This window comes from Sorex fumeus, unplaced genomic scaffold (genome assembly GCF_029834395.1).
Source record: "Sorex fumeus unplaced genomic scaffold, SorFum_2.1 ptg000072l, whole genome shotgun sequence".
NCBI lineage: Eukaryota > Metazoa > Chordata > Mammalia > Eulipotyphla > Soricidae > Sorex > Sorex fumeus.
In genome coordinates this window covers 35,455,720-35,577,340 of record NW_026606129.1, presented here as the reverse complement: position 1 = coordinate 35,577,340, position 121,621 = coordinate 35,455,720, and the positions used below count along the sequence as shown (strand labels likewise).

General features: G+C 48.0%; 1 protein-coding gene across 1 annotated transcript; it reads right to left on the bottom strand.

Annotated features, from left to right (window-relative positions):
• Positions 1-14,001: 14,001 nt before the first annotated feature.
• Positions 14,002-101,147, bottom strand: CMTM8 (CKLF like MARVEL transmembrane domain containing 8). Its single transcript, XM_056129536.1, has 4 exons — positions 100,974-101,147; positions 20,916-21,089; positions 16,167-16,283; positions 14,002-14,422 (listed from the first exon to the last, which is right to left on the bottom strand). The coding sequence occupies exons 1-4, from the start codon at positions 101,118-101,120 to the stop codon at positions 14,339-14,341; spliced, it is 522 nt and encodes a 173-aa protein (XP_055985511.1). The 5' UTR covers positions 101,121-101,147; the 3' UTR covers positions 14,002-14,338.
• Between the last annotated feature and the right edge of the window lie 20,474 nt (positions 101,148-121,621).

Below are 121,621 nucleotides of genomic sequence, written 5' to 3'. Positions count from 1 at the left end.
TGATCCCCAACACCACCTATGGTCTCCTGATTCCTGCCAGGTGTGATGCCTAAGCACAGAGCCAATTGTACGCCTTGAGCACCCCTGGATGTACCACTATCCCCCAGACCCTGCAAAAGGAGCTTGAATAAGGTGCTTGGCTGTGTGGAACAGTATACTGGCCCAAATGCAGAAAAAGGCTTCACAGAGCAGAATTGCATAGCCAACCATCTTGACATCCCAGTGGAGTAAGCCCTGTCTGTGTGAGGGCTAGATCAGGGATGTCCTTCAAGATGTCCTCTGAAATTGGCCATTCATTTCAGCCATGAGGAACAGATGAAAATTCAAGTATTTTTAAGTTCTGGGGCTGGAGTAATAGCACAGCGGGTAGGGCGTTTGCCTTGCATGCAGCTGACCTAGGTTTGATTCCCAGCATCCCATATGGTCCCCCCGAGTACCGCCAGGAGTAATTCCTGAGTGCATGAACCAGGAGTAACTCATGTGCATCACCGAGTGTGACCCAAAAAGCAAAAAAAAAAAAAAAAAAGAATTTTTAAGTTCTTCTTTTGTCCACCTGGAGGGGTACAGACTGAAGGGTTCTGAACAAGGGGTCACTGTTTGATCACTGCTGATTATGACTACATGATCATGGCCATATTTCTGGTTAGAGATAATGAAAAAACACCGAGAAGATGAGTGTTCACCCTGTATTAACCACAGTGCCCAAATGACTTTGGGTTGCAAGTGACAGAAATTAAACAGAAGCAAAGTAGAATTCATTGCCTTGTGATAGTGGTAGGAAGAGGTGAAACCTACTTCAGGCATGGCTGGATCCAGGTGTTCAGGTCAGGCACAGTTCAGGATTACTGTCTCTTGGGCTTTATTCTCTACTGGTTAGGTCTCCGATCCGCAAGCTCCTCTCACTATCCCTGGTGGCACAGGCCTATTGCTCTGCCTTTCTCTTTAATTTCTAAGGACACTTCTCCAAGGGTTCTAACATAGTATCAGTTAGCTTGAGGTGCTTTAATAGAACACAAGAAGTGAGTTATCTAACCAACTTTATTTACTTTCTCACAATTCTGAAGGTAGATGTCCAACATCTAGATGCCGCAAGGTTGGTTTCTGGTCAGGCCTCTCTTCCCGATTTGCAGACCTCCTCCTGGATCTTTCCTCTGTGCTGGGGGTGGGGTGGGGTGGGGGTAGAGGGTGGAGAAAGTGATCTTGGAACTCTCTTCCTTCCCTATAATGATACCAGTGAGTGTGGGTGTGGGTGCGGGTAGGGGCGATTCCCATTGGTCTAATTACCTACTAGGCTCCACCTTCCAATCAATCACTATATCCAGAGAAGTGGGACATTTCTAGTGGTTAGACCAAGTTCTACCTACTATGGAGTCTGACAGAATCATGAGAACTGAGTAGAAGAGGGCCGTTTCCCCAGAGGAAAATCAGGGTGCATGTCCCAGAAGGGAGAATGAATCCCAGAAGGGCAGAGACATTTTCACGCAGAAGCCTGTGGGCTTCTCCAATGGTGCTCCAGGGCCTGAGGACTTCTCCAGTGGTGCTCCACTCTCCACCTGGCTGTGTATGCCTGACCCCTTCAGTGCTTGCTGCTTGGGCCCAGTAGTGATGGGGACCCAGCAGTGCTCAGAGGATTATTCAGTGCCAGGCATGAACCTAGAGTGCTACACTTGAGTGATCTGGCCTTTCCCAGGCTGGGTGCTCTTCCATAACATGAACACTCCATAATTTATCAGTGTCTGATAAACATTTGATTGTGCCCAATTTTGATCAATAATGAACAGTGCTTTATGAATATTCCTGCACGATCTTTTTATGGCTGCATGTCTCAGGCATCAGAGAGGGATTGTGGGGAGATAGTACAAACGCTTGTTAAACTTTGCAAATAATGCACTGTTTTCCACTCCCACAAGCAATGCAGGAGAAATCCAGATGCTCCACACCTGGCCAATCCTTGGTATTGCCAGTTTTTACCAGACAGTTCTAGAGGGTGTGGTATAACACCTCATTGCACTGTTAACTAGAAAAAAAGTATCTACTCGCTTTACTTTCTAAAATTGCCTTTTGTTAACCCTAAAAGAATGAGTAGCATATGTAACCACAAACTGCTAGTGAAAACTATAGTTTAACTATTGCCTCACCATTGTTACCCTAGACACTTGCTAAAACACCTTTGTTTGGTAACTAAGCAGGATTTCTTTCTCTAACAATAAGGCATCTACTGCTTATGTAATCAAACCCTATATAAACTGCTTGCTGTTTGAAGTTGGCGTCCCTATCAAGAGGACCACTCTGTGGGTGGAGATAGTTGACCCCAGTATACTGGAATAAAACTCTTACTGCTTTTACATTATCGAGTTAGTGTCTCTGTCCATCTTGCCGCTTGGGAACCCATAGTCCTGGACTTAATATTTGGGGGCTTGTTCCCCAGGATTCCCGAGTGGAAAAGCAGACAGACCATGTCTCAGTACAAGAGTTTCTAAACAAAGCCGTGGTTGATCGGGGTGACTATTTAGTCAAGTGGCCTGATTGTAAGGGAGCACAGGTGCGCCCAGACATGGGGTGCAGGGACACCCAGACAGGGGTGCAGGGGAATTTATACCGGTCACAGGGAGTTCAGGGACACCCAGAAGGGGATCGGTTTTTGGACCCGCGCCAGGCACACTGGAGGGCTACTGACCAGGTTCCAAGGGAGAGGTCCCCGGTACCTCTAGAGTCTCTGGGATGCAGTGGCAGTGCAGACAGTGACATTGGAAGAGGCCTCAGGGATTCGTGTACAGGGGTTGGTGTCTATCATTGGTGTTTGTCTGTCTTCCTTGTGTTGTATTTCTTGGATTACTGCGTGTGCTGTAAGCCTTACTGGTTTGCCTTTTTTTGGCCCATTGCCTTGTTTCTTAACTATAGGGCAGGCCTAGGCAACCCCACTTTCCCTTGTGACTGGCCATTTCAGCGATTTCAGATCCAGGGGTACCAACCTCTAGGTAGAGGTGAAGAAAGGTAAATTGATAACTCTTTGTTCTGCAGAATGGCCACCCTTCAACACCAGCTGGCTAGAATAAGGTACTTTTGATCTGGGCACCACTAAGAAAATTTAAAATTTTCTTTCCAGCACTGGGAGGACACCCGGGATAGACCCCTTACATCCTGGCAGGAACAGGTTAAGAGAACCCCTACCCGGTTAAAAACAAGAGTGTTGTGAAACAGTGCAGAGATAAAATTAGGCTATAGATTTAATAAAAGAGGTATAAAAGCCATCAAAACAAAGCTTTCTCATGCTTTCTTAAAAACACTGATGCTGCTATTTAAAGGTTTGGTTACTACCAATCGCCTCTTACTGTGTCTAAAGGCATGTTTGAATTGTGAAATTGTTAAAGTATCTGGAATAAAAACCTTATGATTTGAGATAATTAAGAACTTTTAAAATTAAGTCAAAGAAGGTTTTCCTATGTTTCCGAAAATTAATGGTTTATATTTGTTTGTATTTTCACTGGATTACTAGAATGTGAGTTGAAATTATTGGGATACATGAAAACAAGTTTAAAGAGTAATGGGTTAAAATGTGAGTGTCTAACATTATAAGATTGGTTGCAAAATTTCATATTCTACCAGTGTTTTATTTGATTTCTGACATTGTTAGTAATTCCTCCACCCCTATCAGAGAGCCCGGCAAGCTACTGAGAGTATCTTGCTCGCATGGCAAAGCCTGGCATGCTACCCTTTATGTATTCAATATGCCAAACACAGTAACAACTAGTCTCAAAATGGAGACATTACTGGGCCCGCTCAAGCAAATCGATAAACAACGGGAGGACAGTGACAGTGACAGTGATTGTTAGTAAACCAAATTTCAGGAGGTACTGAAACCATAGAATTGTGCCTTGATAAAAGTTAAAGATATTGGGCTTTCCTGCTGGAGTCCAGACCAGCTCTCTTTTATAGTCGGGGGTTGGGGGGTGGGGTGGGGAGAGTCACTTTAAAATTTAAGCGGCTAAGAACAGCCTGTTTGGCTTTAGTGGTTTCTGAGAATGGAGAATTGTATGGGTAAGGAGCAAGGCCCTGAGCCACCCAAGTACCTGCAGTGAAGCCAGTCAAGTGGAAACTAACTAGTCGGTTCTCTTCTCCAAACTATTGTCAACTAGTCTACACAGTAACTTTATTTCATCTAAGCTTTGTTATCAGATATCAACCTAGTATTGACTTTAAGAATAACTATTTATCTACAAGTATAAAATCCTGACCGTTTCATGGTAATCTGTGTTTTAATTCTTTTCTTTCTGTTTCCCTAGAAATTGGAATTCTAAAGATAAAGTTCCTAATGTAAAGTGAACTTTTGCCAAGTAGATATGTGTTATAAAGGACTTTAATTGTGAGCATTGTTAGCCTTTTGAATATCTATATGACTGATGTAATGCTTTCGAAAGAGTACTACAGAGTACATCTTTTTTTTTTCTTTTTCTTTTTGGGTCACACCCAGCAATGCTCAGGGGTTACTCCTGGCTTTGCACTCAGGAATTACTCCTGGCGATGCTTGGGGGACCATATGTGATGCCAGGGATTGAACCCAGGTCGGCTTCTGCTGTACCATCGTTCCGGACCCTGCAGAGTACATCTTAGTCATGGCAAATGACGTAATGATTAGCAACTTCTTTCCAAATTTCTTCGTATATCAACCTCTAAGTTCAGTAAAATAAGGAGGTTAAAACCTGTGAGATATGACTATAAGGAAGAAATACAAGTGTGTATTTTATATGAAAAGGATGACGGATGGAGATATCATTAGTGGGAAAAAAAGGGGGGGAAGAATCCTGTTAAAGTGAGCAGGACACAGAATGAACAAAAAGAAATGTGTAGGTTCGAGGTTGTGTTTTAAGAAAGAAACTTTGATCTTATGTTGTTATAAGAAACTCTTTTAGTTATCTGCAGCATTGTTCTAGTATCCAAACTCCTATTACAGTGGTCTTAGACAATTAGAAATCAAAGTTTTCAATATGGAACTAAATGAGAAAGGTTGAGATATTTGCTTTTCTCTCCTCAGTGCCATGAAGCATTAAGGGACTATGTTTGTTTGCATGAACCCAGACAAAAGTCTTTCCTCTCTGCAACAGGGTCTACCCTAGTGTAGACAGGAAAACCAGCTACGGGACCCCAAAGCCCTCTTCCAGGGAAAGAGTCAGGGAACTGGTCTAAGTGACAGGAGCAGGTACTTAACAGGTAGTGTTAAAATTGCCCTACAACCCTCAGGGTGACCCTAGAGGCAGGCCGGCTCAAGGAAGGACTGGACATCATCTGTGCTGTGGAATGAGGAAGCTGGAAGTCTGCAATGACTGGCTCAGCCTGGACCCTGCCCTCAGTGCCCCAAAACTGGAGGATGGGATCTTCCAGCTGCAAAGAAGGGATGGGATGGATTCCTGACTGCCAGGACACTCCTATGGAGGGTGAGAAGCCCGAGGCCACATCCAGTTCACCCTGAAGACTCTACCTGCAGTTCATTGTGGGACCTGATCTTCACATCTTATGGCCAAGTTTAGGGATAGCCCTGACATGAGGTAAAACATTAAATGCTGTTATTGATGTGTCTCCTGCTCTGTCTTTGACCAACCCCCAGGACTTCTCAGTAAATAATGGGGCACCCCAAATGGAACAAATCTTGCTATGCAAGGGAACATGCCAGGTTTGTTAAGCCATCTGGCAAATTTAAAATGAAGGATAGAAAATCTATGTTTCTATAACTTGCTTTTTATAAGAATCAGATTATATATATATATATATCACTAAATAATTGGGTAATTCAGTAAGTAAACTACCTAGTCTATAAAGAAACTCAATGTTGTACCTGCTGTCACCAGTCTGGCCAGAAAAGCAGAAGCCAGAGCTTTATAGGGGGGAAGGAGGGAGGGAGGGAACCTCAGCTCAAAGGGCAGGATCATCTGCTTTCCCCCAGCCTGCCAACTGGCTAAAGTACTGAGAGTGGACATCTAAACTGTTTCTGGGTATTCATTCTTAGTTCTATGAATATATATAGTCATCCGGAGAGAACAGAGATTTTTCTTTTATAACAGCTCTTAATTCTTGTTCCATCATGGCATTAATACCTCACTCATTTAAAGAATATTTCCTCTAAACCAGAACACTCCACAGAAGAGTAAGAATGGGCATAGGAGTGAGGTTTCCAATTTCATTTCATTTCATTTCATTTCATTTCATCATCCTGTTATTCGTCGATTGCCTCAAGCAGGCCCCAGTAACGTCTCTTTCATCCTAGCCTTGAGATTATATTCAAGGCTGTTTAGGAGAGTGAGACCCATCAATGTTACTGGTATTTGGCATATTTGGTACGCCACGGGGAGTTTGCCAGACTCAGCCCTGTGGGCAGGCTACATTCGATAGCCCGCAAGTTTGTCCAAAGTAGAAATAAGACAATAAGATGTCATAAAAAAAAGTTCTGTTAAGATGTTGCGCGGCCGCAAATGCGGCCGCACGGTTCCGGGATCTGGATTTTATAGTCTCTGAGTCTTGGCCGCTGAGGTTTCCAATGGGAAGTTGAAAATTACTGACCCCTAGACTAACACAGTGAAAAATGATTGAAAGGACTGAACAGGACAGTACTACTACATTGCTCTAGCTTTTGTGTTTCCTGTAGCACTGAGTGATAGCACAGCGGTAGGGCATTTGCCTTGCGCGCAGCCAGCCCGGCCCAGCCGGGTCCGATTCCTCCGCCCCTCTCGGAGAGCCCGGCAAGCTACCAAGAGTATCTCGCCCGCACGGCAAAGCCTGGCAAGCTCCCCGTGACGTATTCAATATGCCAAACACAATAATAAAAAGTCTCAAAATGGAGACGTTACTGGGCCCGCTTAAGCAAATTGATGAAAAATGGGAGGACAGTTGACAGTAACAATAGCACTGTAGCACTGTCCTCCCATTGTTCATCCATTTGCTCAAGCGGGCACCAGGATCATCTCCATTGTGAGACTAGTTGTTATCTCAAATATGCCACAGGGCTTGCCAGGCTCCCGAGAGGGCGGAATACTCTTGGTAGCTTGCCAGGCTCTCCTAGAGGAACACAGGAATCAAACCCGGGTTGGCAGTGTGCAAGGCAAATGCCTTACCCACTGTGCTAGTTTCCTAGAGCAGCAAATCACTCCACTCTTGCTAGATAAAAGATGACCTTCAGGAGCAATCCTCCAAGGTCTGGCCATTTCAAAGTTGCATTCCTCAGTCTAACTGATCTAATTTTTTTAATTCGTTGCCTGGGGCTCATTAAAAACTAGGGTAGCTTGAGATTTCACTCCTTGTGCAGGCAGGGTCAGCGTTCCTGTGTCAGCAGGAAGAGCTTCAGAAGACAGAACTTCGACCATTTTCTCTTTAAACATTTAAGGTGGTGAAATCTCTAGGGGAACATGATGTAGGTAGATAGATTAAGGAAACCCCTCACAAAAACTGCTGCCTTTGAAACTCTTTTAGGTCAATTGCCACTACTCAAACTTAGCCTTGAAAAAGGAAGTATAGGTCAGAATGTATGATCTTCCTCTTCTCCAGGTACCAAGGCCCAGCTCCATGCAGGGCTTGGAGCCGACTACCAGAGTGAAGGGGAACGAGTAACTCCTCATCCATTCGTACTGGGAGATCTGGTGTGATTCAGTAGACATAATACTGCCACTTGCGAACCTTAGTGGAGAGGTCCTTACGCCGTGATCCTGGCCACACCAACTGCTCTGAAGGTGGACGGAATCAAAAGCTGCCTCCCCCATTGGAGACAGAATGACACAGACCAGTGCGTGTCCGAACAACAGGAGACAACCCCCTCAAAATAAGACTGAAGAGAGTGACTTAAGGAAACCATGGGAAGGGCATGGGTTACTTTCTGTTTCTGCATACTTGCAGTGACAGCTGTGGAGTGAGCTCCTTACGTTGGCATTGGGTACTTTCTGATACTGAAAGAGGTAGAATTAACTTTGATCTATGCCAGTTATGGCCCACACTGGGACGTGTGTTTGTTCAGGGACCTACCAAGCCTATTATAACCAAAACACTAGAGTGGCCTCCCAGCGATTATACCACAGGTCAACTAGTCTCCTATATGGGGCACCCGACAATACTTGGCTTGCTTGCACGTAATCCCTTGCTTGCTCCCCTCCTACCCTACCAATTCTAGTATTCCTGAATTGTGGTTAATGGTAAAGATTGTGCTACAGGTATATTGTTATAGGAAGAAAAATGGGTTTGATTCCATAAGCACTTTTCCAGTTGGGAAAAGTCAACTTACCACCCTGATCCCACCCCACAAGGGACCCCTAGTGCTCCTGCTTTTTTTTTTTTTTTTTTTTTTGCTTTTTGGGTCACACCCGGCGATGCACAGGAGTTACTCCTGGTTCATGCACTCAGGAATTACTCCTGGCGGTGCTCGGGGGACCATATGGATTGCTGGGAATCGAACCTAGGTTGGCTGTGTGCAAGGCAAACGCCCTACCCGCTGTGCTATTGCTCCAGCCCCTCCTGCTTTTATTTTTGATCATAAGATACTGCATCCTGAACAACCTAGTGGCCTTTGTTAAGAGCAGAATAAATACAGTACCACTTGTGGCCTTAAAGCAGCAATACTATGTGCTGGCCAGGAATCCACAGTCCTTAGAACAGTTAAGGATGTTAGAGTATGATTACTCTTGAAGGCAAAAGAAAAAGGGGGAGATGTATAGGCAAAACTGACGCTATGACAGGTGGCAGAAATGAGAAAAAATCAGGTAGGCCTCAGGTTCAGTTCCTGGAACTGAAACAGTCTCAGTTTCCCAGCAATAAAACAACGTGCAACTGGCTAACCTGAACCCACCTGGGAAAGTTCCTGGGTTGAGCAAGTGGGTTCAATCAATCAATTTTCAAAATGTCCCAGAAATTGCCTTTTGTTAACCCTAAAAGAATGAGTAGCATGTAACCATAAACTGCTAGTGGAAACTACTGTTTAACTACTGCCTGTCCACTGTTACCCTAGACACTTGCCAAAAACACCTTTGTTTGGTAACTAAGTAAGATTTCTTTCTGTGGGGGCTGGAGCGATAGTACAGCAGGTAGGGCGTTTGCCTTGCATGCGGCCGATGTAGTTTCTATCCCTGGTATCCCATATAGTCCCCTGAGCACCGCCAGGAGTCATTCCTGAGTGCAGAGCCAGGAGTAGCCCTGTGCATCGCCAGGTGTGACCCAAAAAGAAAAAAAAAGAAAAAGATTTCTCTCTGAAACAATAAGGCATGTAGTGCTTATGTAATCAAACCCTATACAAACTGCTTGGGGTCGATATCAAGGGATCACTCTGTGGAATGAGATAGATAACTATGCTACAGTATAGCACTGTAGCACTGTCCTCTCACTGTTCATCAATTTGCTTGAGCGGGCACCCATAATGTCTCCATTGTGAGACTTGTTGTTACTGTTTTTGGCATAATGAATACACCATGGGGAGTTTGCCAGGCTCTGCCATGCGGGCGGGATATTCTCGGTAGTTTGCCGGGCTCTCCAAGAGGGACAGAGGAATCGAACCTGGGTCGGCCACGTGCAAGGCAAACGCCCTACCCGCTGTGCTAAATGTCCAGCCCATATGATAAAGAGAACAAGTAAATAAATATGGGGCAGGCTTATCTTGTCCAGCCTGTCAGGCGAGAACCCAGCGGTATAGAGCAGGAGCTTCCTTTGCAAGCATCTAGGTGCAGTGTCTGCCATAGAGCTCCTCAAGAGCAAGGAGCTGGTGAGAGTCAAAGTCGTATCTGTCACTGGGGCAAGTGACAGATAATACAAACTTGACCTGGTTGAGTTCCAGTACCTCTATGTCTTTTCATGGTTTAAAGAGCGGGTCAACTTCCCATTCCCAAACTACCCCGTTGAGGAGATCACCATGGACCCTGACTGAACATTGAACTTCCTCGTCAGATAAAAGTAACAAGGAACTCAAATCCAAACACCAGAGCCAGAAGATGGGTTTCATATATTATCTGTGGGGATCTGCTCCTCTATTTCCCCCAAGCAAACTACCTTTCCACTTACACATAAACTGCTGAAGAAATCATCTATGCTTCTCCACCTCAAATCTTGTGCACTGTTTGTCGCTGACAGGCAGATGTCTATCATCAAAAGTAGAAGGGTGAGTGACCAGAGCATGCACAAGCCCGTAGGTTCAATACCCGGAACTAAGTGACCACCTGAGCACTGCTGGGCACCTGGTACTCCCACCTGCCAGTCCTGCGAGGAAACTCTCCTCAAAACAAACAAACAAACAAACAAACAAACAAAACCAAAACCAGTATACTGGCATAAAACTCCTACTGCTTTTGCATTATCGAGTTAGTGTCTCCATCTACTGGCTTGGGAACCAATAGTCCTGGGCTTACCACCCCCAGCTCAATCTCAGGGGGCTGGGGGCAGGACTGGGGGCACCAACCCTGCACTTTCTAGGCCTATATTACCTTTTCTGTTAAAATTCATCTTTGCCATTGAAATAATCATTTGTTTAGGGCCCAAAAATACTGACCTGAATTGGGTTGTTTCAGTCAATGTTTATTTTATTTTATTTTTTAATTTTTCTGCTTTTTGGGTCACACTCAGCAAGGCTCAGGGGTTACTCCTGGCTTTGCACTCAGGAATTACTCCTGGCAGTGCTTGGAGGACCATATGGGATGCTGGGGATGGAACCCGGGTTGGCCGTATGCAAGGCAAACGCCCTACCCGCTGTGCTATAGCTCCAGCCCTCAGTCAATGTTTTTTTTTAAAACGTCTGTGCTCTGTTTAGAGAGTGTTAGTACTAAAAATCTCCTGGGGCTGAAGCCCTGAGGTATTTCCCTCTGAAGGGTACAATTAAAAAACTTACACACGTGATATTAAACAGTCTTGTGTCTGGATTTTCCTGTGGCTTTCAAATATTGACCAAATAGTTATCTTTGGGGGCTGTGGGTTGAAAATAACAATGGAGAGAGATGAATGGCCTAAAGCAATTTTATTGATTTGCCATGAATGGATGACAGTATCCACTTAGAACTAACCCTGCTTATCCGAAAGGTTGTGAGGGCGTCGGGAGGGCTGAAGGGTGAATGTAGACAGTGAGCTGGAGAGGAAGAGAAGAGTTTAGTGCCTCACGCTGTCCCTATCATCAGTCTCAGCCCCAGGAAGCTGTTCTGTTGCATGTGGCTTTGTGTTTGTTTGCCTTCTCGGCCCAGAGAAAATTAAAGCAAACTCCATTCAAAATAGAAAGTTTTACAGTGGCTATATCTATGGTTGTCAATAGGGCAGGGTGGTGTGTGAATGGAGGAGGCTATAACGTATTAAATGTTCGTTTAAGGGACTGGAGTGATAGCACAGTGGGTAAGGTGTTTGCCATGCACGTGGCCGACCCAGATTGCCAGCATCCCATATGGTACCCCGAGCACCGCCAGGAGTAATTCCCGAGTGCATAAGCCAGGAGTAATCCCTGTGCATCACCAGATGTGACCCAAAAAGTGACCCCCCAAAATAAATAGACATTTAAAAAAATCTAATAATCGGGGCCAGAACGATAGTACGGAGGGTAGGGCACTCACCATGCACGTGCTGGACCTGGATTCGGTCCTTGGCACCCTATACAGTCCTCTGAGCCTCAGCAGGATTGATTCCTCAGTGCAGAGCCAGAAGGAAGCTCTGAACACTACCGTTGTGGCCCCCCAAACAAGCAAAAAATGGAATAAAATAAAGTATGAAATGTAATAAAACATAATTACATCTATTCATAAAAATTAAAAAGTTTTATCTGAGCTATTAAGAACTAGCATTTTGCCTTGAAACCTACACTTAAAAAATTTACTCATGGAGCAAGAGCAGGTAAGGTAAGAGTACAGCAGGTAAGGTGCTTGCATGCAACCAACCTGGGTTCAATCCCTGGTACCTCAGAGCACTGCCAGTAGTGATTCCTGAGTGCAGAGCCAGGAGTAAGCTCTGAGCACTCCCAGGCATAGACAAAAAAAGAGAAAAAAGCCAAACTGAGTCTTGCAATATTAAAAAGAGGAAATAATTTCTTTCCAGTTAAAAAGAAACTTTTTTTAAAACATGTTTTTCTTGAGGGTGAGCTTTCACAGCAACACCATGGGTCCTACCTCCAAAAACCTGCGAATGAAGATGTCAGTGAGATACAGGCACTCTGCTGCTCTCTGAAAACAGATCTCGGTGCTGCACATGCAAGGAAGGCACAAAGCTGAGTCTATCTGCAGAGTATTTGATATGGGGATGCCGGCTACCATGTCAGTGCTCGGTGCTCAGGGATCACTCCTGGTGAAGCTTGGAGGACAATATGGGGTGCCACGGATCAAACCAGCATCTGCTGCACGCAAAGCAAGTGTCTTACCTGTTACTCCATCTCTCTAACCCAGCCGCGTATTTCGAAGTAATTTATGGAATGTATTCAGCTAGCATGGACATCTGTAGCTGTTCATTTTTATAGAAATCTCACATGACACGGAGAAAGAGAGAGAGCAAGAGAGCAAGAGTGAGAGCAAAACAGAGAGCAAACCAGCGAACACAGTGAGAGCCAGGGACCTGAGAACATATAAACAACAGCAGTTTCTTTCTTTATGACTGTCTGCAGAAACAGACTTCTCCAGGTTACTGCATTTTTTGCCTTTTATGGAGCCCTGATTGCAATATAAACTGCTTTAAAAAAACCTAAACACTAGAGATCTGAGATAGCCGCGTGCTTCAATGAGCCTGAGGGAGCGCGGGAGAGAGAGGCAGAGCACGCACACGGACCCGTCATTTCAGTATTTCTTGCAAAATTGACACGTTGTAGGCTGCTGCCAGTGGAGTTGGGGACACAGCTCCAAATGGGTCTCAGGCTGGTGAGCTGAAAGCAGGTCTGTACCGCTAACCCCCCATCGTCCCAACGCCCATGCCCCCCAACACCCACCCGACTCCCCTACATCTGGTCCTCTGTCCTCTGTCATGCTCAGGTCCATCCTCCTCAACAACTCTCTGCACCTCTTGGACAACCCCAGAACCTTCCACAAAGATCTGGGTGAATCTGGGATGGGTGCCCAGACACTGAGGGCACCTCAGCTGTCCTGCAGGGGTGCAGGCAGGCTGGAGATGGGCATGTACCCAGGAGAAGCAGCGCAGCCCCGCACACAGGAAGCTGAACTGTGTAGTGTGGAGCGGGGTCTGTCCACAGTGATGGCCGAGACTCCCTTTGCTGCTGGCTGCTCTGTGAATGTTTCTGTGGTTTTTTGTTTTTCAAAAGGAGCGCACGTAAAAAAAAGAAAATCACACGAAATCTGCCACGTGGCAGTAAGAACCGTCGTGCAGACACACTTCCTCCACAAACATCTGCGGGTTGACTCAGGGGTCTCCGCATCCCTCCACGAGACCTACTAGTGATGCTAAGAACAAGTGCCGGAGACTGGAGTATGGGGAGATGAGACTACCCTGAGGTCTCATCTCAATTGGCCATGCGAATTGTTTGGAGGCAATTAGGAGCCAGCAGACTCGGAAGGACTTTTTTTTCTTTTTTTCTGTTTTTAAGGCCATTCCTTGCTGTGTTCAGGACTTCCTCCTGGCTCTGTGCTCAGTGATTACTCCTGGATAGCTCAGGGGACCATAGGTAGTTCCGGGTACTGAAAGTGAGCTTGTTACGTGCAAGATTAAAGTGTTACTTTAATCTCTGTACAATCTCTCTGACCCTCATATCGTTTCAGTGACTAGATTCAAGAACCTGAATGGGCAGAAGGAAAGAATTTTCCTGTAGACACGTGACACCTTGTGATTCAGTATTTTCCACAATACCCTTGGATAAGCTCATTTAAGAGTTCCCAGTATGAGATGTGAGCGTCACAGACACTGGTGATGTGAGCTGTGGGGAGCTGGGTCTCACTCCTGGCACCGGGGACTCCAGCTGTGGCCATGGTGTCCTGGCAATCCTGAATCCGAGCGGCTCTGAGTACAGCTCCCCACCAGCATGGCCTCAGATTCAGCAGATGTTCCCTGTCCCAAATCACAGGCCAGGCTACCCAGGGTTTCAAAATATTTAATCCAACACAGAAACTGGCATTTTCGAAGTTAGGTTTTACAAACTATGACACATTCTTAGTATTAGCAATTTACCTATTTATACATTATCCAAGAAAATAAGACATCAAGAAGGAATGTAGGAGTTCACTGGAAGCACTCTGCAAAGAAGCATCTAAGTTTAAGTGTAACAAACCACTGTGAGCACTTTGAACTAAGTACATCAAAACATTAGTTAAATACAATTCTCTGGAAATATACATTATACCTACAATTGTTTTTACAGTGAGATTCTTCCAGTCTTTGTCTGTTTTTCTCCTTTAATTCTCAACATGGCAAATCACTGTACGGTCCTGGACCTCCAGGCTATGAAACTGAAGTATGTGTTTCCAGCATAGCAGATGGTGACCAGGAAGGCAAAGAACTGGAGAAAACAAAGCACAAGAGGAAAAGCTAGAGACCACATCCTAATTGTCAAGCTCCGTCATTCCAGCTCACTGAATCATGCACTCACAGCTGTCCCCATCCTAGGCTTTCTTCTCTAAAACGACTTTACTGGTTCAATGACCTTCCTTTTGAAGCAAGTGTGTGTGTGTGTGTGTGTGTGTGTGTGTGTGTGTGTGTGTGTGTGTGTGTTTGAGAGACAGAGACAGAGACAGAGAGAGACAGAGAGAGATAGAGAGACAGATAGAGAGACAGAGACAGACAGAGACAGAGAAACAGAGAGAGAAATGGATAGAGGGGGGAGGGAGAGATGAGGCAGAGAGGAAGAGAGGGCTGGAAAGTTTGTAGTTTTGCACCAATAACCACGAGGAGTCTGTTGGGGGGCATTTGGTGGTGGCTCCGAGAACAGCAGGTGTATTTCTAATTCTGTAGGGGCAACTGTAGATCAGGGCTTGACCTCACATCGCCACAGTATCAGAGAATATGAATAAGGAGTGTGGGAGGCAGAGGAGGTGAACCCACAGTGTGTGAACTGTGTGTGGATGGTGGGGGGGGATATGTGGGTCCTTCTGAAGGGGCAGCCACCAGGTCAAGTTGCCACTTGCAATGTATTAACTCGGGTCTGGTGCTAACAGCTTAAGAGGTATGAACTCTGTGTATGCAGGCGCTCTCTCTCTCAATTTCCAAAGGTGAGGAAAGGTGATGAAGAAAGTTCAAATGTCGGCAATCAGCTCTTCTCTTACGGAGAACTACTTTTAAGGCCAGTACAGACAAACATTTATTTATTTCTTTTGGGTTTGGGGTCTCACCCAACAGATAGCAAGCACCCTACCTGCTATACTACTGTTCCACCCACACACAATTTTTTTTTTAATTAGCAGTTTAACTTATAAGTACACTTATGGTTTAAAAATGCAGGTGGAGACCGGGGATGTGGCTTAGTGGCTGAATGCTTGCCCTGCGAGTGTGAGACCTGGGGTGTGATCCCTGTTACAGCAAAAAGCAAAACACACACACACACATACACACACACACACACACACACACACACACACACACACACACCAAAAAGAGAGGAAAGAAAAAAAGCTAACAGCACAGAATTCTAGATATTAAGAAGCTGAAGTCCCTCCTTCCACTTCTATATTGGACTGCAGCCCCTGGGAGGAACCAGCATGTTGGCGAATATCTTTCTAGGCATTATAATGTATAAATAAACATTTCTACTTCTTTTTTAAAAAAATGAGGTAGGGGTGGGTAATGGCACTAAAGAAACAGCTCAAGGTGTCAGGGTGCATGTCAGAGTCCTGGATTTAATCCCTGGTACCACATGGTCTCCTGAACACTCTTGAGAGCCTCCCCCAAATAACCAGTTACCCCCAAATAACCCAAAAAATTGAGCCAGAGCCACCCAAGTGGAATCATAGCATGCTCATCCCCCAAGCACTGCATTTCTCTCCCCGCTCCAACAGGAGGCAAAACTATTAGAATGTCTCAAACTCGTGTTCCCCCCAAAGCTGACTCAGTTCCAGCCATTGATGCGGCTCTCACTCAAGCAGTCCCTCAGTTCCTGGGCACTGCAGAGAGGTTCCCCCCCAATCCCAATCCCCCTCCAGTAGGATGCTTTCCATCCTGAGGCTGGCTGCACCCCTTCAGTCCTGCAGGAAGGGCTCTGTCCCTAGGGGGCATCAGGAGGAGGTCACGGGAGGGGGGTTTTCACTTACCGAGGAGGCTGCCCAGCTGTTGAAGTTGTGGCTGTTTTTCTCCGAGGAGACAGAGGAGGCATCCACGACTGCGGCCGAGAGGTACAAGATGAAGGCACTGCTATTGAAGCACAGGCCCTGGGCAGAAATGGGGATGGGGGAGGAGGAATATGGGGACGGGGTGTTAGGGAGCTTTACCCTGTTCACCCTGGACGGGAGGGCAGGGTTCAGGGCTGTGTGAGGACCCCGGGTCAGCGCCTTGGGGAGAGGTGATCTTTGCACCTGCGCAGACCCAGTACAGGCTGACTGCCCCGGCCCTAGGCAGCATGAAGTACTGGAGAGGGAGGGAGGTCGCCTTCCCAGCACCACAATTGCTCATGCTGTGGAGAAGGGAGAGGGGGAGAAATCTCTTACCCAAAATTCAATACTTCTTTGATACTTTCTCTCCCTCCTTTTTCCCCCAAATGAAGACAGAGAGATCATTGCAATTAACTGCTTTACCACACTTTACCAGTGTTTCCCAAATTGGACTAGGACTATAATGTCCCCTACAGGGAATGATGGGGCAGGGGGTTGGCAGTGGCCTCAGATGCTTTGTGCTCTGTTCTCTTCAAGACAGATGGGCCCAAGAGATAGTACGGCAGTGGGGAAGTACCACGGCCCCAAGACACATATGGTTCCCTGATCCCCGCCAGGAGTAATTCGGAGCACAGCTGGTGTGCCCTCAATAACTGCCCCCCTCTCAAAACAAAAGGGCAGCTCTCCTGCAGGGGCACTGCATGATTCCCCCCTAAAAAGCAAGTGACCAGAAGCCTCCTGAACTACACCCTATTCCTGGAGTCAACAATGTACACGACCTCATCTGCCAGACTGCTAATAATGCCTCACCCGTCTCAGCACAGAGGAAGTCACTTCTTTCTGTCTCACAGCGGTTTCCTGAAGTCTAGAAGCAGACTGCTGTCTGCAGGGGGTGAGGGGTGGCAAGCAGACTCCAGGGCTGGTAGCTGACGCTGGCAATAAAGGACCTGCCTCCGTTTCGGACTCTCAAATACCCTCAGTGCCTAAGATTCTTTTTCATCTGCAAAGCAGATATCATGCACCTCTGCCAAGGGGTCGGGGGGATGAAATGATGAAAAAATAAACACACCAGCAGGCGCTCCTGAACACAGTGGCATCTCATACACGCCAGTGCCAATGCCCACCTGCCCCTCGCATGGCACCGACACCATATGGGGTGGTTGCAATCGGGTCAACGGGAGAGGAATTCTCAAGAAATGCAACTCCTCAGACCCTGGTGGTTCGGGTCATGCAGGGGACAGTCAATGGCTTTGAAACTTCTGCTCAAATCAGTTTCATCAGAGGGGCCAGAGAGATCGTACAGAGGGTGAGGTGCTTCCTTGCACGTGGCTGACCCAGATTTGATCCCCGGCATCCCATAGGGTCCCCCAAGCACTGCCAGGAGTAAGTCTGGACTTCAGAGCCAAGAGGAACCCCTGAGCATTGACGGGGTAGGGCCTCAAAACACAAAATCAGATTTATCAAAAAGCATAGCTGTAGGGGCTGGAGTGGTAGCACAACGGGTAGCACAACGTTTGCCTCACACATGGCTGACCCGAGTTCAATTCCCAGCATCCCATATGGTCCCCTGAGCACTGCCAGGAGTAATTCCTGAGTGCAGAGTCAGGAGTAACCCCTGAGCATTGTCAGGTGTGACCCAAAAAGCAAAAAGCAAAAAAAAAAAAAAGAGTTACATATGTTAGGGACGATAGTACAGTGCATAAGGAGTCGCCTTGCACATAACTGATCCAGTTTCCATCTCCAAAACCCCATCAGGTCCCCCGAGCGTGCAAGGAGGGATCCCTAAACAAAGAATCAGAAGTAAGCCCTGAGCACTGCTGCTGGGTGCAGCCCCAAAACTGAAAAAAAAAAATTATGGATGTCAAATTTCTGTGAGGTCTCAGAAAGGAGACACAAACTGAGCAAGAGCTTCTGTCTTCTCTGGGGTATTTGAAGAGACGTGAAGACAGAGTGTGCTGGAACACACAGGCCACTAGCGAGGCCTGGACAGAAACAGGAACTTGTTACTGAACACCCCACGGAAGCAGACCCTTGTGACCAAATGGCAAAGAACGGATCGGGCTGAACCCTGCCCCCAGCTATTTGGTGGAAGCAGAACCGGCAAGAAATGAGACTGGGCATTTTTAGTGGAGGAGTGATTCGGCCTTGCTTGGGGAGGGTCATACCCTGCCAGTGCTCAGGGCTCCTCCGGCTTCATGCTCAGGAGATTGCGGGATCTCAGGGGCTGGAGAGAGGCTGCCCTCATGCAAAGTGATGCATGTAGGAGGCCCCTTACTCAGCTCTCATTCTGACCCAGCTGAGGAGACTTTTTTTTGGTGGGGGAGCACATCCAGCAGTGCTCAGGCTTACTCCTGGTTCTGTGCTCAGGGTTCACATATGGGTGCTGCAGAGCAAGCCCTGGTCAGCTATGTAACACACTGTACTTGCTCCAGCTGAGGAAAAAAAAATGTTGAGGAAATCTCTTGATTCCTCTTGACTGCTTTAAAAGAGGGGGGTGGATCACAGAAAGATTTGTTAAGGATAAAAAGAACTTGATTGGGGGCTGGAGTGACAGCACAGCGGGTAGGGCATTTCCCTTGCACGTGGCCGACCCGGGTTCGATTCCCAGCATCCCATATGGTTCCCTGAGCACTGCCAGGAGTGACTCCTGAGTACAGAGCCAGGAGTGACCCCTGTGCATTGCTGGGTGTGACCCAAAAAGCAAAAAAAAAAAAAAAAAAAAAAACCTTGATCGTTGAACTTTTTTTTTTTTCAATGTTGAGTCATACCTGGTGGTTCTCAGGGGCTATTCCTGAGTCACTGGCTGTGTGTTGAGGAGTGACCCCTGAAGTAACTCCAGGGACTATATGTGGTACCAGGGACGGAACCAAGGTCAGCTGCATGCAAGGCAAGCACGTTACTTCCTGTACTACTCTCTGGCCCTCGCCTCTCCCTATTGCAAACAGGGTTGGAAAGCTTGTTCTGAGATACAAAGGCAGTGGCCAAAACACTGGAGGAGACCCCGGAGCATGCCCACCCTCCAGCAACAGAGAACTGGGCAAAGGGGCACCAGCAGAGCATCTGCTGTGTGGACAGGACAAGGCAAAGGGACAGTGGGAATGGCCCTGAGTCCCACAGGGCTGACCCAGATTGTTGGCTGGCTGCCATCTGCGCTATCATTAAAGAAAAGAGAAGTATGAACTGTCTGAATGCCCCCATACTGGGCCCCAGGCCACCCTAAGAAAAACCTGAAGGTGGGGCTGGAGTGATAGCACAGCGGGTAGGGCATTTGCCTTGCATGCGGCCAACCCAGGTTCAATTCCCAGATTCCCATATGGTCCCCCAAGCACTGCCAGGAGTAATTCCCGAGTGCAGAGCCAGGAGTAACCCCTGTGCATCGCCAGGTATGACCCAAAAAGAAAAAAAAAAATGAAGGAAACTTGAAGATGGAACTGCCATCCCCATGGACCTGCAGGGCTGTATAAATCTTGAAGACTTGTCCTCCATTTACTTGAGGAAGTACTGGGCTTTCTCAGGCCACCTCTCTTCCATCCCCCCATATCCCCCTTTCTGAAAGACTGTCTGCCCCATACCCGACCACCAGGCTATGTCAAAACAAAGATGCGTCTCTTGTCTCTCATCCAAGGCTGGACATGAGTTTTGTGGCAGGCTGAACTGCACACCCAGTGTCTCCCATAGCTTATCTAGATGCCACTGAAGTGACAGTGGAACTTAGGTTCTATTCAATGCCTGAATGGCTTCAGCTGCTGGGGGATGCTGAGGGCAAGAATGTACTGTGCAGGTATGAAGGGTGTGGGCACATATAGTTGGGTCTGGAGTTAGGGACGTGGAGACGTGGTTGAGGTCTGAGTCCTCCCTGCAGGACAGAGAGTGCCCCTGGCAGAAGATGCACGCGAGCTCATCTGTCTCTCTGCTCAGTGACAACACAGTGGACAGTGGTCAGCTGAGGCAGGGACAGGTGCTCACATGAGAAACTGACCAGTGACATCTGGATCTTGAAATCCGGGACTCTCAAACTGACAAAAATAACTGTCTGGTGTTTAACCTGCTATTTGTTATGCAGCCCAGCCAGTGAAGACAGGGATTAGAGCCAACACGCTTTCTCTTCGATTTCCTCCGTGTCTTTCTCTTTGATTTCTCCTCTCTGTTTGCATCCTGTTGGGGCCAGGACCAGAACCCAATTCCTCCTGATCATGCCTGTCTTAAAACATGAGGAAGCTGACTTACTCTTACAGTATTTATTGCTATTTTTCTCTTTTCTTTATTTGTTATTTTATTATTATTATTATTATTTTATTTCTGTTATTTAGTTTTGGTTTATTGGTCCCCCCCCGATGGTAGTCAAGGCTTACTCCTGGTTCTGTGCTCAGGAAACCATAGTGGTGCTGGGGATTAAACATGGCTCAGCCATGTGGAAGGAAAGCACTTTACGGGCTGTACTAGCTCTCTGGCCCTTGATTTATTTCTGAGAACTCTTTGCTACTGTTGGAAAGGAATCCTGGAACTTCCGAAGAGGCCAGCTTCACCCGAAGGCAGACAACACCTGAGAGGCACTGGGTAACAGAAAACCCTAGTTTATCTGCTGTGTTGGGTTTTGTCCTCTGTTTTGCTGGCAGAGAGACAACCCTGAACTGTCGAGCAGAGAATTAAATTCCATCCTTTGTAATGACCATGACCACCGGGTTTCCTTACCACAGTTGTCCAGGGCACCTGGGGAATCCTGGTGTAGGTCATTGTTATGTAGATGATGAGGAAGAAGACGGTGAGGACCCAGTAAAACACAGCTACAAACATGACCCAGCCAAACGCAGGCACCCGGAAGTACTCTGTTCCCGCGATCAGGGTCCATACGAGCAGTCCCAGGATCTGTAGAACGACGAGTGGAGCAGAAAAGGAAAGTGAGGTAGAAGGAAGCAACAAGGAGAAAAAAGTGGAGAAGACAAGAAAAAAAAGCCACATTATTTCAGTAGCAATGACAATTCTTTCGTGTGTGTGTGTGTGTGTGCGCGCGCACGCGCGTGCGCGCACACACACACACACACATACTCTGATTTACAAATCTTATACAATTCACAAGTTCATATGCCTTTCAATGCTAGGAGGGTGGAATGAATCAACATAGCAGGCTGGGGACAAAGACCAAAGGCAAAGAAGAAAAATTATGGGTTTATTTTGTTTCATAGTTTTTGAACCACATCTAGTGATGCTCAGGGGTAACATCTGGCTCTGCACTCAGGAATTACTCCTGGTGGTACTCGGGCGACCAGATGGATGCCAGGGATCGAATCCAGGTCTTCTGTGTACTAGGCAAACTCCCAACCTGCTGTACTATCTTTCCAGCCCCAGTCTACGCAAGCCACTCTAGCTGATGCTGTGGGAAGGTTTGACAGAGCTGCGTCTGCTTTTTTTTTAGGAGAACAGAGCATGTTTGTACATGACCATTTTGATTTTTTAATGTACTATAAAAAATATTAGCACTATAAAGTTTTTTTTTTCAAGTCATTAGGTTTTTTGTTTGGGGGCCATACCTGGCAGTGGTCAGGGCTTACCCCTAGCTCTGCACTCCTGGTTGGGCTTGGGGATCTGGGGATTGAACCCAAGTTGACCATACGCAAGGCAAATTCCTACTTGCTCCAGTAGGAATACCATCCCTCCAGCTCTTTTGTTCGTTTTAAGGTGCCAGAGGATTGAACTCAGGGCCTCAGACATACACACAGAGCCATACTTCCGGAGACATATATCCTTAGTCTACCAAGTTAATTCTGTTGTTTGTTGTGCTGGGGATTGACACCAGGAGTCACTGCAAGTAAGGCGTGTGCTTTACAACAGGGCCACAACCCCAACCCCCTACAAATGTTTTAAAACAGCACTGGAGGCAGGGGCAGTGACGTGACAACACACACCATGGCTAGAACTTGCTCGAAGGCTGATCTTATCTAGGGAACAAGCCTGCAGGGTCTCTCTGGGTGCGCCCTGGGAGGGATGTTCTCCTAGGAACACACTCCCATAGGGTCCCTCAGCTGCCAAACCCACTCTTCCTGCAGTGGCAAATAACACCTGGCCTGAGAGCTTTCCGGACAAAGGCTGGAGAGGTAGTGCAGGGGGTAAAAGCAGGCATCCTGGTTCAAATCCCCAGCAGTGAGTGAAATGAGTCAGAAGGAGAGGGACCGATAAGGAACGATTACATTCATTTGTGGTATACAATAAATACATAGTAGAAGACTAATATCCAAGGCCAGGGAAAATAAGAGCTAGGAGGAGGATTGGTCAATGGTTGGAATCTACCAACTATGTGTGTGTGGGGTGGAGGGTAGCTAAGAAAAAAGAAGGGAGCAGAATAACAATAATTGTTGGAAATGATCACATTGGATAAGAACTGAGTGTTAGAAGTAGGTAAAGGGATGGATATACACTACAGCCTTTCAGTATCTGTATTGCAAACCACAATGTCCAAAAGGGGGGTGGGGAGGTGGGGGGGGGGGAGAGAGAGAGAGAGAGAGAGAGAGAGAGAGAGAGAGAGAGAGAGAGAGAGAGAAGTGCCTGCCATAGAGGCAGGCTGGGAGTGGGGAAAATGGGAGGAAAATCGGGGACACTGGTGCTGGGAAATGTACACTGGTGGAGGGATGGATGTTGGAACACTATTGACTGAAACCTAATCATGAACAGCTTTGTGCAGGTGATCTCACAGGGATTCAAGTGAAAGACAAATCAACCAAATCCCCAGCAGTGCCACTTACAGTACCCCAAGCACCACTAGGGTCACTCCTGATCAGAACCAGGAATAGCCCCGAAGCACCGCAACCCAGCAAAGAAAATACCAAAACACCATAACATGTCAGGACAATGAGTGCGGGCCCCTTTCAGACCTGGGCATGAAGCAACAGCCCTGAATCTACACCACTGTGGGCAAGACTAGAACCAAAGCCCAATCAGCATCAACCTTAATGGAAGGGCTTCACTGAGAACCACCCTCCCTCTTTCTGCCCCCCGGGTCCAACACTCAAACATCGTCTGCTCAGGGCTTACTCCTGACTCTACACTCAGGAATCACTCTTGGCGGTGCATGGGCGACCATTTGGGGTGCCGGGTATGGAACCTAGGTCGGCCACATGCAAAGCAAGTGCCCTACCCACTGTACTATCGCTGTAGCCCCTTGTCTTGATTTCGAATAGCAAATTCAATATATTTTGTAGTCACCTTCCCAAGTGGTACTCAGAGAACCCAGGGGCTACTTCCCAGTGTTCTCAACTAATTGTGCTGGAGGTTTGGTGCTAGGGCCCAGGATGCGGGCCTTCTGGGGCCAACCCAGAAGTTCCTGGGGGGGTTGGGGGGGCACATGTGGAACAAAGCCAAGAGTCTGCATTGAACACTCAAGTATCTACAACACACCAGGCTTCCTACGTGACAGGGAGGATAGCGCAGGGTGCAGAGAACAGATTCTATGTGCACACATCTCGGCCATTCTAGAAAGTACTTGAATGATTGCGGGGAAACCTATGAAGGAAGAAAAAGTCTATGGTTGGGGTCTGTGGTGGGGATATATGGTGGTGGCCCACACACCCTGAGCCTGAGCGAGACCCCACAATCCCCCACCCCAAGATGGCAGTGGAAAAGCTATAAAGTAGACAGACTGGGCAGGGCGGAAGGGCTTCTGCCTCCCTGGGCACTGATGTGTGGATTCAGGACACTAGCGTGAGCATCAGAGAAGCTGGAAGGGCCAAATTTGTGGGCTCAGGGGTGGGGTGGGGTGGAGGTGGGGGTGTCTAAAGTCTTTGTACCTGATGCTCAGGCCGGCGGGAGAGTGCTGAGCGAGACAATAAGACCAGGTGACCTTTCCTGATCCCACTTTCTGGCTGCACGGTGACAACAGACACAAGAAGAGGAGGAGGTGGGTGTGAGGAGACCAGACCACCATGGAAGCCTGAGGACTGAGGAGGGACAGGAGACAGGATAGTGGGCATGGTGCCTACCATGAGGGCCTCCTGGATTCGATCCTCAGCACCACACATGGTCCCTCAAACCCAACCAAGACTGATCCCTGAGCACAGAGCCAGGAGTAAGCCCAGAGCACTGCCAAGGGTGGTCCACATAAGCACAAATGCACGTGTACGTACACACACACACACACACACACACACACACACACACACACACACACACAGAGCCCCAAACAACCAAAAACTGAGGAGTGTATATAAGTTAAGACCCAGTTAAAAAGCTAAAAGGATCTTCATAGATCAGAGAGAGGAAAAGGAGGGGCCAGGACCACGCGAGCGAGACCCTGGGACCATCTGGGAAAATGTGTGTTGGGGATTAGAGTCATTTCCTTGGGTGGAACAATGAAACGGGAGCAGGCTAAGGGGATGATGAGAAAAGCACAGGTCTCCAACTCCCCCTGTGGAGGAAGCTGAGATCTGTGTCTGTCCAGGTTTTTGTTTTGGGTGTTGGGTTTTTTGGAAGGCGGGTGGCAGTTTGGGCCACACCCAGCCATGCTCAGGGGCTATTCCTGGCTCTGTGCTCACGAGTGACCCCTGGTGGTGCTCAGCATTGGATGCATGCAAGAAAAGTGTCTTAACTCCACGGTTGTCTGTTGTTAGCTAATTTTCCTGGCTACACAGAATGATGCTCAAATAAGAAGCCCCTAGCAGCTGCTGCAGCCCTGTTCCCCAAGCCTCAGAGTGTCTGCATTTCTAGCAAGTGCCCAGCTGCTGCTACTGCCCCTGTTCCAGGCCCACTGGGTGGGGGCCAGGGAGAAGGCGCAAAGGGCTGGTGCACATGCTTTGCATGTGGGAGGCCTGGCAGTGCACGGTCCCCTGGGCACAGAGCTAGGAGTGGCCCCCAAGCACCTCTGGGTGTGACCCCAAAACCAAAACAAACACATCATGTTTTACTGATTTGTAGAGACTCTTCCTCATCCAGCAGAGGTTTCTAACTTCAGGGAGGCTTCTTTTTCTTTTTTCCCATGTGTGGTTAAATTTTAGTTTCCATTGTGGCAACTCTGATTTAAAAGACGTTTTTCGAGGTACAATTTTACGCCTCTTCAGAACAGACGACTCTATTGGCACCCCTGTCCCGTGCCAATTTGCCCTTTTTCCTGCTCAGCCAAAAACCGGGACGGGGGTGGGGCTCTTTGTGCGGGGCATTACTTGAGTCCTCAACAACATACAACTTTAAAAACACTATAGCTCGATGAATGTGGTGTTGGAATTATGTGCATGAGAAGTCTTTGTTTTCAGGTCACACCTGACAGTGCTCAGGGTTTACTCCTGGCTCTGTGCTCAGGAATCACTCTTGGTGGTGCTTAGAGACCTTATAGGGACCACTTGCCTTGCATGTGCCCAACCCAGGTTCAATCCCCAGCAAATCATATGGTCCCCCAAACACCGCCAGGAGTAATTCCTGAGTGCTGAGACAGAAGTAATCCCTAAGCACGGTCATGTGTGAACCCCCTAAGAAAAAAGACCCTCAAATAAAAGTTTTGTAAAAATGTTTCACCTAGTGCACCAATCTTTTTACAAGCTCCTCCTCACCATAATGACAATGAGGAAGATCTCCAGAGAAACCCAATGTCTTTGGGAGGAAAAATCATGCTGATTAGAAGTTACTCTAGAGATGATGAAACATGAAAACTAGAGTGGGTAGGACACTCGCCTGGAATGCAAATAATGTAGGTTCAATTCCCAGCATTCCACATGGTCCCTAGCACTGCCAGAAGTGATTCCTGAGCATCACTGGGTGTGCCCCCCGCCACACACACAAAAAAGAAAAAGATGATGAAACATAAGAGAAGGAACCTGGGGCTGGAGCGATAGCATAGCGGGTAGGGCATTTGCCTTGCATGCAACCAACCCGCGTTTGATTCCCAGCATCCCATATGGTCCCCCGAGCACCGCCAGGAGTAATTCCTGAGTGCAGAGCCAGGAGTAACCCCTGTGTATTGCAGGGTGTGACCCAAAAACAAGAGAGAGAGAGAGAGAGAGAGAGAGAGAGAGAGAGAGAGAGAGAGAAAGAAAAGGAACCTGGGTGGAGAGACAGTTTAAGTTCTGAATGCGGAGGAGGCACAGCTTGGGGCTAGAGGAGGGGCGTGCCTGGGGACCAACAGGCCCAGAAATTGAATACAGGGTCTCGTACATGCTAAGCCTATGCCCTGTCTCTTGGGCCACCGCCCTGACCCCATTACAAAGAAATTGTTTTGGGGGTTTGGACCAATAATACAGCAGGTAGATTCTTGCCTTGCAAACGACTGACCTGGGGTTAGATTCCCAGCAACCCTTATGGTTCCCTGAGCCCCAGCAGGAGTAATTCCTGAGTGCAGAACCAGGTGTGGCCCCAAAGCAAACAACCACAACAACAAACAACAACAACATTGGGGGCTGATAATCATCAATAGCCACTTAGTGATGCCCTCTGCAAGTTCTCTCCCCCTCAGGGGGTGCATTCCCCATGTCGACTCATCTTTCATCCATACTCCAAACTAAGAAGATGAAAGCTTTTAGAATTTAAGTGATTTCTTAAGGGGCTACACCCTGCTCTGCTCAGGGCTTCCTCCAGGCTCTGCATTCAGGGATCACTCCTTGGGGGGCGGGGTGCTGGGGATTGAACCTACAATAGTCACGTGCCAGGCAAGTGCCCCACCTGTTGTACTATTGCTCCGTCACCTCTGGTCCCTCTACTTTGTAATTCCTACCTAAGGAATTGGAACACAGGGTCTTGTACGAGCTAAGCATATGCCCTGTGTCTTGGGTCATCTCCCTGACGCCAGTACGAAGAAACTGTGGGCTCACCCTTGAGCATTCTCCAATGATGTGTGTGTGTGTGTGTGTGTGTGTGTGTGTGTGTGTGTGTCCACGGTGCACTTTCCCAGAGCTGCATGCTCTTCCTATCCCGACAACCCCCACCCCCACCCCAGAACATCCTACTTTATGGCTACTAAGTTGATGCTGGGCATGGAAACTAGGGTCTTGTGTGCGTGTGGGCTGCCACCAAGCTACATCCCCAGAAGAAGTCAAGTGGAGTGCTGTTGCAGCAGACTGGGGGCCCTCGGAGGAGTGATCTGTTGGTTCAAGGTCTCCTTTACTATCTCTGCACATCTTGCTGGGGAAGGCATCCCTGAGGCACTCAAGTTGGCTGGCTTCCTTTGGACTGAAGCTTCTGCTGGCAGAAGGACCACTGCTGGATCTTATATGCCAGTTTGAAAGCAAGTGGCTGACTGGTGGCCACTAACGAGGAAGCCTGAGGAGCATGGTGGCAGCTGTTTCAGCTGGCTCTGCCCCGGGGCAGCTGCCCTGATCCAGCATGAGCTCGGTTCATCTCTAAATACCTCCCTGGACTTCCAAGCATTTGCCATCTGAGCTCCTCACAGTGAAATGGCTGTGGAAGCCAGCAACTACAAACAGACTTTTGATTGTGCCCTGTTCTGGGGGAATCAAACAATATGATCAGGCCCAGCTGTGCTCCTGATGTGCTTAACAGGGAGCACATCTCTGGCCACACTCATTCATACTCAAACCTCGAAGAGCTCGCAGGGAGTGTGTGAGAGGGACGGGAACGGGTCTGTCCTCTCTCACCACTGGAGAGGGGACGCCAGTGGGTACTGAACATGGAAGGTCCTGGGGAAGGAGATTAGGTTGACTTGTTGACTCACTGAAGTCTGGGTCGGAGGATGGGGGTGAGGGAGGCCGAAGGAGCACAAGGGAGGGAAGGCTGAGATTTGGAAAAGACAAAGACCCCATCTCCAGGAGGCTGAGCAGCAGCACTGAAGCTCCGTCTCCATCCAGGAAGCACCTTTCTCCAAGTCAACAGCCTCCCACAGAAGTTTGAGGACAAAGGACCAGATTGCTAGCAGAAAGAGTAGCAACCTGCACTGTTCACAATAGCCAAAATTTGGGAAAAAAAAAAAAAACAGAGTGCCCGAGAACAGATGACTGGTTAAAGAAACTTTGGTACATCTACACAATGGAATACTATGTAGCTGTTAGAAAAGATGAAGTCATGAAATTTACATACAAGTGGTTCTACCCGGAAAGTATTATGCTAAGTGAAATGAGCCAGGAAGAGAGGGACAGACCTAGAAAGACTGCACTCATCTGGGGAATATAATGTAACAGAATGGGAGTGGAATACCCAAGAATAGTTGATATAAGTACCAGGAGGTCTGCTCTATGGCTTGGAAGCAGCAGATGCTGGGAGAAAAGGAAGCTCAGATAGAGAAGGGAACACCAAGTAAAGGATGTTTGGAGGACTCACTCGGAATGCGAGATGCGTGCTGAAAGTAGACTTTAGACCAAACACGATGGCCAGTCAATACCTCTATTGTAAACTACAACACCCTAAGGGAAAGAGAGAGCAAAAGGGAATGCCCTGCCACAGAGGCGGGGTGGGGTGGGGGGGATGAAATGGGGGTCGTGGGAGGGCTACTGGGATCATTGGTGATGGAGAATGGGCACTGGTGGAGGGATGGGTACTGGATCATTGTATAACTGAAACCCAAGCACGAAAGCTTGTAAGTCTACAACTGTACCTCATGATGTTTCACTAATAAAAAGAAAGAAAGAGAGAAAGAAAAAAAGAAAGAGTAACAACCACATTTGATGGGGTTCAAATAGTAGGCAACTTGTCATAGAGGGAACTATGTATATATGCATATATATATTTTTTGAGATATATATATAAGAAAGTTCACAGATATATATACAAAAGTTCACATCACCCAACCTTTAAGAACATGTTTGTGATATCCTGAAGGTCTTAATATCCCCTGCCAAAATAAAACAATACTCACACTATTTCCTCTATGGTTACATTTTTGTAGCATTTTCAGCAGTTTTTCATAACAAACAATACAAAATATTGCTGGAGTGATAGCATAGCAGGTAGGGCCTTTTGCCTTGCATGTGGCCAACCCGGGTTTGATTCCTCCATCCCTCTTGAAGAGCCTGGCAAGCTACCAAGAGTATTCCACCTGCATGGCAAAGCCTGGCAAGCAACCTGTGATGTATTCGATATGCCAAAAACAGTAACAAAAAGTCTCACAATGGAGACGCTGCCGGTGCCCACTCCAGCAAATCGATGAACAACGGGAGGACAGTGGACAGTGGACAGAGGACAGTGCTTTGGGACAGAGCTTGGGGCTTGGGATGGAAGCATCCCAAATATGGTGGTGGGATTGGTGTTTGAATATTAAATGTAATCAAGTATTGTTTACTACCTTATAAAATAAAATTCAAAAAATATTGTGAACAACTTTATAAAAATAAAATTAAATTAAAAAAAAAAGAGTGCTCGCCGAGAGGGAGGTGAGTGTGTGGGCTGAGAAATCCATGCCATCACTTGGAAGCACTGAGCAAAGTATGCCGAGCTAGTTAACATTCACCAGCACCAGCACTCAATTACGATCTCAGCTGAGGGGATTTAATTCCTATCCTAGGGTCCTGATTCCCTGACACCTCCCCACATCCCTTTTCTGCCTTCCTACCATCGCCCCGCTCTGGCTGGACTGATGTCACTCAAGGGGAAAGCAGAGAGGAGAGGGCTTAGTGGGATGAAATCTCTCCAGTGCCATCCTGGCTGGGCTTTATGCCCTTGCACACAGGCAAAGGAAAACCTGAGGCTTAGTTTCCTCATCTGTCACTGGGGGTACAGACACCTTTCTCCTGGGGTGGGGAGAAAAGACTGAATGACACATTCTATAGGGCCAGAGAGACAGCACAGGGGTAAGGCACTTGCTATGCACATAGCTGACCTGGCGCTGTGAATGGGAGCTCATTCTTCTGAGCACAGGGCCAGGAGTAAGTCCTGAGCACCACCATGTCCAACGCCCTCCCCCCCAAAAAAGCCCCAGAGATGCACATACAACATGCAGGCATGCAGAAGTAAAATGGTGCTTCGGTGACTGGTCCCATAAAAAGCAAAGCAGGTAGTTAATACACTGTGCCAGAGAAGCTGCTAGCACCGGAGGGCTCCCCCTTCCATGCACCATCAGGGAACCTCGCGCCCCAACCGACAGCTCCCTCCAGCTGTTGCGCATTTCTTTACAGAGCCAAGGAGGACCTTCAACAAAGGCCACCCTCTATCAGCTCTACCATACAGCAGCACTGGCACCCTTCCCTAGTCCCCCACTAGATGGGGGCCACACACCACTGAAAGACAGCAGCACCCCAGTCCTGGCTTGCAGATCCCAGCTGCCCATCTGCTGGGTGAGTTCCACACCCTCAGCATGCTGAGGAAGGAGAACTGTGGCCTGGTACCCTGGTACCCAGCCTTCAGACACCACGCGTTGCCTGGAAACGCAGCTGACAACACCGTCAGCTGGCTGACATCAAGATGACTTCACGGGTCAGATGGAAGGGTAAGTGCAACCCGCAGATCCACTGCTCCACACTGTGCCCCTACCAAATCTTCCATGGTTTGAAGAGGGGGCTGGGAGAGGCCAGAGGGTGGAGGCCCTGCGTGGCATGTGCCAGACCAGCACCATGGGGCTCAAGATCCCCAGGAGTAGCCTGGAAACCCCAAGCACCTGCTATATGGTGCTGGACACGAGGGCTAGCGGGGACTGTCTAGCCAGTGCAGTCACAGAGGTTAGGCTTCCTTCCACGAGGAATTTGGCAGCTTTGGGGTCCTGCACCCCAGTCTGGGAGGCGGTGAGGATGGCATTAGAAAGGCGCCAGCCTCTTGCCTCAAAATCCTTGGGGGGTTCTGTATGAGGGATCTTCTCCCCACTTCCAGCCACACCATGGCTGAGGGTGGGGATTGTCCCCTGGTCCCCTCAAACTGCCCTCAAGCACCTGAGCACTCCATAATAATGAAGCATGAGGACAAACTTTTGTTGGTGATTTTTGTGGCCTGGTTCTTGCTTAGAACATTCTCTGCACTGTCTCCAAGTCCCTGAGTGACCAGCAGGGCACTCAGCGTCCTGGCAACATGCCTGTAGAGCCGGGATCTCCATGGCTCTACAAGTTTCTCTGACATTCCTCCTGCGTTCCTTCGGCAGCGACAGCAGTGGGCCTGGTTTACAGCAAGGGGTCACCTTCAGCCACAACCGAGAACAGAGTAAATCTAGGGGAGGGATATCCAGTAGGGAAAGCACTTGCCTTGTGTGTGGTCGAACCCAGATTTTATCCCTCACACCACATATGGTCCCATGGGCTCCACCAGCAGTGACCCTGAGGCTAGAGCCAGGAACAAGCCCTGAGCACTGCTGGGTTTGACACCTGCCACTGCCCCCCACACCGTCCTAAGAAAGAACTAGATCAGACTGTGCTGGGTACAGGGTAAAGGACTTGGTATGAGTAAGATGGGGTCTCAGAGTGGGCATCTTGGAGATAGTACTAGATGATCTAGCCGCATCAAGACAAGCCTGAGGGCAGCATGCCCAGCATCTGCAGCCCCAGTACCAGAGACTCTGGCCTCCATCACCCCCTCCCTTTTTTTCCCATTCATCTACCATTTATTGTATTTATTTATTTATTTATTTTTTGCTTTTTGGGTCACACCCAGCAATGCTCAGGGGTTACTCCTGGCTTTGCACTCGGGAGTTACTTCTGGTGGTGCTTGGGGGGACCATATGGGATGCCAGGGATCAAACCCGGGTCTGCTGCATGCAAGGCAAATGCCCTACCCGCTGTACTATCGCTCTGGCCCCTTTATATGTATTTAGTGTTTTCTTTCTTTCTTTCTTTCTTTCTTTCTTTCCTTCCTTCCTTCCTTCCTTCCTTCCTTCCTTCCTTCCTTCCTTTTCTTTTTTACAGGCTTTAAAATTTTCATGCTTACGTTTCAGTTATACAATGATCGAGTTCCCATCCCTCCCCCAGTGTCCATTCTCCAGCATCCCTTTTTAAGAAAACCTTCTGTGTACCCGCTTGCAAGCATGTGTTCAGTGGCCGGGCCACATTCCCGGTCCTCTGTGATTCTGCGACGCCCACAGGAACCACAGTTCCACATTCCCCACATCTCTGCTCCTGGGTGCCCATGGTATGCAAACTCATGCTTGCCCGAGGCCTCTGCTTCTCCTTCTTCAGCCAGTATGTGCCACTCACTCTTCCTGCTCCTGGGCCTTCTGGCGCAGAGAAGATGGGAACTCCCATGGCCACTTCTGCCCCTGAGGGATCTTTTTTGGGGGCAGATGCCCACTGGCCTCTCTTGGCAGCCATTTCTGAAGGCTGATGGAGAGGGGGCTTTGGGGGGGGATAAGGAGCAAGGTGGAGGTTCAAGGGAAGGCAGTGGCAGGCAGCAAGAGGGAAAGCATGGTGGGGTCCTTCCAAACTGTATTGTACAAAGCTGGTGCTGCTCTGACCCAAGGCAGGTCCTAGGATGCCTTTTCCCTTCGGGACTCCCAGCCTAGCCAGAGGCTCCCTGGAGCCTCTGCTCCCCACAAAGGCGGGAAAGTCTCAGTCGCACTTGCCCATGGCCTGCAGGGGGCGCGGCTCACAGGGTGAAGCTGTTCACAATCAGAACCAAGCAGGCACGGGAAGCGCTTCTCACCACTGCAGCTTTGAGCAAGCATGGGGCGCTCTCTCCGCACACCTCTGCCTTCTGGGAACTAGGCTCCTTTAATTCTGGGGAGGGGTCACACCTGGTGATGTTAGAGTGGAGTGGACTCCTCAGGGACTGCTCCCAGAGTAGGGCTCATACACAAAGTGCCTGGATTTACTGCCAGATATGCCCCAGGCATCCCCCAGGTATCTCCCTACCCCCAATGGATTGGAGTGATAGCACAGTGGGTAGGGCATTTGCCTTGCACGCGGCTGACCCGGGTTCAATTCCTCCTTCCCTCTCAGAGAGTCTGGCAAGCTACCAAGAGTATCCCACCCGAACGGCAGAGTCTGCCAAGCTCCCTGTAGCGAATTCGATATGCCAGAAACAGTAACAAGTCTCACAATGGAGACGTTACTGGTGCCCGCTTGAGCAAATCAATGAACAACGGGAGGATGGTGCTACAGACAGTGCAACATCTCCCAGGCAAAGCATGGCAGCTGCCTCTGCATTCCCAAGGCTGTGAGGCCTTCTGGTGTCAAAAAGAAGGAAATGGGGGACGGGGTGAGCACAGGAAGCACCTGGGAAGGGCCCCAAACAGCTCAACCTTCAGTGCACTCCGGCCAGGCAGCCCCAAGGCCCTGCTGCCACCAGCTGCTCTGTGGGGTCTGACGCGCAGAGCCAGTGAAGTCACAGATGCAGACACAGAGAAGGGGAACCTGCGGGCTTCCAGAGACAAGGGTAAGAAATTGAGGCTGCTGGAGAGAGTCTGACCACCCCCCAACCCCCTGGCCCCCACCCCATTTCACGCATGGATCTTCCTTATACACCCTCTCTAGCCCTAAATCTGACTTTCACATGAAAAACAGATTCATATAATAAATATAAATTAAGAAGTATTTTTAAAACATGAGCTGGAGAGTTAGTATACAGGAATTAAGGTACTGGCCTTGTACATGGCTGCCCTGGTTTGATCCCTGGCACCCTAATATGGTCCACTGAGCCCCGCCCTGAGTAAGACTCCTGAGCACTGCCAAGTGTGACCCCCAAACCAAAACCACACCAAAACAAAACACAAGTTGATTTTCAAAAGTTCAGATTATGCCCAGGATCTCTGACACATGTTCCTGCACTCTCATTTAAAAAAAAAAAAGAAGAAGAAAAAGAAAGAAAAGGAAAAAAACCCTCCCAGAGTATTTTTAGAGCAGGGTTTTTATTGTTGTTATTGTTGTTTTAGTTTTTGGGCCATATCCGGCGATTGCTCAGGGGTCCTGGCTCTGTTCTCCGGAATCACTCCTGGCAGGCCACAGGGGACCAGATGGGACACCTGGGATCAAACCCGGGTCAACTGTATGCAAGACAAGTATTATGACTCTGGCGCCTTTTAGAGCAGTTTTAAGACTGTGGAAAAATCGATGGGAAGGTTCAAAGTTTCCATATTCCCTCCTCCTCCTCCTCCTCCTCCTCCTCCTCCTCCTCCTCCTCCTCCTCCTCCTCCTCCTCCTCCTCCAGTGTCTCGATTATTTGTATCTCTTATTAGCATGGTACATTTCTGACAACTGATAACCCAATCTGGAGACAGGCGTACTGACTAAAGTCTAGAGTTTCTAAGAGGGTTCACTCTCAGTGACGTGCGTTCTGTGGATTCGGACACAGACAGAATGACAGTCTCTGCTACAATAGCACTCTCTGTCTCACCATTCAAAAATAGTTCCCACTTCTCCTCTTCATCCTTCCTTCCTTTTTCTGGAATCCCGGCCACCACCCACCTTTGTCTTGTTTCCTTAGTTTTGCCTTTTCCTCATGGTCCTTGGTACTTGCATCCCATATGGTTCCCTGAGCCTGGCCAGAAGTGATCCCCGAGTGCAGAGCCAGGTGTAACCCCCAAACAAACAAGCAACATTCCTCACACACAAAAGACCAACCCCAAAACATTGCTAAATGAGAGGGAGGCGGGGATGAGAGCAAGCCTTGGATTTCCCCCAAACATCCACCTGCACACAAATCATCTGGTGAGCTTGGTAAGTGCAGGGTGCAATCCATGATCCACGGGGTCTGGCTGAGTCTTGAGTCTGCATTTCTAACTAGTTCCCTGGTGGGGCTGACGCTGCTGGCCCAAGAATGTGCTGAGCAGAGCAAGAACACTAAGCATCTGTCCTTACAGCCCTTGGAGGACCATCACTCCTCTCCTTGTATGGTTTACAATTAGAAATAACTTTATATTTGTATTTGAGGGTGGGGTGGGGGTTGGGCTACTCTGGCTTTGTGCTTGGGCTTTGCTCTCAACATGCTCAGGGAATTACGTGGTGGTGCCAGGAATTGAACAAGTGTCAGTCAGGTAAAAGGTAAGTGACTTTATCCCTTGTATTATCTATCCAGCCCAGAAGGACATAAGTTTAAAGGGACAGGGGGAAAAAAATCATAATGCTTTGTGACAATGGAAAAGTTACAGTATTCAAATTTCAGTCCCGGTGTAGTTCTTTTTTCTGGGGGGGAGGGGGAGTGGGGAATATGTCACACCTGGCAACATTAGAGGTTACTCCTGGCTCTGCACTCAGGAATTACTCCTGATAATGCTTGGAGGACCATATGGGGTGCTAGGGATTTGGTTCTATCCCCATAAAGGTTTTTTGTTGTTGTTGTTGTTTGTGTTTTTGTTTTTGGGTCACACCCAGTGATGCTTAGAGGTTACTCTTGTCTCTGCACTCAGGAATTACTCCTGGTAGTTTTCGAGGGGATCCAGATCGAACCCGGGTCAGGAGCATGTAGCAAGCACTGTACCTGCTGCACTCTTCCTCCAGCCCCACCCCCATCCACCTTTAACGTTTTAATGGTGTAACTTCACAGTCCACTTAGCAACAACCATTTACTTTCTTTACTTGACTGGTGATCAAACCCAGGGCACCTCGCACATGCAAGGTAAGCGCCTTAAACTCTATATATTATCTCTCCAGCATCCATTTGCCTTTGTTCTGGGGATTTGTTTTAAGAGTTGGACTACTAAATTTTTCTCTTTTTTCTGCGGGTTGATGGGTGGGTAGGCACACCCAACAGCGTTCAAAGCTTACTGCTGGCTCTGCTCAGGAATCATTCCTGGTGGTGCCAGAGAGTGAACCTGGGTTAGCTGTGTGCAAGGCAAGCTTCTTATACCCTATAATGTAACTCTGTCCACAAATTCTTTATATGTATTCTGGATCTTAACTTCCTATCAGCTATTTAGTTTCTTTTTTTCCCTTTTTTTTGGCAACACCTGTGGGTGCTCAGGGCTTACTCCTGGCTCTGCCCTCAGGGATCACTCCTGGTGATGCTCAGGGGGACCATATGTGATTCTATGGATCAAACCCAGGTTGCTGGTGCAAGGCAAGTGCTCTAACCACTGTACTATCCCCCTGCCCCCCCCCCCCCCCCCCGTAAGTTGCCCTTTTACTCTGTTGACTGTGGCCTTTACTATGCACAGATTTTGCCATTAAGTCCAGTTCCTACCTGTCTATTTTGGCTTCTCTTCCTTTTGCTTTGGGAATCATATCCAAGTTATCATTGCCAAAATTCAATGTCATGAAGGTTTCCCTTATGCTTCCTTCTAGGAGTTTTAGGGTACTATGTATAAATTTTTAATCTATTTTTAGCACATTTTTTTTTTTGGCCTATGGTAGAAGGTTATCGATCCAACTTCATTTTTTGCTAAGTGGGCACTTAATTTTCCCAGCATTATTTCTTAAAAGTCCATCCTTCCCCACTGTACACCTTTGTCGTAGGTCATTTAGATGTGTAACTGGGGATTCTGTGGTTCTGCTGGGCTGTCCGACTGGTAAAAGCAGTTTCGTGCAAACATTCTCTCAACCCCCACTTGGCTGCACCAGAAGCATCTTGGAGCTTCATCAAAAGAAGAAGAAACAACACAGTCTGTACAGGGCTTACCAGTTGCCTGGAAATGATCTTATTTTTTGGTGGGGGTTGGTGTTGCACATCTGGTGATGATGCTCAGGGGGTTACTCCTGACTCTACACTTAGGAATTATTCCTGGTGGTGCTCAACTGATAGGTTGCTAGGGATTGAATACAGGTCACTGCATGCAAGACAAGTGCCCTTACCTCTGTTTTGTACTTTCCTTGTTTTGTCTATCTGGCCTGTTCTGTAGAGTCTTTTGCTTGCAAGGGTAAGTTTATTCCAAAGTCTTTTTCTTTTCCTTTCTGTTTTGTTTTTGCTTTTGAGCATCTCCTCAGTGTGCTGGAAGTCAGTGAGCAGGGCCAAGCCTGGCAGAGCTTGAGAGGCCACAAGTACAGAGTTCAAACTAAGTATAGGGGGACCGGAGTCCAGCAGTGAGGGCACTTGCCTCGGACACAGCCGAGCAGGGTTTGATCCCTGGCATCCCACATGGCCTCCTTAGCACTGCCAGGAGTAATTCCTGAGTGCAGAGACAGGAGTAACCCCTGAGCATTGCCAGGTATGACCCAAAAAGTAAAAAAAAAAAAAAAAAAGCCCCCCCCAAAACAAAACAAAAACAGTGTATAGGGAGAGATTTTTTTTCTTTTTGTTTTGTTTTGGGGCCACAGCTGACAATGCTCAGGGGTTACTCCTGGCTTTACATTCAAGAATTACTCCTGACAGTGCTCGTATGACCATATGGGATGCTGGGAACCAAACCCAGGTCAGCTGCATTAAAGGCAAATGCCCCACTATTGCTCTGGCCCCAAGAGATTTCATTTTTATGTGCCAGATCAACCAACTTTTCAAAGCATGAGTCCAGTGAAAATAGAACCTTTTGGATTGGAAAGGGTTTGAGTCTGAGCTCATGCTTTGCATGTGGGAAGCTTGGGATCGAGCTCCGTGGAAGGCCTGGGTTTGATCTTAGCATAGTCATGGTCTCCTGAGCTCCAATCCACAGACCCAAGAACAGGTCCTCTTCCCCTGCACATTAGCGCCAAAGCCCCCAAACAAAACAAATACAACTTCCCTTGGCAAACAACCCTAAAACAAGCCAGGGCCAGACTGGAGAGACAGGACAGTGGGTATGGCATTTGCTGTGCATGTGGCTGATCAAGGTTCGATCCCAGGTACCTTATATGGTCCCCACTAGGAGTGATACCTGAGCACAGAGCTAGACTAAGCCCTAAGTGCTATCGGGTGTGGCCCAAAACTTAGATAAAAAAAAAATCATAATAAATAAACAAGCCAGGACTTGTTCACACTTAAGCAAATGGGTCACCAGAATACTACCTCCAGAATCCATCAGAAACAATTATATTCTGGGCGCTGGAGCAATAGTACAGCGGGTAGAGCATTTGCCCTGTATATAGGCCACCTGGGTTTCATTCCCCGGCATCCCACATGGCCCCCAGAATATTGCCAGGAATGATTGAGTGCAGAGTCAGAGAGTAAACCCTGAGCACCACTGGATATGGCCTAAAAGCAAAAACAAAAGTGAAACAAGCTTCTGCAGGGCACACACCATGCACCCAGATGGACACCAGGCACAGGTGGAGACATTCCAAAACTTCAGCCCCTTCACCCAAGTCCTGTGCTCTTGTTCAGTTGCTTAGACAAGTGGGGCAGCGGGAAGGCAGCAGTGTGGCTGCTGTCCCAGCTGAGTCTCGGTTCTGTCTCTGCTGGGACCACTGTCTAGAAGTGGGCCCCAAAGATTCTATCAGGGTTTTTCAGGGCAGTTATTTGATCAAAGGAAACCAGGCATCGGGCTGAGAGCTTAATTCCCGCGTCCCACCTGTGCCCTCGAGTCTGGCAGCGCTGCTGTCTGAGCCCTGGTGAGCACGTGTGAGCATGTGTGCAAACATCACAGCTAAGGCAACAACACCCTCGGGGAATGCACAGCCATGCGTGCAAGCATCACTAGGTGCTGTCTCACCTGGTGGACACACAGCCAGTATGTATGACCCCCCACCACGCCATCATCGCAGTAACACCCACAACCAAGAAAGGGAAAAAACAGAAGGAAATCATTCATGTTGGTCTACAGTCCAGGCAATACCAGGATTTACACTGGGTCAAAGTGCTTGAAATGGTGACGATGTTTCCAATATAATGGAAACTATAATGGAAACAGTGTAACTTTTAAAAATTATTTTCTACTGAATCACAGTGAGATACACAGTTACAAGGTTATTATTCATGGCTGGGTTCTAGTTACATAATGTTCCAACAGCCATCCCTTAGGATAACTTCTTAACCATGTGAACACCTTCTTCCTCACCTGGTGGGATGGTGAGAATTAGCCTTGGCATGGGGAAAGGCCTGGAAATGTGCTGGTACCTTAGACTTGCTGGGAGATGATCTACCAAACCAGCCTTTCCCTGCATCTGTATTTAGAGAAGCTACTCGTTGGAGCGATAGCACAGTGGGTAGGGTGTTTGTCTTGCACATGGCCGACCCAGCCGACCCAAGTTCAATTCCTTTGCCCCTCTCAGAGAGCCTGGCAAGTGACCGAGAGTATCTCGCCTGCACGGCAAAGCCTGGCAAGCTCTCCATGACATATTCGATATGCCAAACACAGAAACAACAAGTCTCACAATGGACATGTTACTGGGCCTGCTCGAGCAAATTGATGAACAATGGGAGGACAGTGCTACAGTGCTGTTTGACATAATCCTTGTAACCCTTAAGCATCCAGGCTGGTACTGTTTGCTAGGATTCCTTACAAAGTCCATTACTTAAAAATGCCTGTTTTAATTTTATTTTTAGACACCTGACTGGGTATAGAATTGGTTTTCCTCCAGATTCAAGTTATAATTCATGTAAAAATACCATAGAACTAATGTAAGGAGTATGTTCATTGGATTCGAAGCTATTTCTACAAATTCAGAACATCCTCCACATCCTAGAAAGAAATACTCTTCCCATTCCCTGTTGCTCCCAATCTCCCTGCAGCACGATTCACTTGACCACGCCCCATGTCCCAGGTAATACATTTGTGTGTTTTCTGTCTTCATAAAATGGCCTAGTCCAGACTGTCCACACACGCAATCATACAGCACGTGGCTGTCTAAGGCAGCTCCCTCACTTTGCAACATCCCTCACTTCATGTTTCTAAAAGTGTCAGTACTTGGGGCTGTAGGGAGAGTACAGTGGGGAGGGCACTTGCCTTGCATGTGACCAATCTGGGCTCAATCCCTGGTACCACACATGGTAAAGCTGCATCTAACTGAGGGGATCTAAGACTCACCCACAGAGGCCACACATTTTCATTCCCATTGGTGATGTGTGAGGGACCCCATTTTTCCACAATCGCCGTCACTTATTACTACTCCTCTTTCTTAGCACACCCCCGTGGCCTTGCTCTGCATTTTTCTCGGTGCTAAAACATGCTGAGCATCTCTATCTTTCATTAGAGACCATCTCTGGTCATGTGCTTGGTGGCTGCTGTGTGTTTGGAAAAACAGTTTTCTAGACCCCTTTCCCTTTCAGGGAGACACCCCCCACCCCCACCACCCCAGCAATGACTGGGGGACCCGGGGGCCACTCCTGCTGATACTCTGCCAACCAGGCTGCATGGTTCAGAACTGAAGTGTAGCAGCATGTGAAGTTCACCAGCAATGCTGGGGGGTTGGGGCATGAAGTGGCAGGGATCAAACTCGGAGCCTCATGCATACGCTCCAGCCCTCTGAGCTATTTCTCCTGCATCACACCCCTTCCTAGGTTTTACTGTTTTTTTTTTTTTAAATTACTGAGCTGTCAAAGTTTATTTATTTATTTATTTTGCTTTTTGGGTCACAGCTGGCGATGCTCAGGGGTTACTCCTGGCTCTGCACTCAGGAATTACTCCTGGCGGTGCTCAGGGGACCATATGGGCTGCTGGGATTCGAACCAGGGTTGACCACGTGCAAGGCAAATGCCCTGCCACTGTGCTATCGCTCCAGCCCCCAAAGTTTTTTTTTTTTCTTTTTGGGTCACACCCAGCAATGCACAGGAGTTACTCCTGGCTCATGCACTCAGGAATTACTCCTGGTGGTGCTCAGGGGACTATATGGGATGCTGGGAATCGAACCCGGGTTGGCTGTATGCAAGGCAAGTGCCCTACCCACTGTGCTATCGCTCCAGCCCCCAAAGTTTATTTTTAAATATAAAAGTCATCAATATGTTTTTACTAATTTCCTTTTCACAAAATGCCTTCACAGGACTGATAAGTAGTACAGCCAATAAGGTGGTTGCCTTGCAGGCAGCCAACCAGGGGTTCAACTTCTGACACCCATATAGTACCCTCCCACAGTACTGCCAGGGGTGATCCTTGAGCACAGAGCCAGGAGTATGTCCTGAGCACTGGCAGGTGCGGCCCCCAAACAAAATAAAACAGGCATTCACAACTGTTTTCATTAAAGGTGAGCCTCAGCATTTTAAAAGCTCTTTTTCCTAAGAGATGCTATCAAGTTGTAAATCATAATTTGTTTTAAAAGCCCCAGAGAGACGCTATTTATAAGAGGATGCAGAAGACAGAAGCCTGTTTGGAAGCACAATCAGGTGTTTATTTTTTTCTGTCAACTCCAGCTTCCCTGGGTTCTATCTATCGTCAGCACATGAGTCCAGCACATGTCTCTGTTCCTCCAGAGGCTATGTGTGTCACTTGAGTCTCTAGAGCCCAGGACAATGAGAGATAGGCAGAGAGACAGAAGAAAGATAACAGGCTTGGTCCCCTGATGAATACTCAGTGGGTGGAGGGGGTGGGAAGCCGAGGGCACAGTGGCACTCGGAAACACAGGGTGATGTATTCAGGAGAAACAGTGGATGTTTCCCACACTGCAGGAATCCCACCCTGCTATGTGAGAAGCTGCTCCCCAGGAAGGGCTGAGGGGCAGCAGCCTGGTCTGACAGAGAGCGACACAGAGGTAAGAGTCCAGCCGGTGGAGGGATTGGAGCGGTGTATCATGGAACCCTGATAGAAGCTGAGGTGCTGCTGAAACAGCCATTTCCAGCATCAGCGTTTCAGGGTGGGGACAGCTTCCACCTGTCCTTGGCAGTGGGGAGACGCGAGGAGACAAGGGGAGAGTCGGTCAAGTACTGAGTGTCCTGCTGCCTGGAGGGCTGAGGGTGCGGTGGGTGGGGGTGGGGATACACACAGTGGAGGATGGGAATGCTGTCTGGGAATACATGGAGGATGAATTACGGTGGAAGTCAGGGTGCAGCAGGGTGTGGGGGTGCAGTGGACGTTTAAATTTAGTCTAATTCTATTATTATTATTATTATTATTAGAGCACAGAGTTGAGAGTGCTACTACCCTAGCATCACTGGGAGTGGCTCCCACATCCTACACAAAATAAAAGTAAATGAAAATAAAAGTGTGGGGGATCACAAAGTGCTTGAGATCAGCCACAGAATTTACCACGGAGGTAACACACTGGCACGATTCAGAAATCAAAGAGCAGAAGACAGTAGACAGTGAGAAGTCTCGCCTCCTGACACTTGAAGGGAAACAGTTACTTTCGTTGTTACTGTTTCTTAGTGCTACTAAAGCTACAGGCAGAGTTGCACGGAGGCTATGCAGTCCCAGGGACTGAATCTGTACAGTCCAGCCCTTTGAGCCATCTTCCTGGCCCCACTTACTAAAGTTTTATATCTCTTTCCAATATACTTCACGTCTCTCCCCGCACCCCTTCATCCTTCAGGAAGGTGTAGTTTCTTTCTTTTTTTTATTGAATCACCATGAGATAGATACAAAGCTTTCATGTTTGAGTTTCAGTCATACAAAGATCAAACACCCATCCTCCACCAGTGCACATTTTCCATCACCAATATCCCTAGTATCCCCTCGCCCCCAATCCCAACCCTCCCCCTGTCACTATGGCAGAAAATTTGCAGTTAGTCTTTTTGTTTTGGGTTTGGGGCCACACCTGGCAGTGTTCAGGGGTTACTCTTGGCTTTGCACTCGCTTGGAATCACTCCTGGCGGGTTCAGGGGACCCTATGGGATGCTGGAGATCAGACCTGCCCTACCCGCAATTCTTATTTAAACTGCCACATCTCCATCACAACCCTGAACACAGAGACTTCTTCCCTCAGTTTCCTCCCAGCTCTGGTCTCCTGCTGCAACAAGCCACTGTGTTCTCTCAGGGCACCTCTATGTAAAGCATGACTGTGCCCGTAACAGCTCCTGTCATGCTGGCCTTCAGAAAGGGCACCTCTCTCTCTCTCTCTCTCTCTCTTTTTTTTTAAATTAATTTTTTAAATTAGTGGATCACCGTGAGGTACAGTTATAGGTTTACAAACTTTTGTGCTTGCATTTCAGTCATACAATGATTGAGTACCTATCCCTCCACCAGTTCCCATTCTCCTCCACCAATGGTCCCAGCATCCCTTCCACCACCCCCACTCAGTCCCTTCCACCCCGCCCTGCCTCTGTGGCAGGGCATTCCCTTTTGGTCTCTCTCTCCTTTTGGGTGTTGTGGTTTGCAATAGAGATATTGAGCGGCCATCATGTCCGTTCTATAGTCTACTTTCGGCAAGCATCTTTCAAACCAAATGGGTCCTCCCAACATCCTTTACTTGGTGTTCCCTTTTCTATCTGAGCTGCCTTTCCCCCCAATATGTGAGGCTGGTTTCCAAGCCGTGGAGCAGACCTTCAGGTCCTTATCTCTACTACTCTTGGGTGTTAGTCTCCCATTCTGTTACTTTTATATTCCACAGATGAGAGGGCACCTCTCTTTGGCTTACACCAATAGCACACATGTAGTAAGGCAAAACCGAGGCAGACCGATGAGCATCTCTCCCCTGCTTCCACCAGTAGCACTTACTTTCCTACAGAAAGTCATTTCAAGTACGATATGACAAGTCAGACGTGAAGAATTTACCTTAGGAAAAAGTCATCTTGATCAGCCCCACTTCCTGCTCAATGTAGTTTTAAGGACTCACAGAGAAAGCAAGCCAGCAGTTGCAGAGGACGGGGTGCCCACTCCTCTCTGTGCATCTCACACACGGAAGGAAGCCTGGGGTGGCCTTGAGGTTACTTCACTACCAAAGTCAAAGCCCGTGAGGAAAGCAGCTGGGCACGAGGGACCATCTCGGGTCACAGCAGCATTGCTGAGGGCACGTGAGCTCCACCTTCTCCCTCACTGCCTGTCGGTGGGGACCGAATGGACTCGGATTCCACCCATGCAGGGTTCTTAAAGCTGCAGGTTGGTCCTACTGCTCCATTTTCAAACACTGGCCTGTTTTGACTTCATTTTTTTTTTTTTTGGTAAGGGTGGTGGGGGCAGTATTAGGGCGGCACTAACTGTGCTCAGGGATTACTGCTGGCAGTGCTTGGAATTGAACCTGGATCCGCTGCATGCAAGGCAAGGACCTTACCCTGTGCCATCACTCTGACCCCTGTTTTGCATTTTTAGTAATAAGTTACAGATAAAAGCAACTTCTGGATCATAGGAAAAGAGTGGCAAACTTCCATATCTGGGCTCACTGTGAGCCCGGAAATATTTATCTACAAAAATTCCGCCACCTCCCTCCCCCCTTGCCAACAGTAGATATATTCTAAAATTTAAGGTGGGTGGTGATGGACACCAGACCTGAGACCGTGATTTCTAAAAACATGAATGACAAATTTAGCTTTGACTCTAAGGCACTCGTTTGAGTATGAGGACGTCACTCTTGTGAGTATGACTTCCCTTTTCCTCCCCAAAATCCATTCTCCTCGAATAAATGTTGAGCCTCAATCCTTTTTGCCGATGTCCTGGTGGATAAAAGCCTCCAAAGCAGCAGAGGCAGCACCTCTGCCTCCTGCACAGATGGCAGAGCGCCAAAGGAAAACTTCTGTGCCACTGAGGAAGGCCACACTCTCTCAAACTTCCTCAGTCTCCTAGGTTCTGGCCAGCACCAGTTACTTAAGGCTCCAGCGGGTTTTTCTCCTCAATTACAATGATCCTACATATTTCAGGAGCATGTCGCAGGTGCCTGGCTTTTGAAACCCCCACAGACAGTACTATCACAATGGTGGAAAGGTTTAAACACTGGGCTGATGAGAAAAAGAAGGCAAAAAATCATTGCTCTCTTTTAAAATCAGATTTTACCTCCTTCCTTGGCTGTGAAGTGGGGATGGGAGCACACTGGTGGTCGTGTTCAAGTTGGGACTAACAATGCAGCCAGCGCCACCACACACAGCGCTGATGGGACCCAAGTGATAGCTGAATAGGTAGGATATTTGCCTTGCACACAGACGGACGACCCGGGTTTGATGCCTGGTACCCCAGATGGTCCCTCAAGCACCACCAGGAGTGATCTCTGAGGGCAGAGTCAGCAGTAACCCCTGAGCACCACTGGGTGTGGCCCAAGCTCCCACCACACACACACACACACACACACACACACACACACACACACCTGTGCTCACACCAGAAAAGTTCTAAGAAAACTGAAGATACTGATCTTTGGGTTTCATGTCTTTTTTTTTTTTTTTTGCAGAGCACAAATTGACATTCTTACCGAATATTATCCCTGCCACACACATCACTAAAAAATTGCGGAAGTCATTCTTTGCTTGTGGGTCATCCCCAAACAAGCAGAAGGCAGGAATAGTTCATAGATTATTGTCTGTCAGCCTCTGACTCATTATATGCTTCTGTGTTTGGCTTATCTTATTCAACAAAAGGTGAAAAATGCCCCCTGGAGTGCTGGGTGCACCAGTGACTTTCACCTGTATGTCTGCACCATCCCACTGGAGAGCCAAATGTCAGTTCCTTGGGTCACCTGTCCTAAAACAGACCTGAGTGATTCCATTTTCCTTCTCAGACTCTTCCTTGTTAAAACATGAAGCATCTGATGGGGCTGGAACGATAGTATAGTGGATAAGGTGTTTGCCTTGCACGCAGATCCCCAGCATCCTGTATGATCCTCCAAGTACTGCCAGAAGTAATTCCTGAATGCAGAGCCAGGAGTAGCTCCTGTTCGTCACTGAATGTGACCCCCAAAAGCCAAAGGGCCAAAAAAAAAAAATCAAGTATACAAGCTACAGAATGTCCAGCATGAAAAGCATCAATTAAAGCCTTTATGTCCCCCTCCCTAAACACCGGGGGAAAAGGGAGATGGTTCATGATTTGCATGTGGGAGCCCAGGTTTAATCCCCAGCACCATAGGAAGTCCCCCAAACATGGGCAGGAGCGGGCCCCCCAAAAAATTGGGACCAGAGAAATAGCACAGCGGGCAAGGTGTTTGTCCTATCTCATTGGATCCCTGGCACTGTGTGTGATCCCCAAGCACTCCTGAGAGGCACAGACAGCCCTTGGGCATTGCTGAATGTGGTCCCCCAACACCCCCTCCAAAACCCAAAACAAACATTTCTCCAATTTCTTGTATTTGCAATTTCTTTTTCATTTTTCCACTTTCTGTAATTTGTGGTGATTGTAGAACACAAGAATGCCAGATGCTGCTGCAAAACCAGCATCTTTCCTAAGAAGTTTACTGGGAGGCAGGGCTGGCTGGGTGCTGGCATCATTCAGAGCTGTGTGACAATGCTGAATGGCCGGGGAAGAAATGCTCCCACAGCGGCAGGGCTGCACCCAGCAGCACAATTTCTTCCTTGTGTGGGAGGAAAATAAGTCGAGCCAGGCATGGGGAAGGGCTACGTGTGAGTCTGACCTGTTTTCACTGTGCTCACCTCTCACTGCACTTCCGGAGGGTGAGGACAAGGCTAACCATTGATGATGTTACTGACTGAGCTCCAAGGTGCCTCCAGACGCCAGTCTGCAGTGCAGATACACTGTTCCTGGAGCAAACCCATGACGGGACTGTCACCTGTAGCGCGGCAGTGCTGGCAAAACCCCTTTGCTCTCTCACTGTCACCAAAAAAATTATGGATTTCGTTCTTATTATTTTTCTGGCAATGCTCGGAGGGACCCAGAGTTGGACACAGACAAGGCAACTGCCTTACACCCTGTACTGTCTCTCTGGCCCATCACAGGCCATCACAGAATTCTGACGGGATCCCTGTCCAACACAGCCAGCTCCCAACCCCTCCCTGCACATGTAGCTTCCTCCAAGCCAACATGAGCCTGAAAATGCCTGAGTTCCCGAAGGAAGACTTACATTTGTACAATTGTGTCAGAGTCGTAGAACTCGTCTGCACGCATCACAGATGGCAAAAATTAAAATTGGGGTTGGAGGGATAGTATCGCAGGTCAGGTGCCTGATCCCAGTTAGATCCCCCCGTATTGCTTATGGTCCCCTTAATCCCACCAGGATTAATTCCTGAGCTCAGAGCCCAGAGTAAACCCTGAGCATCACCAGTTGTGTGTCCATCCCTGCACCTCCAAAAGAAAGACTACTGTCTAGAGTGATGCTTCTTAGGCCTTTCCCTCACCATGCTCCCCTTCTGGTCCTGTATCCTTCCGGTGGCTCCCCATCCTGCTGGTTGACCCCTAGTCTCATGCCATGGTCCCCTGTGGATGCCTGGCTCACCTGGTCCCCTTTGGAATACACAGATAGCAGAGAAGTGCTGGTCTGGAGATGAGACACGGCACTGTCGTGGAATACCAGCTCTCTCTCCAGGAAGCTTCCCACCCTTGCAGTCCTCCTAATGCCAGGACACCACAGGGACAGTCAATGACCACAGGGACACCACCCTGTCCCCATGGCTGAGTGGCAGCCCCACATCCCAAAGGATAGGCACTTGGAGCATGAGTCAGGCAGACCTGGTGGGGCTGCTCTAACCTCCAAACTGTAACAGGTCTCAGTCACACGGTGTCAGGCCAAAGCCGGGGCTGGCACCAACAAGGCAAGCGCTCTTTACCCCTCAGGCCTGCCTTCCACTCCCGGTTCCTCCCTTAAAATAAGCAGATCAATAAGTGAAACAAACTCTTTCCTCTCAAATTGAACTATTTTTTTTTCTTTTTTTAAGTCACACCCAGCATTGCACAAGGGTTACTCCAGGATCATGCACTCAGGAGTAACTCCTGGCAGTGCTCGGGGGACCATATGGGATGCTGGGAATCAAACCCGGGTCTGCCGCGTGCAAGGCAAACGCCCTACCCGCTGTGCTGTCACTCCAGACCCCTCAAATTGAACTGAATTTAAGCTCAACAATGAATCTTTAGTTAAGGCCAGGAACGGCACAGTCATCTCAGTTCCTTCTTTATTCTCAAGTCATCTATGAGCTTATGCTGTCTCTGAGCCCTCTACTGCTACGGGCTGTTGGAATGATCCAGAGGTACAGTAGTAGCCTTGGGCACAGTGGGGTGGGTGGTGTGTTTTTTGTTTGTTCACTTAAACAAGGTAGATTTCCAGGGGCATGGATTTATCGTTTTTCTGAAGAGGGCAGCAGGCCATGGAAGTTTAGGAATCTCTGGTTCAGAGGGAAAGCATGAGCGATGCTCTTCATGGAGGCTGATAACGGAGCACTGCACTGTCCTCCCACTGTTCATCGATTTGTTTGAGCAGGCCCAGTAACGTCAGGCTCTCCGAGAGGGGCGGAGGAATCGAACTCGGGTCAGCTGGGTCGGCTGTGTGCAAGGCAAATGCACTACCCACTGTGCTATCACTCCAGCAGTACTGCCAGGAATAAACCCTGAGCATTGCTGAGTGTTGTCGCCAAACCAAAAAAAAAAAAAATTAATTAATGATAAAGAATAAATAAAATTTAAAAAAGAAAAACAAAGTTAAAAGTGTCTTCAGAGAACTGGGGGATGGCTCAGTGGCTAAAGTACCTGGCCCCAAACTGGGAAATTGCTAATGGGATATGTACACCAGTGGGGGTTGAGTGATAGAACATTATATGACTCATACCTAATCATGAACAACTTTGTAACTGTGTATGTCATGGTGATTCAATAAAATAAAGCAAATAAATCACCTGCCCTGAAAGCGTGAGGCTGTGAGTTCAACCCCAGATGCCTCCATTTGTGTCTGATGCCAGCAGCTTCCCCACTTGTTCCCCAGATCCTGGGAGGTGCAGTTAGTGAGGTCACCACGACAAAGACGAATAAATCCTGGAAGGAGCCAGAAGGGCAACCCCAAAGAGCATGTGTCTGAGCACCACAATGAAGTAGCATGACCTCAGGGGAACACCTGGGCAGTGTGTGAGTAACACAACAGCTGTTCACAATAGCAACACAACCCGCTGTGTTGCCCCAAGTAAGTCCACAAATGTAAGCGCAACACAACCAAATGTGTGTGCATGATCTGGTCATCGCTGCAACATCTGAAGGGGGCTCCAGCTATTTCTTTTTTTTTTTTTTCGGCTTTTTGGGTCACACCTGGCAATGCACAGGGGTACCTCCTGGCTTTGCACTCAGGAATTACTCCTGGCAGTGCTCAGGGGACCATATGGGATGCTGGGATCAAACCCGGGTCGGTCCCGTGCAAGGCAAATGCCCTACCCGCTATACTATTGTTGCAGCTCCTCAAATCACTCCATTTGAGAGCAAGTGCTAAAGGATCTCTCTATAGTTTGCTGAGGTGGTGAGAAGGCACTGCTGAAACACTGAACCTGTTGGAAACAGTGCTGGAGAGGATTAAAGTACATCATTCAGCAGATGGTACTTCTCAAGGAGGATTTTGATGGCCAGACATTCTCCTTCTTCAGTGGTTATCCACCCCTCACCTCAAAGACTTGTCTGAGATCTGGAAAGATGGAGTACAAAATTCACTTGAGTGTCCAGATCAATGCAGAAATATTTCTCCTTGGAAGTCTTAGTCAAACCTTTTTTGTTTAGAAAGTTTAAATCTGTCTCTTTAAGTCAATGAATGGTACCAGCCGCTGCTTTTTCTTTATGATACTGTAGAGACGGTTCATCAGGTTGGGACAGCTGGTGCTGATGTTTCTACTCTACAATGTTAACTAAAACTTGAAAAATCCAACGTGTAACCCAGCAGAAAGAATTCTGCCCACTTTCTCTTGTGTGTGCCACCAGGGCGACATCAGCCACTGAATAACCTTGTCCAAATTTGCAATCATCCCTCGAGGCTCCTGACGCCACACAAATATTTGCCCTAGAGATCTCTCGATGAAGACCAGAGCCAGATGAGCTGCTTTTTGGCTCATGTAGGGTGAACACAGCCATTTAGAGAGCACAGTGGCCTCGCACATTATCTCCTGTGTTTATACAGCGGAAGGGGCAAAGGAGTGGTTCCTCTGGCCAGACACACTTCCTTTCTGCATTTTCTTCTCCCAGTGCCTCCAACAAGAAAGTTAAGAATCACTCAATGCTGGACACTGCAATCAAGAAGTGAAAGATGTGGTGAAAAGTACATTTAAGTGGTCAAAATAGAGCCTTGAGGACTTACTGTGAGAGAAAAAAGACCCTAAAATTTTGTTTGAAGGCCAGAGACATTTTTTTTTTATCTTTTGTTTGTTTATGGCTCACACATGCAGTACTCAGGACTTACTCCTGGCTCTAAGCTCAGGGTGCACTCCATATGGGGCTCAGAGAACATATACGGTACCAGGAATTTATATATAAATATATAAATATATATATATATATAGCAAATGCCCTGCTTGCTGTATTATCACTCTAGACCCTATTTTTTAATTTAATTTTTTAATTTTTATTAGTGAGACTAAAGGTAAAGGCCCTCCCGTTGATCATCGATTTGCTCGAGCGGGCCCAGTAACGTCTCCATTGGAGACTTTGTTGTTACTGTGTCTGGCATATCGAATACTCTCGGTAGCTTGCCGGGCTAGGTACAGTTGTAGACTTACAAATTTTCGTGCTTGGGTTTCAATTATACAATGATCAAATACCCATCCCTCCACCAGTGCCCATTTCCCACCACCACGGATCCCAGTATCCCTCCCCACCCCCTATCCCACCCTGCCTCTGTGGCAGGGCATTCCCTTTTGTTCTCTCTCTCCTTTGGGGTGTCATGGTTTGCAAAAGACGCAATGAGTGGCAATCATGTTTGGTCTATAGTCTACTTTCAGTATGCTTCTCCCATCCTGGGAGGATCCTCCCAACACCCTTTATTTGGTGCTCCCTTCTCTATCTGAGCTCCCTTTAACCCTAGCATGTGTATCTGGCTTCCAAGCCATGGAGCAAAATTCCTGGTACTAATCTTGGTCATTCTTGGGTGTTAGTCTCCTATTTTGTTAATTTATGTTCCCCAGACAGAGACATTTTTCCCATTTTTTTTTTGAGGCATGGCAGACTGACCCCAAGCTTTGCACAGAGAAAACCCAGGTTTGTTCTTTAATATTGCATGTTCCCCCAAACTGGTAGTGACTCCTGGCCCCCAAACATAGAGCTGGAGTAGCCCCCAGGTAACGTTCAGTGTGGCCCCTCTCTGTCCCTATGCTAATAATTGTTTGAACCATCATGATCTACAATAGTTTGCATGTACACACACACACACACACACACACCACAACACATTTGGGAAGGGGCCATACCTAGCAGTGCTCAGAAGCTGTTCCGGCTCTGTGCTCTGAGGTCATTCTGGCAGTTCTCAGGGGACCAGGTGCCAGGGATAAAACCAAAGGCAACTAAATGCAATACCAAATGACTTAATCCTTGTCCTATTTCTCTAGCTCTAGCCACTACAACAGTGATACTGTTAATGATGATGTTTTAGGCATGCAGTGTTATTTCCCTTACCCCACCAAAGTACTAATATTCTGCCTCTAGGTCCCTTCTCATCTCCCCAAGGGGTGCCGTCCTTTTTTGGTCACACCTGGTGATGCACAGGGGTTACTCCTGGCTCTGCACTCAGAGGAATTACCCCTGGTGGTGCTCAGGGGACCATATGGGATGCTGGGAATCAAACCCGGGTTGGCCGCGTGCAAGGCAAACGCCCTGCCCACTGTGCTATTGCTCCAGCCCCAGGGGTGCCTTCTTAAGAAATCTGGCAGATAACTCTGAAACTAAAGGACCAAACTTAGAAACACTGAAATGGGAACAGCTGCTGTCAGATGCCTCCCAAATGACACCATCAGAGACTACAGACCCCTGGGCTTGCATTCTCACCCAGACGGCCAAACCCAAACCACATCCTGCGAAGCCCGGGAGAACAGGCTGTGAGGATTGCAAAAGAAAAAGGCACGACTCTTCTAAAATGTCAGTGTCAGTAGAAAAGGCCGCATCTGTTGGATGAAAGGTGACTCAAGAGGCCTGGCAGTAGCAGGTGATTGGTTGATCCTGCCTGACCGGGTCCTTGACCCAACTGAGGAGGCAGAAGGTGACACTGGACTGCTGGGATGTTGGGCCACACCCTGCAGGTTTCTCTAGGGCAATGAAGGGGGCGAAAGAATGAGAGCTGGCGGGTGAGACCCCTCCTCGGCCCAAGGGGTCTAGCCCCAGCAGCTGAAAACCCCCATAACTCAACTGCCACCACACACTCCACATTCTCGGACAAGCCTCATCCAGAAGTGAACGTATTTTGGGCCCTGTGACAACTCATACCTCAACCAACCATACTCCAAGAGTACTGCACCACATTTGATGGGGTTTAAAGTAGGAGGCAACTGGGAGGGATACTGGGACCCGTGGTGGTGGAAAATGGGCACTGGTGGAAGGATGGGAGTTTGATCAAGCGATAGCACAGCGGTAGGGCGTCTGCCTTTCACGCAGCCAACATGGCCGACCCGAGTTCGATTCCTCCGCCCCTCTCGGAGAGCCTGGCAAGCTACCGAGAGTGTCTCACCCGCACGGCAGAGCCTGGCAAGCTCCCCGTGATGTATTCGATATGCCAAACACAGTAACAACAAAGTCTCCAGTGGAGACGTTACTGGGCCCGCTCGAGCAAATCGATGATCAATGGGAGGGCCTTTACTTTACTTTTACAATTGAAACCCAAGCACAAAAATTTGTAAATCTACAACTGTACCTGATGGTGCTTCGCTAACAAAAATTAAAAAAAAAAAAAGTAAATGATGGAGAATGGGCACTGGTGGAGGGATGGGTATAACTGAAACCCAAGCACAAAAATTTGTAAGTCTACAACTGTACCTCATGGTGTTTCACTAATAAAAACTAATAAAAATTTTAAAAAAAAAGTAGGAGGCAACCAATCTTAGAGGGAAATTTTTTTTTTTTACAGATACACACACACACATATGCACGTAAGGCTCGACCTTCAACATGTTTGTGATCTCTTATAGAAGGGCTTAGTGACCCCTGGGTGAAATACAAGAATCTTCACACTCTTTCCTCTAAGGAAACTTTTTGGGAGTATTTTCAGTGGTTTTTCATAACAATATAAAATAAATTATTTCGGTTCTGCTTTGGGGCAGGGTTTGGGATGGAAACATCTGGAATATGGTGGTGGGAAGTGTAATGGTGGTGGGATTGGTGTTTGAATATTAAATGTAATCAAATACTATGAACTACTTTATAAAAAAAAAAAATGAGGGCAGGACATTGCAGTTTCTGGGAGAGATGCTGAAGTCCTCGTTAGTATCAGCACTAAGGCTGCAATTTCCTCCACACTCACCCAAGAGAACAATGCCACGGAATCAACACGTGCTCCAGAGCAAACATGGGAAACCGCTAACTGGAGAATTCAAGTGAAGTAATCCATGAAGTTCTTTCAGCTTTCCAATAGAGTTGAGGAATTTCAAAATTAAAGCTGGGGGGAGGGAGGTGGAGAGCAAGTGAGGGACAGATCTAGTGTTCTCAGTGCACGAAATCTGAAGATAAGTCACCCGACATTTTAAGTGCCTGGAAGCCCAGGACTTAAAAAAAAAAAAAAACACTCTGCATTCAACCCAACACATTTTGATTCTGTCACACAGTAACAATAAACAGAATCAGAAGTTTTGCTGCATCAGGGCTCTTAAAAATTCTAGAAATTTCTCATATTTGTTATGGGTTTAAAGATTTAGTCACTCAAAAAAAAAATTCCAAGTACAGTACTTAAATAATCCATCTCCCAGCCAAATAGTGTTGTCTGAGCAACTAACCTGAAAGAGAAAAGATTACTTTAGAATTTCTTTTACGATCACTATGCACTGATTCTGGTTTCTGCACTTGTGTGATTTGGACATTCAGCTTAGAGTTCTTATATTAGTAATGGAACAATGAACGTGCTAGGCAGGGAAGGTTAAAGGATGGCCCAGAAGTGGAAGATGGTTTCAGCACAATGGTGATGATAGTGCAGATGTCTAGCTTTGTACACAAAATATGCAAATATTAACAATATTATAGGGGCTGGAATGATAGTACAGTGGGTAGGGCATTTGACTTGCACATTATATTAGATCCCTGGTGTCTCCCGAGCACCACCAGGAGGGATTCCTGAATGCAGAATCAGGAGTAATCCCTGAGCATTACTGGTATGACCTGAAAAGCCAAAAAATTAAAAAAGTTACAACATTATAAATATTTTTTAAAAGAACAAATGCTTGCGGCTGGAGCAACAGCACAGTGGGTAGGGCATTTGTCTTGCACACAGACGACCCGGGTTCGATTCCCAGCATCCCTGAGCACCGCCAGGAGTAATTTCTGAGTGCAGGGCCAGGAGTAACCCCTGTGTATCGCCAGGTGTGACCCAAAAACAAAACAAAACAAAAGAACAAATGCTTTTAGAAAAAAAGAGTTGTACAAGTGGACATGAGGCTGGCTATATGTATAGGTTTTAGAGAGAAAGAATTCATCTATTAGTTCAATAGAGCCACCTGTTTGTGTTAAAACTGGAAACCAGATCCTTCTCCAAAAACACGTTTCTACATCAAGTGTTCAGTTCCTTTGTTGAAGGTCATCAACTCAATCTCTTTCTGTTCAGGGTTTCAAGAAATCCTGAAGTTTACAAGGAGAACTTGTGTGAGAGTGTGTGCACACAAATGCATACAGGTGCACATACGCAGATCTTTGCTGTTCTTAATAGATCCCAGCTTCCCTCCAGAGGTGAAGAGCTAATGCCACAGAGATTTGCTGAAATCTTTTCTCCCAGAGAATTTCAAGCACCCACAGCTGCACTTTTAGATTCAAAGGGGCCTCTGATTCCTTATCTTCTTTTTCTATCTCTCACCAATGACCTGGGGCTTGTCAGCCAGCCTTCCTGGAGGTTTCTTTCTTTTCTTTTTTCTTTTTTTTAATCTTTTCTCCTCCCTTGGCCAAGGAAATCTTAAAGACAATTTTGAACAGGGAAGTGACCATAAGGTAGAGGGAACAGAGAGATCCTATTAGAAGCACTTGGCTACTTAAACTGAATAGCAAACAAAGGTAGACCATTGCATTTTGCCCATTTCCACCACTATTTGTCCCAAGTGGAGCAATAACTTCTATCTCCTACAGACTCCTCTACCGCGATAGTTTCTTTCATGTCAGATGTCAGGCTGTGAAATGAAGATTCTGAATAAAGACTATGCTATTTTTTTCCTTTCCTCCTTCCTTCCTTTTCTTAAAAAAAAAAAATCATTGTGAGATATGTAGTTACAAAGTTGTTCATGACTGAGTTTCAGTGATACAATGTTCCAACACCCATCCCTTCACTAATGCACATTTCCCGCCAACGATGTCCCCAGTTTCCCTTCTTGGAAATTGGAAATTGCCAACCTTGCCTCTATGCAGATTCTCTCCTCTCCCTTTCTCCACATACTCACACACTTTTTTTCCTTTAGGCACCTTTATTGCAACGCTTACTGAAGTTATCATACCATATAGGTCACTTTACCTCCTTTCAGCACTGTTCTTGTCCAGAGCGATCATTTCCAATTATCATTGCCATAGTGGTACTTTCTCTGTCTTAACTGCCCTCCCCCACAACTTGTGGCAAGCCTCTTCCTGGCCCTTGTTTCTACTATCTCTCAAGTACTATTCTCATACTACGATTTTTTTTAATATCCCCCAAACAATTGCGATTATTCTATCAGACTATGCTATTATTACAAAGGTAAAAACGTTAGGAATCAATGGTTACTCTTTTGCTGAGGGGACACCCTAGCAATGCTCAGGGGTCCTGGGGCCACTCCTATTGACTCTGCTAGCCAGACAGAAGGGTCCAATGTCAGGGTGCAAAATGGGATGCTACTTGCTCAGGGACCACCAGGGCCACACCTGGTGGTTCTCTGGGGGCTATGAGGCTGCAAGGATTCAACACAGGGTGAAGTGCTCCAGTCTTTTGAGCTATCTCCCTATGGGCCACCCCCCTACCCCTCACTCTAAATTCCAGAAGTAATCTTTTTGTTTTGGCTTGTTCTTGGCCACACCCAACAGTGCTCAGGGCTTGCTCCTGGATCTGCACTCAGGGATCACTCCTGGCTTGGGGGGCCAAAACGTGGTGCTGGGGATTGTGATGAGTCTTGCACAATGCTCCAACCCCTAAATTTTTTGCCACCAGAAGGGATTTGAATGAAATTAGAGACAAGCCTTTTCTTTTACAAATGCAAAGCAGAAAGCACTGTAACTTACCCTAACTTATCCTAAGGCTGTAACTAGCTGGTCACAAGATTCCAAACTAGGGACCTTTGGCAGTCAGGTGATGCTTCCTGGGACACCTCCCCACTTCTCTGAAATGATGCCTTCTGAAGAGAAAGCATCTTCTTATCTTTTCCCAAACATCAGTGATAAGAATCTTTGGCTGGGGGCACTGGAGTGATAGTACAGTGCGGAGGGTGCTTGCCTGGCATCCCATATGGTCCCCTAAGCACTTCCAGGTGTAATTCTTTTTTTTTTTTAATTTTTAAAAATTTTATTGATTCACCGTGAGATATAGTTACAAGCTTTCATGTTTGAGTTACAATCACACAATGAGCAAACACCCATCCCTCCACCAGTGCACATTCCCCACCACCAATATCCCCAGTACACCCCCACCTTTCCCATCCTCCCATTGCCTCCATGGCAGACAATATTCCAGGGATAACTCCTGTGTTCATAACCAGGAGTAAGCCCTGAGCATCGCCAGGTATGCTCCCACTGCCCTCCCCAAAATTTATGGCTGGGGTTGGAAAGATAGTACAGTGGGTAGGGCACCCATCTTGCACTCAGCTAATCAGCTTTGATCCCTGGCACCACATGATTTCCTGAGCACTGGCAGGAATGATTCCTGACCACAGAGCCAGGAGTAAGTCCTGAGAACTTGCAGGTGTGGGAACACCCCCATCAAAAAATAAAATGAAGAAGTCTTCACCTGGGAGTCAATCCTTCCTGGAAAATTATCTGTGATGTTCAGATTCCCCAGAGCAAGGGCAGCTCTATGTCTGTTATCAGCCTCACCAGTGCAAGGGGGTATAAGAGGTTTATCTCCTCTCTGCCCCTCACCCATCATCCACTTTCACTCTCCCTGTAAGCAGGACAGAGGTAAGGCATTCCTTCACCTGTTACCTTTATATTGAATCAATGACTCGACCATCCTGATTTTAGTTTTACAAAACCAACAAGTTGGGACTCAGGGGTGTGGTTCTCGCACACACAAGGCTCTGAGTTTGATCCGCGGCACCATCCCACATCACTGAGCGCCAGCCCCAGCCCTGCAGTGATCACTCAGTTCTGGGAGCGCAACCACCAAGTGAGTGAGCCTGATGTACCACCCCACCACCGCCACCACACCAAGAACAAAGGGAAGGAAAAGAGAAACAACGGCTGAACCAAAGCCATGAACCACTGTTTTTGTTGTTTTTGCTTTTTGGGGGCCACACCTGGCAATGCACAGAGGTTACTCCTGGCTCATGCACTCAGGAATTACTCCTGGCAGTGTTCGGGGGACAATATGGGATGCTGGGAATTGAACCCGGGTCAGCCATGTGCAAGGCAAATGCCCTGCCCACTGTGCTATTGCTCCAGCCCCGATGCACTGCTCTTTGAAAAGACTCATGTTGCTTTCAGTCTAGGCAAAGACTGCCAGATATAATATCTGAACAGTCAAACAACCGATTCTTACAGAAAGTCCATGAAAGACACCTGGCAAAGATGCCTTTGCTTCAAGGAGGGAATCAGCAGGATGACAAGCGCTGGCTCCAGGGCAGAAAGCAGAAACTAAGTGGGGAAAGCCTGGGGTGAAGAACGCCAGGACAGACTGGAAACTTAGAGATGAAAACATTTCAAGTCCTGCAGGTATGACGCAGTAACGCTGCTTTGTTAGGGCATGAGAGGAAAGAGTTTTTCCATTTTTGAATGACTGAAAGGAACTAAAATGAGTATTTCACAAGACACGAAAACGACAGGCATCTCAGAAGTCAGCACTGATGAATAAAGTTTTATTGGCACACAATTGCAGGTTTGTTTAGCTCTAACCTGACAAAGGAGTTGCTGAGACGTTACCACAGAGACCATGTGGCCTGCAAAGCCGCAAATATTTACCAGCTGGCAGTGGATGAGAGAAAACTGCCAACTTCTGCCAGAGGACATTAATTAGGTGATCTTTGGTGGCTTATTAGACAGTGTTCTAGAAAGACACTGAAAGGGTCCTCACTAGATGTTTGGGAACTTATTTTGAAATTTTGAAAAGAACTTTCTTAAAAATGCCTTCACGCAGTCTCTACCAGTATTTCCATGGAGTCAAACCTATGGTCTTGTTTGGATTTTTCTCTAAATAGGAAGGTAGAAAGAAGAAAAATTTGGGCTTCAAAGGGTCCCTGGGCATTCTTTCAACTCCCACTGTTGATCTCCAGCATCATGAAATACCCTCCAGGAAATACTCAGGGCTCTCTGAGACATAAACCAAGACATGCCAAAGAGCATTTTAATGAGGGGCTGCAGAATGGGAGAGGGTTACTGAAATTTAATAACCAGAGGCAAGATGTATGTGGAATTCTTCATAAGAGTCTCTTCTTGGAAAGTTTTTATTTTTGTTTTTGGGGCCACATGTGGCGGTGCTCAGGACTTACTCCTGGCTCTGTGCTCAGGCCTTTATTTTAACACTCCTGGGGGGCTCTGGAGACCAAGCGGGGTGCCGGGAATAGAACCCGGGTCAGCTGTGTGCAGGCTGTATTATCTCTCTGACCCCAATGCTGAATTATCTTTAAGAAAAGGAAAAAAAAATCTACCAAAGCAGAACATTAGCATATCGACAGCATTTCCTATGATTTATTCTGGTAGTTCCACTAAAATTTTAGGAGACTACAGAGATTTTGTTGGAATTTTCTGCACAATGAACAACAATGCTAGTGACAGAAACCTGCTGATGAACATACAACAGATTTTCCTTTGGTTTTGGAGCCCCACCTGGAAGTGTTGGGGGCACTCATGGCAGTGCTGGGGGACCATGCAGTGTCAGGAATTGAATCCGAGGCTCCTACATGTGAAGCGATCCAGCCCTCTGAGCCATGGCCCAGCACAAACCCAAACCGCTTTATCTGTTCCTTGGAGTTTTTTTCTGGGGGGAAATGTTGGGGGTTGGGGTGGCATACCTAGGTGTGCTCGGGGTTCTTGGGGTACCATACGCAGTGCCAGGATGAAGCAAGAGACTGCTGTTTGCAAGGGAAGTGCCTTGCCCCTGTACTATCTCTCTGGCCCAGCCCTGAAGTGGTTTTTTTTTTGTCTTTGGCTTTTAAATGTTACTCATCTCCAGGACCTTAAATTAGTACCCAAACATCCCCTCCCCCCATCTTTCCTACACACACTGATCTTATTTTGCAAGGGGCAGGCCTTTATTTTAAAATGCCCAATGCCTCCCCCTCCCCTAAGTTTAACACCTTTATTTTCCCTTAATTGCCACAAGCCTTAATTAAATGTTCCTCCAGCTAGAGCTGGTGAACAATAGAAGAAATTGTTATCTTCTCCTGCCTGTTGAGCTGTGACAACACTTCAGACAGTGTCTGAGAGGGACTGCAGACAGCCAACACTTCCACAAGGGCCTTCTGGGACCTTCTCTGGGGGAGGAAAGTGTCAAAGGTGAACTCAGAGAGAACAGGGCACAGCAATATTGTGACCTGCAGAGAACCTCAATGTGATGGTGTGATTCCATGACAGGAGAGGTCAATCCCCCCAACTCCTCTCTCAACACACAGTGGGAAAGGTCTTACTCTGTTTAGTGTCACGAACACAAACCTTCCAGGAAAACCAGCCCTGTAGGGTGCAAACACGGGGCACAGCAGAAAGGGATGAGGGCTCACAAGGATTCAGAAACTCAGAAAGTAGACACGCCAGGGGTTGTCCTTGCCCTCCACTGGCTAAATGACACATCACAACACACAGGACATGTACAAATACCGGCCCTCCTGCCCTCTGCGGCTGAGGTGCCGCCCCAGAGGGTCCTAGGTGAGAAAGGCAGGGGGCCACACCCATGGAATTTCACATCTACAGGGACACCTGAAGCAACCCAGACCATTGCACAACCCCCAGGTTGTGAGTGTGTCCCAGAGCCATTGAGCAAATGCTCCAGCAGAGGCTGGGCTGGGCCTCTCCAAGGTCACCGGGTCAGAAGCAGAAAGTGCAACCTGTCCCAGGGGAGCAGACGAGGGAAAGATGATTCCTCCCAAGGAGGAAAACAGGCTCCAACCGGGCTGGTGTGGATGAAGACAAGCGCTGACGTGTCCCCATGGCCCTCTCCAGGTGCGCCACCCAGCTCCCGGCCAGCTCCTGACAGCCCCCAGTGAGAAGTGGTACGAGAAGGAAAGTGACAATCAGGGAAAAAAGATTCCAGCACAGAGGAGGGGCTCGGGGGCCCAGGCAGTGGTCAGGGGGGTGGGAGAGACCAAGGATGACTTCCGGAAGGAAGGGATATTGAAGGGAGAGCTGAAGAACATGGGCCAGGTGAGGTGGGTGAGGAAACCGTCCCAGGTGAATGGAAGAACCGTGGCAGAGCTCATTCTTTGGCCATCCCAGGGCCAATCCAACAGGACACATGGCCAGGGTGGGAAGAGCCATGTGGGCAGCAAGCTGGCAAGGGTCCAGCACACGCAAGCCCTCAAAGCAATGATCCTGTCTGCACAGTCACAGGAAGGGGTTTGGTTTGGTTTTTTTGGGAGGAGGGGTCCCACACCCAGCAGTGCTCTGGGCTTACTCCTGGCTTTGTGCCCAGGGATCACTCCTGGCCCCAAGAAGGGTTTTCCAGGGAAATTACAGGGAAGAAGGGTGGGCTGCCGATCAGGGGGCCCAGAACAAACAATAAAAACATATAAAAAAAAACAACAAAAAAGAAAGGGCTGGTGGATTGCAATATTATTCAACACTATTTCCTTATAACACTAATGAGGAAAAAAAAATAAAAAAAACAATCCTGGCCGGTGCCTCTTTTATTGTATGTCATTTCACCTACAGTCACAGTTCGAGGAACAGCTGACAAGGTTAGGTGGGGACTGTATCTGGACGTGTCTTGTGTGAACTGGATGTTGCCACAATCTCGTGCAGGCTGCAAAGGTACAGATTCTGTCCCTGCTAGAAGCACACCCAGTGCCTGCAGAGCTGTGCTCATTCACGCTGTGTGCCTCACGGCCATTCTCTTTATGGAAACTGCTGTTTCGTTTTTGTTTTGTTTTGGGGCTACAGCAAGTGGTGCTCAGGGATTACTTCCCCTGGCGCTGCACTCAGGGGTCACTCCTCTGGGACTCGGGGGACCATCTGGAATGCTGGGGATCGAACCCAGGTCTGTTGCATGCAAGGCCTGACCCACTGTATTCTCTGGCCCCCAAATCACTGTTTCTAAAAGAGTAGACAGACTCATGGTCCACTCCACCAGGACACATGGACAGCATCGTAGCAAACAAATGAATAATATGCTTCAGGGAGTGAGCAGAAAGTTCTCTCCTTTTCCTCACATCTGTAGTCCTGGGAGAGAAGTGTGAGTCTCCCCTTACGGAAGAGAAAACCAAGGCTCAAAAATGTGGAGGGGCTGGAGTAATAGTGCAGCAGGGAGGGCATTTACCTTGCATGTACCGACCCAGGTTCAATTTCCAGCATCCCATATGGCCCCCTGAGCACCGCCAGGAGTAATTCCTGAGTGCAGAGCTAGGAGTAACCCCCAGGCATCGCTGGGTGTGACCCAAAAAGAAAAAAAAAAGCAGAGAAATGGGGCTGTTGCGGGAGCGGGGCAGTGGAAGGGGAGGCACTGGTGAACTAGTTTACTTAAGGGGTCATTTTAAAGGATTCCAGTCAAGACAAATAATAGGGGGGCTAGTGGGAGGTGGGAGGCAGTAGGAGGTAAAAGGAAGCCCCCAGCCAGGCTCTTTGCTCTGTCACCTACACCCAGACAGACGGTAGGACAGCAGGGACCTCACCCACAAGCACTTGGCTGTGGCCAGAGACCAAGGAAAGCAGAGGGGTCACCCTACAGAGGTCCAGTGACAGGCCACAGAGCAGCAGGACCCAGGAAGGGACACAGATTCCACACGAGGAATGGAGACACCGGAGGATGTCATGCTGTAGAGCAGGTATCAAGGGCTGGAGCAATAGCACAGCGGGTAGGGCATTTGCCTTGCACGCAGCCAACCCGGGTTCGATTCCCAGCATCCCACATGGTTCCCTGAGCACCACCAGGAGTAATTCCTGAGTGCTGAGCCAGGAGTAAACCCTGAGCATTGCTGGGTGTGACCCAAAAAGAAAAAAAAAAAGGCAGGTATCAAGGGACAGGACAAGTGATGTCGTACCTGGGTAAAAGGAGACATCTGGACAGTGGCACGGGGACCCAGCCCCTTCTACTGAAACTGCACAATGACCTTTCACTTCCTTGGTACCTGGGTTCTGTCTGCCAATCTGTCCCACAATCCTCAAGAACCCACAGGCTCGGGAATAAGCCCACTGAGAGGAAACAGCAATGCCGGTATTCAGAGCCCACCAGTGGTCACTCAGAGCCCACCCCCTCGGGCAGCAGCATGCCAGCTCAGTGACAGGGAGTGAATTGAGCACAGTCAGAGTGACAGGAGGAGAAACAGAGGCAGCGCTGATGCTGAGTGGCTTGGGGAAGCCCTCAAGGAATGCGGACTTTGAATGTGAGGAGCGAGAATGTTCCTAGTGGAGGGGACAGGAGGGCTGAGGCCTGCGGGCAGCGTGACTCAGGGGAGTGCTGACTGATTCCCCAGTCCAGGCTTGAAGGGCCCGCGGCTATTCCAGTAAGTGTTCTGCGGGTCCCTGAGGAAATGAAGTGCACAACATGCAAGAATGCGGTAGGAAAACTTGGCGGACAGAGGTCTTGTGCGGGGCAGGGGAGAGCCTTGGGGAGAGCCCCAGGGTAGGCCTCTGGGGAGAGAGAGCAGGCACCCAAAGGAGAAGCTTTTTGCCCAGTCTCGCAGCCCCACAGGAGAACAACTGACTTCTCAAGCCTGGTGTCACAGCAGATGGGGGAACGTGACACTTGCCGGAGCCTAGTGGGCTGAGGACCAACCTCTGCAACCTCTGCCAACCTTCGAAAGGCAACTTCGAGGCTGCCAATTGGTATGCTTTGTGACATGTGACATCCCTGAGACATCCCTGGGCCAATTGCTGGGATACATACACCTGTGAGCAAAGTCTGTCTCTCGGTTGAAAGAAGAAGAAGGAAGAAGACCTGGGTACAGTCTTGCTAATTTTAAGTTTAAAAAAAGGTGGGGGGGCGTGGGTAGGAAGGGCTAGAGAGACAGTCCAGGAGATAAGGGGTTAAGTGCCTTGCACTTGGGCCATCTGGGTTCCACGCACCATCAGGAGTGACCCCTGAACCCAGAGCCAGGAGGAGGCCCTGAGCACATAGGGTGTAGCCATCAAACAAACATGCTTGCAAAGGTATGGATTGAAATTGGTTTCTAGAAGCCTAAAGCGGTTGTTCTCAACCTCAGATGGTTTGGGCTTCCCAACCCCCCACCCCGGGGACACTAGGTGGTATCCAGAGAAGCTCCTGACTCCCATGAAGGGAGCAAGTCTGCTACCAGCTACTGGATCTGGTGGGAACAGGTCTGAAGAATGTCACTACACCACGGTGCACAGACCATGCCCTCAACACCCCCAACACACACACACACACACACACACACACACACACACACACACACAGCCAGTCCCAATATTAGCAGGGCAGAAGTGGAGGAATCCTCAATTAAAGAATCAGCAGTGAGGAGGGGCAGGAAGGAAACTGAGGACATCAGTGGAGGGAAGTGGGCACGGGTGACGGGATTGGTGTTGGGAACACTGTACACTTAAAACTTAATCATGAATAACTTTGTAACTCACAGTGATTCCATTAAAAGCACAAACTTAAAAAACCTGCAACAGCAGCAGCATAGCCAGGAGCCTGACGTGGTCTGGGTAGGAGAGAAGGTTCACGGCGAGGGTAGGGAGGAGCGAGATTTCGGGGTGTGGCTCCTCATGATTCCATCTTCTGAACCACGCACACTCATGACCTCATGCCTATCTGTTCCAAGAGTTCATTTGATTAAGTGAAGAGAAACATCAGCTGTGATGTCTATGGCCCAGGAGAGCTCAGAACAGACTCCAGACCCTGGAGTGGGCCTCTCAGACACAGGCGGTGTGTCCCCATCTCGAGGCCTGAACACCTAGAACAGTGGCTTCAGGTCGCTCCAAAGTCTCTGGCTGAAAAGTGCTCCTCACCGAGACAAGGGGGTCACAGTCCAGTGAGTGTGGGGTAGGTCACTGGTATGCAGGGCCAGGACCTAGTCCGCAACCCTCTTTCTCAAGCTCCAGCTGGGAACTGCCCAGCCCAGCTGGCAAGTATTAGCTCTGGAGTTCCCAAGTATTGTCTTAGAGCCCGCCCTCCCTGGTCTACACCTGCCAACTATTTACTGCCTGTGTACGAAGGTGGAACTGAACTCGTATTATGACTTTTACCTCTGTCAAAGGATTGGGACTCCGGCTTGGTCACTGCTGATGTCAGGGACCCGAATCCTGTACCTGACTGATGAGGTCTGTTCCCATTTTAGTATGAGGAGGTTTGACTCCTGAAAAGGGGATCTGGTTCCTGTCCCAGCTTTATGCTCCTTATCACTCTCAGGGGAAGCTTGACTTCGGGTCCTGCCTTTACCAAGTCTGTATATTACATCACCCTGGCACGTTCATGTACTGACGCACCTTGTCATATGTAACTTCACCTGCTCCCTTCCCCAGTCACTAGTGCAGACCACTGGCCAGCCCGGGGAGGCACCTGCATACATGTGGCCTGTACCTTGGGCCACTCTCTTAGCCTTTGGCGAGGACACCACCAGGCAGGCACTGGTGCCACATAAACTCAATCCCTCCCTTTCTCCCTCCTGTGCTCCTTGTTTTTTGGGCCACACCTGGTGTGTTCACGGTTTACTGAGTGATCACAGTTTAGTCCTGGCTCTGCACTCAGGAATATCTCCTGGTGGTGCTCAGGGGACCTTATAGGTCCCAAGGGATTGAAGTCGGGTTGGACACATGCAAGGCAAATACCTTAAGTGCTGTACTATAGCCCAGATCCCTCAGTGTGTGTCTCCCCCTCTTGCCTGGATTCCACAACACCCACAGAACCACAAGTAAGTCATTAACTCATCCAGTTCTGATTTCCTCACGTGGGAAATGAGCTACTGGCAAGGTGTAGCAAAACCAAACAAGATCGCTCGTAGCAACTGAAACAAGGCCACATTTTCTAGTTCCCCTCTGGAGGGAAGCCGACACTTATCTAAAGAAGGTCTCTGAAGGTTAGGCACCGTGCCGGGAATCCTGTGTTTGCAGCAACTTGGACAGAGACACAGAAAGTGTGATTCTAAAAAGATCCTGGGTCACATGGGTCAGATCCTAGTATAGCTAGGAGCTATCTAGCAAGTGACTTAATCTCCTGGAACCTGAGCCTTGTGAGGCACAATAAAACATGTCAAGCATAAAAAAAGGGCATCACGTGAGTCAGGAGTGGGTCAGTTCCTTCACTGCCAAACTGCACTGTGAAGAGCATTTGGCATCGGAGTGTATTTCCAGAGATTTGCTGGTAGTTGTCCCTATAATCCTACCAAGAAGCTCCCGTTAGCTTGTAGGTCCTTCAACCAAAACCAAAGTTCGAGTCCTTGTTTCTTTTGCCATCCTTTTACATTCAGCCTTTCTTGGAGGTTGGTTGGGAGCTTTCTTCTTGCACCTCGGAGGCCACATATGACAGAGGGGCCCCAATAAAGCACAGGGCTAGGTTTGTCTTTTGTTTGGGGTTAGTCCTCAAAGCAACCTTGAAGCAGTTTTGGAAGAAAAGGGATTGGCATGAACACAAGACAGACAAAAGTAAAAGTGGGAAAGCCACTATGAACAGCTCCATGTCCATCATTTTCCAGTTCTAAAAGGAGGCGGTTTCAGGGTTGCTAAGTGACTAAGGGGGTTTACAGGGACTTAAGATTCAACCCACCTAGCTTCCCAGCACTCAAGGTCACCTGGAGAATGGGCTACAGCACAAGGATGGCCAGTGAGTCTTCCCCAGAAAAGAGATCTGTCCTTCAAAGCTCCAGGGAACAACCTTCCTCCCAGTCTCAGGGAACCCATCGCACAGAATGTGGGAACATTAGCTTAGCACCATTTCTAGAGCTTTTCAGTGTGTTCATGGTTGTGCCCTGGAGGATTAATGGGCCCAAATGGCTGTGTCTCCTATGCCACACACACAGTGGCCCCATCTCTCTCTTGCTGCCCTTTTGGATGGCACAGAAATGAGAATTCCTGCCTGCCTGCCTTCCTTCCCACCTGTCTTCTTTCCTTCCTGCCTGCCTTCTTTCCTGCCTACCTGTTTTGGGTCACACCTGGTAGTGCTCAGAGTTTACTCCTGACTCTCACTCCTGCAGGCTCGAGAACCAAGTAGGATGCTGGGGATTGAACCTGGTCCGTCTTGTGCAAGGCAAGTGCTTCACCCTCTGTACTACTGCTCTGGCCCCAGAAAGTGTTTATTTGATCACACATTTTATTTAAATGTTTTACAGGGGCTGTACTTGGTGAGGTTTGGCGGGCCCAGGGCCATTCTTGGGTAGCTCAATCCAACAGTGCAGGGCTGAGAGCTCAGTGTGGGGCTCAGTGGTGCTTGGGGGGGCAACTCGGGCTACAAACACATGGTGCCCCAGACTGAATGCAGGGCACCACAAGCCTTGGGCACATGCTCTATCGCTTAGTTTTCATTCTTCCCTGTTCTCTTCCATTTCACTATTACTGTTGGTGCAATATCTGGGGGTGCTCCCACTGGAAGTGGTTGCCCACACACTGGCTGCAGTACTGTGGGGGGCCACACTTGGAGGCGGTGGTAACAGTGCTGAGGGCCACACACTCAGCCACAGTGTCCCAACACTCAATCCACCATGGTGCAGGACAGGGGGCACCAACGTCAGCTCACACACACACACTGTGGGTCGGTGGGTCCCTGATGTCAGGGACACTCAGACTGCACTTGGCTTGTGAGGTGATGCTGGGTATCAAACTCGCAACCACATGCGCACAAGACAGGTGCTCTGCCCCTATGCCATATCCCTGGGCCCCCCGTTTTTATTCTATCTTCAAATTTTGTTTTGTTTTTACGCCCACACTGGGAGTGCTTGGGACTTACTCCTGGTTCTACGTTGAGGGGTCGCTCTCAGCGGGTTTTGGGGAACCCCAGAGGTGCAAAATCAGACCAGGGTCAGCTGTGTGCAAGGCAAGCGCATTAAGCTCTGTGCTACCTCTCCAGCCCAAATTTATCTACATGTTTTAATGATAAAGGGGTGAAAAACAACTAAAGAAAAATACTCTCTGGTGTGAAAACTGGATGAAATTCAAATAAATTTGTTCTCAATAAGTCACAGGTCACAGGGAGGACAAATGCCAATTTCTTCTTTTTTTTTAATTTACACTGATTTTTTGATTTTTTTTTTCAAGAAGTTGTTCAGCTATTGATTACATTGAATATTTCAATACCAATCCCACCATTATTTTTAGTTTTCCCACCACCACCGAAGCCTACCCAAAAGACAGAAGCTAAGTAATTTATTCTGTATTGCTTATTATGAATCTTGACTAAAAAATGATCAAAAAGGTTTCCTTAGAGGAAAGTGTGTGAAAATTGTTGTATCTCATCTTGGAGCCATTAAGCCTCCATATTAGAGATCATTAACATGTTGTTAAGAGTTTGAGTCTTGAGTGCTAATATATATCTATATCTATATGTTTATGTACATACATATGTAAATATGTGTTTATATTTATCAAGACTGGTTGTCTTCAACCTTACACCCCATCAAATGTGGTGTGCTACTCTTGGTATATCAGTATGCTAGACAATTTCACTCTATGCAGTATAAGATGAAAGGGAATGAACAAAGGCCAAGAAAAGAAACCCTTGGACTCGGACAACAGAACTGAGGCTATCAAGGGGAAGAGGGACAGTGAAAGGGGAGGGGGGAGAAGTGATAGGGAAAAATAAATAAATAAAAAATAAACAATTGGCTTTTTACAGCATACAGTCGAAGAGAAGGGCCACATGGAGGGCTGGCTCCACAGCCCCCGGAGAAAAAACCAGGTTCCAAAAAGAGCCGAGATCATCGGGAAGGCCCAGATGGGGTAGGTGCCGCATCCCGCTTCCCCCAGATGGAACCCCGGTGACCAGAAGCCTCTACAAGCATAGCTCGAGTATGCGGGAACTAGGACTTTTTTTCCAAACTTTTTTTCCAAACTTTTTTTCCAAACGACATCTCTCTATATACAAAGTGATCAATGGGAAGTAAATCACCCAACGTTTCTCCCTGAAAATCAGAGTTAAGTTTGGAGCACGGCCACAGCCCCAGAAACACAAGGACTTAATGCAGAACCCAGCAGCTTGGAGCAGAAAAGTGAACAGACTTTGCGTTAATCCAGGCCATCATGTCTGCCCGGAGGGGAAAGGGTGTTGCCCCATTTGCCCTCTCCTCTCTGGAAAGAAAGATGGCGGCCACATGGGACCCTTGTGGACAGCAGGTATGAGCCGGGGGTGTGGGGGCGACTAAAACCTCATGGGAAGGGGGGCATTTCGGTCCGCCCTTCACGCCCTACCGAGGTCACCAGTTGCCCCCCACGAGCGGCTCTCCAGCACGGCCACGACTCCAAAGCACAGAAACCAATGTCTTAATTATCTGACTTTCAGTAGAAATACTTCCAGGGTTAATAAGTAAAATAGCAGAAATCCAAAACCAACATTTAATTCTTGAACCCAGCTGTAGAAAGCAAATCACTTCACAATGCTTTTTCAGCATGTCTGATTTGGGGGGGGGGGGGTAAAAGGCCGGGCTGGAGTGATAGCACAGTGGGTAGGGCGTTCGCCTTACAAGCGGCCAACATGGCCAACCCAAGTTCGATTCCTCTGGGTAAACTCTAAATAATAGTGGTGAATCTTTTATTGAAACAATGAATCTAATCAAAGCAGATAGAGTGCTAACTAGAATTCATCTGCCTCACAGGGACTGGGAGGGGTGAGGGGTGGGGTTTTATTGGGGTTCTTCATGGTAAAAAATAAGTATTGGTAAAGGGTAATGTGTTTGATATTTGCATGACTGAGACCTAAACCTGAAAGCTTTGTAACTTTTCCCACAGTGATTCAATAAATAAATAAAATTTTAAAAAAATAAACAATTGGGGCTGGAGCAATAGTATAGCAGGTGAGGAGTTTGTTTTGTATGCAGACAACCCAGGTTTGGTCCCAGCACCCCATATAGTCTCCCGGGCACCGCCAGAAGTAATTCCTGAGTACAGAGTCAGGAGTAATCCCTGAGTATCACCAGGTGTGGCCCAAAAAGACAAAATAATAATAATAATAATAATCATTATCATCATCACTGTCACTGTCCTCCTGGAGCGATAGCACAGCGGTAGGGCGTTTGCCTTGCACGCAGCCAACATGGCCGACCCGAGTTTGATTCCTCCGCCCCTCTCGGAGAGCCCGGCAAGCTACCCGTGACGTATTCGATATGCCAAACACAGTAACAACAAAGTCTCCAATGGAGACGTTACTGGGCTCGCTTGAGCAAATTGATGAACAACAGGAGGACAGTGACAGTGACAGTAACTGTCCTCCCATTGTTCATCGATTTGCTCGAGCGGGCCCAGTAACATTGTGAGACTTGTTACTGTGTTTGGCATATCAAATATGTCATGGGGAGCTTGCCAGGCTTTGCTGTGCAGGCAAGATACTCTCAGTAGCTTGCTGGGCACTCTGAGAGGGGCAGAGGAATCAAACTCAGGTTGGCCGTGTCAGCCGCGTGCAAGGCAAACGTCCTACCTGCTGTGCTATTGCTCCAGTCCAATAATAATAATAATAACAAAAATAAATAAATAGAATAAATTAACCAATTGTCTTGCTTCTGGTACAAACCTGGCAGCATTCAGGGTCTACTCCTAGCTCTGTGCTTGGCAGTTGCTCCCCAAGGTAATGGGGGTCATGCAATGCCATGGGCTGAACCAGATTCAATGTAGGCAAGGCAAGTGTTTCACCCGTGTACTGAAAGTTTAACTTGTCTGTCACCCTCTGACTTGGGCTAAAACAGTTTTGAGTAACCAGATGGTCCTTGATCATCTACTTGCTGAGTGAGGAGGAGGTATCTGGGTGACAGAAATGTCTATGCGACAAAAATACCACTGTCAGTCCAAGTATAAATGCTTCTGAAAATCACAGAAAGTTAAGTGCACCGCTTATAGCAATTTGTACCAAATGACCCTTGGCCTTTCAATCTATTGAGCCAAGTTTCTAATCAGTTTTGGTCTTTACTTTGGGACCATCATACAAACTGGACTTGGTAACACTGTCTTTTTTGTTTTGTTTTGGGACTATACCTAGCTGTGCCCAGAGCTTACTCCTGGCTCTGTGCTTGGGGATCACTCCTGGTGGGATTTGGGGGAACCATATATGGATGGTTCTGTGGACTGAACCCAGGTTAGCCACATGCAAGGCAAGTGCCGTATCGCATACTAGCTCTCTGTCTCCCACAACACTGTCTCGATCCCACCTTATCTGCTTATACACAGATCTTGTTTGTATTTAATAAAGGTTGTTAGAAGCAAGATATCTCATGAGGGAGTGGAATCAGTACTCTGAGAGGCTCTCCAAATCCATGGTTTCAACCAGAAATAGATGCTCAGTAAGAATGAGCCTCTCCGAGTTCCCATACTTTGCTACTCTAAGCAACTGACCTCAACACTTCTCTCTGATGTGGGTGAGAACCCCTAGTAAAGTCCTTCCTGGCATCACAGGAGAAGAGGCTCTCGAACTGTACCATACCTGACTGCTGGACCAAGGCTGGAGAAGAAGGAGATCAAAGGGGCAAATGTGAACATGACAGCTGACTGTCTAAACGCTGTCGGGATGCTCCTGTGCACAGTCCTCAGAAACCTGCGGGCCCTGCGGGGGGAACAGGTGATGTCCTGCACTGTCCCCTGGGGAGGTGGCAGCCCCTCACCTCAGCAGTCTTCCAGATGCTGTATGTGGGCTGCCAGCACGATACAGCAAATGTACACTTGTTGGTGCCCTGAGAGCACTTCTAAGCATCCCTCTTTCCTGGTGTTTTATAATAAACCCACTGTGTTGTTGGAATAACTGATTGCTTTTGTTTGGGGACAACATTACCAGCTGTGAAAAGCACTAAAAGAAACCACCCAGTAAAGGTTAGTGGGATTAAAATGGACTCTGCTGCCAGTGACTTTGGTTTTCAAAACCTCAATTTCAGGGGCTGGAGAGAGTACAGGGGTTAAGGTCTTGCAGGCGACCAAAATATTTACAGATGCCTAAGAAGATACAAATACATTATAGAAAGGTCTTTCATACATATAACCCAAATTTTCCCTATAGTGGCATTTGTATCACCACTGAATTTTATCAAAAGCCAGACAACGTGATCAATGGGGGTACAGATGAAAACATATATCACTAGCTTACATTTCACCCACTTGTACTTTTCACTGGGCATCTATTTGTGTTTAAATCTATGCAAGGTTCCTGTTTCTGTTTTATTATTATTATTATTATTATTTTGCTTTTTGGGTCACACCCAGCGATGCACAGGGGTTACTCCTGGCTCATGCACTCAGGAATTACTCCTGGCTGTGCTCGAGGGACCATATGGAGTGCTGGGAATCAAACCCAGTCAACTGCGTGCAAGGCAAACGCCCTACCTGCTGTGCCATCACTCCAATCCTCCCTTTTTTTCTTTTTTTTTTTTTTTCCGCTTTTTGGGTCACACCCAGTGATGCACAGGGGTTACTCCTGGCCCATGAGCTCAGGAATTACTCCTGGTGGCTGTTCTACTTTTTGGAGGCCACATCCAGCAATGTTCAGGGGTTACTCCTGGCTCTGCACTCAGAATTTACTCCCGATGGGGCTCAGAATATGGAATGCCAGGGATGAAAACTCAGGTCAGTCACATGCAAGGCACGCACTTTATCTTCCACCCTCCGTGCTATCTCTCCAGCCAAGGTTCTTGTTTTCACTCCTATACTTTACTACTTCATTGTATAATCTCAACCTCAGACCACACCAAGAGCAGTGGGCCTCTGGCGCTGGAAGTGGTCACACTCAGGGACTGTGCTCTGCCTTCCCTAGGGTTCTTCGTCTTGGATCAGGTCAGGTGACCCAGCCGTGAACCTACAGCCACCAGCTGGGCTGAATCTCCTCCGTGAACCTGCCCCTCAGTGTCAAGCGGAGACTCACCACCCTCTGTGAGAAAAGGTTGTAATGAATCCTACATTGGCCGTATCCCTCAAACTTTCCTGAGAACAAGATGCAAACCACCATTCCACATTCCTGGTCTAATTGCCCACATGAGAGCTCAGCTGCAAGAGAGCCGGAAGCAAGCTGCCTTTCCTCAACAGCCTGGCTCCTTCCCTTCCAGTAAAGAGAACGGTAACAGCATTCACTGACGCGGTAAAATATTCATGGAGTTCCTCCTGCCTTCCAGGTAGCAGAGTCCACGGATGAATAGACACAGAATGTGGCCTCGGTGGCCAGGGAGCCCAGGCCGGAGGTGGAGACAGACACAAACCAGCGAGAGTATCTACCAACAGCCCCAGATCCACGGTTCAAAAGATGCTGCACACTGAGTCACTTGGATCACCAAATAAACAGCACCTGGTGATGACTAATGGCAAGGAATGTTAAGAGTGATAGCTCAGGTTAGGCAGCTGCGAAGGGGCCCCTCTCCTTGGAGGCAGGGCTTGTGGACCAGATGTGGTGCTGGGAATAGCACCCCATCAGTCGTGTGCAAGACCAACGCCCCGCCCGCTGTCCTGTTGGCCCGGCCTCTGCACCCACTTCACTGGGCTGTCAGCTGGCAGTTTCTGGAGTGTACTTTGAGGTTGTAACCTGAATGAGTCCTCAGCACTCACTGTTCTTCCCCTTCTTTCATATTAGATTCCCCAACCCCCCATCACACACTTCTTGTTTGTTAAATCTAAATGTATGTTTGCGAGGGAGTAGGGGAATGGCACTGGGGCCTCGGGGCATAAAGCTATTTCAACCTTTTTTTTTTTTTTTTGGTTTTGTTTTTGAGCCACACGCAGCAGTGCTCAAGGCTGACTTCTGACTCTGTGCTCCAGGATCACTCCTGGCGGGGCGTAGGGAACCATGTGGGTGCCAGATACGAAACCTGGGTAACCTGCAGGCAAGGCAAGGGCCCGAGCAGCTGTACTATGGCTCTGGCCCCTCTCAGCCTCTTCTTACTGCTGACTCGCCCCTTAAGAACGTTGGTTAACGGTTATCTCCTTAATAGGCCCCAACCAGTGAAAAGTCATTTTCTCTTAAGAAACATTATTTTAACAATACGTTTCCTTAGTGCTTGTGGCATGGGAGGAGTGATTGTAAACACTGGGGATAGTGTCAGGAACAAAAGCTGCATTTCAGGGCCTGGAGCGATAATGCAGTGGGTAGGATGCTTACCTTGCACCCAGCTGACCCAGGCTCAATGTCTGGCATCCCAGATGGTCTCCCGAGCCTGCCAGGAGTAATCCCTGAGTGCAGAGCCAGGAGTGAGTTCTGCCAGTGTTGTCCTACATCGACATCTTAACTCTACTTCTTAATATTAGTTATTTTTGTATGGACACAGTAAGAGATACATTGAGGCTTGTAGGGCGGCTCTCCTGTGAACGTCTTGCCACAGACCCAGACTACAGTGCTCAGGCCAGATTAATCTTTCCTAATCCTTGGAGGGTCCGAATCTAGTTATTACTTTTTGGATCATGACAGCATCTGTCCATGACCGTGCTCTTAACTTAATAGTTAAGCATTATGGCACTCTGGCCATTTTGATGCCAGGGTAGCCTGCCCTAGGTCCATCCAGTCCCTCATTGGGACCCTGCTTTTGGGGTGCTAGGAAGTAAAGGCAGCTGAGGCTTAAGTTGAGAGAACGGACAGCGAGGGGCAGAGCCGCCGGGGTCTCCCCAGCCGCCCCCTGAAGAATATACACGCCAGGTGTGGTCCAAATCCCACCTCCCACACAAACACACACTCCTCATCCCCCCCCCCCAAAAAAAAATCTGCCTTTTGTGTCTCTTCCTCCCTCGTGAAAGGCATTCTTCTTGGTCCTGAGGACACAGGGACGAGAAGCAGATGGTCTTGCTTTCCTCTGGCTCCGTTTGTGTGGGAGCAGCTGGCGCGGGTGGTACCGAGGCTCAGCTGGACTTGAGTGACAACAGATGTTACCGGTTCTTGCCGCCACCTTCAGTGCTGGCGGCCCGGGCTGAGCGCGCAGCCTCTGCTGGCTTATTTTTGGTTCTCACTGATCTCCCTGCTTCTCTCCCACCGCCACCCCCACCCCCACCCCCAGGCTGCTCCCTGCACAGCAGCCAGAGATCAGAGAGATGCGGCTGCGACGTGTCGGGTAGGCGACTTCCCGTCCCGCTCAAAGGAAGAACCAGTCTGTTCCGTTCTCCAGCACCCCGTGTCCTCACTCCTGGTGTGCTCGTGCCCAGTCTCTGTCTCTGTCTCTGTCTGTCTGTCTGTCTCTCTCCTCTTCCTCTGAGTTGGACCCACTTCCTCAGGGAACTCGGTGCCTCCTTCACTGCAGAGACTTTCTCTGCCCACCCTGAGGTCTCCCCTGCTGCAGCCTCATGGTGTGCCCCCGGAGGCCAATGGCCTTGACCTTGCTGAACACTGCCCTGTCCTTCACCTCCCTCCCCACTTCCTTTCCGGTCATGAGACCCAGGTGGACAACAGTGTGATCAAAGTGCCAGTCCTTTACGCAAGACAGCCAGGGTGAGAAGGGAGCGCTGCGGGCCCGCAGGGGGCCGGCAGCCTGGCCCAACAGGTCCACCCGGACAAACTGCTCCTGGGAGAAGCACAGGGGGCATGGCATGGCACGACACGGGCACGGCATGCAGTGCTCATTTTAAGGCACCGGTTTACAAGAGTTCGAAGGAAACCAGCGCTGTGCAGAGCCCACACTGCTGAAAAGCAAGTCTGGTGGGGGAGAGCTTCCACAGGGGCGGTCCTGTCCCTCCCTGAATCCAGGGGCCACTTGGCAGCAGGGCAGGGACTCCATCAAGGTTCCGCCCAAACTGGCTCCACTGGTGGCTGATAGGAAGATAAGCAAGATATCAAGGCAGCTGCCAGTCAAGAGCAGAACAGGCGGTCCGATGCAAGGGCGATGCAAAGACGGGCTCCTGGAGGTGAGGCTGCCACTCTGCCTGCCCTCCCGGGTCGCGGGACCCATGTGGGCAGTAGGGATGCGAGAGCAGTGACATACTCCCTGCATCACAGCCCAGAGAGAGGATGTGCCGTGGACCAGAACAAATGCTCAAAGGAGGGAAGGAGGAGGAAAAAACACAAGAGGAGAATGGACGGACGGGGAGACGGGTTTGACTCTTCCTGTCAACATTTAAGACTACCCCACACTTAGGTGCGTGAGTGGGCTTCTCAGGGACACGGTCCATGGCAAGACAAGGGCAGGAAGCCCAGAGTACACTGCTCGCTGCAAATCAACACACAGGAGCCTGGGGCTGGTCCTACAGATGAACTGAGTGGCATCACCAATACCCTCAAAGGATACGAAGACCCCCTCACCCACAGAGAGAAGCACTGTCCTAAAGGAGCAGGTGTACTGACTACGTGCCAGGCATTGAACTACCAAACCACATTTGGGTTTCCCTGTTTCAAAGACCCTAAGAAACAGGTATCAGTTAATAACAACCAGCATTGCTCAGGATTTCCTCCTGGCTCTGTGCTCAGAGATCACTTCTGGCAGTGCTCAGGGACCCATAAGCAGGGATGGAACGGAAACCAGGTCTGCCAGGTATAACGCCCTACCCATTGTACTAATGCTCTGAACCCAGTACTGTTAATATTTTACAGGTACCATTTAAAATGTGGAGCATTACCACTGTTGTACTAAGAGCAGCATGCAACATTTGATTGGCTTTAACAAACATGTTAGTAATTTCTTTTATTTTTAGTTTAGTTTTCACTAGTGAAACACCATGAGGTACAGTTGTAGACTTACAAACTTTTGTGCTTGGGTTTCACTTATACAATGATTGAGTACTCATCCCTCCACCAGTGCCCATTCTCTACCACCAATAATCCCAGTATCTCTCCCAACGCCCCCATCCCACACTGCCTCTGTGGCAGGGCATTGCCTTTTGTTCTCTCTTTCCTTTTGGGTGCTGTGTTTTGCAAAAGAGTCATTGAGTGGCAATCATGTTCGGTCTATAGTCTACTTTCAGAATGCATCTCCCATCCTGGGAGAATCCTAACAACCCTTATGTGGTGCTCCCTTCTCTATCTGAGCTGCCTTTCCCCCTAGCATGTGTGGCTGGCTTCCAAGCCATGGAGTAAACCTCCTGGTACTTATCTCAGCTATTCTTGGGTGTTAGTCTCCTATTTCATTACTTTATGTTCCCTGGATGAATACAATCTTTCTATGTCTGTCCCTCTCTTTCTGACTCATCTCACTTAACGTACTTTCCATGTAGAACCACTTGTATGCAAACTTCATGACTTTATTTAACAGCTGCATAGTATTCCATTGTGTAGATGTACCAAAGTTTATTTAACCAGCCATTTGTGTTAGTAATCTCTTATACAAGGGCTTAATGGCTCCAGGATGAAGTGCAACGATTTTCACACACTTTGCTCTAAGGAAACTTTACTGGACCATTTTTAGCAGATTATTCATAACAAGCAATGCAAAATTTATGGTTTCAAAATTTATGGTTCAGCTTTAGGGGTCATGTTTTGGGATTTGGGCTGGAAACATTCAAAATATGGTAGTGGGAAGGTGGAATGGTGGTGGAATTGGTGTTTGAATATTAAATGTAATGAATTATTGTAAACAACATTATAAAAATAAAAATTTTTAAAGATAGAGTATTGGACCAAAGAGGCTTTCCAAGAGGGAAGGCACAAGTACTGCCTGCAGCATTACCACCAGTGACTTTGGTTCAAATCCCAGGCACTACATTTTGTCCCTCGAGTAGCGCCAGGGGTCACTCCTGAGCACAGAGCTGGGAAAAGCCCCAAATCACCACAAGGGGTAGACCAAATCTCCTCCAAAGAATACAGCTTTACAATAAGTAAGTGGATCAATTAATGAGCAAATAAAATGTTAAGTATTTCATTTACAGTCACAGAGCTCTCAGGAGAAAGGCAAGATGTGTTTGGTTCCAAATTCTGTGCCAAGTCTCCTATTTAGTCAGACGACAAAGGTCTCAGGTCAGTGTGACTGAGAGGGACTCTTGGGGAAAATCCATGCATGAACTGTATTCATACCAGGGACAGATCTCGGCTGAGCATGAAAGTTATTCTATGGGTACAGAGATCAGTCTGCAAGCTCCTAGGAGGGGCATGTGGCAGTATGGGAGATCATGGTGTTTGCAATCTACTAAAAGATTGCATGAACCATGGGACAGAGAGGGCAGGAGGATGAAGCTGAAAAATCCTGTGGAACCATTACATCAGGTTTACATTTGAGTGAATCCAACTTTTTTTTTTAGCTGAGAAATTATAAGGAAGCTGAAGATGGCACGGTGGGATGGAGTGCATACTGCGTGTCCCTGGTACCCAAGGCCACCTACAAAAGCCAGGAGTAGCCTGAGTATTGCTAGGTGTGCTCCCCCACTCCTCACCCCCAATAGTGACAGACTGGGTATTCTCTCAAATGAAACAAGTATAGAGCAACTATAAAACATCTGAAAACATGCTGATACTGTCAGAGTCTAGTGACAAGGGTTGAAGAGATAGTACAATGGGTAGGGTGCTTGCTTTGAAGAAGGCTGACCCAGGTTTGATCCTAGGAGTGAGCCCTGAGCACAGGATCAGGAGTAATCCCTGAGTATCACCAAGTGTGCCCCAAAACAAACAAAAAAGTCTACTGACTGGGTATTTTCTCAAATAAAACAAGTATGGATCAACTATAAAATATTTTAAAGCATGCTCTGAGCTGACATGAAAAGAAGGAATCCTAAGAGGTTAAGAACAAAATAAGAAAGAAATTCCTAGAAGTAGTCAAATGCTAAAGTTGCTTTTCAGGCTGAGCACTGGTTAAACCTCTGGGAGACCTTGAATTTCCATGTTTTTGTTGTTTATTTGTTTGTTTTCATAACAGCTTTTCTGTATTTTCTTTTAATTTATTTTTTTGCCCTTTTGGTCACACCCAGCGATGCACAGGGATTACTCCTGGCTCATGCACTCAGGAATTACTCCAGGCAGTGCTCAGGGGACCATATGGGATGCTGGGAATCGAACCCAGATTAGTCACATGCAAGGCAAATGCCCTACCTGCTGTGCTATGGCTTCAGCCCTTAACAGATTTTCTTTTTTTTTTTTAATTTAATTTTTATTAGTGAAACACCATGGTGTACAGTTGTAGACTTACAAACTTTCATGCTTGGGTTTCAGTTATACAATGATCAAGTACCCATCCCTTCACCAGTGCCCATTCTCCACCACCAATGATCCCAGTAACCCTCCCATTAAAACCCAGGGTGCACTTCTATGGCAGGGCATTCCCTTTTGCTCTCTCTTTCCTTTAGGGTCCTTAACAGCTTTCCTTGAGCGCTCACTCATACACTATGAACTTCACCTTCTGAAAGTATATGATTTAGTCATTCATTTTTTATTTTAATTTCCTTTTTTTTTTTTTGTGGAACATCCAGCAGTATTCAGGGGAACATATGGGATGCTGATGACTCAAACCTCTGTTGGCCACATGAATGGCAAGAGCCCTACCTAGTATGATTTGTTTTTTAGTATATTCACAGAACTATGTAACCATCACCACATAGTTTCAGAACATTTTTATCATTCCCCGCCCCCCCACCCAGTAGGCTCTCCTTCCCTCCCCACCTCCCACCCCAGACCCACCAGCATTCCTCCCTGTCCACTCCTCCCCCCCACACCTCCAGACCCACCTACACTCCCTCCAACCACTACACCTGAAGCACTGGTTTGTTTTTGTCTTTATGGAACTGCCCATTCAGACTAACATGTGGCTTCATTCCTTCTTGTTGTCTTTTTATAATACTGTAGGAATCTATTATGTCTTCTCTAGCCATTCATCATTTGCTGAATATTTAGATCAGTGTTGCTGCTGGATCTGTCTAGTTATTTTGTGGGCACAGTTCATTAAATTCTGGGGCACATATATTGACAAGAGGAATTACTGGATGACATGGGCAAATTGTTTTCTAAAGTGACTATATCATTTTCCAATCCCATCAGTAACACATGAAGAGTCCAATCCCTCTATATTCATACCAACACCTGTCATGGCAATAGCTATCCAGAGGTAGGAAACAATATCTAATTGTGGTTCTGATTTGCATTTTCCTGAAGACAGGTGATACCACACATCTTTTCATGTGCCTGTGGACCCTTTGTTTACTTTGAGGAACTGCTATTTACATTCTTTTCTAAGCTTCCGTCTTGGTGCTAGAGGACAATGGTCATTAAAACCCAAGCTCATCAGACCAGGAAACCCATAAGTAAAGTTGGGTCTCAAGAGCCATCCCTTCAATATAAGGGTGGAAAGAACCTAACTCACTATTCAGAGACATCCTTAAGCTAGTCATTATCTCATTCTTGGCAAGATACGGGAGTGTCGAGGGCTCAGGTGGGGAATCTGCTTTACAGTCTAAAGCCCCACTCCATGGTCGCACTTGGCCTGTCTAATAGATCATCCAGAGCAAGGCAGATCTCAAAAAGTTGAAGAATTTCTAGAAATATAAGAGACTTGAAATTTGACATTGAAAGTATTGATTAAAGAGCTAGAGAAAGAATTATTAAAGTGGAAGATGTAGCAATAAACAAAACACTATCTAGAAACAGCTGAAAATGGTCAATTTGAAGAAGGGTGCATCTTCTAAGGACCAATACATATCTAACAGAGTTCGAATTACTATTCCCAACACTTCATGGGATAATGATGGAGAATAATCCAATGTTGTTAGATCAACAAGTGATGAAAGAATTCCCATGAAATGCAAGGAAAAATAAAAAGAAATCCTCTGTAGACCACAGCATGAGGACACAAAGAAAAAGAAAACCCTAAAAGCAAAAGCAGCTCAATTAAAAAGAAATGGTAATTTGCAGCTTACTTTGACAGCAACCATGGAAACCAATAAATAAGACAAAAGAACTAGACCTTTAATGAACCGAGACAAAAATAACTGTCAACTTAGAATTCAATAATTTGCATATTTAGCCTTTAAGATGGAACAGAAAAACAATTTCAGAAAAACAAAAAACAGATGCGAGGTCTGAAATGGAAGAAGGAACAATGAGAAAAGTACTGAGCCACTACGGGGGCTGCGGATGAAACTGAACTGAGGACCACACACAGCAATGATAACTCCTGACTTGCAGGTGGAAAAGAGGACAGAATGGAACAAACAAAAAATATTGTTAAGTATGAAGGATATCATCCAAGTCCAAGCTCTACAGTCTTCAGTTTGGTTAGGGTCAGGGTGAACATTCTGGTTAATTTTAACCTCAATAACAGACTAGCGGTTGGGGTGGGGGGTAGCGCAAAGGGCTGGCGCACACTCTTTGCATGCAGGAGCCCCAGGTTTGATCCTGGCATTGCTGGTCCTCCAGCACCACCAGGAGTGATCCCTGTGCTCTGAGCCAGGAGCAACACCTAAGCATCATCAGGTGTGGCCCCAAAGCAAAAGCAAGAATAAGGTCAAAGAGACAGCACAGGTATCAAGAGCCTTGCCTTGCCTATTTAAACTCACTCCAGTTTAATCCCAGGCATTATGTCGCCCTCCAAACACTGCAAGAAATGATCCCTAAGCACAAAGCCGGAGTATTTCTCCAGCACCACGGGATATGATCCAAACCCCATACTGTTCCCCAAAAAGGAAAAAAAAAGATAGCCTAGTAGTCCCCTAAAAGACAAAGCCAAACTTTGAAATTAATAGGAATGGGATGAAGTGCTAGTACAGTGGGTGGGGTGTTTGCCTTGCACACAGCTGAACTGGGTTCGATCCCCAGCATCCCATATGGTCCCCTGAGCACCACCAGGAGTGATTGCTGAGTGCAGAGCCAGGAGTAATCCCTGTGCATTTCCAGGTGTGTCCTGAAATAAGAGAAACTAATAGGAGCAAGAAGAATGAGAAACACAAGAAGGAAAAGTTACTCCACGTCAAGCAAGGCAGTCTAGGTGGCCACCAACATGGAAGGCACAAGTGGTGGTTCCTGGAGACATGGGCACAAACCAAGAAGCAAATGAACTGCTACGTGCATCAAAATGGAAAGTGCACAGTGATGGGTGAAAGGAAGTCAGAGGACAAAAGACTATGTGTTTATACTCTGCAAAGTTCAAAGTAAGCCAAGGCTGAATAATGATAATGGCAGAAAGACAAAAAACTTTCAAGAAGACCATGCTGGACAGTGATGCCTTCGAGGGCAGTGGGGAGGGCACGAAAGGCCTGTAAATTAGGGGTGTGGTGTCTGGCAAACAGTTACTCACTTTATTGCTCCAAGCCTGTGTAATACTGCACACAGCTGTCTGACGGAATCTCACGTCTGGGGACAAGGGACACCTCTGCAGGGGACACCTCCCTATTTCTCAATGATGCAGGCTGGCTAGAGACTCTGGCCCCACCCTTTCAGGTTCCTGGGGAGACAAGTGGCACTCCTCTACCAGACCAGCTGCAAAGCCAGTGGGATTGGCCTAGGACCTAGTTAACCAGGCTTTGGTCATTCCTTGTGTCAATCAACCTAATCAAATCCAGGGAAATCAGAAAGAAGAGAAAAGAAAAATCCAGAGTTAGGAAGATAGTTCAAAGGGCTACATTTACATGCTTTGCATGCAGAAGGCCCAGATTCAATCTCCACCAACACATGGTTCCCCCCCACACACACACTGGTAGAAGCAACATCCAAGAACCCAGCCAAAAGTAGTCCTGGAGCACCACCAATTATGGCCCCAAAACAAAACAAAACAAAACAAAGTAAAATGCATCATTAGGGAACAAAGAGAAAGTTAATATGCCCGCACAGAGCTTAGCCAGCTTCAATGCACAGCACATCACTCGGAGTGATCCCTGAGAGCAGAGGCAGGAGTAAGTCCTGAGTACTGCTGGGTGTGACCCCAAAACCAGGCCCACATACACCCCTGCCAAAAGCAACATTAGCATCTCAGGGCAGTGCGAACCAAAGTTTGATCTGAAAGTGAAGGGAAAGAGAAAAATCACTCAGGATTACTATCACAGTGGAGGGAAACTTTGACATCATCTCCCAAGATGAGCTACATGAATATGGAATACAGCAGTTCCAGAGCTCCTTAAACCTCTTCATCTCTAAGAAGCTCCCTGAGCCTAGGAAGTGAGAGGCCGGCACCATTCAGCACACGGCTCTTGTGGGTAAGAGCAAAACCTGATGTCGGGGGGCTTCACCGAGCCACATACCCCGGGACTCCTCTGGGCCCTGGAGGTCGCATCAGGCAACACACACTCTTTCTTCTCTTTCTTGTTCCTGTCTTTAGGACACAACACTTCTGGCACACAGCTTTCTGACTCTCTCTGTCTCGTTCTAGAACGCCCCTGCAGGAACACAGTAAGTCTTGAACATAAACAGGAAGGACTGGTGCACACCACAATGCCCAATGAAGAAAACAATAATAAAAAGACAAAGATCTTCTCTGTTTGACTCGGCCATAGAACTGAGTTGCTAAGGGGGCAGTGGAGGGTGAGGGGGTACCAAGAGACGGGGTATAGTGACACTGGCACACAGGTGACGGTTGTGATATAGTGATGTTGTCTGCGTGAAATTTTAATATTAACACGACTGCAAATTGCAGTGCCTTATAGTTCTATCTCTCTCTTATCTTGTGGGGCTGGGGACCAAGTGCAGGGCATCACACGCAAGGCAAATATTCTACTGCTGAGCTGCTCCGTAAAGATTTTCTTTTTCTTTCTTCTTTTCCTTTTGGGTCACACCCAGTGATGCTCAGGGGTTACTTCTGGCTCTGACCTCAGGAATTATTCCTGGCAATGCTTGGGGGACCATATGGGATGCCAGGGATCGAACGTGGGTCGCTGCGTGTAAAGCCGCATTCAAGCCCCATCCGCTGAACGATTGCTCTGGCCCTGTTTCCTAAAGTTTTTCTCTTTCTAACGTGACCTCTGAAGCTTGTCCATCCTTGATTGATAGGAATTTCTTTTATTTGTTTGCCTTCTGGGCCATACATCTAGTGATGATCAAGCATTACTCCTGGCTCTGTGCTCAGGGATCACTCTGGGCGGTGCTGGGAGAACCATCTGGGGTGCCAGGAATGAAACCTGAATTGGCCACATGCAAATCTCCCTGCCCCCGGTACAGATTCCCTGTTGCATTCTTTAAAACTTCAATTCAACTATTTCTGTCCTGCCTTGAGTCCTTTCTGGAAACAAGGCATGCTATAAAGGATTGCTTTTCTCTCCCAGAATTATATTTCCTCCACAAAGAGGCACCTCTGAGCGTGTGGCTTTAGAGAGGAGAAAGAGGAAAAGGCAAGAAAAGCAGCCAGGCAAGAGCATGGCCTGCTTTCCAGAACAGGCGATTGACTCTGAGCTCTGAAAAACGGGCCCAAATTTGAGCTTCTTATCTCACATCTGCACGGGAACACCGAGACCCCTCTCCATGGGCCCTCAGAAGCGGATGTCATTCCCAGCTGTGTTAGAACCATCTGGCACCATCCTTCTGAAGGCATCGGGCCGGGTACCAGACCAGCTGGTCTCCATACTGCTCGGGGGAACCGTGTGGCTTTTTCTTCAGTACAAGGTATGCTCCGGCAGGCTGAGGGCTCAGTGCCACACACAGGCTACCAACAACCAACAGGAGGGTCCGAATCTCAACCACAGCACATGGCATGGAGGCTTGAGTGTGCTCCCGCTCGGGGCTGGGAGACGGAAACTCAGCAAAAACAATCTATCACACAGCACTCACTCTAAATGCAAATAGACCCACCTGGGAACAGCTAAGAAGGCCGGGTCAGCTGAGGGGAAAAAAAAACTCATTACCCAAGACATAATAGGGCCTGAATAAGCAGTACCAGGGTTAAGGCACATGCCTTGCATGTGGCTCGTCTTAGTTCCCCTAAACACCTCCGGGTGTGGCCCCCAACTCTGGCTTCAAGACCAAAGTGGCAACTAATATTTGCTTCTGGCCTAGAGTATGCATACAAGAATTCAAAATCAGCACTTTCCCACTGGGGCCCAGGATATTTGGGGAGTCACGGGTGAAAATCATATAAATGAGAGGCCATGGTATGTGATGGAGGGCACAGGGGGCCCAGAAAGGCAACAATGTGGGAAGGGGGCCTTCACTGGAAAAACACTGAGACCCTTGACTCACACTAAGGGCATAATCAACTTCGAATTACTGCAGATACAAGTTCAGGAAATGTTGGGTCAATTGTGCCAATAACATTATGAGGAGAATAGCACTCTGTCTTTATTTATTTTTTTTCTTTTGAATCACACACGACAGTGCTCAGGACTTACTGCTGGCTTTGCACTCCAAGAGACCATATGGGATACCGAGAATTGAATACAGGTCGGCTGCACGCAAGGCAAACTTACCCTACCCACTATTACTATTGCTCTGGCCCCCAACATTCCTGACTGTCTTGATCTAACAAGGCTAAAACCTATTTATACATTGGAGGGTCTCAATGTATTGGGACAAACATCTTTCTTGTGAGTCCGTTTAAAGGGATTATTTCCTGGGGGAGAGAGAACATGCTTGCTCAAGCAGTTACAAAACCCTCGCCTCTGTGGTTTTCCACATTAGCTCCATGTTTCTGGGTTTCAAGGTCCTGTTTTCTGTCCCTTCTGCCTTTTCCCTCATTCTGTCATAGCTCTCAGTCCCCCAACAGCCACATGCTGCCGGTGGGACCCTGGCAGCTGGGACATCACAAGCAATTGCTGGCTGTCCCATCCAGGTGTGCATGAGCCCCCACGAAGGAGTGCGTCCCACTGGGAGCACTGGGAGAGCACCAGGGGCCTCAGCGAGCTTGAGCACCAGAAGATGCAGCACCACCACCACCGCGTGCCACCTAGAGAGCACTTACACAGGCACAGCCAAGGGCGTGCCAACCGCAGTGAGCACCCGGCAGAGCATGCACGTCCCACAACCTGATGTGCGACTCTGGTGAGCACAGCTAAATGAGTGAGCACCACAGCCAGGTGAGTCTAAGATCCCTGTTCATCTGTTCATTGCAGCATGGATGACAACAAAGCGAAGAGGAGGTAAGGGAGAGAAGAAAGCAGGGATTCCCCTAACGCAGGTGGGCTTCATATCAAGGGAGATAGTAGATGAAAACTCATTTGACTTTGAAAACAAAAATGTTTATCACTCTTGGTGGTGCACAGGGGACCATATTGTGGTGCCGGAGATTCATCTGAACCCAAGTCATCCACATGCAAGGCAACGCCCTGGCCACTGTACTAGTGCTCTGGCCACAGATCATTTATTTAAATGAAAATAAATATTGTGGCTCTGCCAGTTATTCTAAATGCTCCACACATATCACACATATGCTAGTACACAATAACTTTTTTTTTTTTTTTGCTTTTTTGGGTCACACCCAGCGATGCACAGGGGCTACTCCTGGCTTTGCACTCAGGTATTACTCCTGGCATTACCATATGGGATGCTGGGAATCGAATCCAGGTTGGCCTATGTCCTACCCACTGTGCTATCGCTCTAGCCCCGTACATAATAACTACTAAATATCATATCTGATGAAGGAACAAATAGGCATTATTAATTTATACACTACAAACCACAACATTTCATCCTGGAAAAGACTTTGAAGAAATTAAGCCTCAATATCAAGGCATAGAGGAACACAATAGAACGGGTAGGAATTTTCTTCTCAGTAAATGAAAAAGGATATGAGTCCCTTTTTTAAACATTAATCTATGCATTATATAAAAACCCAAACAATGGGGCTGGAGCAATAGCACAGCGGGTAGGGCATTTGCCTTGCACACGGCCGACCCAGGTTCGATTCCCAGCATCCCATATGGTCCCCTGAGTGCCGCCAAGGGTGATTCCTGAGTGCAGATCCAGGAGTAACCCCTGTGCATCGCTGGGTATGATCCAAAAAGCAAAAAAATAATAATAATAAAAATAAACAAAAACCCAAACAAATACCAACAAGCTTTAACAGCAGAGACTGGACACAATACAGTATCCAACCCCTATATAATCTCTCCAGCCCTAACATGTAATTCATTACATTTGATCAGTCCACAGAAACAGAATTTTCTAAACATGACACCAAATGTAAGAAAAAATAAGATCAGGCTCAGACAGAACCCAACAGGCTTTGTATGCAGGAGGCATGGGTTTGATTCCTGGCACAGCCTGGTTCCCTCATCCCTATCAGGTGTGACTTTGTTCAAAAAAAAAAAAACATAAAAAATGACTTAAATTTGAAAAAACTACAGAATCCTTCAAAGTAAAATTAAGACATGGATCAATTGGAAAGAAGATCTGCAACATAAAATGAAGGTGAATAGCCTCAAGATACCTTTAAAATGCACGTAAATGAATGATGATGAACCAACATTACTTCTCTCCCTTCCTTTCCCCTTTTAAGGTGCTGGGGGTTATGGTGTGCAGGAGTCACTCCTGGCCATGCATGGGGGACTCAGGCCACTGCCTCTACCACACAAATGTGCTCCTTCAAGGCCGCTGTCCAGACTGTATGTTCTTCATCCTTCCCTACATTTCACTGAGTGATAAAAACCTATATATACATGCACAAAGAAATCGTAAACGTTTGGAGCTAAAAACCAAATAAACCCAAAACTAGAAGGAACAACACCTGCCATCCAGAGATGGGTTCTGAGGCTCAGGAACATGCTTCAGCTGAGGGAACAGAGTACGTGGCAGAAAGGGAGATTCCAGGCACTCTCAGAGAAACCCCCAAACCAGAAGAAACAACAGGAGTAGAGGGAAAGAACAGGCCCAGTGAAATATGCTAAGGAAGGAAGGAATTGAAGACACTGAAGCTGCCAAGTTAATCATTCTACCCATGGCCTCCAGCAGTTATGTCTGGAAACGGCTGCCAAGATAAAGCACTCTTTGTTTGGTTTGGTTTTGGAGCCACACCTGGAGGTGCTCAGGGGACCATATTCAGTGACGGGGACCAAACCCAGGTCAACCACATGCAAGGCAAGCGCCCTACCAGCCCCTAAGATAAAGCTTTAAGAAAGTAATATTTCCACGCCTCAAGTAACAGAGAAATGAAAAATCATTAGAACCAGTCATGTGATGAATAAAACCATATCCAGTAGCAGGGACTTGGGTTTCATGGGCAGCTGAGCAAGCCCTCACCAGTCATCTCATTTATAATAATTATAAATAGACAATCCCAAATCATTCAACAGGGAAAACAGCCACTGGAGAAACAACAGACTCAACAAGCAGAACAAGCAGAAATGGTGAGCAGCTTCAAAGGATTGAAGATTGGTGAGTGATTCAGTACAAAAGTCATTAGACTACGAAGGTAACAGAATGGCACAATGTTGGGAACTGTGAGGACCCAAACCCAAATAACTCGGCAGATAGTTCTGAATAAAACAGACCATCTGAATCTAAGCTATAAGTGTTAATTTCCTAGAAGCCTGAAAAAGAACCAAGATAGGAAGTCTGAGAGAAAAGATAGCAGATGGGAAAGACAGTTTAACTTCTACTGGAACTCCTGGATTTAATAAAGACTTTTAGAGGAGAGAAGAAGAGAAGAACACAGACACTGAGTTCAAGAAGGATTGTACTGTACTTAAGAGAGATCTGAATCTTACACAGGGCCCCAAAGGAATGTCCATCTAGACACAGAATGGTCAAGTGTGTAATCCCTAGATATAGGGATACCTAAAAATTATGAATGCTTTCAGGGAGATTTAAAAGAGGGAGATCTGATTACTCAGTAAGAACATAAGAGGGCTGGAGAGATAGCATAGGGCTTAAGGAATTTGCCTTGCATATGGCCAACATTTCTATCCTTGGTACCCCATATGGTCCCCTGAGCACCGCTAGGAATGATCCCTGAGCACAGAGTCAGGAATAAGTTCTGAACATCGCTGGGTGTGACACAAAAACTAATAAATAAATAAAAATATAAATAAAGAGGCAAAAAATCAGATGCCCATATAGGACTGGACTTGAAGCCTACTAAAAAATAAGACCTGTGACTTTAAAGGTACTACAAAATATGACAAAGTTTACAGTTGACTGCATGGGACTCAGGGACAGGTTCTCAACAGGGAACACATCACCAGACTGAAGCTGTTCTGAGAGGTTAGAGGTCCCTGGATCCCTCCAAGTTGGGGCAAAGACTTTCTGCCTGTCCAGGGACATGGCCCAGCAGTATTGGGAAAACTGCAAGCAGGGGCTAGTAATCCTCTTCATCCCAACCACACCAGCCTGAAACTCCAGTGTAATTACCTGACAGATTTCCCAAACTGCCTTTCACAAGTCATTCCAACTCGAAGGAACAATACTCCACCTACAGAGTCTGCCCACACCACCATCCTTCTCCATTCTTGTGGGCAATGTCATGTGCAAGTCATCACTGCAACTTCGCCTGTGCAAATGGCCATCATGAGAGCTCAAGGCCTGAGCAGACCAAAGCTCAACAGGTCCATCCAAGGGAGCACTTTGAAAAATCAAGAAATATCCCCCCAAAAGGTTCCCAAAAGAAGTAACTGAAAAAATTTAAACTTGGGGGCCAGAGCGACAGTACAGTGGGTAGGGCACTTGCCTTGCATGCAGCCGACCTATATTCAATTCCTGGCATTCCATATCATCCTTTCCAAGCACCACCAGGAATAATTACTGAGTTGCAGAACCAGGAGTAATCTTTGAGTATTGCCAGGTGTGGCCACCCCACCCCCACGCCACTGCCTCCCAAAATTTAAACTTGGAGTACAATATAAATATATAAAAAATTGTCTGGTAACCTGGGTAGCTTCAACTTTAGACATCTGGCAGGAGATGATTCCTGAGACATCTTTTAGTTTGGGGCCACACCTGGCTTGCTCAGGGACCATAGGTAGTAGTGGGGATTGAACTGGGTTCAGTCACCTGCAAGACAAGTACCTTCTTGTATTATCTCTCTAACCCAGAAATGTTTTCTTTGTTTTGGGACCACACCCAGCAACGCTCAGGGTTTACTCCTAGCTCTGCACTCAGAAATCACTCCTGGAAGAGCTTGGGGGGGGGCATATAAGATGCTGGGGATCGAACCTCGGTCGGCCACATACCAGGCATATGCCCTACCTGCTGTACTATCTCTCTGGTCTCAGAAATAATCTTTTAAACAAGTACAGGAATAGTTGGATGATGTTTCCACATACAACTAACTGTTGAATTTTCTTAAGATTCATGGATACCACTCCAAGCAGACATTCAAGAGAAATGAAAATGTCTGTCCACAAAAAAACATGTGAATGTTCTCAGTAGCAGCACTAATGGTGGTTAAAAGGTAGGACTAACCCAGAAGTCTGTGAATCCCTGAACAGAAAAATAAAATGTGGTACAGCCACACGATACAGTATTCTTTGACAAAAATAATAGAACTACTGATGATACAATATGGTGGAACCTTGAAAACATTATTACTAAGTGAGAGAATTCAGTCATGAAAGACCATATTGTAGATTCCATTTCCATGAAATAGATTTTGAAAAAACAAAATTTAGGTTATTGGCTGCCTGCGTTTGCTGAGGAAGTGTTTGGGAGAAACAGAAAGTGAATGCTAATGGATATTGGGTTTCTTCAGAGAATGATGAAAATATTCTAAAACTGATTATGATAATAGTTGAGTAACTGAATGATCTGAAAGTCACTGAGCCATATAGTTTTATATGAGCTAGCCATATAGTTTTATACAAACTATATCTCATGCAAATGATGTTTCCAAAAGCTGTTATTTCTCAAATTTCAGGGAAAATAAATGATACAAAGTGCAGACTAGAAATAGATAAGAAGGAGAGTATTTTGAATGAATTTATGTATTTATATGCCTTCATTAATTATCTGGGCAGTTAGGAAAAATCTTTAAACATGTAAATTGGGAAACAGAGAGACAGTATAGCAGGTAGGCACTTGCCTTGCACACTGCTGACCTGGGTTCAATCCCCAGCATCCCATATGGTCCCCCAAGCACCTACAGGAGTGATTTCTGAGTGCAGAGTCAGGAATAACCCCTGAGCATTGCTGGGTGTGACCAAAAACCAACAACAACAAAAATTTAAATAAAATGATATAAACGGGTAAAATTTAAAAGTTGCAAGTAAAATTGAATGTTTAACTTGGAACAGCTAGAAGGAAAAGTAGAAAATCAAGAATTTTAAATGGATTACCACAATAAATACAAACGTATTACACTTCCATACCGAAAGACAAGCTCTCTTTACCCATACTCTCTTTCAGTATAGGTAAGAAATAAAATATAGCTATATAAGATGGATATAGAAGATGTGCTCACAGCCAGAAGATAGAAAAAGTTTTGTTTTTTTTTTAAAGGCAGAATTTCTTTTAGGAAGACAGAAAGTATTTTGGAACTTGAGAGAAGTGGTGATTGCATAACACTGTAAATATACAAAATGCCATCTGGGTGTTCGATTTATTTATTTAGGTTTGCCAGGGGGCTGCAGCAGTTCTCAGGGGCTGTTCCTGGTGCAATGTTCGGTGGTCACTTCAGATGTTGCTATGTGATCAAACCTGGGACTCTTGACTTCAAAGCAGGGACACCAGACCTTTGAGCCATCACACCAGCCCTGTTACTTTGTAACAGTTATTGTTGTGTGTCTTTCCCATCAGTTAAAAATGAAAAGGATTAGACCATCTCACATACAATGCTAAACCCTGAAACCTTGTAAGATAATATTAGACACATCACAAAATAGAACACAGCAAAGAAAACCAAATAAATCAAACCCAGTAATAAAAAAAAACACAGTTTTAAAACCCAATCATTTATCAAAGGAATATATTGTAGCTAAGTACACATTCTACTTGGAGTATGATATACAGCATTGGAGTACATATAAAATCTAAAACTTAACACAACAAAATACCCAGACTTATAAAACAGAGAACAATGCGGGGTGGGAGGGATACTGGGATCCGTGGTGGTGGGAAATGGGCACTGGTGGAGGGATGGGTATTTGATCATTGTATAATTGAAACCCACGCACAAAAATGTGTAAGTCTGCAACTGTACCTCATGATGTCTCACTATTAAATAAAAATAAATAAATAAAAATAAAAAAATAAAAAATAAAAATAAATAAAACAGAGACCATACTTCCCAGGGATGGAGAGACTGATGGTAGAAGAAATGTGTTAGAATTCAAAAGGTAAAAAAGTTCTGGGGATGGGACCAGAGAGATAGTACCATAGATAAGGGTGCTTGCCTTGTATGCAGCTGACCTGGGTTTAATTCTTTGTAATGCATATAGTCCCTCATGCCCCACCAAGAATGACCCCTGAGCGCAGTCAGGAATAAGCCCTGATTCCTCAGAAGGTATGATATGCCCAAAGCCCCAAAAAGAAAAAAAAAAAATCAATAAGCAAATGAAGCCATATTTGACAACACAAGTCATCGTGAAAATACGATCCCAAACTACAAATAAGATATCACATCACACCCTATGGGAAGGCAAGAAATCAAAAGACAGAAAATGACGGAAGCATCTTGGTGGAGAAGCTGGAACCCTAACTTGGCTGGTGGGAATTGTAAAGTAGTCAGTGGAAACACTCTGGAAACAGTCTAGCAGTTAATATTAAACAATGAGTTACCACATGATCCAGCCGGTCTATTCTTAGATAAATGTCAAAGAAAAACCCATGTCCACACAAAAACTTCTACATCAAAATTCAGATGTATTCATTAGTCAAAATGCAGTAACTCAATGCCCATCAAGTGATCTTTAAATTTTTTTTTCTTTTCCTTTCTTTTTTTTTTCTTTTTTTTTTTTTGGCTTTTTGGGTCACATCCAGCAATGCTCAAGAGTTACTCCTGGCTCTACACTCAGGAATTACTCCTGGCAGTGCTCAGGGGACCATAAGGGATGCTAGGGATTGAACCCTGGTCAGCCGCATGCAAGGCAAACGTCCTACCTGATGGATCTTCAAAAATTTTACATAAACATATACATAACCATAGAATGACAATAAAGGAAATGACAACAAAATGAATAAAGAATTGAATACTATTTCAGCATGGATGACCCTTGAACTAATTCTGCAAAGTGAAATAAGCTCCAAGGTCATATTTCAGGATTCCATTAACATGAAGTATCCAGCAATGTCCAGACAAATCCAAAGAGATGAAAGAGAATTAGCAGTTACTCCAGGCTATGGGAAGCAGAGAATGCAAAGTGACAACTCACGGGGAATGGGTGTCTTTCTTTTTTAGTTTTTAAGCCACACCCTGCAGTACTCAGGGCTTACTCCTGGCTCTGTGCTCAGTGATCCCTCCTAGCAAGTTTGGCAGACTGCATGGGGTGCTGGGGACCAAACCCTGACCAAACCCTGGTCAGTCACGTGCAAGACAAGAGAAATGGGCATCTTTCTAAGATGACAAAAAAAATTCTACAATCAGATAGCGCTGACAGTATATCGATTTAAGAATATTCCAACAATCACTGATTTGTAGATTTGTACACTTGAAATTTTATTTATGTGGCAGCGATGGGAACCAAACCCAGAATGTTGCTTATATAAGAGCTAGAGCATTTGCTCTAGCATTGAATTAACTTACACACTTTTAAATAATCTCATTACGACTCATATGTCAATAAAGCTGCTTCTTAAAAGGCATTTGCCAGGGCTGAGATGTGGCTCGATAGTAGAGCATTGCCTTGCATACGTGAGGCTCGGGTACAATTCCCAGCACTGCAGTGTTCCCCAAGCACCCCACATGTGGCCCCCAAACAAAAATTCATAAGCCCAAACCCTTAGAAATTATAAGCAAAAGGATGAATTTTACTGTATACCTCAATAAACTTGACTTAAAGGAGATTCATATACTTTTTATTCAACTCTAAGCTACTCGTCAGAAAATATTAAAGAATATCCAGAAAGGAACCAGGTGTTTGCCTCCTGTATGGCCTACCAGGGTTTGATTCCTGGCACCCCATATCCCCTGAGCACTGCCAGGAGAGACCCCCGATCTCAGAGTCAGGAGTAAGCCATGAGCACAGCTGGGTGTGGCCCCAAAACCAACAAAAAAAGAATATCCAGAAAGGTGGAGAGATTCCAACACTAGTAAAAGAAGAGGGAAAACCCCACACACTGACAGACAGGAGCATGGATGTTTATGAAATACTATGTGGCCATTAGGAATGTCAATAATTAATTATTGCAGGCAGAGAACCCAGGCTCAATCCTTAACATTACACGGTCAGAGCAACCTCTCCAACATGAGTAGGAAGTAGCATGCACCCCCCCACTCCAAAAAAAAATATGAAAAATAATCATTGATGAGGAAAGGTGATTTATCTGGTCTCAGCAAGAAAGTGGGTACATTCAGACAAATAAAGAAGTTACAGACAGAGCGGGGTGTAGTGCTAACAATAGTAAACAAGGGGGAACAAAGAGTTATCAGCAGTTCTTGGGCTGGAGCCAGAGAATAGCGGGTAGGGCATTTATTTGCCTCGCATGCAGCAACTGGGTTCAATCCCCAGCATCCCATATGGTCCCCCGAGCCTTGCCAGGAGTAATCCCTGAGTGCAGAGTCAGGAGTCAATCCTGAACACAGTCATTAGTGGCCCTGAAAAAAAAAAAGATATCAGCAGTTCTTTTCTTTTTTAAATTTGATAAAGTTGGGGCTGAAGTGATAGTACAGCGTGGAAGGCACGCAGCCAACCCGGGTTCAATTCCCAGCATTCCACACAGTCCCCCGAGCACCGCCAGGAGTAATTCCTGAGTGCAGAGCCAGGAGTAACCCCTGAGCATTGGCGGGTGTGACCCAAAAAGCAAAAATAATAATAATAAATTTGATAAAGTTATTCACAATAATTGATTACATTTAATACTCAAACACCAATCCCACCACCATTACACCTTCCCACCACCGTATTTTGAATGTTTCTATCCTGAACCCCAAACCCTGCCCCCAAAACAGAACCAAAGAAATTTATTTTATATTGCTTGTTATGAATAAGCCACTAAAAATGATCCAAAAATTTTTTCTTAGAGGAAAATGTGTGAAGATTATTGTATTTCACCCAGGAGCCATTAAGCCCTTCTAATAAGAGATTACTAACATGTTGTTAAAGGTTGAGCCTTGTGTGCTTTATATATGTACATAGATATATATATATATGTATGTATATGTATATACTTCCCCTTAAGATTGGTTGCCTTCTACTTTAAACCCCATCAAATACGGTGTGCTACTCTTGGTATATCAGTGGTGTAAAGTGTGGGATGTTGCAAATGAGGCCACGCATTCCAGGAATTCTAAGATTTAAAATATGATTAGCTATCAGCAGTTCTTTTTTTTTTTTCTTTTTGGGTCACACCCAGTGATGCTCAGGGGTTACTCCTGGCTCTGCAGTCAGGAATTACTCCTGGCAGTGCTTGTGGGACCATATGGGATGCCAGGGATCGAACCTGGGTCAGCCGCTTGCAAGACAAATGCCCTACCCTATGTACTATCATTCCAGCCCCACTATCAGCAGTTCTTAACTGCTCCCCCAGTTCTCAAAAAAACGCTATTTATTAACTGCCCCCCCCCACACCAACTAAGTTTGCTCACAACAGTAAGCAAATGAATGAGGGGCTAATGTCCCTCCCTGGATGCCACCAATAACTAAGGAAAGGTGCAATTAACAGCTGCTGACAAGTCACTTTACTCGAGTACTCACAATCAGTCTAAGATCACGGCATCCCACAAGCCACGGGTCAAGCTCTGATTGTTTCCAGCTTGTTATAAAAGTTTAAAAAGGAAGGAAGTGACCACAATTTGGTTTGAATGTGACATGATGCTGGCACAGCTGTGTGTTGCCACACGGTTGGGTAACGCCACGCACCCTGCGATAATGTCGGGGCTGGACATTTGGACAACTGATTTGGAGAAGCATTGTGTTTTGTTCTCAATTACTTCATTTTCTTCTGGTTCAAGCAGGAAGTCAGAGGCTTAGTAATTCTTTGTCTCAGGGTTGGATTCCATCCCCCCCCCCCCCCCCACAACTACCACACACCCGGCCCCCCAGGCAGAAAATAACATTCTTCTGGAGGCAAGTTTCTCCTTTCCTCAGAGCAGAGGCAACTGCTTGAAATGGGCCTCCTCCCTAAGAGAAATCAGGGGCACCCATTCTTATTGCATGCAAAAAATCATTCATTGTAATCTGCATCCTGATCCAGATAGTAAAACACAAACAGGGGGTTTGTGAGATAGGGAGTCCAGAGGGTAAGGCGCTTGCACCTTGCATACAGCCAACACAGGTTCAATTCCCCAGTCCCCCATAGGGTGATCTCTGAGCACAGAGCCAGGAATAAGCCCTGAGTACTGTCAGCTGTGATCTGAAAACCCAAACCTCCTCAAATTCAGAATAAATAGAACATGAACAGGGGCCAGGGACAAAGCTCAAACAGGTTAGAGTATTGGGTGCCCCAGGTTTGATCCCTGGCACAACATGGTCCCCCCACATGGGAGCAAACCCCAGCAATATTGAAGGTGCTCCTCCCAAAGCCGAAAGACCACAGTGCAGTGGAGAGACAGTACAGAGACCGAGATCCTTGCCTTGTCTTAAGCAGCCCCCGGTAGATCTCCAGCACCGCCATCGGTCCCCCAGCGCTGCGGGGTAACAAACGCTACAGAGGACAGACCCCAGAGGAGTCCCCAGCACTGATGGTGACCCAACCCATTTCATCCCCACCCCACCCTCAGGTGTTTTCATTTAATAGGCTCACACTTCTAACAAAAATTAAAACCAGTAGGATTTTTGAAGAAAAGATAACTTCAGGACAGGAATCAAACCCTCCAATTTGTGCATCTTTTCACACGCAAGTGTAAAATTCCCTAGAGAAAGTCTTTGGCCCGAGAACGGCACACACAGAAGGAGGGCTGCCTCGGCACGGGCTGTACCAGGGACTGGGAACGTGCCAGTCCCTGCCAGCGGGTGCCGGGACTCAGACAGGGCACCGCCTGCCTACAGACTGCGAGCCCTGCTAGATCTCAGCCCCCCACAAATGCTCAAGGCATGGTGAGTGCACAGTGCACACCAAAGTCAGGAGGGGAAACAGAGGCAACTATAGACATGGTGGGGAGGGGAACAAAAAGAGAAAAAATGTATTTAAAAAAAATGTGAGGAGTCAAGATGTGGCTCAGCATATGCCTTACATGTGGGGGCCCTGGGGTTCCACCCTTCCCTGCACACGACCACCAGTAGTGGCACTACTGGGTGTGGTCCCAAACACACACACACACACACACACACACACACACACACACACACACACAGTGTCTCTCTGTCTCTCTCTTTTCCCCACCACCACCACTCCCAACCAAGACATACATGAGTTTTCCAGATAAAGAGACTATACCAGCTCCCTCAAATATATTTTTCATTTATTTGTGTTGAGGAGGGGGTCACATCCAGCAGTGCCTAAGGGGCTACTCCTGGCTTTGTGCTCTGGAGTGACCCTGAGTGAAGCTTGGGGGGTGGCATATGGTACTGACGATTCAAACCAGGGTCTTGCTGCTGTCACAAACTGCATGAGGGGGCTAAGTCATAGTACAGCGGATATGGCATTTGCCTTGCAGGTGGACGACCTGGGTTTGAGCCCCGGTTTCCCATATGCCCCCCACCCCCCCAGCCCCCAACATCAGGAGTAATTCCTAAGTGCAGAGCCAGGAGTAAGCTCTGAGCATCACCTGGTCTGGCCCAAAAAACAAACAAAAACAGCAACAGAGGAAGGAAGGAAGGAAGGAAGGAAGGAAGGAAGGAAGGGAGGGAGGGAGGGAGGGAGGGAGGGAGGGAGGGAGGGAGGGAGGGAGGGAGGGAGAGAGGGAGGGAGGGAGGGAGGGAAAGAAGGAAGGAGGGAGGGAGGAAGGGACACACTGACAGGAAGGTGTGTTGTTATAACGACATACCTCTGAGGAAAAAGAAGATTCTATAAACATTCTGAAAATAAAGTGGAACAAAAAACCTTTATCAAGGTATCAGAAGGGGGGTGTCAAAGCGACAGTGCAGGTAGTACAGTGGGTAAGACATTTGTCTTTCACATGGTCGACCCAGGTTCAATCCCCGTCATCCCATACTGTCCCCCAAGCACCGCCAGGAGTGATCCCTGAGCGAAGAGCCAGAAGGAACCCCGGAGCATCACCAGGTATGGCCCCCAAACCAAAAAAAGACATGTCAGAACAGGGCCGGGGGGTGGTTCAAAAGATTGTAGCAGCCTTAGGTTTGATCCCCAACACTACTTAGTCTCCGAAGAAATGCCGGGAGTGGTCCCTGAAATGCATAGTAAAAGATAAAAAAAAAGTCAGGCAACAATGAACACTTCTAACTTCCTAAAAAAAAAAAAACCCCACTTCTTAATGTACTGAGTCAAACTATTAATTACAGTAAACAGTTGCATACAATTGATACATGTATTCATATTTTTAGAGGGAGCTCTAAGTGGAGGTGCTGGGAGAGGGGCTACTCTCTGCTCTGTGCTCAGGGGTCCACTCCCGGCAGTGCTGGGGATCGAACCTGGGCTTCTTACATGCAAAGCAGGTGCTCAACCCATTTAGCTCCCTTCCCAGTTGGAATTTCTTACAAAATGCTAAAGGCTGTGTGTGTGTGTGTGTGTGTGTGTGTTTGTGTGTGTATCGAGGGGGGTAGCAGGGAGGCAGGAGAGAGGATTCTGGCTGTGAGAAGAGCAGGGATCTGTTTGCAGGGAGAAGGAGAGAGGGAGGGGACGGCTGTGACCAGTTGTGCCTGCCCTGGGGAGCAGGTCTGAAGAGAAGGCTGGCGAGAGAGATGACCTTGAAAAGCAAGCTAAGATCCTTCCATCTCCTGAGCAAAGTTGGACAGCTGAGGTAAAATGAGTGGTTGGGTATGGAGAGATCTAAAATACGGGGAAAACGAGGAAGACTAGCTCCAGGAAGACTAAGAAACTAGGTACCACGTGGAAAGCAATCAATGAACGACTCTACTACGAACAGTGCTCTGAGGTCAGACAGGTCACTGATCTATCCTGAGTCTCCAAACTTATGAGGTCTCTTTTCAGGAAAAAAGAAAAGACTCAGCCCCCTTACTCCCCCCATATCTATCTTTTTTTTGGGGGGGGGTGGTCATACATGGTGATGCACAGGGGTTACACCTGGCTCATGCCCTCAGGAATTACTCCTGGCGGTGCTCGGGGGACCATACAGGATGCTGGAAATCGAACCTGGGTCTGCCATGTGCAAGGCAAACGCCCTACCCGCTGTGGTATCACTCTAGCCCCAGTATCTATCTTCTTTAAACCAACAAAAAGCCCCTGCTTCAGTTAGCTGTGCCCAGAGCTAACATGCATCCCAGAGGATAGTTCCGGCATCACCCACTCTGGAAAACGCCGCCAGACCTACATTACACACAGTCAGCAGGGAACGTCAGTGAAGAATGGCCTTGGGGAAAGGGTGTTTGGACAACTCATGCCTCATCTTTCAGAGTTGGATGCCAATGGATAATGTCTACAATTGGTGGCAGAATTGCAGAAAAAGATTCAAAGATGTTATTTAGAATAAGAGGTTTGAACATGGGTAGTGGGTACTGGGTACTGCTGGGGATGGTTGGGAGTAAACTTTTATCTCTGCCTAGAACTCTTTAACTCTACAGAAACAGGTACACATAGAGCTCTGTCGAATATAAAAACTATAAAACCCCATCATGAAAGCTTTGTAACTGTGTATCTCATGGTATTCAATTAAAAAAAATAATGTAGTAAAAAGAATCATTTTTTAACATTTTTTCACCCCATCGCCCCCAATCCCCCAAAAAGTTTATTGAAATAAAAAAATATACATGTTCAAGGCAAGGATTAGGGTAGGAGATAGTACAAGGGTTAAGGTACTGGAGCAATAGCACAGTGGGTACGGCGTTTGCCTTGCATGAGGCCGACCTGGGTTCGATTCCCAGCATCCCATATGATCCCCAGAGCACCACCAGGAGTGGTTCCTGAGTGCACAGCCAGGAGTAAGCCCTGTGCATCACTGGGTATGACACAAAAAGGGGCGGGGGGGGGGGGGGAAGAGTTAAGGTGCTTGCTTTGCTCAGAGCCAACTCTGGTTCAATCCTGAACATCACTATGTCCCCTGAGTACCACTAGGGGTCACTCCTGAGCAGAAAAACCTGGAAAACTCCGGAGCACCACCCCACAGAACTGTGGCCCCCAACATGCCCACCCCCAATAAAACAGGATACATGTCCGTGTATGAACAGCAATTATTTCTAGTGATGGCACTGTGGGCTACTTACACTGTGTTCCTTCACTTTTCTAGATTTGGGGAAAATGAGGAACACAGAGGCCACCAACCATAAATGAAAAGAGCAGCTTTCCTTTCCAAACCCAGCAGCAGAAACGCCAGCACTGCTATCTGAGCTTCCGTTTGCTCTGCTGCTACAGGGGCGCCCGCCAGCTCCCTCACGCACAGAGCAAATATTTGTTGAATTCCTATAAGCCAAGCCCTGCAAGGTGATCCCAGTATCCCCAGCTTTTCCCTGGGCCCCCAGACATCCGTAATTCCAGCTGCGGGAACAGGGGTGGGGGATGGGCCAAGCTAAAGCGCCTCATCCTTTGTGTACCCTGGGATCCTCTGGGAGACCTTCTGAGGGTGTACAGAGTACAGCGGAACAGGAGGCCTGGCTCTGGGCTGCTGGAGGACTTCTCCGCCTCCACTCACTTCTCCATCCCCCAGCTCCCTGCCTCTGCCTCCTCTCCCAAAAGAGTTCAAAGTAAAACTTTGAGGGATGGGAGAAGGGGCCGGTTAATAGCCGGCAGGCCTGGATCTGAACTCCAGTACACACACGCGCCCGGCCACGAAGGGCTGAGTCACTTTCCCACCTCTGCCTTCGGGGTCTTCACAGGTAAAATGGGGGTCCTCCTGGAAGCCACCTTCACCATCTAGGAATGCTGTAGGGGTTAGCTGAGGGCAAAATGGCCTCTAAAGGTCTGGACAGGTCTCGGGAAGATGGATCAACAGTGGCTACCACTGGCTGTTCTCAAAGAGCAAGTTCTCCACAAAGGGCTGTGAGGAATTGGAGGGCCATAATCCAGCACTTGCCTTCAGGAGCCCTTCTTCTCCACCCAGAAATGATCACTGCCTATAACTGGAGGGGCACCCACCCATCCACCCACACACACGGGCCCTGGGGCTCCACTTGGCACACTTTTCCTGAGGCATCTCACCTCCGTGTCTAAGTTTTTATTGTTTTAGCCAACATGTTACAGGAGCGCTGACTTGGGCAGTTTTGCTGTACAAGAAGACTACACCTTACTTCACTGCAACTTGTAAGTCATCTCAAGTTTACTACCAAGGAGGCAATTAAGAAAAGGGGGCCCGGGAAGGAGCACAAAGAGCTGGCGGGCATGCTTTACCAGGCAGGAGGCCTGGGTTCAGTCCCCCTGCCAAAGGTAGACCTGGGGCACCCCCTCTCCCGCACCCCGAACCCCAAGCAAGATGAGGGGGAGGGGGATATCGCCTCCCCTTCCCCCAACCAGCCAAACCAAAAAAAGTAAACAAAAGTCCAGACAAACACAAAGAAAGACGACTCTCTTCTCCCATCTCCTCCCATCTCCGGAAGCTCTGCATGTGAGAAGAAAAGTCACAGGTGTCCCTGCCACCCACGAGCACAAACTCAGGAGGCTCCCGGGCTTCCTGCTCCCGGGCAATAAAGCCCTGACCACCAGCACGTTGGGTTTCTCAGGACGCAGAGAGCCGTGTCACCACCCTGCTCCAAGATAACCCGGGGTGGGGCTCGGGCCACGTAGGGACGGGGATTCTCTGAGTTTGTGCACTTTGGGAAGAACGCAGAGCTCGGTAAACAGGGGTCCTGCAAAACCCTGGCGGCGATCTGAGAAGGCCGCCTTGCAACGAGCCCGGGGCGTGCCCGGAGCCGGATCCCTCGGCGCCCCCCCACCACCACCACCACCGCGCCCCCCGCGGTCCACTCACGATCTCGGCCACGATGAGCAGCCCGGGCAAGGTGCGGAGGAACTCCCGGTCGTAGGCGAAGCTGCTGCTGCTGGTGGAGAAGTTCTCGGCGAAGGAGCTGGTGGTGGTGGTGACGGTGTGCGAGCGCGCGCGCTGCGTCTCCTCCATCGTCGCGCCTCGGCCGGGGGGCTCCGCGGCGCGTCCCCGGGCTGGACGCGCGGCCCTCCTGCGCCGGGATTGGGGGAGGTGAGGGGGGGGGGGCACCCGGGGGTGGGGGGGAGGGGAGCGCAGTGGCGCGGGGCGGGGGGGGGACCCGCTGCGGAGGGGAGTCGAGGGAGTGGGGGGGACCGTCCGGTCCAGCCGCCGCGCGAGTCCTGCGGGTGCGCGGCGCCCCCCCCCTCGCCTCTGCGCGCGGGCTCCGGGGCTGCGCGGGGGCCCCACCGCAGAGCGAGACCCAGCCGGGGGAGGGCGCGGGGCGGCCGGGGTAGGCGGTGGAGGCCGGCCGAGGGGCGGGGGCCGCGCGAGGGGCGGGCGCGGGGCGGGCGGGCGCGGGACCGCCCCTTCGAGCGAGCGCCGCGCGCCGGCTCCACCTGTAGCCCGGACCGCGCCGCCCCGAGGGTGCCTGGCTGCGCCGGGGGAGGGGGCGCGCCGGCCGGGAGCAGGGCGTGGGGGGGGGGGGGGGAGCCCAGGGAGGGGACCCGCGGGGCGTGGGAGCCACGGAGGGGGAGCGGGGCTCAGGGGGCCAAGGAAGGGGCGCGCGGGCCGGAGAAGGGGACGTGGGGGGCCAGGGAAGGGGACTTGGGGGCCGGGGGAGTTGTGCGGGAGCCGGAGAGGGGGACGTGGGGGACCAAGGACGAGCGCGGGGGCTCACTCCAGAGAGGGGGCGGGGAGGGGAACCAGGGAGGGGCGCGAGGGCCCAGTCCAGAGAGGGGGCCAGGGGGCCAGCGAAGTGCGAAGGGGCCGGACACCGGGACGTGTGGGGCCAGGGAGGGGCGCGGGGGCCCGGTCGGTTCGTGGGCCGGGGAGGGGGACGTGGGGGACCCGGGAGGCGCGCGGGCTAGAGAAAAGGACGTGGGGGACCAGCGAGGTGCGCAGGGGCGGGAAAGGGGGAACGTGGCGGGGGGGACCAGGGAGGGGCGCGGGATCCCGGGAGGCACAAGGGCCAGAGATGAGGGACCTGGGCGCCAGCTAGGTGCGCGAGGGCCGGAGAGGCAGACGTGGGGGGGGGGGGGGCAGAGAGGGGCGAGAGGTCCCGGGAGGCACGAGGGCCAGAGATGGGGGACCTGGGGCGCCAGCTAGGTGCGCGAGGGCCGGAGAGGCGGACGTGGGGGGGCCAGGGAGGGGCGCGGGGTCCCGGGAGGCGCCGCGGACCGGCTTCCTCCCCTTCGCGGGGCCCCGCGGGGAGGAGCCCTCGGGGCGGCGGCGCGGCGGGGAGCGCGAGCAGCTGGAATTGGGACCCGGCCGGACCTTAGACCCGCGATCGATACCGGGTCGCAGGCCGCAGCGTCGCCCTCCCGCCCCCTCCCGCGGGGCAGCGGCCACCAAAGTCCGGCCTCGCTTCCTGCCCCTCCTGTCGCGAACAATTTGAGGAACCGACCTAATCTCTGAACTTCTAGGGCGAGACGCCTCCGGCCGCGCACTGGGGACCCCCCGGCGCCGGGCCGAGAGATGGGGGCTGGGAGGGAAGGGATGCGGGAGGCTGCGAAGTCACCCCGGCAGGCACCCTTGGCAAGGAAGTATTAGGGAGTAGGGGAGTAGCACCCAAAGAAGGTTTGCGGGGCGGGAGCTGCGCAAGGTGAACCGCATCCACGCGTGCCGGCCGGAGGGGGTGGGGGTCGGGGGGTGGGCGGCTGCTGGCGGTCAGGTGAGCGCTGAGAGCCCACGTGGCCGCGGGCATGGCTGAGACGCAGGACTCTGAGCGGGCGCTGCAGCGTCCTAAAGATGCAGGGGGCAGGCTTGGGTAGGACCTCTGGCCCTAAAGCACCTGGGCCTGAGTGGGGGGCGATGGCGGGGGGGGGGGGGGGGAGGGCGTCTCTCAGGTGTGAAAAGATGACTAGAAACATGAGATTGTAGTTTATTCGGGAACCTCCCCCCCACACACACACCCAAGTTAGAGGTTATTTGCGGTCACAAAGGAGGGGTTGCTTGGGGGCTGGGGGGGAGGGTCCCAGCTAAAGCATCCTACATTTCTAGACCGGAGTAATAGTTCAAGGTAAAGAGTTTGCTTTGGGGAATCACAGCTAAAGCATCATGCATTTCTAGACACTTAGTAAAAGGTCAAGGGACATTTTATCTATAAAGCTGTATCAGCTGAGTAGAAAGTTAAAAAAAATTAAGGGCTGGGGAGAGAGCTTGACTTGGCTTGGTCCCCAACACCGCAGGGAGCGACCCCTTGAGAACACCACCGGGTGTGCCCTCCTCCCCAACCCCTCCTAAGAAAGGAGAGGAAGGAAGACCAAGACTAGCTTCAGGAAGTAAAAGTTAAATACTCAAAAGATAAGGATTTGGAGGAATTCCATCCTTGAGTAAGCCCTGAGCACCTCAGGCTCAGGGGTAAATACAACAGAAGTGAAAAGAGCTCACTTTCCCCTAAGAGCTGTGTGCTCTGGGATTGTAGGACCCAGACCAGCAGCCTCACCAGACCCTGGGAAACTAAAAAATGAGCGTTCTCAAGCCCGCCCCAGGCTCAGGAATCAGAAGCTGAGGGAGAACCGAGGAATGTCTTACCCCGAGTCCTCTCCAGAGCTCTGCTTTGAGCCAGTGAGGCTGGGGGAGGGAGGCAGACTGCGTTATGCTGGCTTTTAGGGAAGGCAGGAAGGAAGTCTAGAAACTCTATTTCTGTAATACAAAGGACAGCTCCTTCTCCCACAACTCTTTGGGGCCAGATAGACTTCAAACTTCAGATTTGGGGCTGGGAAGGGACCACAAAAGGCTGGAGAGTGTGCTTTGCATATGGGAAGCCTAGGTTCTACCTCCGTGCTTCCTACCCCACTCGGCATTGTGACTGATGTAGCCTCTGAGCATCAACAGGTGGGTCTCCAACTCCCTTCAAAAAAAAAAAACCCTTCATGGGGGCTGGAGTGATAGCACAGCGGGTAAGGCGTTTGCCCTGCACGCAGCCAACATGGCCAACACAGGTTCGATTCCCAGCATCCCATATGGTCCCCTGAGCACTGCCAGGAGCAATTCCTGAGTGCATGAGCCAGGAGTAACCCCTGAGCATCGCCGGGTGTGACCCCCCCCCCAAAAAAAACCCCTTCATAACTCTAAAGACTTCACAAAAAAATTTTTTTAGAAATAAGTCAGAAAATTGTCACAAAATCAACACACAAAACTCAGTTGTATTTCAATATGCAAAACCAGAAAAGAAGGAAATCAAGAAATCAATCCCATTAAAAATATTGTTCAAGGGCCAGGGGTATGACCCCATGGTATAGGTTTTGTACATCAAAACCATAATCACTATCACTGTCCTCCCGTTGTTCATTGATTTGCTCAAGCAGGCCCAGTAACGTATCCATTGTGACACTTGTTATTGTGTTTGGCATATCGAATACATCATGGGTAGCTTGCCAGGCTTTGCCGTGTGGGCGAGATACTCTCAGTAGCTTGCCGGGCTCTCTTAGAGGGGCAGAGGAATCGAACTCCAGTCAGCCATGTTGGATGCGTGCAAGGCAAACGTCCTACCCGCTGTGCTATCACTCCAACCCATCAAAACCATAATAATCAACATTATTGTAAGCATGAGATCCAACCTATAACAGTTTAAAAATGATTTTTCTTAGGAGGTGAGGTGAGGTTGGGGGTAGGAGGTAACTTTGGAGCATTGGTGGAGGGGCACTGATGGTGAGTTGGAATATTGTATGCCTGAAACTACTGTTAACAAGTTTTATAAATCATGGTGCTAAAATAAAATTTGAAAAAAAATTAATATAAATAAATTTTAATATAAAATAAAGGAACATAAAAAACCATGTTCTTAAAGGGAATGCCCTGCCACAGAAGTAGGCTGGGATGGGGGGATGGGGGTGGGAGAGTTACTGGGATCAGTGGTGGTGGAGAATGGGCACTGGTGGAGGGATGGTTATTTGATCATTGTATAACTGAAACCCAAGCACAAAAATTTATAAGTCTATTACTGTAACTCATGGTGTTTCACTACTAAAAATTTAAGGAAAAAAAATGTTCTTTATTTAAAAGGGTGAATTGGGGCTGGAGTGATAGCACAGTGGGTAGGGCGTTAGCCTTGCACGTGGCCAACCCTGGGTTTTGATTTCCAGCTTCCCATATGGTCCCCTGAGCACCACCAGGAGTAATTCCTGAGTGCAAAGCCAGGAGTAACCCGTGAGCATTGCTGGGTATGACCCAAAAAGCAAAAAAAAAAAAAAAAAAAAAGGAAGAAAGGTGAACTGTACTTATCCCTTATACCACATAATAGCCCCAGTGAAGTGGAGTCTAAAATGGCACTTGAGTCAAGTACTCATTTTCTGCAATAAAACTATACAAACAGCATGTGTGTGTGGGGGGGGGGGGGGAGGAGGGTTGGGTTATCTACTGCAATGTAACAAATGCTTCCCAAACATTCATGCTTGAAAAGAACAATCCTCTTATCAGGCTCAGGAATTTGGGCCGGGAGTGGCCAGCAGGTTCTTCAGCTCCTAAAAGGCTTTCCTCTCTGAGTGCTCAATCATTCACGCTCACACTGCCCTCTTGAAGTTTCAGTGTCCTCACAGCAGGCTGGCACCCACCTTCCAGGAAGGAACATTCCTGGAGGGGCTAAGGCTGCAGCTGCAGATCTCTTTGGCCTTGTCTGGAAAGCTATACAGCAGAATGGTCATTCATGGTCATTTGTTAGACGCGAAACACCAGCTTCTACACAGGGCTGACATCCGCTAAGCACACATAAAGTCTCTAAGGGGGGTGGGGGGGGGAGGGTATGGTGCCGCCAGCAGGTCAATTTTACCTGTGAGGCGAGTGCATCAGCAGCCTGATGGCACCTTCGGACTTCTAGATACCCCAAAATTGCTGCTGTGCCTTTGACCAGACCCCAAAAACTTGGGGCAAAGTTTACCAAGAAAGTAAACAGCCAAAAGTTAGGTATGTGGGAGACACACCCACAAACCACCTCCAGCTCAGCTATATAATTGGAGGCATGGCCTCTTTGGTTCCTGATTGAACTGCTTAATGGCCATGATCCCACAGACTCAGAAACAAATCTTGAAACCCAGCGGCTTTTGGCAGAAATGCGTCCAGTCCCTGCAGTAGGTTACTGGTGCTGGGCCAACCCAGGTGGGAATAGGTTTCGTGCCTTGGCCTGTTCCCCCCGGTGGCCCAGTAGCCGCCATCCTCCAGAGGCCACTGGACAGTCAGGTTTGGGCCCCCAGTGACAAGACACGCAGGGCCTCACGGGATGGGAGGAGCCAGTCCTGTCCTCCCTACCCCAACGAGACCCCAAGTCATCGCCCACGAACGGCCTCTCTGGCTCCTGATCAAGCTGCTTAACGGCCTTGATCCCAGAGACTCAGAAACAAATCTCGAAACCCAGTGACTTTTGGCAGAAATGCGTCCGGACCCCACAGTAGGTTACTATCGCCAGGCCACCCCAGGGGGGAAAGGGTGTTTTCCCTCCGCCTGCTCCCCCTTGGCGGCTTGGTGGCCATCATCCTCCAGAGGCCATTGAACAGTCAGGTGTGGGCCCGCAGTGATGAAACTTGTTGGGCCTCACAGGATGGGGGTGGAGCCGGTCCTGTCCTCCCCACCCCAATGAGACCCCAAGTCATCGCCCACAAACGGCCTCTCTGGCTCCTGATCAAGCTGCTCAATGGCCATGATCCCAGAGACTCAGGAGCAAACCTCGAAACCCAGTGGCTTTTGGCAGAAATCCCTCCAGATTTAAGTGTTAAAATTTCAGAATTTCAAAATCACATGGCCCTACTGCAGCCACGCAACATCATATGTTATTCATAACCAGCAATAGAACACAAATTGTCTATTGTCGCCTTTTCAGCAGATCTGAGTGTTGGGGTAAAATCTCAAATAATGGTGGGTCTGGTGTCGAGATAGTGAATGTGATCAAAGTAGAGAGAGAGTGATGTGGAAATCATCTGCCACACAGGTAGGGGGAGGGTATGGGATGGGGGTATACTGGGGTTGTTGGGGGTGGAGAATGGGCACTGGTGAAGGTACGGGTGTTTCATTGTATGACTGAGACTTAGACCCGAAAGCTTTGTAACTGCTTTCACGGGTGATTCAATAAATAAAATTATAAAAAATGAAAAAAAAAGTAAGGTGGAGTTCATGCACAATTCAATCAGCTAATCAGTGGCTGAATTAATAGCAGTACTCCTACATTAAAAAAAAAAATAAAGTCTCTAAGGGGGTTCACCAAGAACCCTCCCCACCCCTTTTCCAATCACTCTACCAGAGTTTCCATTCCGACTTCAAATATATTTTTTTAATTTTCTTCCTGCAACTTTATGACTGTAACCAGTTTTTTTTTCCTTAGCTTTCGACCATTTGTAGTCTGCATTCCTTTTGAGGCCCAAGCAAATGTCACCTCTGTGGATGTGTGGCAGTGAAGGTTGGGGAGAGGAGAGACCATGTAATGCCAAAAATCAAACCAGTGTCAGCCACATGTGAGGCAAGTGCCTTAACTCCTGTACTACCTCTCTGACCCTTTACCACTTCTTGAGAGACCAGGGATTCTTCTTTGTCTTCTTCCTGCCAGGGGCTTGTTGAATAAACCTTGAGACTCACCATTTTCCCCCAGAGGGGACACACTCTGCAGTGCTCTGAGGGTCTGGAGGACTCAGTGCCCGTGTAGGGCTAATGGTCCTGTACTCAGGCTCAGTGGTGTTGGGGTCCACCAGAACTATCCCAGCAAAGGGTCAGGAAGCCACACGGTGCCAGGGATTGAACTCAGGGCCTTGCCTGTGCAACTACTCCTGACCTCTGAGTTACCTCCCAACACTTTATTCTAAAGTGCAGAGAAAGATCAAAAGAGAAAAGTGAGTCTCTCCTCCCATTAAAGACTTTGCATAGTGCAGAGATGTGAGCTGAGACTTGGAGAAGGATGTGATCTACGAAAATCCGGACGGGAATATTAGGGCCATCAGAGCAGCCTACAGAGATGGACCAGTGACAGCCCGAGAACCAGAAGGAGAAGGCCATATGCACAAGGAGGCTGGAGAACCAGGCATGGGCCGTGTGTACACAGATGCTGAAGAGCCAGGAGTGGGCCGTGTGCATAGAGATGCTGGGGAAACAGGAATGAGCTGCGTGCACACACAAATGTCGAGGAATTTGGGGCAGCTGTGCAGAGAACTTGGGTGATGCATTAGGTGGCGGGTCTGAAATGTTTTTTCCATGGGCTGTGCTACCCACTAGGCCAGTATGACATAGCCCTCACCCTTTGATCTGCTGTCTGACAGGATGACTCAGGGTCATGCTCATTTGTGTAGTACTAACCTATATTCCTCAACCCTTTTCCAACCCTACCCCTCTCCTGACCTCGCTTTTATCCTACTTCCCCTCCCCTCCTACCAGTTGGCCCCCAGTCTTGTGCCATGGTCCCCCACATACATGATTTTCTAGTGCCATGTGGTCCATGGTTGAGAAATGCTGGCTAAGACCTTTGTCTTCATTATTATTCTAATTTAAAAATTAAGCATGCTGTTACAGGGCAGATACATCAATGAAGGCTATAATTAATGTATAAAAAAGTAGAAGAAAATGATTCTTTTGCTTGTTTGGGGGCCATATCCATCAGTGCTCAGGGCTTACTCCTGGCTCTGTGCTCAGGGATCATTCCTGACAGAACTTGAGGAGACTATATGTGGTGATGGGATTGAACCTGGGTCAACTGCATGTCCTACTTACCATAAAATCTCTTCAGCCCTAAAGAAAAATGAGATGCTGGGCAAACAGGATCACTGTTTTGTTCACTCAAAGCAACTCCACAGAGTTACTATTTTTCCTTAGTAATTTACAAGGAGACCCCTCAAGGTAGCAGGGTTTCCCCAAGAGGGCCAGAACGTTAGTACAGCGGGTAGGGCTTGCAGGTGGCTGACCCAGGTTCGATCCCCAGCATCCCACATGGTCCTTCAAGCACCATAAGGAGTAATTCCTGAGAGCAGAGCCAGGAGTAACCCCTGAGCATCGCTAGGTGCGACCCAAAAAGCAGCCAAAAAAAAATAAAAAAGAGTTTCCCCAAGACCCTGGTCCTCCCGACCTCCTGATCTGATGCAGGGAGAAGAAAGTAGTGTCACTCCTGGGACATCCTGACCGAAATGTCTGCCCTGAGTCCAATCATGAGGAAAGTACAGCCAGACTGAAATCTCGGGATGTTTATCCATATCAAGTTCCTGAAAGACAAAGAAATATTGCAGAACTGCTCTACGCTGTAGACAAAGGTGCACTGGGCAGCTAAATGCAATGTGAAATTCTAGATCAGACCCAGGGCCAGAAGAATAATGTTAGTAAGATAATTAGTGAAATCTGGTAAAACTTAGGTATTAGGTAACAGGTAGTGTCAATGTGAATTCCATGGTTTCTTATTCTCTTGTTACATAAAGCATTACTGTTTAAAGAAACTGGGTGAAAATTTACAGGAGAGGCCGAAGAGATAGTAGAGAAGTTAAGGCATTTGTTTTGCATGTAGCCAACCTAGGTCAATCCTCAGCACTGCATTTGGTCCCTCAAGCACTGCTAGGAGTGGTCTCCTGATTACAGAGTCAAAACTAAGCCCTGACATAGCTGGATGAACCAAAACTGAACCAAAACAAAAAATGGGGCTGTAGAGAGGAGAGATAGTACACTGGAGAAAACACTTGCACATGACTGACTCGGATTTGATTCCCAGCATCACATATGATTCCCAAGCCCTGCCAGAATTGATCCATGAGCAAAGAGCCAGGAGTAAGACCCAAGCACTGCCAGGAAAACTTGAAGGGAAAAAATAGCAACTTTTTTTGTTTCTCTGAAATTATTTCAAAAGGAAAAGTTATAAAAAAATTAGTTATAAAAAATTAAAATGATTCGGGAGTGATTAAAAATAGAGTTCTGTAATTCCAAATGTAGTTCCCAGTCTCCAAGTGCATTTAATTTGGTGTCTATCCCGCTTTGCAGTGTCTGTCCCTCATTTCCCTTTAATCTTAACATTGTTGCGCAGAAGAGCTGGGAGCTTAGTGGGGGAGTGGAAATGTTCTTCCAGTCCAGTGCCAAAGACTGATCTGGTCCTTCCTCGGTTAGAAAGAGAGCGAAAACAGAAGCCCAAATCCATCTGTTCACCAAGGGACCTATGTGTCTGGGTTTTGTTTGTGTTTGAAGAGGCTTTATCAATTGACCAGAGGTTTTCAATCCTTGGTGAGGCAGATAAAGTACAACAACTAAGTGGATCAGGGCAGATTTATTTCAGAACATCTGCTTGGATTGTGTTCTTCTGAACCAGACATACTTGGGCTTAACATTTAACTTCTCAGAAAGTTCTTTTATTCATACAAAGGAGTATAGTCCCTCCCTTTTATCTTAATACACATGACCTCATGGGTTGTACTTGCCTTTGTCAGTTTTCATGTGAGGCACAGGAGTCTAAAATGCTTCACTTTCCTCTTACCACAGGGATATGCCCCTGACATGCAGCTCAGACGAGAAGGCTATAACCGGGGTGGGGAGCTCTGCAGTAAACACGGGCGTTTATGCTCTACAGGAACCACGGTTGTTGTCATGAAGAACTGGAACCTAATATTACTAGAAATTCTGATTGTTTTGTTTTATTTGGAGGCTACCCCCAGCAGTGCTCTGAGGTTGCTTCCACTGATCATGCAATACTGGGATTTGAACCCAAGTCTTACACACATAAAGCCTATTGCACTATCTCTACCCTAGAGGAATCCTGATTTTTAAATAATTGGCAACTCATGATGAGTTATGATGATGTGAGAGTATGTAGGTGGTGCCAGAGATCAAACCCAGCACCTCATAACCTCATACATGCAAAGAATTTATTCTACCACTGAGCTACACTGCTTGTGCCTTCATTATTTAAAACACTGATTTTTTTTCTCTTTGGGTTTCACCTGGCACAGTGCTCAGGGGTTACTTCAGGTTCAGCACTGAAAAATTAGTTCTGGCAGTGCTTGGGAAACCATATGGGATGTTGGTGATTGAACCTGGGTCATCTATATGCAAAACAAACGCCATACCTGTTATACTATCACTCCACCCCCCCAACTACACACACACACACACACACACACACACACACACACACACTGGTGCTTAGGACCTATTTCTGGCTCTGCACTCAAGGATCACTCCTAGAGGGCTTGGGGGACCATATGGATACTGGAGATTGAATTCAGTTTGGCCATATGCAAGGCAAGCACCCTATGTACTGTGGCTCTAGCTCCCTGATGGACCATTCTTGTGCTGAGAGCCATCAGTTGGCACCCACTGATTCAAAGGGGAAAGGCTCTCTTCTCTCTCGCTAGCCCCTTCGGGCCTCCTGACACGATGGCCTTCTAGAGACTGCTAGGACAGAGCGTTTAGGGAGAGAGGAGGACTCTAAGAGTCAGGTGACTGGGTGGAAAACTGAGGTCAGAGTCCAGGGGAATATAAAATAAATGGAATGTCCTGAGGGTCAAAGAGAGTTTTCAGAAACCAAGAATAAGACTAAAAGAAAAGGACCCTGGGCTAGCTCTGTAGTAGGGAGCCTGCCTTTTGCAAGCATGAGGCCTCTGAGGCCTTGAGTTATGATCCCTGAACCTGCCCACATGCTGAGTGTGATCCTAGAGGCTCTGTTGTTTGGAATCCCCAATATCACAGCCAGGTGGCCATTACCAAAACAACAGCAACAAAGGGAAAAGCTGCTTACACTCGCCTTGCATACAGCTGGTCCCAGTTCAATCCCTGGCACCACATATCATCCCCAAGCACTGCTGGGAATGATACCTGAACACAAAACAAGAATAACCCTGAGCACTGCCAAGTGTGGCCCAAACTCCAGTCCCAAGAAAGAAAGAAAGAAAGAAAGAAAGAAAGAAAGAAAGAAAGAAAGAAAGAGAAGGGTAATGATTTTTTGTTTGTTTTTGTCCTTTGGACCACACCTGGCTATACTCAGGACTTACTCCTGGCTCTATGCTCAGGGATCATTCCTGGTGGGCCTGGGCAACCATATGAGGGTGCCAGAGATTGAACTCAAGCTAGCTGCATGCAAGGCAAGAGTCCTGCCCACTGTACTATTGCTCAGGGTAAGGGTAATAACTTTGTTTGTTTTGTGGCCACACCCAGTTGTGCTCAGGGCTTACTCCTGGCTCTGTGCTCAGGATTCATTCCTGGTAGTGGTCAGGAGACCATATGGGGTGCCAGGGATCGAACCTGAGTTAGCTGTGTGCAAGGCAAGAGATTCAACTGCTGTACTATCTCTCCAACCCCGAAGGGTAGCACTGTAGCACTGTAGCATGATTTGCTTGAGTGGGCACCAGTAACATTTCATTGTGAGATTTGTTGTTACTGTTTTTGGCATATCTAATACGCCATGGGGAGCTTGCTAGGCTCTGCCAGGCATGCAGGATACTCTCGGTAGCTTGCTGGGCTCTCCAAGTGGGATGGAGGAATCAAACCCAGGTTGGCCACGTGCAAGCCATAGCCCTACCCGCTATGCTATTGCCCCAGCCCACCCCAAAGGGTAATAATTTTTAAAACAATGATTGGGGGAATACATAAGAATGTTACAAATCATGAGTCTGGAGCGATAGCACAGTGGGTAGAGTGTTTGCCTTGCACAAGGCCGATCTGGGTTCGAATCCCAGCATCCCATATGGTCCCCTGAGCACCATCAGGAGTAATTCCTGAGTGCAAAGCCAGGAGTAACCCCTGTGCATCGCTGGGTGCGACCCAAAAAGCCAGAAAAAAAAAGAATGTTATAAATCATCTTTCAATGGGGTAGAGAACCTTGAAAGATGTAACGATCATAAGAACTAACTTATGACCAGCTAACAGCTAACAGAACTAAACTTAAATAGTAACTAACTTATGATCAACTTACTCATTTTATGTCAAGCATGGCCTTAACGCCTTCGTTTTATCGTCAATGATTTTGGGAATTCTTGGGCTTCCTGATGAGAATCAAAAAGCTTTTGGTTGCTCCATTCATCGCACCGGGAGCCCTGCACTACCCTGCCCAGCAAGGTGCTGGCTTCCCTTGAAGATTGTGTCATGGGGCAAAGACAGCAAGAGGCCGAGCACAGGCTGTGGGTGGGAGCTCACTGGGAAGGAGCCTAAGCAGAGCTGTGGGTAGCTCCGCCCCAGACCAGCACGCCCCGGGTGTGACTCCAAAAACCAAGAGAAAAAGACATGTGGGGGTGGGGGTTGGGGTGGGGGGGTGGACACTGGATAAGCCAGAGAATTTCTGTCAGGCCTAAGGGGTGTTGGCAGGTCAGTCCCAGAGAGGGAAGGATGCCAGGTCAGCCCAGGACACAGGGAGGGGCATTAAAAGTGTCTAAGTGTCTTCCAGGACTTCTCAGCATTTAGGACGGTGGTCATTGGGCACAAAATTTCACTGTCGCTGTCACTGTCCTCCTGTTGTTCATCGATTTGCTCGAGCAGGCCCAGTAACATTGTGAGACTTGTTACTGTGTTTGGCATATCGAATACATCATCGATTTGCTCGAGCAGGCCCAGTAACATTGTGAGACTTGTTACTGTGTTTGGCATATCGAATACAACATGGGTAGCTTGCCAGGCTTTGCCATGCGGGCGAGATACTCTCAGTAGCTTGCCGGGCTCTCTGAGAGGGGTGGAGGAATCGAAGGTGGAGGAATCGAACTTGGCTGGTGGTCAGTGCTGAAGACCTGTTTTCTGGGCTACAAACAGAGGACTCAGTTCCTACTCCTTTAGCCCAGGGGAAAGTCCCTGGACCTCTGGCAGAGAGTGCCACGTGAGCGTGCACATCCTTCCTTGTATCTCACGAAAATTCACAGGTAGCAAAAAGAAAAAGAAAGAAGAAAGAAGGAAAGGAAGGAAGGAAGGAAGGAAGGAAGGAAGGAAGGAAGGAAGGAAGGAAGAAAGAAAGAAAGAAAGAAAGAAAGAAAGAAAGAAAGAAAGGAAGGAAGAAAGGAAGAAAGAAAATAGACAACGTGAGGCTGGAGCGATAGCACAGCGGGTAGGGCAATTGCCTTGCACACGGTCAACCCTGGTTCAATTTCCAGCAGCCCATATGGTCCCCAGAGCATTTCGAGGAGTAATTCCTGAGTGCAGAACCAGGAGTAACCCCTGTGCATCCCTGGGTGTGACCCAAAGAAGAAGAAAGAAAGAAAGGCCCTCCCGTTGTTCATCGATTTGCTCGAGCGGGGCCCAGTAATGTCTCCATTGGAGGCTTTGTTGTTACTGTGTCTGTCATATCGAATACGTCACGGGGAGCTTGCCAGGCTCTGCTGTGCGGGCGAGATACTCTCGGTAGCTTGTTGGGCTCTCCGAGAGGGGCGGAGGAATCGAACTGGGGTCGGCCATGTTGGCCGCGTGCAAGGCAAACGCCCTACCGCTGTGCTATCGACCCAAAAAGAAAAAAAAAAATTCACAGGTCCTCCCTGCACTTCTCTTTTTTGCTCGACATAGTCTCCTTTTTTTTTTTCCTTTTGTGGGTGAGGGGCACACCCAGCAGTGCTCAGGCTCTGTGCTCTGTGCTCAGGGATCATTCCTGGGGACCATATGGAGTGCCACGGGTTGAACTCAGGGTGGCAGTGTGCAAGGCGATTATCCTACCCGCTGTGCTATCAAGAAACGTTCTTCAGCAGGGACTGGCAGAGGAGGGATAAATGTCCCGCCAGGCCGGCTTCTGTGTGAGAGAGGAGCAGGGGTGCACCTGTCTGAGTTTGTGCTGTGGGGGACTGAATCAGGCAGGCATACATAATGCTCTTCTGATTTGCAGACTTTCTTGATTTTTCAGCAATTTCACAAGTCAGTTGGAAAAAAAAAGTTTTTTCTATTTGTAATAGGTAAAGGTAAAGGCCCTCCCGTTGATCGTCGATTTGCTCGAGCGGGCCCAGTAACGTCTCCATTGGAGACTTTGTTGTTACCGTGTTTGGCATATCGAATACTCTCGGTAGCTTGCCAGGCTCTCCGAGAGGGGCGGAGGAATTGAACTCGGGTCGGCCATGTTGGCCGCTTGTAAGGCAAACGCCCTACCGCTGTGCTATCGCTCCAGCCAATATTTCCAAAAAAACAAAGATTATGTTTCGAGAGAGAGTGCAGAGGTTAAGGCATTTACTTCGCCGGTAGCTGATTTCGGTTCAGTCGCCGACCTTGCTTCTATCCGGGCCATGAACAGGGCCCCTGAGAAGCCAGGAGCACTTCTGGGTGTGGCCCCAAATGCCCCTCCAAAAAGATTAACAAGAAGACAGGAAGGGGAGTGAGTGGGTAGCAATTAGCCTTCTCCCATAGGTAGGTGACCCCCAGGCCAGCTTGCGGAGTGGAAAATCACTGAGGTTTGCTGAAGGAAGGGCACGCTTTCCTTCCACACGCCTTGCTGGGGCCCATTTATCACTGTGAATCAAGGAAATGAACACAAACAGGCGGAAACCCCTGACTGGACTGATGTCCAAGGAGGAGGAGGAGACCCCAGTGACGGGGGGTGTCAGGTCAGAGGGGAGATCCGCTGAGATCCGAGGCCTGGTTCCACAGGCCACTGAATTAGGAAGACAGCTGGGGCTAAGATTACCTTGCACTGGGTTGTAAGACCTGCTCCAGGTTCCATATGACCAAACCTACAGGCTCGACTAGTAGGATTGAGAAAAATTCTAGACCCTCCTAAAGATTTGGATTAGAAGTGAAGTTGAGGGTTCTAGCGCCAACACCTCTATGGCATTCAGGTGTGAATTTCTCTGCTCACGGCTCTGGGTGGGAAAGACAGTTCCTTTCAAGATCATGACACCCAAAGCGCCAGAAGCCTTCCAAGTAAAATCAGAAGTGCACCCCTTAAATGGATAGCAGGAATGAAAGAGGAAAATTATATATATATATATATACACTCAGAGGAATGATGCCCCAAATATGTCTCACCAGAAAACTTCGAGAGGAGCACTTTAGGCCAGTAGTTTGGAGAATAGTTATTTGTTTACCAGCTGATTTGGCTTCAGAAAGACTTAATTGGAAGTTTTTTTAAAAAAATAGATGATTAATGGCTTGACTGAGAAGAGATGATAATGCTAAGGAATCTGACGGTAGTTACGGCTACTGTCCAAAGAATCAACATAAGGCCAGATAGATAGTACAGCAATTAACTCACTTTCCTGGCATATGGTTGGTCCCAGTTCAATTCCTGGCACTGCAATGTTCCCCCAAACAACATCAGGAGTGATCTCTCTGAGCCCAGAGCCAAGAGTAAGTCCCTAACACATTCAGAAGTGCCCCCCCAAACCAGTGACAATAAATCAAACAAAACCCCAAAACATTCCTCCTAGAAGAGTTGCTGTGAAATAAAAGTAACATAAATTATGGGGCTGCTCTAACAACTCTAATGCCTACTTATTATAGTTTAGGGTACGTGATTACAGTAATGTTAATGGAATTTTTGTTTGTTTGTTTGTTTGTTTTGGGGGCATACCTGGTGATGCTCAAAGATTACTCCTGGCTCTGCACTGAGTCACTTCTGGTGGTTCTCGCTGGTTTAGATGGATTCCAAGTATCGAACCTCAGGTTGGCCTCATGCAAGGCAAGCATCTTTCTTGCCAAATATTTATGCCTAGCTACTATGCCAAACATCTCCCTCGTTTATTTTCTTCCTGGTTTTGTTTTATTTAGGAACTACAGCGATAGCACAGCGGTAGGGCGTTTGCCTTGCACGCAGCCAACATGGCCGACCCGAGTTCGATTCCTCCGCCCCTCTCGGAGAGCCCAACAAGCTACCGAGAGGATCTCGCCCGCACGGCAGAGCCTGGCAAGCTACCCATGATGTATTCGATATGCCAAACACAGTAACAACAAAGTCTCCAGTGGAGACGTTACTGGGCCCGCTCGAGAAAATCGATGAACAACGGGAGGGCCTTTACCTTTACCTTTACCTTTAGGAACTACACCCAGCAGTTCTCAAGGCTCACTCCCAACTGAGTGTTCAGGGATCACTCCTACTGGAGTTTAGGGGGACCAGATGTGGTGCTAGGGATCAAATTCAGTAAGCCCAGGCAAGACAAGCATCTTCCCACTGTACCATCACTCCAGCCCATTCTCATGTTCCAATCCACTCTGCTCATGGGTGAGTAGCTGTTCCTGGGGCACCACAATGGCCTGCTTTGGGTGTTGGGGGGAATCTGGGGGGTTGGGTAGCAAGTTGGATTATCGGAGCTTAAGTCATCCTTGCATCAGCTTTGCGACTGGATGACAAACCTCACTCTGGATGAGTTTAACCCTCCCTTGGCAAGGTGAATCTGTAACCAGAAAAGCCAATTAGCTCTCCTGGCACCCTCAGAGGTGAGGGCTGAGGGAGAAGGAGTGGGTGGGATCATGCTTTCCCAGGTGCCCTGAGATGAAGAGGTTAAAGGCAGTGCCAGTGAGGATGGATAGTTCCATGGTCGAGCCTGGTCGAGTGCCTGGCAGCAAGAGTGGGAGAGAGAATGGGGTAGCAAGCAAGGATGGTTCTCACAAACCCAGGGCATCATGAGGCCTTTAAAGAGATCTAGGATACACAGTGGAGTACTATGTAGCTGTTAGAAAGAAAGAAGTCATGAAATTTACATACAAGCCATAAATTAATTAATTAATTAATTAAAGAGATCTTGGGGTAACCAAGATTGGGCTTGCTATAGAACTTTCTGCTATCATAGTTTTTTTCAGTGATTGTCTCCATTCCTACCAATGGGTCCCCTCCACCCCATCACACAAGGAGGAATTTATGTAGGAATTTTGGGAACCCAAACTAGAAACTGCAATCCTCTCTCATTTTGAGTCTTTTTAGTTATTTTAGCAACTCAATTGAAAGTCTGGTTGTCCCTAGTTGTCCTCTCTCCCTTCCTTCCTTTAACAATAAAACTCCAATGTTTTAGTTGTATACATATTCACCTGCTTAAGGATATTTCTCTGACTTTATTGCAGTTAGGTGCGGCTGTCTTGTTAAACAAGTAAAAAAATAATAGCTTCCCTCCTTACAGGTGGCAGGTGCTTTCCAGATGCTTTCTCTGTGGGAACCCATTTCATTTGTACCATAACTTCATGAAGTATTAGGAAACAAGAGATATAAGATCTGAAGTGGGTTGGCCAAGACCACACAGGTAGTGGTTGGTGGTGCTGAGATTTCAACCCAGGAGGTGGGGCCCCATGGTTTGAGGTCTAGTTCACAGTCAGTCCAACGAGAATGTGACTAGAACTTTCAGGTCATGCCCTCAAAGGGGAGAGGCTCATTTTCTGTGATGTTGCTGCCTCTGCTTTGTGGCAGTCTCAATCTTAAACTCCAAGGTAGAAACCGGATGTTGAGAAAGGCATTACCGGAGTGAAGGAACGAGAGAGCCCAACTCCTTGAACTCTCCTCTCAACCAGATTCCCTCTGCTCTGCTTGGCTCATGAGAGAGCAAGAAACTATCTTGCTGTAACCATTGTTATTTGAGGGAAGGTGGTCTTTATCAGAGTGAAAACCAGAATAAAGAGTGTATTCTAACTAACCTACCAAGGGTAAAGGAGGGAGTCCTACAGGAAGAGAAGCCTTTTTTGGGTGGGGGGTAGGAGGGAGCACACCTGGAAGTGATCAGGGGTTACTCCTAGCTCTACACTCAGGAATTACTCCGGGTGGGCTCCAGGAGCTATATGGTGTGCAAGGGACTGAACTCGGGCTGGCCACATGCAAGGTGGTCTATCCATTGTCCCATTACTCCGACCCAAGAGAGGCCTATTTTTGAGCAACCATTCTAAACCCAGATTTTTCGCACATCCTCTCCTTCACGGCCCACAGAAGTTCTGCAAATAGGCTCTGTGAGCAGCAGCGGCACGAGGAAGCCAGGCTCTGGGGATGGCTGGTATCATGCTGCTGGTAGGTGGAGAGAAGGAGATTTCCATAGCCCGTTTCCAAAGGCTTCTTCCTCCATATTCCACCGTGACCCCTCTGGGAGAGAGTGACTCATTCATAAGCGGCATTTCTACAACATCCATATCATGATTCATAACCCTTTTATTAGCTACCCCTCAAAGCAGGCTGATCAGATTGCTACTCTGAGTTCCACTTGGTAGATGAGAAAACAGACAAGACAAGCAATTATAACCCCACAGTCAACAAAAGGCCTCGATTTAGAAGCCACAGCTGCAGAACTTCCAGGCTGATGATTCTTCTACAATTAGAACCAACGTGGGAACCTAAGAGTCCTTTTTCTTTGAAACTCTCTTGAAAGGTCTTACTCTGCATCAATTTCAGCGGTGCAGGCTAGCTCAGTCAGGATGGTCAGTAGCAGACCACCATCAAGAATGACCTCTGAGGGCCGGAGTGATAGTAAGGCAGGAAAGGCGCTTGCCTTGCAAGCGGGTTTGATTCTCAGCATCGGAAGAGAGTCCTGAAGACCCCCAGACTTAGTCCAGGTCAGCTGGGGCAGCTGGAACTGAACTGTGCATCTTCCACTACGACTTCCCAGGAAGGGAAGTGAGTTTTCTATACTGCTTGGCCCTTCATCCCACCAACAAAGAGTGGATAACACGCCATGAGCACTTAGGATAGAGCCATTCCCATCAAAACATGGGTGACTTGATGACTCAACAGAATTCTAAAACCTCATTGCCCAGGAGGCTCATGGGAGGGGCCACATAAAAAGTTGCCCCAGGGGTTGGAGAGATAGTATAGGGGTAGGCACTTGCCTTGCACACAGCACACCTGGGTTTCCTTTTCCTCACCGCATATGTTCTTCTGAGCACCACCAGGAATGATTCCTGAGCACAGAGCTGGAGTAAGCCCTGAGTTCAGCAGGGATAGCCTGAAAAACAAGAACAAAACAAAACAAAACACCAAACAATCAAAGTCATTTCAGTTCTGTCTTAAAAACCTTCTCTTCCCACCTATGCTACTCTTTCCTCACCTCTATTCCCCCACCCATACACGCCCCAAATAAACAAAGCAGGGTAGGGGGTAAATATTGAAAATCCCACCTGTTTCTTTACAGGAACTGATTGGCAAACTGCCTGAGCCTCACCCCAGAGGTCAGTCTGCAGTCCCTCCTAAACCTCTCCCTTCTCTCTAACCAGCCCCCCAACCCCCTCCCCTCTATCTAAACTCCTCCCTTCTCTTTTGGGTCACACCAACAGTGCTCAAGGCATACTCCTAGCTCTGCAATCAGGGATCACTCCGAGGGGCACTCAAGGCCACGTGGGGAGCTGGAAATTGAACATATTAGGCCATGTGCAAGCCTTAGTCCTGTACTATCTCTCTGGCCCACGTGTGTGTATGTGGTGTGTGTATGTGTGTGTGTGTGTGTGTGTGTGTGTGCGCGCGCGCGCGCTCAAGCACTTATGCTCACTTTGTGAAGGCAGAGAAAAGGGAAATAAGTATTATTTACTGACCCTTACCTCCAGGCCCACAGCACAAAAATCTTGCCTGCCTGCCTACCTGCCTGTCTTCCTTCCTTCCTTCCTTCCTTCCTTCCTTCCTTCCTTCCTCCCTCCCTCCCTCCCTCCCTCCCTCCCTCTCTCTCTCTTTCCTTCCTTCCTTCCTTCCTTCCTCCCTCCCTCCCTCCCTCCCTCCCTCCCTCCCTCTCTCTCTCTCTCTTTCTTTCTTTCTTTCTTTCTTTCTTTCTTTCTTTCTTTCTTTCTTTCCTTCTATTGACTCACCATGAGATATACCGTTACAAAGTTTTTCATTATTGGGTTTCAGTTATATAATATTCCATCTTCCATCCCTTTACCAGAAAAAGTATTTTTTTTAAAATCTGATATTTCAACTCAGAAGCTGTCTATTATGCCAAAGCCCTCAGCCTTCTAAGCTGTCAAACCTGAGTTTCATCCTGGAAGGTACTGCATATCCAGCCAGCTACTGTTTGCTTGGGGCCAGACAGTATCAGTGGGGAGATCTCTGAAACCACTGTGGAACAATGTCCCTTTATAGACAGCCACTTTCCCTAGGGGAGGGGACTCCGTGCCTCACTGTTCTCTTTCCTTAACCTCCAGAAGAGAATCTGCACTCTTTCCTGCTCCCTCCCTGAGTGGCCATCATCACCTGGCTGTAGGCTTCTCAATATTCCCATCAAATCTCCCCAAATCACTTTTTTTTTTTTTTGCTTTTGAGCCACACTGCGTGCTGGGATCACTCCTAGCAGGTGGTAGAGTGGGGGTGGGGAATATTGGGTGCTGGGGAATCAAATCCAGGTTGGGTTTGCAAAGCTAGGCAAGCATTCTACACACTGTGTTCTAATTTTTTTCCCTTTGGGAAAGAATCCTGTTTCAGAGCGAGGAAGACAGTTCAGAGAACTGGGATGCCAGCTTTGTGTACCCAAAGCCCAAGTTCAACTTCAGCACCTCTGGGTGGCTCCTGAGCATCAATTGGGAAGGACCCTCTTAAAAGAAGAATCATGTGTCTTGGAGCAGGTTGAGGCAGGTGTTGAAACTGAACCCAGAGGACTTAAATCCACAGGAGTTGGGTGGCATGTGGCGGTGACAGGTCCCAGTCAGGGATAGGAGACTGAAGGATGGTGGGATAGGACAGGAGATGC

Excerpts from the sequence above, each read along its gene's own strand:
- CMTM8 (XM_056129536.1), bottom strand. The coding sequence starts at position 101,120 with ATGGAGGAGACGCAGCGCGCGCGCTCGCACACCGTCACCACCACCACC. Across the intron at positions 21,090-100,973 it reads TGCTCATCGTGGCCGAGATC|ATCCTGGGACTGCTCGTATG; the intron begins GTGAGTGGACCG and ends GTCGTTCTACAG. Across the intron at positions 14,423-16,166 it reads ACAGCTGGGCAGCCTCCTCG|TTCTTTGCCTTCCTGGTCAC; the intron begins GTAAGTGAAAAC and ends TGTTTTCTCCAG.